The sequence below is a fragment of the Crinia signifera genome, chromosome 19 (assembly GCF_055691185.1).
Source record: "Crinia signifera chromosome 19, ASM5569118v1, whole genome shotgun sequence".
Taxonomy (NCBI): Eukaryota; Metazoa; Chordata; class Amphibia; order Anura; family Myobatrachidae; genus Crinia; species Crinia signifera.
In genome coordinates this window covers 98,275,560-98,418,077 of record NC_139226.1, presented here as the reverse complement: position 1 = coordinate 98,418,077, position 142,518 = coordinate 98,275,560, and the positions used below count along the sequence as shown (strand labels likewise).

General features: G+C 44.1%; 1 protein-coding gene across 1 annotated transcript; it reads left to right on the top strand.

Annotated features, from left to right (window-relative positions):
• Nucleotides 1-22,546: 22,546 nt before the first annotated feature.
• On the top strand, nucleotides 22,547-90,859 carry LOC146041947 (uncharacterized). Its single transcript, XM_083161820.1, has 3 exons — nucleotides 22,547-22,762; nucleotides 32,260-32,452; nucleotides 90,623-90,859. The coding sequence occupies exons 1-3, from the start codon at nucleotides 22,705-22,707 to the stop codon at nucleotides 90,699-90,701; spliced, it is 330 nt and encodes a 109-aa protein (XP_083017946.1). The 5' UTR covers nucleotides 22,547-22,704; the 3' UTR covers nucleotides 90,702-90,859.
• The last annotated feature ends 51,659 nt before the right edge of the window (nucleotides 90,860-142,518 follow it).

The window sequence follows — 142,518 nt, the reverse complement described above, 5'->3', positions numbered from 1 at the left end:
AAACCCCCCCCCCCGCGACCTCCCTCCCGCGATTCGCGGCAAAAAGAACCCCCCCGCGACCCCCCCTTGCACGATTGGCGGCACCCCCCCTGCGACCCCCTCCCGCGATTCGCGGCCCCCCCCCGCAATTCGCAGCAGCCCCAGGATTAAATGGCACATGCAAAACACTGACATGGCTATGGTCGACAATCGAAAAAGGTTGACATGAGTTTTTGAAGATTTATTTTTAATTTTTTAAATTTTTTCATATTCATTGTCATGTGTCGATATGGACACCAATGAAGTGGCACACTATATGTCAACATTTACATGTGTTGACCTTTCTGTGTTGATTTTTTCTTGTGGCAATTCGCGTCACACCCCCCCGCCAACCCCCCCTCCCGCAATTCGCGGCACCCCCCGTGACCCCCCAACTCCCGCAATTCGCGGCAAACCCCCACCGGAACCCCTGTGAACCCCGCCCTCCCGCGATTCGCGGCACCCACCCCCGCGACCCCCCCTCCTGCAATTCGCGGCACCCCCCCGTGATTCGCGGCAGCTCCAGAATTAAATTGCACATGGAAAACACTGACATGGCTATGGTCGACAATGAAAAAGGTTGACATGAGTTTTTTTGTCATTTTTTGAATATTTTCATATTCATTCTCATGTGTCGACATGGGCACCAATGAAGTGCCACACTTATGTCAACATTTACATGTGTTGACCTTTCTGTGTTGATTTTTTTCTTGTGGCGATTCGCGTCACACCCCCCGCAACCCCCCCCCCCCCCCCGGCGATTCGCGGCACCCCGGCAGCCCCCCCGACCCCCCCCCTCCCGCAATTCGCGGCAACCCCCCACCGGAACCCCCATGAACCCCGCTCTCCCGCGATTCGCGGCACCCACCCCTGCAACCCCCCCCTCCCGCAAATCGCGGCACCCCGCGATTAGCGGCAGCCCCAGGATTAAATGGCACATGCAAAACACTGGCACGGCTATGGTCGACAATGGAAAAAGGTTGACATGAGTTTTTGAAGATTAATTTCATTTTTTGAATGTTTTCATATTCATTGTTCATGTGTCAACATGGACACCAATGAAGTGGCACACTTATGTCAACATTTACATGTGTTGACCTTTCTGTGTTGATTTTTTCTTGTGGCGATTCGCGTCACACCCCCCCGCAACCCCCCTCCCGCGATTCGCGGCACCCCCCAGTGACCCCCCACCTCCCGCAATTCTCGGCAAACCCCCACCGGAACCCCTGTGAACCCCGCCCTCCGCGATTCGCGGCACCCAACCCCCGCACCCCCCCTCCCACAATTCGCGGCACCCCCCTTGATTCGCGGCAGCTCCAGAATTAAATTGCACATGGAAAACACTGACATGGCTATGGTCGACAATGAAAAAGGTTGACATGAGTTTTTGAAGTTTTTGTTTTTCATTTTTGAATGTTTTCATATTCATTCTCATGTGTCGACATGGACACCAATGAAGTGCCACACTTATGTCAACATTTACATGTGTTGACCTTTCTGTGTTGATTTTTTCTTGTGGCGATTTGCGTCACACACCCCCCCCCCCCCACAACCCCCACTCCCCGCGATTCACGGCACACACACACACACCTCCCCCGCGATTCTCGGCACCCCACCCTGTGACCCCCCCTCCCGTGATTCACGGCACACCCCGCGACCCCCCCTCCCATGATCGCCGCAACCCCCGCCCCGTAACCCCCCCTCCCCGCGATTCGCGGCACCCACCCCCGCGACCCCCCCCTCCCGCAATTCGCGGCACCCCCCCGCGATTCGCGGCAGCTCCAGAAATAAATTGCACATGGAAAACACTGACATGGCTATGGTCGACAATGAAAAAGGTTGACATGAGTTTTTGAAGTTTTTTTTTTTTTTCATTTTTTGAATGTTTTCATATTCATTCTCATGTGTCGACATGGACACCAATGAAGTGCCACACTTATGTCAACATTTACATGTGTTGACCTTTCTGTGTTGATTTTTCTTGTGGCGATTCGCGTCACACCCCCCCACCCCCCCCCGCAACCCCCACTCCCGCGTTTCACGGCACACACACACCCCCCCGCGATTCTCGGCACCCCACCCCGTGACCCCCCCTCCCGTGATTCACGGCACACCCCCCGCGACCCCCCCTACCATGATTCGCCGCAACCCCCGCCCCCGTAACCCCCCTCCCGCGATTTGCGGCAACCCACCCCGCGACCCCCCTCCCGCGATTCTCTGCAATCCCTCCCCTCCCGCGATTCGCAGCATCCACCCCCCACAACCCCCCCTCCTGCAATTCGCGGCACCCCCCGCGACCCCCCCTCCTGCAATTCACGGCACCCTCCGCGACCCCCCTCCCCGCGATTCGCGGACACCTAAGTTGCAATACAGGGCATCTTTCATACAATTCTAACCATATTTCTCATATACAAACATTCACAAATTAAGGGGGCGCAGCCCCTTACGACGGTGTGAAGAGCGCCCGTAGGGCGCGATGAATCACCTAGTTGGAGATATGTTTTGTCCTTTCTGAGGCAGTCAAAACAAAATTGGGGCTAATCGGACTGCTCTGAATGAGTCAATTAGTCATGGTAAATTACCACAGCTAATTGGATAGGGGCCCAAACAGGTATAAGAAGCCATCTTCGACAGTTTTAATTTTGTTGATTTTTACTAAAATAATTTGAGTTTAGGGCCACACTAGTCTTGTATAAAACTTTGTGACATTACATTTTTTTTGCCAACTTACTTTTTTGAAAAAATAAATCTATTAATTTTATTTAACTATTGGTAAGGAAAGATTAAAAAAAAAATAAAAAAAAATCTAAATGATAATTTGAAAAAAGACTAATGGTCCATTTATTGGTACATACTGCACAAGAGTTTCCCATAATCAACCCTAAAAAGATAAAAAAAAACTTGGTTAAATATTTTCTACTAGGTGATTCATCGCGCCCTACGGGCGCTCTTCACACCGTCGTAAGGGGCTGCGCCCCCTTAATTTGTGAATTGTTTGTATATGAGAAATATGGTTAGAATTGTATGAAGATGCCCTGTATTGCAACTTAGGTGTCCGCGAATCGCGGGAGGGGGGGTCGCGGAGGGTGCCGTGAATTGCAGGAGGGGGGGTCGCGGGGGGTGCCGCGAATTGCAGGAGGGGGGGTTGTGGGGGGTGGATGCTGCGAATCGCGGGAGGGGAGGGATTGCAGAGAATCGCGGGAGGGGGGTCGCTGGGTGGGTTGCCGCAAATCGCGGGAGGGGGGTTACGGGGGCGGGGGTTGCGGCGAATCATGGTAGGGGGGTCGCGGGGGGGTGTGCCGTGAATCACGGGAGGGGGGGTCACGGGGTGGGGTGCCGAGAATCGCGGGGGGGTGTGTGTGTGCCGTGAAACGCGGGAGTGGGGGTTGCGGGGGGGGTGGGGGGGTGTGACGCGAATCGCCACAAGAAAAAATCAACACAGAAAGGTCAACACATGTAAATGTTGACATAAGTGTGGCACTTCATTGGTGTCCATGTCGACACATGAGAATGAATATGAAAACATTCAAAAAATGAAAAAAAAAAACTTCAAAAACTCATGTCAACCTTTTTCATTGTCGACCATAGCCATGTCAGTGTTTTCCATGTGCAATTTATTTCTGGAGCTGCCGCGAATCGCGGGGGGGTGCCGCGAATTGCGGGAGGGGGGGTCGCGGGGGTGGGTGCCGCGAATCGCGGGAGGGGGGGTTACGGGGCGGGGGTTGCGGCGAATCATGGGAGGGGGGGTCGCGGGGGTGTGCCGTGAATCACGGGAGGGGGGGGTCACGGGGTGGGGTGCCGAGAATCGCGGGGGAGGTGTGTGTGTGTGTGCCGTGAATCGCGGGAGTGGGGTTGTGGGGGGGGGGGGTGTGTGACGCAAATCGCCACAAGAAAAAATCAACACAGAAAGGTCAACACATGTAAATGTTGACATAAGTGTGGCACTTCATTGTGTCCATGTCGACACATGAGAATGAATATGAAAACATTCAAAAAATGAAAAACAAAAACTTCAAAAACTCATGTCAACCTTTTTCATTGTCGACCATAGCCATGTCAGTGTTTTCCATGTGCAATTTAATTCTGGAGCTGCCGCGAATCAAGGGGGGTGCCGCGAATTGTGGGAGGGGGGGTCGCGGGGTTGGGTGCCGCGAATCGCGGGAGGGCGGGGTTCACAGGGGTTCCGGTGGGGGGTTTGCCGCGAATTGCGGGAGGTGGGGGGTCACTGGGGGGTGCCGCGAATCGCGGGAGGGGGGGTTGCGGGGGGGGTGTGACGCGAATCGCCACAAGAAAAAATCAACACAGAAAGGTCAACACATGTAAATGTTGACATAAGTGTGCCACTTCATTGGTGTCCATGTTGACACATGACAATGAATATGAAAACATTCAAAAAATGAAATTAATCTTCAAAAACTCATGTCAACCTTTTTCATTGTCGACCATAGCCGTGCCAGTGTTTTGCATGTGCCATTTAATCCTGGGGCTGCCGCTAATCGCGGGGGGTGCCGCGATTTGCGGGAGGGGGGGGGTTGCAGGGGGGGGTGCCGCGAATCGCGGGAGAGCGGGGTTCATGGGGGTTCCGGTGGGGGGGTTGCCGCGAATTGCGGGAGGGGGGGGGTCGGGGGGGCTGCCGGGGTGCCGCGAATCGCCGGGGGGGGGGGGGGGGGGTTGCGGGGGGTGTGACGCGAATCGCCACAAGAAAAAAATCAACACAGAAAGGTCAACACATGTAAATGTTGACATAAGTGTGGCACTTCATTGGTGCCCATGTCGACACATGAGAATGAATATGAAAATATTCAAAAAATGACAAAAAAACTCATGTCAACCTTTTTCATTGTCGACCATAGCCATGTCAGTGTTTTCATGTGCAATTTAATTCTGGAGCTGCCGCGAATCACGGGGGGGTGCCGCGAATTGCAGGAGGGGGGGTCGCGGGGGTGGGTGCCGCGAATCGCGGGAGGGCGGGGTTCACAGGGGTTCCGGTGGGGGGGTTGCCGCGAATTGCGGGAGTTGGGGGGTCACGGGGGGTGCCGCGAATTGCGGGAGGGGGGGTTGCGGGGGGGTGTGACGCGAATTGCCACAAGAAAAAATCAACACAGAAAGGTCAACACATGTAAATGTTGACATAAGTGTGCCACTTCATTGGTGTCCATATCGACACATGACAATGAATATGAAAAAATTTAAAAAATTAAAAATAAATCTTCAAAAACTCATGTCAACCTTTTTCATTGTCGACCATAGCCATGTCAGTGTTTTGCATGTGCCATTTAATCCTGGGGCTGCTGCGAATTGCGGGGGGGTGCCGCGAATCGCGGGAGGGGGGTCGCAGGGGGGGTGCCGCCAATCGTGCAAGGGGGGGTCGCGGGGGGGTTCTTTTTGCCGCGAATCGCGGGAGGGAGGTCGCGGGGGGGGGGGTTCCGCGATTCGCGGGAGGGGGGGGCGCGGGGTGGTGGTTATGCCGCGAATTGCGGGAGGGGTCGTGGGGGGGTTCTTTTGCAGCGAATCGCGGGAGGGGGGGTCGCGGGGGTGTTTTTGCTGCGAATCGCGGTAGGGGGGGTCGCGGGGGAGCGGGTGTTTTTGCCGCGAATCGCGGGAGGGGGAGACGCGCGGGGGGGAGGTTTTGCCGCAAATCGCGGGAGGGGGGCGCTCACCTGGTGGCTGTGGAGTAGCAGTGCTGGGCAACATGGGAAGGCAGTGGGTGTCTGGCACTGTCTGTGGGCTCACTGGGCTGGTTCTCTGTCACATACCTCCCAACATGACCCTCTCCAGGAGGGACACAATGCTCTGTTTCTAGACTTCCCCTTAATGTATGATTGCCATCACCTGTTTTAAACAGGTTAATTTCTCAGAAAGGTGTTCAGCACAGATGAAGGCAATCACACATTAAGAGGAAAGTCCAGGAACAGAGCGTTATAGACACAGACACCCACTTTGAGTGACAGATGTAGCCAAATATATAGGAGATGTTTAAATTTATTTTAAAGTCATTATTTATTTGTTTCCTTTTTGAATAGATTTGGAGGCTTTTCAGATCTTCGGAAGCTCAGTCCCCCAGTTCATTGTTTCAACAACAAAGCCAATTAATCAGTCTTATGTTCATCAGAAAACAGTCATTAGCCCCAGATGTTAGCTATTTTATGTTACAAATGCTAATCGTTTTCTAACGATTTATTAGGATAGGTCTAACATATGCACTGCTGCACAGAAAGACCATAAGAAAAGTTTTGCAACTTTTTGCCCTGATGCCATTATCTGGCCAAGGCTTCTGCTTTCTAATTGATTTATCCTTTTTTATATTAATTATGGTCATCTATAATACTCAGAAGCTCATTTATCAAGTTCTGTGGCATGCTTTAAAAAAAATTGGTGTTTACAACGATGAGAAAACTTTTATTTTGGCTGAGTAACCCGAGCTCTGCAAAAAGTCATCACTTTAGATTATACGTCTGCGGAGCTGACACTAATGTAGCGCTTTTTGCCAAATGCCAGATCTTAATGTGGCATGTGCTACGACACTAGCATAAAAGAGATGGCATCTGGTAAGGAACAAGACATTTAATGTGCTACAATTGTACCTGACAAGCAATGCGTTTTAAAATACAAAACATATTCCAAACCTTTTGACATCTTTACATGGCTCCACTTTGATCTTTTAAAAAAATGAGGCAATTAAAGACATTTGGCAGCAGTTTATTTTTTGTTTAAACTTGAATTTTCTTGAGAGACATAAAATCAAATAAAAAAATAATGTGAATTTCAAAAAGCATAAAGAGCATTAAATGGTCTCTACTATAAATCAAGACTATATTCTATATGTTTTCCCTTCCAATGTTTGCATGTTACTTGTTTGAAATGGATGTACAGTACTAAAAAAAAATAATGATTTGTACAATTTGAATTTATTTTTTTTTTTTTTTTTGCTATTTCTTTCCTAACCCAAAGGCCATGGATAGACCAACAGTGCAGGAGAGTTCTCCTTCATAGTGCGAAACCACTCTTGCATTGAGTCCCGGTCAAAACTCTTGTGAAAGGTCCAGCAATAATCCTGAAGAAAGGGTTGGGTTGGAATCAGCTTGACATGCGTGTCCTAGAAGTTTATGGGGGGGGGGAAATCTTAGAATTCACACCCTATATACATGAGGTGCTATCATGCTGGGACATGGTGCAGATCCACACTTCATATTATTAATCAATAATAGAGGTTCTTGGTATATTAATTGGGCAATAAATATTTGCCCACCAACCAGATTCACGGTGACCTAATTTCTGGTGGGTCCCTAATACTAAGTTTGTCCTAGAAGTTGTCTGTCCATCCCCAATAGTTAATTGATGTTTTGGCTGGAGCAGATATTTGTCCAGGTTTTCTTTTCCACCATTCCAAAATATTTATTTACAATAATGCCAAATATGTCTCTTGGACTTTTTTAGTATTATAATTGAGTTTAGGAATAGGTCATCAGAGATTATAAAAAAAATTGGTGATTTATTTTAATTATTTACAAGGCATGGCTTTAAAAAAAAAATCCCAAGTTTGTCCGACATCCCGCACGCACACCAAACTAGAACTTCATTACATTACACCCAAAATGACAAATATATAGAATTACGTTGATAAACTAGGTGATTAATGGTAATCAAATAAATAACCAAGGTATTTTTTTTAAAAGTGACAGCTCAGGAATTGTGAAGCGGAGATACATGTACAATGATTGCTGAGATCACTTCAGTTGCTAGGCAACTGAGCCAGCATACAGCACACACAAATGCTCATACATTGCTCATATGATAATATAATAACCAATGACGGGGGTGGTATATTAAAAATAATCTTGTGAAAGAATATTATATAAATGTGAAGTCTACTTTACATGGCACGACAGAAAAATTATTAATAGCAGTAATATTAAATAGAAACAGGTTAAGCACCAGTGCCTGATTAACCAATAGGCTGCAGCCTCAGGCGCCATTAGTGTGGTGGAGGGGAGGGGGGTGGCACTTTGCAAGTGACAGCTGGGGAATAAAATGAAGGCTTCATTTGTTCCTTGATTGTTAGTTATCATCTGTCCTGATGTATTGTGGGAGTGGGGGGGGGCGGACATTATTAAGGCTGTGCCAATGTAACTTACTACAGTATAAACCCCTTACCATGTATGGGGGATGTAATGTTTGGGCTATTTACAGTAACTAGCTAGAAAACCTAAAATAATTGTTTTGAGCATAACAGCGGTAGCAAAGCACTACCAGTAGCGCACGCAGGGGGGGTTTCTGAGTACCCAGAAATCCCCAAATGAGTCTAAGACCACTCAACTGAAAGCTGAGGGTCCTCTCTTTACATGGGTATAAGAATTTTAAAAATCGGCCATTGGGAACCGGAGATATCTGACTTCAAAGCAGTGGTCCCCATCCAAGCCTGTTAATTGTTATTCCCAGTCAGATATTTCAGGTTCTGTCTGATTTAGAGTTTTTATCAGGGTATATTCCAAAAGCTGGGACTCTCCCCCTTTGATGGACACTAGTAGCTTGTCTCTACTGTGCCCAGAACCAGAGATATCAGCCTTCCAGCAGCTGGTTACTGCTCCAGCTCCACACACCTGGTATGTACAGTAGTTTTATATACTCATTGGCCTATTGCTCTGCCTCCTGAATTCTAATTCCCTAGACCCCAATACCATTTGGTAGGAGGGATTCTCTAGTTTTTAATTCCATTAAAATCTAAGAAATCTATTTTCGGGAACTGGAGATATTTGCAGTCAAGCAAGCTGTCCTCCCACCAGAAAATTGTGAATAATAAGCCCACTCCACTATACACCCCTCCTCTGCATATTAAACATCCTCTACCACCCTGGAAGTTATGTATCAGGGCCCCTTCATTCAGCCCAATGCCCCCTTCTCCACCCCATCTCCCACCATCTGTGCAGTAAAGGGGTAATTAGTGGAAATTACTGATCCAGGCCCTACATGCTGAGCGGTTGATATAATACCCCCTACCACCCGCGGGACATCAAAGCTTCCCCCACCCCTACCGCTGGAGGATCGGTAGGGGGCCCCAATACATTGCTATGCCCAGGGGTCTACACTGCTGTTGATGCCCCTGTATGTATATGTATATATGTATGTATATATATATATGTATATATATTTTTAATTATTATTATTTATATATATTTGGTCTATCTATACTTTAACTGACCCGGCATATACTGGGTCACCTAAGTGTCCATCTCCGTGCTTTGCTCCGCCCCTCTGGAAACCCTCTTCTGAAAATCCTGCATTTGCCACTGACTACCTATAGGATGTTAGATTCTATGGGGCTGCGATGTGCCCACATGCAGCAAGCTACAGAAATGGTATCTACTGTATATGGAGTTTATTCATCACTATCAATAAATAATGTTGCTTATAGAAGCCTGTGGGTTTCTTTTCACAAAAACCACTGGGGAGGGATTGTGTTGTTGCTCTTAGCACTGTTTGAAATGTTCTCTGTTTTGGAGGATTGCAGACTCCTGAAACTCCTGCTGAATCTTAGATATTATATATGTGCAATAGATATTCTGTATTTTATATACTATAGACCTGATGAGGATGAGGATGACGGATCTGGTCCTTTAAGGAGGCATATAAAGGGGAAATCTCAGAGGTGGCATATAAGAGGTATGAAGGGGGCTCTGGCATATATAAAGGGCATTTAAAGGAAATTCATTTTACTTGAAGGGGTATAGAACATTAAAGAACATATGGAGGAGTGGTACTGGCAAAATAAAGGGTTTGACAGTCCTCTGCCGGCATATAAAGGGGAATGTGGGCTCTGGTGGCATTTATATAAACCGCACTTCAGAAATATTGATATGCCCACACTACAGCCAGCAGCATAAACATAGATACCCCAATCTGGAACTCTGCAAAAGTTCTCAGGGGAAAAAATGGGTGGATATGCATAAGTGGAGAAGATGGCAGGATGGGCTTCATACTGCCCTATCACCCTAGAATGTTGGGAGAAGTCTGAATCTCAGGGAGTTGTCCCAGACACCTGGAAGAGTGTACCAGCTTACATAACCTCCAGTTAAATCAACAGTCTGGCACCTTTATGATAAAAACATTAGCACCCCTCCCCCCCTGGATGCGCCACTTTGGCAATCCATGGTCTGTCTCAGTAGTTATATATAACACTAATGTAGATGGTAAGATTGCAGCAGGGCCCTCTTACCTCAAAGTCTGTCTGATGTTACCCTGTTTGTTTATCTCTGTTTAAAATAGTAAAGCGCAACGGAATCTGCTGCGCTATATAAGAAACTGTAAATAAATAAATAATAAATATTGTATGTGTATATTCATACAGTTGGTAAATGGCATGACATTGATAAGATCTTGCAATAAATGACTAATGCTGTGTACACACAGTGAGATTCCCTTGCTATTTGACTTAAGATTCGAGTGCTATACAATCTTTGCTAACTCTGTACTATTTCCATACAATTCTTGCTATCTACATTAGATCTGCACTATATAGTCATTGCAGCCCTGTCTATCTGGGTTTCGATTTGTGCTGCCACGGGAGCGTGCATTGGGATCGCAAGGTAAAAAATCTGTGCGATCTGCAGGCAATTTCGACCAGTGGCGTAAATATCATTTGAGCGCCCCCCCGCCGACAGTAAAGCAGCAAACACCCCCCGCCCCTCCTGGCCGCCCCTGCCCCCCCCCCACAGATTTACCTGCAATCGCCGCTGCAGTGGTCCCGGGTCCCCTCCTGGCTTCATTCTGATGCTATGAAGAACGGATCATCACAAAATGTCCGCCCCCATACAGCAGACAGTTTCAGAGAACTGTCTGCTATATGGGGGCGGACATTTTATGATGGTCCGTCTCCAGTCCGTATCATCAGAATGAAGCCAGGAGGGGAGCTGGGACCACCGCAGCAAATACAGCTAAAGCTGCGGGGGATGGGGGGGGGCATTACAATAGCCCCGCAGCCCCCCGGCGCCCGCACTTACACAGCGCCTCCCCGCAACTGTGGGGGCTGCGGTGCTATTGTTATGCCACTGATTTTGACTATATAGTCAAAATCTCATGCTGATTGTACCCGTGTGTACACATCATTACAGAAGTACATTGAGATGTTTCTTTAGCGGATGACAGTCATGTGAGATAAATTCTAAAATGCCACTGTCAAAGAATTCTAGGAACAGATTTGAACAAAGACCTGTGAGATCGTGTGACAGAGCACAATGTCAGGATCATAAGATATTATAGATTAGTAAGAATAAGGAGATGCAGAGCAAGCACATAGCTGAAGCAGCAGGTTACTGTACAGGTAAGTACACTTTAATAGGTCATTGCATAGGTAAAATAGGATGTTATGTGGAAATTACTTTTAAAGTTATGGAACATGACCTGGAATATACAGCTACGTTTTGGGCGCCCCCCCCGCCGTTAGGGGGGGGGGCGCCCGCCCCGCTAAGCACCCCTACCCCCCCCCTGCCCCGCCGCCCCGCATGCAAACCCCCCCTCAATCCCCTTACCTATCGCGCTGGTCCCGGCAGCTCCGTTCTTCTGCTGAGGACCACCAGAAAATGGCCGCCCCCATACAGCAGACAGTTTCAGAGAACTGTGTGCTATATGGGGGCGGCCATTTTCTGGTGGTCCTCAGCAGAAGAACGGAGACGCCGGGACCAGCGCGATAGGTAAGTCTGCGGGGGATTGGGGGGGTTAACTATAGCACCGCAGCCCCCGGCGCCCCCACATGCACAGCGCCCCCCCCCCCCCCCCGCGGTGGCGGGGGCTGCGGTGCTATAGTTACGCCCCTGCCCGGTTGTTGTTGAAAGGCCAGATTAAATGCGGGTATGAATCGTTAGGTCGACCCAAGAAATGTTGACACTCCTTAGGTCGGCACCAGAAGGTCATCAGGAAGAAGGTCGACAGGGACTGAAGGTTGACAGGGTCCTTAGGTAGTGGTGCCGATAGTGGGCTTATCCCAACTTTCTCTTTAGGGTCCTTAGGTTGACCGGCGGAAGGTCGACAGTGCAGAAAGTCAACACATTTTTTTTTTTTTTTAGGCTTCTAGATCTCATATACAGTAGTACTGTGTTCAGTTCTGGAGGCCATATCTCCAGAAGGATATAAATACATTAGAGACTGTATAAAGAAGGGCAACTAAAATGGTGCATGGCCTACATCACAAAACGTACCAGGAAAGACTAAAAGCTCTTAATATGTATAGTTTAGAGCAGAGAAGGGAAAGATGGCAAATGTAGAAACTTTTACATATATCAAGGGTTTTAACAAGGTCCAGGTGGGATACATTCTTCACAGGAAGAGGAGCAACAGAACACGAGGACATGCACTGAAACTAGAGGGAGGAAGATTCAGGGGAAATGTGAGGAAGAATTACTTCACAGAAAGGGTAGTGGATAAGTGGAATAGCCTCCCATCAGAGGTGGTAGAGGCAAATACAGTAGTACAATTTAAACATGCTTGGGATAGGCATATTGGTATCCTTACAAAGCAATAAGGATCAAATATGGTTTGAGGTAACATGTTTAAAAAAGGGGAAGACTGGATGGGCCAAGTGGTTCTTATGTGCTGTCAAATTTTGTGTTTCTATGTTACTGTAGGTTTGCTGAATGAATGTGATTCCTTTCTCTGGATCTTGGGTAAGTCTCAGGCCTACTGTAGGTTTGCTGATCAATGAATGTGATTCTTTTCTCTGGATCTTGGGAAAGTCTCAGGCCAACGGTTGGTTTGCTGATCGATGAATGTGATACCTTTTTCTGGATCTTGGGTGAGTATCAGGCCTACTGTAGCAAATAGTGAGAGGTATGGGAACAAAGCGCTGGTGTTATAGATAGGACATACGGTGACGTACAGGGATAGGATGGGGATAAGATGAGAGAGGTAGACGTTAAATAAAATCAAATAAAAAAAGGTATTTAAATAAATATAAGAATAAATAAAAAGAATAAAATGCAATAGAGAAAGAAAAATTAAATGAACAAATGAAAATAATGAATGAGCAAAATAAAAATAAAAATAAAAATAAAGATAAAAATAAAAAAATGCAATGCAACGATGTTTACACTCTTTTACGTGTTTTGTTTGAGAACCAAGTCCGGAGCTGTATTGTAATAGAAGTATTTGTATTACGTACAAGAAATAGTGAGAGACCTTGATCCTGAACTTTTGTTCTAACAGCTGTCTGACAAAATTTTCTTCTTCTTCAACAAAGGAAACAAACAACAAAGGGAAGGCCACAATAACAGTTGACAAACATCCCATTTGTTAGTGGGGTGTTATACTTAAATTCTTCTGTCAACTGAGAAGTCTGGACATATCAAAATGCAAGGAATGATAGACTTTGTCAGATGATCCTAGTTACCTCCTGAGTAATGTCAAGTGATGAGATCTGCTGGAGAGCTAAGCATCTAATGGGGCCTACACAGGGCAACTGTGCTGAGAAATCTGAGTAATTTTAGATCACTCAGCAAGATCACTCAGATCACTCAGCGATGTGTCAGCTCTGTGTGCTGAGCGATTTATCAGGGTCAGTGTTCTCTGGTGAGCACACTGGCCTTGACTGGCAATCTGACTAGATTTATCCTGCATGCAGGATTTTAATCGCCCGACTATCGCTATGGCCCCTACAAACAGAGCAATGTAGGGTCATTTTCTAAGCCATCTAGTAAAATGGCTAAGAAAATGGGCTGAAATTGCCCCATGTGTAGGATGTAAGACTATTGAAGAGCTGTAACAAGCCTTGGGGAGAGGTAGGGTTTATTTTCTAAGATGGGGGTTCTATTAAAGATGGGATGGTGGCCATAGCAACCAATCAGAATTAACTCCTTATTTAGTTAGCACCTTCTAGAAGATAATCTGATTAGTTGCCCATAGCAACATCATATCTTCAATAGAACTCACATCTTAGTAAAAAAATAAAATAAAAAATGAATAAAATCAACCAATCAGCTTTCAACTGTCATTTCAGCTGGAAGCTGATTGGTCAGTTGCTTTGTGCAACTTCTCCGCTTTATCACTCCCCTAGGCTTTATAGTTTGTCCCCTAAGAATCATTTTACAGAAAATATTTTGGTACTTGTTTATTAGCAGAGCGCCCAATTAGCATACGTATGCTGGCGTAGTGAAATCACATCGCATCGCATTGGCCCGTTTTTGTGCCGTGCGATGGGATGCATGCAATGCGATCTCACTAGTTAATATGGTACTTGTATATTAGCACGGCGGCCGTTTCGTAGTTAGCGTAGCTGTGCTGTCAGAAACAGCGTAGTCAGTCAGGCTGCGTAAACAGCGTAGTCAGTCAGAAGTAAAGTTCCCACTCCCTGTCAGATTCAGTCAGAGCTGAAGAAGTGACAGGAATGGCTGCATCAGTGTCGTCATCACTGTCTCAGATGTATGATATGGCAGATGTGAATGCGTTCCTAAAACACCACCACTATGCACGCCAGCCAGAAGCGTGGCGAGCGGTTGCATTACACATCCTCCCGTCCTTTTCATCCCCCCACTATCCACGTCGGCGTGGAGCCGATTTTATATAGTGTGGCGAGCGCATCTTTACATTTATTCTGTGTCCTCTCGCTGCGCTCGCCACACTATATAAAATCAACTCCACGCCAAAGTAGATAGTGGGGTTATGAAAAGGTCAGGAGGACGCGTAACGTGTCCTCTCGCGGGGCTCGCTGTGCTCACACGCTTCGGGCTGGCGTGGATAGTGGGGGTGACCTAAATCCCATTGCATGGCATGGCACGCGATAAAAATAGTATACCCAGTACTGTACTGTATATATTGCGGTATCTCTAGTGCTGTTCAGCATATATTGTGGTATATCCAGTCTCGTTCTGTAGATATTGTAGTGTATCCAGGGCTGTACTGTATATATTGTGGTATACACAGTGCTGTTCAGCATATATTTTAATACTTTTTGTATGACATCGCATCGCACATCGCATTGCATTAATCGCACGGCACGAAAATATGCCATGCGATGCGATTTCACTATGCAGAATAGCCCACTAAGCAAATAACGTAGTGGGCACCGTGCTATTACACAAGTACCAATCTTTTATGCAGGGAAACATAAAAACACATACAAATTTTAAAAAGTGCCCAGTGATAAATTGATGTCAGGAAGCACACGTTTATTGGTCCTGTGCCATCACACAGTATGTACTAATCTTGATGGACTGTTCTTACTAGTACAAGGTCCACTGTACATCAATGAAAAACCAAAGGCTTTAAATCATGCTGGTTTGTTGATGTGTTCTGTGATATTAAGGCACATCACATAAAATACATTTGCTGTGAAATTTATGTGGTAGAAAAGAGGTAAAAGGGTGATGAAAAAGATTTAACTTTAACTTTTTCTGTTGTTTGAAGTACAGACATTTCCAGGTTGTATAGAACAATGCAGTTATACAGTATATAATACAGGGTAGCCATAATCAATTCAGACATATCAATTCATAATACAAGGTGCCCATACGCTACTACAATGGGCAGTATTCAATGAGAAAAATTCTCCGTGTTTTATGGAGAATTTTTGCTTTTTTCGCCCTGGACGGAGCATTTTGCTCTCCAAAAGTGAACCACCACCTTGAAAGAAGATACAGAAACTAAACAACCTGTTGTAGAAAAAATTAAATTATTCCTGGATAGAATTAACTTACCGGCAATCACGGATCAACAGAAAATAGCCCTCAATGCTTCTTGGGAAATCCACGAGGTATTGGAGGCTATAAAATCTTTGAAGCCAAATAAAACACCAGGTCCAGATGGATATATAAGTAACTTTTATAAAGCCTTCCAAAAGGAACTAGCACCCTTGCTACTACGAGTATTTAAAGAGGCAACGCAGCAAGGGAAAATGCCAGGTGAGATGCTGGACGCCCGGATAGTTACTATTGGTAAAGAAGGGAAAAACCCAGCTTTACCAAGAAACTATAGGCCAATAGCTCTCCTGAATATAGACATCAAAATATATGCAAAAATGATTGTAAACAGACTGAATCCCATGTTGGGACAATTGATTAACCCAGACCAAGTGGGTTTTGTCAAGAATAGACAGGGCACAGATAATATTAGAAGAGCAATTAACATAATGGAACATCTTGCTGATAGGGAACCCCTGTTGGTAATGTCAGTTGATGGGGAGAAAGCCTTTGACAGGCTCCACTGGGGATACATGGAAATGGTGCTCCAGAAATATGGAATTAGCGGGGATTTTCTGTCAGCAATTATGGCTCTCTACTCAGCACCAACCGCTCATGTTTACTGCAATGGCTTTATATCAAGGACATTCCAAATAACTAACGGAAAAAAACAGGGGTGTCCCCTATCCCCAATTATCTTTGTCCTTGCTATGGAGCCATTGGCCGAAACAATAAGAAAAATGGAAGATATCCAAGGCCCTATAATAAAAAATATTCAAAATAAAATACTGCTATATGCGGATGACATTCTTCTTTTTTTGACAGACCCAGAAAGCTCTTTGATAAATATAGGGACAATATTCAGAGAATACTCGGAAGTATCTTATTATAAATTAAATGAGACTAAAACAGAGATATTACCGATAAATATTCAGGCCGAGGACTTGATAAACCTTAAACAAAATTTCAGATACAATTGGAAGAATAATACAGTAAAATATCTGGGGGTACAGTTAGTAGCTAGGGAAAAAGACCTGTTGGAATATAATTATGGACCTCTGCTTCATTCCTTTAAGGGGAAACTGAAAGACTGGATGAACCATGAAATAACATATCTAGGAAGAATTGCGGCTATAAAAATGCTCTTTCTACCCAAAATACTATATCTTTTTAGGGCTATACCCAGACTGCTCCCTAAATACTGGATACAGAGATTTCACTCAGAATTCAACCAGTATGTATGGAAACAGGCCAGACCAAAGATAGCAAAAAAATATATGACACTCCCTAAAACAAAAGGGGGAATAGAATTCCCAGATTTAGAAGCATACCAAATTGCAGCTCTCTTGAACCATATCAGTGAATGGAATGAAGTAGGCAACCAAAAACCTAGTGTACAAATAGAACAAAGCCTCTCAGGAGATATCCCATTAAAAGATACGATCTGGCTTCCAACACAACATAGGGGACTATCAGATCTAACATTAAGAGCAACTAGAAACACACTTAAGGCATGGGAAATCTTTATAAAAAAACAGGGGTTGCCCCAAGTCCCAATAGTATATATTTCACTAGATGCACTCATGAAAATAATCCCAAATATAGACCTAAACAACTGGAAAGATATGGGGATTAAATTTATAAGTGATCTATATAAAGACGGGGATATATTGTCCTTCACTCAAATTAAACAAAAGTACAATATAAAAACCACTGATTTTTATAAATATTTGCAAATCAGACATTGGCTAAAAACCTTCTCTCAGGATCTGCTAACAACAGACATAATAAAGAAAGAAATAAGAGCTCAAATAAGACTAACAAGGAAAAGAGGAGGAATTACAAAATTGTATAAAATCATCCTAAATACAAGTGATATAAATAAAACCACACAACAAAATAAATGGGAATGGGAATTGGGATTCTCACTTGAGGAGGAACAATGGTCTGGACTGTTTGCAGACGTATGGGGGATGTCAAGATCAAATATACATATTGAGAGATATATGAAACTTTTCTATAATTCTTACCTGACCCCCTCCAAGATGCATAAATTCTACCCTGACCAGCCAGACCTGTGTTGGAGATGTAGCGAGGAGATCGGAGATATAGTACATATATTTTGGTCATGTAGGAAATTATTGCTATTTTGGAGAGATATAGAGGATCTTATCTCTTACATACTGGGAAAGAGAATAGCATTAACCCCACAAGGGGCACTGTTGCATGTCTTCCCCCCAGAGATACCCAAGACATCCAAATATCTGGTGGGTCAGATACTTGTAGCAGCTAGAACATCCATTGCACAACTATGGAAACAGGAGAAACCACCAGAAATATCACAAACCATTAATAAAATAAACTATAGCTTTAAAATGGAAACATTTGCCACTGGACAACAGGCTAAGATTAGAAGGAAGTGGGGAGCCTGGGAGGAGGACATGCACTGGTGGAAGTAGCTGTGGAAAAAAAAAAAACGCAAACCCACCGATAGAGTCCGTAACGAAGGGAAGGGAAGGAAACGATAGGGTAGAAGAAAGAAAAGGGGAAAAGAATCAGAGCCATAACCATAAAGATAAAATAAATAAAAATAGTCACTGAAGCTGAGCCCCATAGGGGAAGGGGGAACATACTCCTAAAGAACAAGAAATATGCCATACAGTGCTATAATTAAGTACTTAACTCTGTCTGTACACATTTTAATTTTGTCTCCTGCTGAATTTACCTAGAAACATGTAACATTGTTATTGTGTGTATTGTGTCTTACTTGTTTTGGAGCACGGATATGCTCCAAATTTTGTATGGTCTTGTATGTTTTAAAATTTTTGAAAACTGAAATAAAGAAATATTTAAAAAAAAAAAAAAAAAAAAAGGCTTTAAATCATGCTGGTTTGTTGATGTGTTCTGTGATATTAAGGCACATCACATAAAAGACATTTGCTGTGAAATTTATGTGGTAGAAAAGAGGTAAAAGGGTGATGAAAAAGATTTAACTTTAACTTTTTCTGTTGTTTGAAGTACAGACATTTCCAGGTTGTATTGAACAATGCAGTTATACAGTATATAATACAGGGTAGCCATAATCAATTCAGACATATCAATTCATAATACAAGGTGCCCATACGCTACTACAATGGGCAGTATTCAATGAGAAAAATTCTCCGTGTTTTATGGAGAATTTTTGCTTTTTTCGCCCTGGACGGAGCATTTTGCTCTCCAAAAGTGAACCACCCTATTCAATGTGAAATATTCGCCGTCTTTTTAAGTGATTTTCGCCGTCTCTCTCCGTGTAGAAATTCTCCATCTTTTGATGGAGAGCTGGAATGTGAACTTTTAATCTAAAAGGTTTTTTTTTTTAATTTTGGTGTCAAAAAATCAGGTTTTTTTTTCTGTGAAGGGGCATGTTATTTTTAGGTACTTATGTAGTATCTGGGCTGCCGATTTTTTGATTGTATGCCTTAAGTTAAGGCATACAATCAGATGCGATGCGATAAGATATCGCATCGCATCGCATACGATGCGATGCGATGCGATGACCCGATTTTTCCATAGGATTCAATGTTAAAATGGACTGAGTCCATTTTAACATGGAATTCAATGGGAAAAAGGGGTCCTTTTCATACCCCTACTATCCAAGTGGGCATGGAGTTGGATATAAACCTGTGGCGAGCGTAGCGAGCCACCGAGCCCGAAGCGTGGCGAGCGAAGCGAGCCCCGCGAGGGGACGGTATTCTGTGTCCCCTCGCGGGGCTCGCTACGCTCGCCACGCTTCGGGCTCGGTGGCTCGCTACGCTCGCCACAGGTTTATATCCAACTCCATGCCCACTTGGATAGTAGGGGTATGAAAAGGACCCCTTTTCCCATTGAATTCCATGTTAAAATGGACTCAGTCCATTTTAACATTGAATCCTATGGAAAAATCGGGTCCATCGCATCGCATCGCATCGCATGCGATATGGTCGGGTGCGATGCGATGCGATGGACCCGATTTCAAAATCGGCAGCCCAGTTACTACATAAGTACCTATTTTTATTCATGTGCTTATAGCACATGAATATATATTTAATTAAAAAATATATATATTTTTTAATTTTTATTTTTTTATTTTTTACACAGTGCAGCCAGCAGGGGGCCTGAGCGCTCGAGCCGCTCATTAGATATTCATATATTCACTGCACCCGATGCACGTTCGGGTGCAGTGAATACTGGGTCCCCCGCTGGCTATAGGGGGGGGGGCAGCCTGTGCTGCCTGGGTCCCGGGGGGGCCCCCTACCCTCCACATATGTTCTGGGGCATCCAGGGAGACTTTAATCTCCCTGGATGCCACCGTCCCACGGCTCCCTGTCAGCTCCCTGCCGCGGACGCTCGTCCGCTGCAGGGGTTAAGACTCGCCGCGAGTGGCGGCGAGTCTTAAATACGTTGAATAGTGGGAGCAGGAGGCTCCGGAACACGGCGAGTGCATGGCGAGAGAAAAAATCTCTCGCCATGCACAGAGAATTTTCTACATTGAATACTGCCCAATGTATTGCAGCAGTGTATGGGCCACCTGGGCGCTGTATCCTGCAAAGTCATCAAAACTACTCTGGTGGCCCTCTGTGTTACTGAATCACCACTGTTACTTTAGGAATACTTTTTGAAAGTTTTTGGCCAACTGGTGCCAATTGCTGCCAATCACTGAGCAGAATCTCACAACACATTGTATTCAAGAGAGGAATAGAAAGGACATTTAAATTACAAAGGCAGGGTATATAGATGGCTGATAATAATACTATAACAATATCTAGGTCGATAGTAAATATGTCACCACCATATGGTCAACATAGATATGGTTGACATAGTCAAAGGTCGACATGGCTATAGTCAACTTATGCAAAATTCAACAAGATTTTATTTTAACTTTTTAACATAATTTACCATCCACATAGAGCCTGAATGGGAACAGTGAAGTGTGCCAAGCACAGAAGTAGCATGTGAGGCACCTGACACAAAGCATGGTGAGTGAAGCAAGGGTACATGGGACAATAATTGAGTGTTCGCCTGCTCAGGTGTCGACGTATGTAGACTCCAAAAAGATTGTGAAAACCTCATGTAGACCTTTTTCTTATGTCAACCTTTTTACAATGCTGACATTGTCCATGTTGAACTTTGGAAATTGACCTAGACATTGTCAACCTAGACATTGTTGCCCTAATATACCACACCAGGAAAATACTGGAGAATGCAGAGTATTTTAGAGTAACCAGAAAAAAGGACAGCTGTTACCGAGAGTCAAAACATTTTTAGTTGCTAGATCCAAGTTGGAGATACAGTATGACATTTCATGCCAAAGGGGCAAAGCAGGGCCAGTGGCCTTGCACTCACTGTCCACACCACTGCCTGAAGGGTGGCAATCAAAGCGAGCATGCAAGTGTATATTTGGGCTTCCATGTTCAGACGTTGCTCATCCAACTTTTGTGCTGGTGACAACAGAGGTGCTTTCTCCAACTAGGATCTAGACCTAACCATTTGGGCTCCCATGTTCAGACCTTGATCCTTTCCCTCTTGTACTGGTGACATCAGATGTCCTTCCCCTGTTGTGCTGGTGACATCAGAAGTCCTTTCTACAACTAGGATCTAGACCAAACCATTTGGGCTACCATGTTCAGACCTTACTCCTCCACCTATTGTGCTGGTGACATCAGAGTTTTTTTCTCCAACTAGGATCTAGCCCTAACCATTTGGGCTCCCATGTTCAGATATTGCTCCTCCTCCTGTTATGCTGGTGACATCAGAGGTGCTTTTTCCAACTAGGATCTAGACTTAACTATTTGGGCTCCCATGTTCAGACCTTGCTCCTTCCCCTGTTGTACTGGTGACAGCAGATGTCCTTCCCCTGTTGTGCTGGTAATATCAGAAGTCCTTTCTCCAACTAGGATCTAGACCAAACCATTTGGGCTACCATCTTCAGACCTTGCTCCTCCACCTATTGTGCTGGTGACATCAGAGTTTTTTCTCCAACTATGATCAAGACCTAACCATTTGGGCTCCCATGTTCAGACCTTGCTCCTCCCCCTGTTGTGCTGGTGACATCAGAGGTTTTTTTCCCAACTAGGATCTAGACCTAACCATTTGGGCTCCCATGATCAGACCTTGCTCCTTCCCCTATGGTGCTGGTGACATCAGATGCCCTTCCCCTGTTGTGCTGGTGACATAAGAAGTCCTTTCTACAACTAGGATCTAGACAAAACCATTTGGGCTACCATGTTCCTCCACCTCCACCTATTGTGCTGGTGACATCAGAGTTTTTTCTCCAACTAAGATCTAGACCAAGCCGCAAGAAAATGTTTCTACTTTCAACCTTTTATCTGCCCAAAAAACTAAGAAACTAAATTTACACTCACAACACAGATCCCACAGAAACACTTTATTAAGAAAACAGATATGGAGCGTGAGATTGTTTATACATTATCTATAGCATTTATACTTTCCCTATAAAAATGAGAGGACTTTTTTTTTTTCTTTTCTAACAAAGTCTAATAGTCAGTTGCCGTTTCTGGAATACATTATACAGAGTCATTTTTACTGAGTATATATAACTCTCTTATTTACATCCTGACCTTTATTCAATTTTTTTTACGTCTAGCCTATACCTTTGTCTTTTAATTCTTTATACCGATACATTTCTGTTTCCGTGTCCTTTCTTTCTCTGTAGCCAAACAGGCAATTAATATGTGAAAAAATAATCTCTACAAATTGTTCTGCCAATGTTCCAGAGGCACTTGACCTCCCAATCTTGAGCTTTTTAATGAATGTTCCACTTGTCCTGCTGCATCAGTAACGATCTTTGCTACATTAGCTGTTCATTGCAGAAGGATTACTCTGTGTCTATTGCTCGCATGTACTTGGTGTCTGTGTTCTGAAGCTGGGATAGTAAAGCTGGCCACACACACACACAGTGCAATCGTGCGGCGTGACCTGTGAATAATTTAGTATGTGGCCAAACTGACCAAACTCAGCCTTACTGAGTCCCGGGAATGGAATTGCAATGTTTCTGGCTGCTACTCTGCAGTGGCGTAACTTCATCCCAGTTGCCCGGAGGCAAGGTAAGCACTGGTGCCCCCCAAATAGCTCATTAAGTAAGGTGTCTGTCTCCAGTAAGGTCATGGGATCTAATACAGGTTGTGACACTTGCAAAAATGATGTTAGAAGGGGGAGTTAGCCACATTAGCAATATCAACTGCTTTCAATTAACTGATTCAAACTCAAAGGGAAAAAGAGGTGCCCCCTTGGGAGCAGGAGCCCGGCGGCAGATGACTCCATTGCCTCCCAGAATTCTGCCCCTGCTACTCTGCACATTAAGCAATAAATGAAGCTGAAATACTGTAGGCGTATTTTACCAATTTTTCTTTAACCCTTTGAATATACTGTAATTGGTGTGAAAATTGCCAAGCTAACGTTTTAATGTATCATAATGACCGGTAATGTTTACCTTATATAGGAAATATAATCTTTTTACACATTTTTTATTTAAATTTATATAACAAATGTGAGCAACGCTGGTACTTTTAGTGGATATTTTGCACATCTCTCAAAGAGATGTTGGCACTCACGAGGCCCCCATACACATCGTCGCCAAATACCGCTCCAAGCAGCGGCACTGATCTGCCTGGTAAGTGCGGGCTGTGGGTACCGTTTTTAGAGGTGTACGCCTTGATAATATGTTTATTGGACGGCTGCAGTGACGGAGCAGGCTAATTCAAGGTCTCACTTCATAGATTCCATAGTTGCGCAGAGTTTCCTCCACAGGCAGGGCCTTCGAGAGGTATGCCAGGCCCCTGTAACATTTTGAAGATGTTGCCTAATTGCAGGGGTCATGACCACCTCCCGCAATTAGGCCACACCCCCAACATGTTATGGGGGATAAAAAAACACTCTTAAGTCGAGAAGGGAGTGTTATTGTTGCCCCCTCTCAGCAGCAGCAGCAGCACACACCTACCTAAAGCATGTGCTGTGCTGACAGCAGGCTCAGCATGTCAGTGAGATGCTTATGCTGAGTCTGCTGTCAGCACAGCACATGTTGTAGGTGTGTGCTGCTGCCCAGGAGGGAGGGAGGGGGAAGGGGGGCAGACCAGGGCCCCTGCCGGGCCCTCCAGCAAGCCCGGGCACCTCCAGAAAGCCCAGGCCCAGGTAATTAGTACCCCCCTCTCGGGGGCACTTTAAGAGAGGAGGTGGTCTGTGTGCAGCTCCATCTGGGCCCCCTCCTCACTGTCAGCCACAGCGCCGTATCGCACAGCGCAATTGAGTCTGAGCACTAGAGCGCTCAGACTCTACTGTACATGCGCAGTAGGGCGGAGTGAAAAAACTGAAATTGAGAAATTCAAAATCGGCTAGTGTGGGAAAGTTGTGACTTGACCTAAATAAGAAACGTGCCAAAGGTTTTTTATCTGAGTCAACATATTCTGTTCTGGCAAGAGGCCTGAAGTTTCACTTTTTTGGTGAAAATTACGAAAACTGTGATGATGCTCCGATCTAGTTAAAATTATGTCATGGTTTATTAATATACTTTAGCTTAGTAAAAGAGAGTACGAGCTTGTCCTAGTGCAAAGTGACTGACTTTGGCGGGAGAAAAAAATCCTGATAAATGACCCATTTTCATGGATTCAATTGTGAATATGGTGTTTTCTCCGGAACGTGTTTTTAATTTTTTTTTGGGGGGGGGAGTAATTTTGTAATTGATGTGATCAAGAAAAGAAACTTGGTGAAAAAAAAACAGGGTAAATCCATTTTGTTTAAAGGAGAAAGAGGTGAACCACGAAACCAGTTAAAGCTGCTGTATAAGGGAGTGTGTAAAGCTTCCTGTTATGTGGATAAAGGAAAAGAAAAGGTATACAGCGCTTGGGTTAGTCTGAATGATGACCAAACACAAATATAATCATAAAAGTACAAATACATTTATTACATTACACAACAATTTAGAGAATTCTCTATATATGAAAAAATGAAAATTGCGCAATGGATAAAAAAAAGGGGGATTGTTAAAAAACAGTCAATGCATGCACATTGCTCCAGAGGAGAAGAAAAGGCAGTTCATATGGGCCAAAGTGTTGGGTATAATTACCACCGGTGATGGTCAGATGTCAGGACCTCATATAATGACCAATTGGGTAATTCTGGTCTATTTCCCAGCGCGTGGATCCAGATGACCTCAGATGGATTTGCGTAGGAATAGCTGGTGGTGTGATGGAGATGCCACCGCCGAAGGTCACTGCAATAGAGGTGTTCACCGTGGTGGAGACTGGAGCATTTCGACGTGTTGGGGACTGGAGCGTTTCGACGTGTTAACACGTCTTCATCATCTCCTGATGAAGACATGTTAACACGTTGAAACGCGTTGAGCCCCACCATCTACCTGGCCCCAACCAAGAGCCAATACACCATCTTGCTCCAGTCTCCACCATGGTGAACTTTATTCCAGACCAGCAGGGCCGGCGCCACCACTAGGCAAGGTTAGGCATTTGCCTAGGGCGCCGGCCACTGGAGGGCGGTAGTGAGCTGGCCAGCAGTAGTAGCAGCAGCAGCAGCAGGAAGCTACTACCGCAGTCCGCAGAGGAGAGGATCAAGAAGAAGCAAGCTGCCTGCAGCTATTATGTAAGTATTCAGTCCCCCCCACCCCTTCCCCCCCGCCGGAGCACGCCCATCTGTACTACCTTGCTGCGCTGCCGCCTGCCAGGCGCTGACAGACTAGTCAGTCAGTCGCAAGTCATCAGGCCTGGCCAGGCTGGCCTACAGCTACAGCAGCCAGCGGGAAACTTTGGCGGCAGGCGGCGGCAGCCCCTGCCCCCACCGGCAAGGCAGCGTCAGTGGCACAGTGAGTGAGCAATGCTCCTGTCTTGTAAATCTCCGGCGGGTGGAGGAGCTGCCGCCGCCCGCCCGCCCAGCTACTCGGTGACACTGCCACCATCCTCTCCCTCTGGATGATGGCAGTGATTTTTACACGGTGGTGCGGGGGGGGGGGCGGTATCCTGTAGGTTTGCCTAGGGCGCCTAGATGCCTTGCACCGGCCCTGCAGACCAGCCTTCACTAACTTGTGCCTTCACAGGTCCACACCTCTATTGCAGTGACCTTTGGCGGTGGCATCTCTATCACTCCACCAGCCATTCCTGCTTAAATCCATCTCAAATCCATCTGAGGTGGAAAATAGCTTTTTTGCCTGTTAATGATTTCACAACAAATGGAATATGACACTCTTCAAGTTTTTTGCTTTATTAAGCTGAAAATATGCATAAAATCATCATACATTGGAATCTTTATAGATGTAATGCATTCTCATAAAGAAAGATGAAGATGCGTATGAATACAAACTTGTAACACTCTGGGACACACTGTGTGACAGCCAGCATGTGTTGCTGCAGCTGAGGCTGTAAACACACTGGGGAGAGTGCTTCCAGCACAGACTGTTGCTTTAGTGTAGGGTACAGGCTGCAAACATCGTGGTAACGCTGCTTCTGCTGCTGCGCTGCTCCATGTGCGGGTCTCTGGCAGATGGCATAATCTGCCAGAGCCGCAGAAGCACCAATTAGCTCTTCGTGGCCTTCTCCCTGCTAAATAACCCGGATAATGACCATTTACACCACCCTGAGCCCCGGATAAGCCCCGTGTCCGACCATGAACATTTGCCGAGTCAGATTCCCGGGGAACAGTACCCGCGTTGTTATTTTTTTTCCCAGCCCATTTACACCACGCCCTGCCCGGGACTGGAGAGGCAATATCCCGGGTCCAACCTCTGGTGTAAAAGGGGTATAAGAGTCTCTGGTTGTTAATATTGCTAATAAGAAATAACTGTTGCAGTCTGTTATTGAAAAACAGTAACTGTTACAATAAGTATTACAATTAACAGTGTTTAGCGTATCATTTTAAATATCACTAAACATTAGATGTATTTGTTTATTACATCATAATACACTTCAATTTATTTAACTGTTAATATATCGGCTTATATTTGGCATAATTATATGCAGTAATGCAGCCCATTCATGTTCCCAGCATAGTTTTCAGACCAATTCATGTTTAAAATAAAGTGCCACAAGTAAAGACAATAAACAGAAGTGTTTTAAATCCTGCACCTAAAGAACAGAGTGTAATGCATTGTTACTGAACTTACTGGAGCATTCAGCAAAGAGTTTGTTGGACATCAGAAGACACATAGGTACACTATTCTATTAAAGGCAAACAAAAGGGATTTACCCTGTTTTTTTTTTTTCCACCAAGTTTCTTTTCTTGATCACAGCAATTACAGAGCATCCCCTCCCAAATAATATTTAAAAAAAACACGTTCCGGAGAAAACACCATATTCACAATTGAAACCATTAAAATGGGTCATTTATCAGGTATATTTTCTCCCACAAAGTCAGTCACTTTGCACTAGGACAGTGGTTCCCAACCTTTTTTGTCTCCCGTACCCCTTGATTAGGCTTTTCATTTAGGAGTACCCCCTCGTGAACTTTTCAGGGGGCGTGGCCTAAAAAGGGGTGTGGCTTAACAGGGGCAAGTCATACTGGCAATGACGGGAAAAAAAAAGTGCAACCACTTGGCCACAATATAAGCTCAGCCCATTCTGCGGAGGGCATATAAAATAACAGAACCTTGTCAAATCTCTATTACTGAAGCAACAGACATTCCAACGGATCACGTTAGCCTTCCAATAGTGCCAGATACACATATGCCCCCAAAAGTGCCAGATACACATATGCTCCAATGGTGCCAGGTATGCCCGCACAGTGCCAGAAACGGGAATGCCACCACGGTGCCAGGTATGACCCCATGGTACTGGGTATGTGCCCACAGTGCCAACAATGCCCCTACAGTGCCAGCAACAAGTATACCCCCATAGTGCCAGCAACAAGTATGCCCCACAGTGCCAGCATTGCCCCACAGTGCCAGTAACAAGTATGCCCCACAGTGCCAGCAATGCCCCACAGTGCCAGCAACAAGTATGCCCCACAGTGCCAGCAATGCCCCACAGTGCCAGCAACGCCCCACAGTGCCAGCAACGCCCCACAGTGTCAGCAACAAGTATGCCCCACAGTGCCAGCAATGCCCCACAGTGCCAGCAATGCCCCACAGTGCCAGCAACGCCCCACAGTGCCACTAACAAGTATGCCCCACAGTGCCAACAATGCCCCACAGTGCCAGCAATGCCCCACAGTGCCAGCAATGCCCCACAGTGCCAGTAACGCCCCACAGTGCCACTAACAAGTATGCCCCACAGTGCCAGCAATGCCCCACAGTGCCAGTAACGCCCCACAGTGCCAGTAACAAGTATGCCCCACAGTGCCAGCAATGCCCCACAGTGCCAGCAATGCCCCACAGTGCCAGTAACAAGTATGCCCCACAGTGCCAACAATGCCTCACAGTGCCAACAATTCCCCACAGTGCCAGTAACAAGTATGCCCCCACAGTTTATATCTGGTTATTTTTAATTCACGTCCAGCATAGTCAATAAGGGAGGGAGAAGGCACCCCTACCCGACACCCCCCCTGCCATGATTAAAGATGAATACTCACCTGGCATAAATCCTCACATCCAGCGATGGCGATGGCGTCCTTCCTTCCAGGCGCGGCGGCAGGGCGGTGTCCTTCTCCAAGTCTGCGCTGCTCCGGGGGTCCTTCCAGGCGCGGCGTCTTTAGTCCAGGCGCGGCGGTCTCCTTCCAGCGCGAGTGCGCATGCTCCGGGGGTCCTTGCCGCTGCGGCGAATTGAATACAGGCGCGGCGGTCTCCTCACAGCGCGTCTGCGCATCACCATGGGGTTCTTCCAGCCGCGGCGGCGTGACCCGGCGTATGTGACGGGTCACGCCGCCGCCATTACCACCATCGGCGTCGCGTACCCCCTGGGAGATCGGCGCGTACCCCCCGTGGTACGCGTACCACGGGTTGGGAACCGCTGCACTAGGACAAGCTTGTACTCTATTTTACTAAGCTAAAATATATTAATAAACCGCATCATGACATAATTTTAACTAGATCGGAGCATCTTCACAGTTTTCGTCATTTTCACCTAAAAAGTGAAACTTCAGGCCTCTTGCCAGATCAGAAGATGTTGACTCAGATCAAAAAGCTTTTGCACGTTTCTTATTCAGGTCAAGTCACAACTTTCCTACACTAGCCGATTTTGAATTTCTCAATTTCAGTTTTTTCACTCCCTCCTAATGCGCAGACTTACGTAAAAATGTGGTGGTGCCAAGCAGTGCTGCTGCCTTAATCGCTGGATTCCAGAGGGGTGAGTATTTAAAAAAAAAATGGCTTCCATGTGTGCAGTGTGGGCCCCTTGGAACTCAGGGGCCCATGTGCAGTGCACACATTGGACTCATATGCAACTGCTCAGACAGATGTGCAGTCGCTAAAGGACTGGTTTATCAAAGCTGTATCTTTGTTGGAATTTACTGTATTTCTTCCAACAATGGTTTATGTACGTAGATAAATGTGGAGTTATGCTGGGTACACACCAGGACGACTAGGGCCCGATCCCCACAATCTAGATCCAATTCCGATCAATTGGATGTAGATTGTGTGCTGATTGGGCCCTTTTCTGTTCTGGTGTGGACCAATACCGATCCGATGTGCAGTACCGCGGGTCGGTCGGTCGTTATTGAGATCCTACCTGCTGCAGGTAAGATCTCAATGACGACCATACAGCCGGGTGCGGGTCGCCATCGGATCGGACCCGCTCACGGTGCACATCGTGAGCGGGTCGTGCCCCCCCGCGTCACCGTGAGCGGGTCGGACGAGACACTGACGACCCGCTCACGATGTGCATCGTGAGCGGGTCGTCCTGGTGTGTACCCTACATTAATGTGTAGAAATCTTTGTTCTTGTGTCCACTGATATGAAAACATGTTTTACAAAACATATCATTTTTTAAGCTTTATAGATAACAAAAGTTAGCGACTTTATTGAAATATTACTGTCTTTATCGAGAAATGTATCTGTGATGTCATCATCAAAATAGAACAATGTAAACTAGTGAATGATGTAATAACAGAGTTTAGTATATCTTGCAAAGCTATTTTGAGCAATCTCTGATGATATAAAGAAAATATGTTACCTGGTTCATATGTTTCACTATAGGAGTAGTTATTGGCAATAGCCGAAATGAGTTAATTAAGTTCATGGATTGATTTAAATTTAAATCCATTGGTTTAATTAAGTAAGGTGATGAAATTCGATGTTCCTGCTGTTTTTGCTGCACAGTCCTTTTGTAACAGATAATTAAAGATTCTCAGACTAGTAAAAAAAAACAGAGAGAGATTTACTAAGAGGGGAAAAGTTTTGGAACTTTTCCTGAACGGAGATAGGGCCTTATCCAGAACAGTGTGCTAGGTTTCCCAGCAAACAGGTAAATGGGAAAGGTCAACATTGTAAAAGTTGACAGGGTGAAATGGTCCATAGGATCAAAAGGTCGACTTGAAAAAGATAGACACATGAAAAGGGTGACATGGGTTTTTCCACATTTTTGTGTCAATGTCAACAACTGTCGACATGGACAACCAATAAGTGCAGCGGTGTGGCTAGGTGCCGTGGTGCCCGTAGCAAGGGCATATTTCATTATTTTCGATAATTGTGTACTAGTGTCAGCACAAAGAGGTATCGATAATGGTATTATTATGAATCGCTACAATAGATTTAAAGCATACTAGCTCAATAAGCTTTATAAAAATAAAAATAAATAAAAAATTGTAGTAATAAATAATTATACATAAAAACATATTCATAATATAATGGTGTATTTATCGAAATAAGTTTAAGTGGAAGGAGTCATAGGCACTTTAAATAGATAATTGCACTCAGTGGTGTAGCTAGGTGCCACGGCGCCCGGAGCAAGGGCATGTTTCGCGCCCCCCCCCCCAGTTTGTAGTAGGTGAGGCTCCTGCGCAGTGAAAAGTGGACACGGACCAACATTATACCACACACCGTACACATTTTAGTGAACTTTGTAATACCAGTTACACAAAAGCCCACACATGATGCCCATTGCATACTATACAACACTCCGCAATGCCCAAGACATATTATATAACATTCCGCAATGCCCATGACATACTATATAACACTCCGCAATGACCAAGACATACTATATAATACTCCGCAATGCCCATGACATACTATATAACACTGTGCAATGCCCATTACATACTATATAACACACCATAATGCCCATTACACATTTGACACAACAGTGCCACTTACCTACATGCTCAATGCCAAGGGGCTTCATGCTCAATGCCAAGGGGGACTGAATTTGCTCATTGCCAAGGGGGACAGAACTGTGCAGCGGCCCACTCCCCGCCGCTAATTTCAATTCAATGCACCGCCAGTAGTGTGCAGCAGGGAGGGAGGGAGTGGTAGTGTGCAGCAGGGAGGGAGAGTGCAGCAGGGTGGGTGCAGTAGGGTGCAGCAGGGTGGGGCAGTAGGGTGCAGCAGGGTGGGGGGGTGATAGCAGTAGGGTGTGGGAGGGTGGGTGCAGTAGTGTGCAGCAGGGTGGGTGCAGGAGGATGGGTGCAGTAGTGTGCAGCAGGGTGGACTGCAGTAGTGTGCAGCAGGGTGTGTGGGTGCAGTATTGCAGTAGGGTGGGTGCAGTAGGGAGGGTGGGTGCAGTTGCAGTAAGGAGGGTGGGTGACTGCAGATGGGTGGGTGGGTGACCGCAGGAGGGTGGGTGACTGCAGTAGGGTGGGAGGGTGGGTGACTGCAGGAGGGTGGGTGGCTGGGTGACTGCAGGTGGGTTTGACTGCAGGAGGGTGGGTTTGACTGCGGGTGGGTGGGTGACTGAAGGTGGGTGGCTGCAGGTGGGTTTGACTGCAGGAGGGTGGGAGACTGCAGGAGGGTGGGTGACTGCAGGAGGGTGGGTGCAGTTGCAGTTGCAGTAGGGAGGGAGGGGGGGAGTACACCTACATAGCCAGCGGCTCACCTCCCCCCTGCCAGTGTGCGTCCTGTCCTGTCCTGTGTCCTGTCCCCTGCTCCTCGCTCCCCGCTCCCCGCTGTGTCCGGGAGACGGAGAGAGACGTGCACTGCTGCTATGTAAAATTCATATATTCCACGCTGGACCGCTAGCCAATAGGCGCTTGCGGTCCAGCAGCCACCAGTTGATTGGCTGCTGGACCGCAAGAGTCCATTGGCTAGCGGTCCAGCGTGAGAAGTGAATATTACATATCAGCAGTGGACGTCTCTCTCCATCTCCCGGACCCGGACACAGCGGGCAGGGGAGCGGGGGAACGGGTGAGGGGGCAACGGGCGAGCGAGCTGGCGGTACCGGTGCCAGCACAGTTCCGGCACCATGCTATCTTCCTGCGCCTGGAGCGTGTGCTCCACCGGCTCCGCCGTCGCTACACCTCTGATTGCACTTTAAATTTAATTTTTATTGTTTTTTTTTTTTAAATATTCTCACTTAAGTTTAATATAGTTGAATCAGGTGTTATGTATAGTATTTATTTCTTTTTTAACATATTTAACACATACTGTATGCTTTACAGCCTTATTAATTTGCACTATTGCACTTTAAACTGCACTAGTATGCGTCAATACTGTTATTGTTATTTGTCCTCATAGTAACCACGGACTGGTCACATGGCGGCACCAGGCTTCCGGAGGTGGTCCACAAATGGAGAAGCTGCAGGATGACGTCAGATGAGGGCGAGTACCGCCGGAGATGCCGGGGGATACCTTGGCTGGCGTCATCTGTGTCCCCGGGGGCGTTCGGGCTGAGGAGGCTAGGCGCAGCCATTGAAGACCACACGTGGAGGTGATGAGTGGGGGATGTGCTGTGTGAGGGGTGGGACTTTCCAGTGGGTATATTTTTTTGTGTGAATCACTGTCACTGATCCCTGAGGACGAACCACGGCTCAAAACATTTAGGATGACCAGTGTTTATTAAACTGCACGTTTTGGCTTGATGGAAATCCGTGAGTGCCGCCTTATTGCTACTCGTCTATGCTGAGACCTCACAAGTCTGACTGGAAGGCACCGGGTATGATGTAAAACTAGATTACATAAATCGGAGTGCCGGAGTCTGTATGATATTAATTGGTATAGCTGGAAATAGCTAATTCAAGTACTATACCTATCAAGGCACCCTTGCAATACTATTGACTTTCCTCTGGATTAAAAGTCTCCATACTATACTAGAGACACTCTGAAGTTATCCTTTGCCTTTTTCCATACTTGGTTGGAAGTATACTATTATGGAGTCAAATATGGCAGGTGTCGATTTTGCACAAATTGACACTGGGGAGTGCTTTCATTTTTATGATGCTGATGCCGACACTATTCTGCAAGCTGTGTCAACACAGGCCTCTAACACCATGGCTGAAAATGCAGATTTGTTTAGAGACTGGTATCTTTTAAAGAAACGTTAGATTGACTTCATGTTTCATGCATCTACTTTAGTGGAATATTATAAAGATAAACAAATTCCGCAAGGTTTTAGGGTGCATAATGCCCCCAAATATCGGGAGAAACAATACCATGATTTGCAAGCGTTGGGTGAGCATACTCAACAAATGCTCAATGGACTTATTGTTGTTGGTAGTAGATGAATCCTCAAAGGAATTGGCACTGGCCAGAGATAAGACATCCACATTTGAGTCTACACATATGTCGACTTTGGTGGGTGACACTACTGAGGATTGGAATGCTAAATTGAAAAAAAGAAATAGAGCAATATCATAAATAACTTATTAAGTTCAAAAGGGAAAAGTGTCGCAAGGTGCAGGCAGACTATGAACAAAACCGGGTTTACCGCTGACTGAGCACCATGGGGCCACAGATGAGATCTAAGGGCTCTGGGAAATTTTGTAAGCCACGAGAGTTACATACTGACTATGAAGCAACTAGCAAGTCAGCCAGTGACACAGATAGTCAGATGCCATCTACCCCCAGCAACACTGTCCCTTTAGGGGTAAAAACGAGAACTGGACAAAAGCCCCCGGCCAAAGAGGAGGCGGACGCGGTGCAGCAGGCAAGGAGAAAGACAAATCCAGCAGAAAAAACAGATGCAAGTAAAGGAGCTGGTAGTTAACCTCTCTTCAACACCACTAGATGAGGGGGAAATATCTGTTCTTTCAAAAGGACTGTCTTTCATACCAAGTATTTTACCCAATTCCTTTCAATGGAAAGTCGATTGCTTTAAATTTGGACGATCATTGCGGTTAAAAGAGTACTTTAAAGATCAACCTACGATGGCATCAACAGACCAATCCTCTGATGCTGTTAGGACATCGGATGTCCCTTGGCAGGTTAAGAAATTGCACCTTCAGCCCCCAGTCCAGCAATCCATCAATCAAGGCTTTCACCCGAATGATGGAGTCAGTTGGGATCAAGTCAATCGCAGAGACTAAAATGCATAAAAATGTATCTACCACTGAGAGACAAGCTCTGAGGAATTCAGTGTTTGTTCAAGATCTGGATGATTACATTAAGGAATGCTATCGCCAGTTAGCAGACCCACAAGTTTATGAAAAACTCACCAAAGATCCAACTGCACAATTTAAGGTTAAAGAGATCAGTGCAAGATGGATATATCTCAAGTGATTTATGTAAAGCTGTATGCACTGAATATCCTATCATTCCAATGTTTTATACGTTGCTTAAAGTACACAAAAGTCTGGTGAATCCCCCTGGCAGACCAATTATATCTGTTGAACCCTTGTGTGCAATTAACTGCAGCCTATTTAAAAGACACAAACAATGACACCATTGTCTGCAGTGCAGACGCTGTGGGCCTGTATACATGCAGATGAGGAAGGCATGCAGGTGGTAGGCGAATTGATTGGCTCGAGGTGGCATGTTTCGTCAGAGGCTGGGCGTGGCAATGGGGTTAAATGTGGCCCCATCCTGCGCCAATGCCTACATGAACCATGTTGACCAACAACTGTTTTAACAGGATAGAATTTTACTTTATTTAAGATTTATTGACGATTTGCTCATTTTTTTGGTCAGGGGAGGAGTCTGAATTAGTGAATCTTTTTGAGACCCGTAATTCGAGCAATAGCCCGTCAAATTTACATATGTTATGTGCAAAACCGAGATTAATAATAGTAATAGTAATAAGATACAAACATCTGTCTTTGTTAAGGGTACAGATCAAAATACACTCTTAAGACAGGAGAGTTGTCACCCGACTTCACTGCGATATGGCTTGCCATATTTGCAGATGCTAAGGGTTAAACATGCCTGTGCATCCCAGTTTCAGCAGCTGGGAAGCGGGTCCCTGCTCATCTCCGCTTCGGGGAGATGAGCAGAGTTAGGGGGGTCAGGTGGCGATGGGGACTGGCAGGGGAGGTGGCGGATGGCGGTGGGGAGCTCCGTTGCCAAGGGGCTCACGAGCGTTTCATTGGCGGAATCTGGCAGCTGGCGGGGGCTGGCGATAGTTTTGCAAGCCCCTGCAAAGGAGCTATATATACATCTATATATATTATCAGTTGTAAAGCACAACAGAATCTGCTGCGCTATATAAGAAACTGTAAATAAAATAAAATAAATAAATATATATTTCAGAAAACATTTGAAAAATACACGGAACACAACTGTCACACAGCAGACAAAGGATCTTATTCTAGGTCGCACAAAACACTGCTTGTGGTTTAACGCCACCCGTACAGCTGACCCACCCGCATAAACATCCATTCGCAGCCTTGATTGCAGGGAACAAATCATTCGATGGTCGCCAACCATTGAATGATTTGGAACGTACACGCAAAACTATACGACACTCTCAGGTGCCTTAGCTTTGCATGTTCCCTTTACGGGAACAGGACAGGCAGCTGACTTCCGGTGATGTCAGCTGCCCACCCTTGGCAGCTGCATCACCACCTAATTTCCATGGGAATACCCAGCGTTTTCATGGGAACACCCTGGGCGTTCCCATGGGCTCGTCCACACGCCTCCACCCCACGCCCCTGCCTGAACTAGTTGGCACATGCGCATAGTGGAATAATCGGTCCCCTGTGCAAACATGCAATTGTATTGTGTCATGTGCACCCATATGTTTCCTAGCAGCCAGCAAAACAAACTGACACATTGATATAAAATGACTAAATACGTGTTACTGTGTACATGGAGCAGTCATACATGATAAATACAATATATATCGCTGCTTAGGGTTTTTTCACAATTTACTTACTATGACTTCAGCTGTCCACAGGGACTTTCACAATGATGGATTTCTCATGCTGACAAGAACGTAAGTATTGCTCCATTTTAATGCACTTCCTAAGTTCCCTGCTCATTGGAGTGTTGGTACCTTTTTAAATAGATCCCAGAGGGTACATGTCACGACGCCTCAGTAGCTTGCACTTGATGTGCTCTGGCAGCATAGTCAGAATTGTAAATCTGAGCAATATGTCATTGAATAAGTGCTGTCACATACCATGTTTAATGTAATCTTAGAGTTCACGTGTCAAAGCGTGCAAGTTGTAATGCGGATTATTGTAGCTTGCACCTAATTGAATATTTACTTACATCATTCATTCATCCACTGAACATAGATTAAAGCTCAATTGGTTTAAGATATTTGATCTGATAATCGTATGGGTCTGACGGTGGTGAGATTGGAAATAGGGAGCCTCAATTTACATCGTAAATACAATGCACACACTATGCCTGCCAATGACAGAAGTAACATATGCAGTAAAGATTACTCGCCCATATATATACATTGTTAGCTATTTATGATGGCAATAGGCAAGACTTGTTTTTTAAAAAAAATATATTTAAGCAGAGAAAAGTAGAATCAAACCCAATCGAGAGGGATATCACCCAGTAGTATGCACGTGATATTCTGTGCTCCCAGAACCCCCTTCCTACACAGAGCAGAAATACCGGGTGTGATATTTCTAAGCTCCGCCTCCTCATGGCAAACTGCTGCAATTCATGGGTCAATAGGGAGGGGGCAGAGCCAATATGATGCAATTCCATTAGAATTGCATAATTTTTGCCCAGCCTTTCAAAATATATATGCAAATTGCGTAAGGTGGCAGAGTTTAGGAATATCATGCCTGTTCTCCTCTCTACCTACAGCATGCTTCTCAGAGTAAGATTAAGCCTTGGAGGGGCCCGGGGCACTTTAGAAAGGGGAGCCCCCTCCTACTTGTCATTTCTGGCCGCAAACTGCATGGGAGAATATTACACTGTCAAAACACAGAGTAAATGAAGTATAAACTTGGTTAATGGTCAATTGCAGGGGGGGGGGGGGTTTAATATAAACATATATACATATGCAAATACAAGAAATACCAAAACCGAGCCCTAAAGATAAATAGCTGCACCTCTGATTATCCCCTGTCAGCCGGGACAAAAGGAAGTGATAGAAATAAAGGAATGTTCAGAGTGTGCTATAGATAAACACACAATTTAAAATGACAGTATTTAATAAAATAGTGCCTCAAGAACTACACGACATACATGATAAAACAATCAATGTACAGAATGAATGGTTTAACAAAGGATTTTGGTCTTTCCAATGAAGTAGCAGGCCCAACGCGTTTCGTCAACAAGGTGACTTCATCAGGGGCATTGGAAATATTGACTTTAGGAAGACAAATTTGCACTGTAAATAATAATAATAATAATACAAACAATGTAATACAATGATATACAAATTAATAAGGATCAAGCAGATGGAGAATAGGATAAGGAGAGGAGGACAACAGAGGGAAGCAAGAAACAATTTATCTTTTCAGTAGTCAGCACCATTATAGGTCACAAAATACATAAACGGTCATGTCACTAGGTTATTTAATCCATTAGTGAATTAATATCTACAAGATTTATACACAATTTATACGGATCGCTCCAAAATGACTGAAGTCCCAAAAGGGTACAGGCGATATTTCATGCGCTACCATCCACTAGGGCGTGGTGGGAGAATAAAATAGTGTGCCTAGCGTAGCCATGCGAGAGGACATGGTAGCCATGCGAGGGAACATGGTGCACTTTAACCTGTGTCCATGTCGACTGTGTTGACATTCGGGAAAAAAAACTGTGAAAAACCCCATGTTGACCTTTTGACTGTCGACCTAATGACAATCTCGATCTAATGACCCTGTCGACCTAACCCATGTCGACCTAGACTCATGTCGACATTCCTGCATGTTGACCTAGACTCATGTCGACCTTCCTGCATGTCGACCTAGACACACGTAGACCTAAATGCATTTCAACCTAATGATGTCGACCTAATGACCGTCTAACAACTTGCTGGTGACCCAATGACCGTATCCCCCTGGGAAAACATGAACTGCTGGGGTCCATGGCATGAGAACCAGGGCTAAAAGTATGCCTTTAACCTTTTTCCTAATCATCAAGAATTTGACATTTTCTTTTGATAAATAGGCACAATGAAGAAAAAAAATATTAATGGGGAAATGGTTCCTTTGTGTCATCAAAGTCGGCATTTTGGTGTTTTTCTATAGCTATCAAACAATTCTTTGTTCTTGAGGCTTTATTATTCACTTTGTCATACGACGTGGGCAGAACAGGACTCGTGACATTACTCTTTAGAAGATTACAATATGAGATCTCATCAAAAGGATTCTTGGAATCATGGCAAAGCTGTTAAAAGTATACATTTGAAGCCTACAATAATAGATGCCTTCACCTTATAGAAATTCTTTTGCAATAGACGCAATCTAAATGTTACAGGTTGATGTATCCAGAAAATATGTATTTCATTCATTGGCCTTTACATATACCAGCCATTTCCAAATATTAATTATTTTTGTAGTTCAAGGTGTGCAAGCAAAAATTATCAAAAAATGTGAAAAACTAATGTCGATTTTTTTTTCATGTGGACCTTTTCCATGTGGACCTATCACTTGTGTCAAACTTTTGACCATGTTGACCTAAGGTATGTCAGCCTTTTTCCTGTGTGGACCTGTGGCCTGTCAACCAACAGTGGTCAACCTATGGATGGAGCCGCTCTCGTTGGAGCAGCTAACGGCGCGACTATCTTCATGCGATACATCCGCCGTGCACCAAGAATGAGGCGTGTGCCCACGAGACGCTCGTGTGACCCATTCTCGGCAATGAGACGTGTGAGATGCTGGCGCGTCCCCATCACCGCTGTGTGCCGTCTGACAGCTTTTGCAATATGGCGAGCAGCTCCATCTGTATTGACCATCGAGCATATTACTATCGATGCTGCCTGCAATCAGTAGCAAAATGTAGTATGGATAATTTGAGGGAGGAGGGGCCCAAAGCTGGGATCTTGCCTAGGGTCCATGCAGTGGCGCAACTATAAATTTTGCTCCCCCCTGACAAAAAGTTTGTGGCGCCCCCTCCAGGCCCCTCTCCAGCATGTTTCCCCAGCGTGTGACGTGATGACGTCACATGCATAACGGAGAAGCTGAAGCAGGAGAGAGGAAGAGAGACCAGCATACACTGCTGCTTCCCTTGACTTCGACGCATCCCAGGTCGCCCTAGCACACCCATCCGCCCTCTTATCCTGTACATAGTAGCCAATAGCCGGCTCTGTGTACAGTCAATTGAATCAGTGGGGGTATTTGTCATCTCTGCCATGGCCGCACCTGCGCTGCGGCTGACTCACCTCCGGTGCTCAGCCAGTGGGCAGCGGCAGGCAGCAGCATGTCAGTGTGTCGAGCGGGTGCCAGCGCCCACACAGACCCTGCTGCTGCTTGCTCCCCCAAGCGGCTGCTGGGGCTGCCTTACAGTAGTTACGCCACTGGCCCCATGAGGTCAAAATCAACCTCTGTCCAGGATCCATTCTACATGCGCACTAATGGGTCTTGCATGTGAGCAGCAGACTGTCAGTGGTTAACAGTCTGCTGCCATATTTGGGGTGCTGATGAAATGGTGATGGCCTCCGTTTCCAAAAAAAGGGATGTGTGTCGCCACTGTTAAGGTGGAGGGAGAAGTCCTGGGATCTGCAACAGGTGGCCTGCGTGTCCCCATGGGTGCCGTAAACCATCCGTTGATGAGCCAGTGATCAGATGTCTGCGTCCTAGGACACAGGTGGAATCACTACTGCAGTAGGAAGCACTACCTGCAATAGCTGCCTCCTGCTGCATTACCATGCACAGTTGTTGCTGCTTTCAGGGACGTAGCAGTGATACTCACTCCAGCCGCATCTGAATGAGCCCCATAGAGCACAGCTCTACCTCCTACAGAACAGAAATAAGCAATTGAATGAATTCCATGCAATCAATTCTTCAGCTGCTTCAAATAATTGTAGCAGCCAACACATAGTAACATAGTTACATAGTAAGATAGTAACATAGTAATTAAGGCTGAAAAAAGATGTTAGTCCATCGATTTCAACCTATTTAACTTGTAACTACTGACTTGAGTAAGTCATATCTATAGGTTTCCCTTAGTGACCAATAATGTATACAGTTTTGATTTAAAGTCATTGGGCCAGATGCACTAAGCTTGAAAAGTGATAAAATGGAGAGTGATAAACAGCCAGCCAATCAGCTCCTACCTGCCATGTTACAGACATTGAAAAATGTCAGGTAGGAGCTGATTGGTTGGTTGTTTATCACTCTCCATTTTATTACTTTTCAAGCTTAGTGCATCTGGCCCATTAACAGTAGTTGCTGTAACCACCCCCACCGGCAATGAGTTCCAGAATGTCACTTCTCTAATGGTGAAGAATCCTCTTCTTAATTCAGTACGGAATTTATTTTCCTCGGTACATGCCCACGTGTCCTAAGGGGATGCAGTTAAAATCCCGGCGGTCGGGATCCCGGCGTTCAGAATCCCGACGCCGGAATCCCGACCGCCGAAATCCCGACACATTCTCCCTCCGTGGGTGTCCACGACACCCTTGGAGGGAGAATAAATTAGTGTGCCGAGCGTAGCGAGGCACCGGGCCCGCTGCGTGGCGAGCGCAGCGAGCCCGCAAGGGGGGGCAATCCACGTCCCCCCCTTGTCGGCATTTCGGCTGTCGGGATTCTGAACGCCAGGATCCCGACCGCCGGGATTCAGTACTGAATCCGTCCTAAGTATAGGCCTGTTACTGAACAAATCATAAAAGAAAGGGTGGAGCGCAAATGAGCAATTTGAATCGATTAAGTAGTACAATAAGTATATTTATTATTATTGATATTAATGAATACAAATGTTAATAACAATTAGTAATGACAATTGTACATGAATATATTGGCCGTAAAACACTTAAATGTAATTAATAAAAAGGACAATGAAAAGTTGTATACTTATAAATTGAGGGATCCCTCTGATCTATATGCTTTTCTGGTATTAGATCAGATTTCCTGGAGTAGTCCGTGCTGGATATAGCAGTAGATGGGGGAATCCATAAACCTTGCTGGGTCAACTTTAGTCACTGGAGGACAGGGGCGGATTGGGAATTAAAAGCAGCCGGTGAAATATTCTGAAGCAGCTCTAACGCGGGGGGGGAGACCTGTTGCGCGCCGAAGGTGCGCGCAATTTTTTTTGGGTGTGGCCTAGCAATGTGGGAGTGTGGCCTATTTCAACTAGGTCACGCCCCATTTTCGCCGCTGTGGGGGGCATGGCTAGTGGCTCTCTGAGCTGCTGGCTATGTTCCCAGCTCCTCAGGCTGTAGAATAGGCCCATGGGAGGGGGGGCGCAGGGTGGCGTAGAATGCTGGGAGGACGTATGCAGGGTGGCATAGGACGCAGAATGTGAGGGGGGAACGCAGAGTGACAGAGGATGCAGGGAGGGGAGTATGCGTGTATGGGTAGAGCAAGGCTGTGTGTGTGGGGCGTTATGGTTAGGCTATGGGGGTGGTATGGTTAGGATTAGGCTGCCTGGCTGGGGTGTATGGTTAGGGTTAGGCTGTGGGGTATATGGTTTGGGCTGTCAGGGGCAATGCAGTGTAGTGTAGTGTAGTGTAGTGTACTAACCTTGCCCTTTGCACCTGCTTGAGTTTCATCATGTGGCAGGGAGTCCCTTACAGCAGATGCGCTAATCTGTCCCGGATATCCAGTAACATCCCTGGCGGACAGCACGGCAGACATGGACACGGCGGCGGAAGTCAAGGAAGCCTGGAGACACAGCACAGCAAAAATAGTGAGCTGCGCACTTCTGCTTAGCGTTCCCCACACACAGACATACTGTATATACACTAACACCCCCTATCCGACACACACACACACATACTATATACGCACATCCCCCCACAAATATATGTTTATGCACACATCCCTCCCACACATATACTGTGTATGAACACCACACACACACTGTATACGCACACATCCCTCCCACACATATACTGTATATGAACACCACACACACACTGTATATACACACATCCCTCCCACACACATACTGTAAATGCACACATCCCCCACACACACATATACACACATATATACTGTATATGAACACCACACTGTATATGCACACATCCCTCCCACACATATACTGTGTATGAACACCACACACACACTGTATACGCACACATCCCTCCCACAGACATACTGTAAATGCACACATCCCCCACACACACATATACACATATATACTGTATATGAACACCACACTGTATATGCACACATCCCTCCCACACATATACTGTGTATGAACACCACACACACACTGTATACACACACATCCCTCCCACACACATACTGTAAATGCACACATCCCCACACACTCATATACACACACATATATACTGTATATGAACACCACACTGTATACGCACACATCCCCCACACACATACTGTATACACACACATCCCCTCACACACATACTGTATACACACACATCCCCTAACACACATACTGTAAATGCACACATCCCCCACACACACATACTAAGTATATACACACACATATATATACTGTAGATGAACACCCATACACACACTGTATACGCACACATCCCCCCGTGCACACACTGTATACGCACACATCCCCCCGCGCACACACTGTATACGAACACCCCCCAGGCACACACTGTATACGCACACATCCCCCCGCACACACACTGTATACGCACACATCCCCCCGCGCACACACTGTATACGAACACCCCCCAGGCACACACTGTATACGCACACATCCCCCCGCACACACACTGTATACGCACACATCCCCCCGCGCACACACTGTATACGCACACATCCCCCCGCACACACACTGTATACGCACACATCCCCCCGCGCACACACTGTATACGAACACCCCCCAGGCACACATACTGAATATGCCCACATTCCCCACACACACACACACACACATATATATATATAATGTACACACACACACACATATATGTACACACATATATATACACACACACACACACACATATATATATATATATATGTATATATATACACACATATATGTATATATATCTATATATATATAGATATATATATATATCTATATATATAGATCTATATATATATATATATATATATATATATAGATATATATATATATATATATATATATATATAATGCAGCAGGCTGTATTATTAATTATTGCACTTTACCCGGCTCCTGTGGCTGCCCTCAGTCAGTCAGACTTTTTGTGCTGCTGACTGTCTGCTGCTGTCACTGCTGCTCCCGGCTCCTCCGTTCCGGCTCCCCAGCCCAGCGCGCTGTTGCTGCTGCTGGGGAGCATCACATGGGAAGGCAGGCAGCGCTGCCATACTTCTGTCAGACCGCGGGAGCGGCTGTGGGCGCTCGCGCATGCGCACCAGCCCTCCCGCGGCCATTTTAACTCTGGGAGCAGCCGAGGCTGGCCGCGGACATCTTCAATTAGGGAATAGTGCTGCGGCCGCGGCCAGCCCGCCCGGAGATAGCAGTTCGGCGGGCCGCGGCCCATATAGTGTAGGTGGGCGGCCACTTTTGATGTAAAATGTGCCGGCCCACCGGGAAACGGCCCGGTTTCCCGGTGGGCCAATCCGCCCCTGCTGGAGGATGTATAGTGTCCTCAGATTGTGTCTTCACTAGTATGCCAAAGTCCAATCCCAAATTGTGCAGGTGGTGGTATCCCAGTTAACAATGCTATAATTATCCAGACTTGTTGTTAGGTTTAGATGAATAAAAACCAGTATAGCATAGGGGATCCGATCAAAACAGTCCAACTTCAATTTAAAAAAGTTGGTGCTCCCTAACATGTTTCACTGTCATCTGACAGCTTTAGAGTTGGGTTTTTATAGGCAGGAAGTACAATTTGTGACAATCATTCAATTTACTTAATTGATCCAACAATTAGATGTATTAAAAACATAATTGTGCTTATATAGCTAGAATACATTGTAATGGATTAATACACTATAGGAGGCAGACCTATATAGATTGATTATAAGTAATCATGGTTATGGTATAAAACATAGACTGACTCATGATAGACAGTCATATGGTCGACCACTAACGGTCTACAGTCAAAAGGTCGACAGGTAAAATGTCGACATGGTTAAAAGGCCGGCATGAAAATGGTCGACATGGTCAAAAGGTCAACAGACAAAAGGTCGACATGAAAAAAGTCGACGTGAGTTTTTAATGTTTTTAGGGTGTCTATGTTGACATAGACACTGTCTAAGTGTTCCGCATCCCCTCGCATGGCTCGCTGCGCTCGGATATCCGGTTAACGGATACTTGACCTGCATATTTTTACCACGGGTGATTATTAGTTGAATTTTATTCTATATGTCACGATCCGATCAGGTGATGGATCGAATAAAGCATGCCTCCTGTTATTATTAGGTGTGAGATTAATGTATTTCTGGTATTGTTTGTAAACTCATGTCTTCTACCATTATTATGTGTGAGATCAGGGCATTTCTTGTAGGATGTGTGTAAACTTAATGTGACATAAAGGGGGGGTTGCCTGCCATTTCCCCCTGCAGAGTGTAAGCACTGTGGACATTCTTCAGAGTAACCATCTGTATAGATCATAAATCAGATTGGGGGTTAGACCAGCATGGCCCAGAGCAGGCTAAAGGTGCTCCGCCCCCCTCCACTAAATATCTCTTATCAGACTTGAAGAATGTGGATTGTATTTTATAAGGATTGTGTACAAATCAATCTGAAAACAGCAGACTAAAGGCCGCCATACACTATGCGATTTGGCCCCGATTTCACCCGATCCAGATGGATCGGGCAGTGAAATCGGACCAAATCGCAGGTTTTGACACCCGGTCCGACCCGATGCGCGGTCCCGTGCGCATCGGGTCAGAGTCGGGTCGTCGGACCGGCTGCACATAAGATAAATCTTATGTGCAGCCGTGGGGACTCTGAGGACGCCGGCGAGGGAGGGGGGCTGGAGACGCTGGCGAGGGAGGGGACGGCAGGGGGAGCCGGAGCAGGGAGCTGTCATGCTCCGTCCGGGTAGGGGCGGGAACACGCCGCTAATAGTGAGGATGCTGCGGGGGACACAGGCGGCAGTGACATACCGGTAGAGCCGGGCGGGGGGAGCCGGGAGCTGTCAGCACTGAAAAAAAAAAAGCCCATACAATGAATGGGCAGCCTGTGATTGGCTGAGCGCTCTCTCAGCCTGTCAACAATTGGCTGAGAGAGCGCTCAGCCAATCACAGGCTGCCCATTCATTGTATGGGCTTTTTTTTTTCAGTACTGACAGCTCACGGCTCCCCCGCCCGGCTCTATGTTACTGCCGCCTGTGTCCCCCGTAGCGTCCGCACTACTAGCAGCGTGCGTCCGTCCCCCCAGCTGCCTTGCAGCATCCCCCGCCCGCCACCTCGATGTCCCCGGCCCCCCTGCTCGCTCCACATTGCAGCTCCCCGGGAGTTGCAAATGATACACCGCATGCGATGTATCATTTGCAAAACTTGGCACATCAAGTGCCAAATCGTGTGTCCCCCTCCCGGGGAGCTGCAGGGGGAAATCAGGTCCGACTTGTCCTTAGGACAAGTCGGACTAATGTATGGGGGCCTTAATTCTTCATGTAGGAGATCAATTATCTAGGGACATGCACTAGGCCCAGCAGGGAAATGATCAAAATCCCAAGGGTGGGAGGAATGAGGGAGCCTGCAGGTATATCTGCTTCTTTTGTCCCTATGGTTTTTGTACTTCTTGGGGGAACAGCAAGCTGGCTGGAAGCGACCCGTTTGTTTTATGTGGAGACCCCCTCCCCCCCCCCCAGAGTTCTTGGGTGTAAGATACAGTTCTGTCATTTTTTAATTCCCTTATTTTGTTTGAGATGTATTTCTTTTGTGTGCACTTTTAAAATTATTGTAATATCTTGTAACCATTTTTTATCACTAAAAGCTATGTAGTATTTCTAGGAATAAATCATACATATTCCAGTTTTTGTGTTCGGACGACTTATGCTGGAGAGCGGTTTATGCTACAAACTGTTTCTATATTGTATTGGGTATCCGGACGTATGCAATCGTCCGTTTCTTAAACTTGCATTGGTGGCGGCGTACCTCATAGAGGGGACTCGTGTGTCCAAAGTGAACCCCAGTCACGACCGGAGCTGCTCAGATTGACGTATCTGGAGCAGCGACCGGTGGGTCCGTGACGCTATACTTTTTTATTGTTTTATAATTGTCATCACACCATCCCTCCAAAAGCCTGGGCATGCCTACATTTTTCTGGCACTTCAATAAAATGGCCGGTTATCACCCCCAAATGGCAGCTTCCTGTCTATCACATTGCGAAAGGGCTGCAATGAAAAGAAGTAGCAGGATTTGATTGCGTGGAGGCCTCACACATGGGTACTGTTGGCAGTATGCATGCGCAGTCTACCGATAATCGCCCGGTCTATGAACTCGCAGCCATGTGAACAAATCGAAACCCTGTGTCTTTCAGATGAATACGTTTCTTTAACTGTCTGTAATGCACTTGTTAAATTACACTTTACATTATAAACTACAGTATAACATCATGTTAATGTCTATTATACTTTCATGATTCAGATCTGATAATGTCAATATGGAGATTTTGTGTTCAGTTACCGTTGTAATTTCTTATTAAACAATACTTTCTATTGCTTCCAGTGTGATATTTAAATGTCTTTTACCCTGCGGTCTACTAAAGTGTTAACGAAGCTTTAGAGAGGAACCACTGAGCCGCCTTGCAGGGTTCTCCATCTAATGGGAGTAATCACTTTTGTATCTTATATCTGATAATTGAACAGTAGGGATGTGTTCCATTTGAATGTCATATCTGATAATTACTTCATAACACGGCGCCTTTGTTTTGCAGCATCTTTGTTTTAAAAGTTTAATCTTTATAAATAGTAAGTAGAATTAAACATTCAAAGCATTCCTGACATTGCAAACCTGCTGGGAATAACCTCAGACAAATTTAGCAATTACACTCCTGATGCCATGCTCTACATATGTTTCCATCAGAAGATCCATCTAAGATATGTTCATTAAAAAACTACTTAAACATATTCAAAAATGGCAAAAACAAAAACAAAAACACAACAGTGGATAAGTTAGAAACTGGTATAATAGAATAGATACTACTGTAATCAAATTTGTAATCAAATGTCCAGCCATAGCCCATATATTGGGGCAGATGTATTAAGCCTTAACAAGAGATAAATGCAAGTGTGAAGGAGAGATAAACGTCCAGCCAATCACCTGCCAACTGCCATGTTACAGGCTGTGTTTGAAAAAAGTCAGTAAGGAGCTGATTGGCTGGACGTTTATCTCTCCTTATCACCCTTGCATTTATCTCTTGTTAAGGCTTAATACATCTGCCCCAATGGGGCTAATTCAGCAAGCCCAGCAGATTGTCAAAAAGATCGCATGTACGTACATGCCAGTTTGCAAGCAATTATACTGTGGTCCCCTTGTTGTACCTCGCTGAGATGATACTGGATTACAAATGATTTCATGGATTGTACACAAAATACTACAAAAAGCATCACACAATTAAAGTGTATTATTTGCCTGATGGTGACATTTTTATGTACCCAAGTGGCTTTGAGCATCTCAGTTAATGCGAATGTACAAAGCCAATCTAGAAAACATACTGTATATACAGCACTGTATATTTTATTTCAACACTTATATACATGCCAGCTTCCCTTTGCCAAATGTACATGAATCTTTATTGTGAAAAAATTGAGGGAGTCTTGTCAGGCAGATGTACTGTACAACAGAATCCTCCGGGTAGGATTTAGTGACTTCAGCCATGTTTGTCTTAACTTGGGACTACAGACTCAGGTCCCTTACTGGATTTTCATTGAGATTATATACCCACTACAGTCACATTCATCCCACTTTCTACAGCTATTCCAGCCCAGGTCCCTAGCCAGCTTTGTAACAAGACTCTGGAGCACCCTATGCCAGCCCCGCACAATAAGCACATGATGTCATGATGATGCAAAAAGGGGTGGGGCCACCAGCATTGGGAAGTGCCACACTGCCTGTGGCATCGTGAGAATGCCTTGAGCAACTGCAGCAGGAATAATGGCACCTTGGTGCTGTTCTAAACACCCTGCTAACCGAGAGCTGTTGAGCAGTGATACCCCCAAACCTCTGTGCACCAGCTCTTCTTACATATTCTTAGATATGGCCTTGCCCCTATCTGCTGCAACTTAAAAAAAAAAATCTAAAATTGCATTTGAAACTTTTTGAGTCTGTATAATGCCCTCACCTATAAGGATGTTATTTAGGAGCAGTCAACATCATTGTGCGCATTTCGCAAGAGCTTAAAATGTTCTAGTGACTTAAACACACAGCGCAAACCAAGCCCTTTCAAAGAAATGACAATAAGCTATAAGTCTAAGAATAGTATCCCATGTATTATATTCAGGCAGTAATGCAGAATTATTACATTCTCTTGTCTTACTCTTAAAAGCAAGAGAAATCTTGATGATAATTTAATTTTGCTTTTATTACGAAGCTACTGATTTAAATGTAACACAACACAGATGGGAGCAAGGAGCTCACGCTGCCAGGAAGCTTTGTTTTGATGCTCGAGGAACATTTTGCATATTAAAAATCCCTGCTGTTAGATAATCGAATATTTGCTGGGAAAAAAATGTATTCTTGCTTCCTGTTGGGTACAATCTAATCCGAGACGTTTCATTCTACAGCTTATTCTTATTCTGTTTCTCCTTGGAGGTCTCCATTTCTTAATTGTAATCATTAAATCTGTCATGTCTTATATTTACAGTAACTTCAGAAATTTCTACAGGTTTTAAGAAAAAAAAAAAACCTTATGTTTTTCTGAGCAAGGATGGATGTTTGCATGAATACATATTGACAAACTATGGAGATGTCGTTTTGCCAGAGCATGTTATTTCATTTACATAATATAATAGATTTTTTTTTACTAGGTCCTAATAAAACAATATTTTGGATGGACAATATAAAAATCACTCTATGGCCAGTATTCAACACTCCTGATTCACAGTTTTTTTCGGCGAATCTGGCTGTTTTCGCTCCTTTTTTTCACTGAAAATATGACTCACCCTATTCAATGTTCACTGTTCGCCGACAGCAAACAGTGAATGCCGGTCAGTTCTCCGTTTCATGCTCGCTGAAATTCGCTGGTGTATTTCAATGGGGTTTTCACTGGGATTCGCCGAGAGTGTATTCAATGCTAGGATGGCGAATTGCTTTTTCAGCATAAAAAATGTTCTGAAAAAGTAGGCTTATACTCGAGTATATATGGTATATTTAATTTTTATTTATTTTTAAACATTTTTTTTTGCACTTTCACCAGCAGGGGGCCGGGAGCCGCTGATTAATATTCATATATTCACTGCACTCTGGTCCCGGCTTGTTACGTGCGGGACCAGAGGAGCGGCTCCCTACCCCTGCCCCCCCCCCCCATGCCAGCATTCCCAGGGGGCAGCCTCTGCTGCCTGTGCCCCGGGAGCCCTCCCCCATAAATTCTGGGGCAGTCAGGGAGGCTTACATCTCCCTGCCTGCCTCCGTCCCTCGTTAAGGGGTTAAAATTCGCCAGCAGGGGCAGCGAGCCCCTGCTGCATTAAATAGGGTGACAGGGAGGGCTGGCAGTGAATGCGGCAGCCCTCCTGAACCCTGCGAATGTGCAGCGAATCCTAAACAGGATTTGCTGCACATGGAGAACACAAACATTGAATACGCCCCTATCAGTGCAGAACAAAACATAGGGCAGTATTCAATGGCCGGGGGTCGTGGGCAGCAGCGAATCCTGGGTAGGATTCTCTGCACTTTGCTGTGATTCCTTCTTCTGGGAGATTCGCCGGCAGCCACCCGTCCGCTTTATTCAATGCATCAGGGGCTCTCCGCCCCTGACGGTGAAAATTACCCCCATGAGGAATTGCGGTCCTTGCTCTCACTACTGTCAGCTGCTGAGGCAGAGGCAGGTCAGTGTCCCACCTGTTGCCCTTCTGGGGTCGGGGAGCAGAGTGGGCGGCGTGTCGGACCCCGGCGAAGAGGTGCCTTGGCTGCTGAGCGGCATCTTCCTCCAGGTGCCCCCCCTTTCCCCTCCGCAAAGGTCCGCACTTTACTGAACCGGCTGCCGGAGTGGAGGACAATTGCGGGGGCGCCGTTGATCTGACATAAGGGCTGCAGGGACCCCCTGTCCACTGGTGGGTGGCATGCAGCAGGGTCTGGCAGAAGGTCCCTGCGGTTTATGTGAGAACAGTGGCGGGGTCCCTGCAGTGGATGAGAACTACTAGTTCCCATCCACTGCAGGGACCCCGCCACTGATCTCACATACACTGCAGGGACCTCCTGCCCGCCAGCGCTACCTGACATGACCCTGCGCTGCCAGACCCCGCTGCATGCTACCCACCAGCCCTTATGTGAGATTAGCGGGGGCCCCCTGCAATATGTAATGTGACCAGCAGCGCCCGTCCCCCTGCATATGGTATGTAAAAAAAAAAAAGAATTAAAAATTAAAAATATATTTATGTGATACTTGTCCAGTTAAAAAATAGAAAGACACCCCCCAAAAAAGCCAATCATTTTAAAAGATTACATTCCAGTTCACCTAAAAAAGATGACGAATGCAAAACGGTGAAATATGGCGAAAATCACTGGAGAAAGCAATTCTCCATTTGAGCATTGAATACACTCTCTGCGAATTTGACTAAAAACCCCATTGAAAACCACCGGAGAATTGCGGCGAATCACACACGGGGAATAAACAGATATTCACTGTTCATTTTCAGCGAATTGTCTCCATTGAATAGGGCAAATTGTTTTTTTATGAGAGAAAATTTGCCATTACCCTGGCGAATTGCCAGATTCGCTGTAAAATATGGTGAATCTGAGGCATTGAATACTGGCCATAGAGTTTGACGTCAGATAAGAACCACTTGGCCAAACTAGTCTGCCATTAACACATGTATTTTAGGGGGTTTGTTGACAATTTTATGGCATATTTTCTGACTTTCTGGCTGCCTCATGCAGGAGAGGACAGCTGAGTTTATGAAACAGGGGGAGTGGCCTCAAAAGGGGTAGGAGGTGTGGGAGGGTGGGCCTGTGTGCACATCATCATGATCCCGCCCCCGATGTTTAATGACATATTATTTAATGTGTGTTTTACATCATCGATCTCCCTGGACAGTAGGGGGGGGGGGGGCTGGAGTTGGTGGTCTGCAGTCAGCTCCAGAAGTTTTGCCTATTGTTTACGGGGAGCTGGGAGTGACTCTCGATTTCCGAGAGCCTCTTGGACAATTCTGGAGCAGAGACAGAACTACCATTGGTGCAGCACCGAGCCCCTGAGAACTAAGAGGCCCATTGCTACCCATACCAGCAGACTGTACCCCTGGACATCCAGTGGTGTGGGGCCAACCACTCACAAGTTCCACCACTTTCCAGGAGGGTACTAAAGTATGCTTTTGGTGGTTTTCAAACCTGCCACTTCATAAATTCAGGGGTTTTCTGTTCTAGGTCTAACACATCAATTGCAGTGGTGGATTTAACATTAGGCACGTGTGGAACATGCCTAGGGGTGATCCTTGTTGGGGCCGGCATCTGGCTGCTTGTATCCTTATTGATAGATTGGAATATACCAGTGACTACAAAACATTTAGCTCTAGTCTTCCATACACGAGGAGTGTACAGACTGCCCCATAATGCTATCCTACTTAGTAAATGTATATACACAATTAAAATAAAATTATAAAGTTTAAAGCTTTTTTTATAATTATAATGCATAATGAGGGCTTATAACCAAACAATAAAAATAATAAAATTAGGCCGAGGAGGCGGCCATTTACAATTGGGCCTAGGGGCAACCTGACTTCTAAATCTGCTGCTGATCATTAATGCTTTTATACTAAATTCTCTTTTATTTTAATGTATGCTTTCTTGGTGATTTTGTACCAGTTTTAAATTTTCTAAATCAGTGGATTTCAAAACTTCTACTAACCCCCACAAAACCACTGGGACTATCCGCCCCTTAGTAAATTTTGTATTATGCTTAAAAGTTAATAGCTAAAAATTGTTCAATACAGAAAAAAACTTCTTGCAATTTTAATCTATATTGAATAGTAAGTTGGAGACTTGCAAATAGCATGCTGGGGGGTGCGGGAGTCAACGCCATCCAAAACAGGTGTCAATGCTCCTTGGGAATTCAGATACCATACAGTCAGCAAATATATAAAGCAAGTCTTCAGTGCATATTGTTACATTATGCTGAACTTTTCTGAAAGTGCTGACTGGTTCCCAATATATTTTTACTTTAAAAGGATACAGTAGATTCACTGGAAAATGAAAAACTTTTTGAATATTTAGTCTCATTAAAATCTTTCTCCACTCTTGGTAATATAAAAAGTTCATCCACCCAAAATCAACAGATTAAAATGCTGACATTTGATAAATAGGTTGCAAATACTGTAACTGACCTGGTGTACCTTGGAAACATCCACAAACATGGTAACAAACTGTAGACTGCAATGACTGTTTCCAAACTTCGGTAGGATTTTTCAGTTAATCTGACCTTTCATCTAGACCTATTTGAGGGAATCTATTTTTGGTTCTTCCTTTGCAAGGTGGTTCACCCTGCAGCGATTTAATAACATCCAAGGCTTCTTGTATGATCTAAATTCACAGGAGGATATGATTAGACATTATGCTAAATCCCCTGTGCCGATGATCATTTTTCTTGCTGACAATACCTATTAACAATGTGCACAACCTTTGCAGGCATGTCAAATAACTCTAGGCTGTACTTAATGTGTACTTTCTACTTATATATTCTCCTCTGTAAAATCAGTGTGGTCCAAACTCATTATTTTCATAGTAGCTTTTGCCTCTCGATCGGTGCTATGTGATTACCTTAGTGGTTAATAAATGGCAATAAAGGCTGACATAGAACTTGGCTCTTGTATGTTCCTATACACTGATCAGCTTGATCTGATTAAAGAGTTCCATGAATTATGTGCTGTAGATAGCCTCTTATATGGTTACTTAAACTGCATTGATAAGTGATTGCAATTTATGTTTTAGTCTAACACCGAGTTTTTTTTATGGAAAAGTAAGTTAATGAAGACGTTTAGATGGAACCTAGGTGTTCCCTGGAGATATACTTCATGACAAAATATAATAGTAATAATAATAATAATAATAATAATAATAATAAGGTACTTGTGTATTTGCAGGGTGATCACTAAGCTATTTGCTTAGTGGGCTATTCTGCATAGTGAAATCGCATCGCATCGCATGCAACTTTGCGGTGCGATTCAATTTTTCATTGTATAAGCACCCATGCGATGAGAAGTGACGGTACTTCATTTTAAAAGCACCCATGCATAACCCCAATATCCACGTCATCCTAAAGCGTGGCGAGCTCAGCGAACACCGCGAGGGGATGCGTATTACATGCTTCGGGCTCAGTGGTTTGCTGCGCTCGCCATACTTTATAAAATCAACTCCACACCAACATGGATAGTGGGGGTATGAAAAGGTCGGGAGGACGCGTAACCGTGTCCGCTCGCCACGCTTCAGGGTGACGTGGATAATGGGGGTGTGCATGGGTGCTTTTAAAATGAAAAATCGCATCGTACCGCAAATCGTATGCGATGTGATGCGATCCGCGGGCAGGGGTGCACAAAAATTGAACTAAGAAAAATCGCATAGCACCGCAAAATTGCATGCAATGCGATTTTCCTAAGGTGCCGTACGTATGTAAATTGGGCGCCCTGCAAATACACAAGTACCAATAATAATAAACACTCTGAAAGTCAAATGTTATTGAAATATTCATTACAACTTTAAATTTCAATTTTCCACATTCCACTAATTTAAACAAATTAAAATACAATCAGTACAAACCACATTGGCAGATATTCAATGCTGTGAGCGAGCGGCGACAGCGAGCAGAGCTTCCTGCTCGCTGTCACCACTCACCGTGACAGTATTCAACGCAGCCCCCTAATATGCCAATTCCCCCTCGCTCCATTTTTTGAGCGAGGGGGAATTGGCGTATGCGGCTCCTGAACCAGCGAGACTCGCGGCTAAATACAGCGAGTTTCCTGCATTAGCCGCGGGTCTCGCTGGTCTCGAGGATTTCCCCAGAACATTGAATAGAGCGATCGGCCGACGTGGGGGTTAAACAGCGAGGATCGCTGGTTTTCTGCAATCCTCGCTGTTTAACCTCCTCGCTGGCCGCTCGCCGCGGCATTGAATACACCCCATAGTGGTATTTATATAGCCTGTCATTTATCTCCAGCATTGCTCTGCAAAAACCTTCCCCAACTCAGCTCCAGCCTTGCACCTTTAAACCGTTTTTCCAGGATTACCGCAGGAATGGCCGTCCGCTGTGAGTGACCTGCGGCGAACTCTCAGCGTGATACAACATCAGGCCGGGGAGTGAGACGTCTCTTCCCTCGCACAAAACATCTAGAGGACAATGGGAGACGGGAGACGGATTGTCTGCTCCTGACGGTGGCTCTCAGCACAACTGAGCCCCGCCGGTAGTTGCGGACGAGGCAAAATCCCCCGTCAATAACACCTTCCCTTGAGACCTCACACAGCCATAGCGGGACTGGTAATTATAAATCAAACGGAACTTTATTTTCCAAAAAAAAAAAAAAGGGGCATATGAACTTTCATATTCTATCAGGAGCTAACTCGTATAAGTGTAATTCATAGACACATGCACAGAGCTGATTTATTTCAGGTGATGGGACTAATAATCCGAAATAAATTATTTCAATATTGATTGGATACCCCATCATCAATGCTGGATATCTCATATTATTGTTTTTAGCAATTTTATTCTATATGTATGGTTATATGTATTATCAATTGATATTTCCTATTTTTATATATACATATTAAATTTATTAGATCAACACAGTGCGCTCTCTTCTTTCTTTTTTTGTTTTCTTTGGTTGAATTTATTTTCACCTGGGAGCAGCATAATTATATAATTACGGCTGTGGTTATTTAAATACCAATAAGAATCTTATATTATTGCGCCCGATATACCTTGTGTATAGTATTTGTATTTACATAGCGACTGGCTGTAAGTCAGAAGTATTGTATTTGTGGGCAGCCAAATAAGCCTGATTTAGTAGTAGAGGTGTGCAGTTTGGTTTGGAATCCAGAAGAGATCTGATCCAAACTAAAGCCCCCCCCCCCCCCCCAACCAAAACCAAAACAATGGGTCAGTGCACATGGACCTTTATTACCTGAAGCCAATGTGAGATTCCATTCAGCTAATGCGAGTGTCCATGAATCTTCAAGTAGAAAACAAGGCCGTCCATTCCCTTTCCACCAGCCCCTGCAACCTCTATACAGTAGTAGCAGCATCTGCACCAGCCCCATGCTGAAAATCTAAAAGAAACAGGGTTTCCTTCCCCTGTGCACATGACTGAGAATAACATGAAGCGTTAGATACTCCCCCGTGACATTCCTGTAAAGAACCCCATCCCGTAGTCCAATCTGGCCACCTTTAACCAGATTTTGACACATTGAGCTGAGAAATTAGGTGAAAACTGTCCAAATCAGATGTGTTTGACATCCAATGCGATATGTGGTCCCAGGCTCATAGGATCTGCTTGCAGGTCTTTCCTCTGGCACGTGCAGCCTCCTGGCAGAGAGGAATGGGATTGCATGCGATATATGGCATGCAAAAGAACAGTGTGCAATTATATCGCATGGGATCCTACCGCCAGGGACCTTCCAAGCTCAAGGGGGTCGGCAGTAATGGATGGGGGGCCTGTACACTCCCAAAAGTCTGGGCGGTTCCATGCAATTGCATTGTCACCCAATTCCCTTTCCAAAACATTTGGCGGAAAGACAGATCCAAGTTCCATGCAACTCAGTAAAAGATGAACATCTGCACAAGCGTGGCATCTTTAAATGTACCATCTTTATCAATGCACAGAGATCTATCCACCTCAGATCTATCCCGCTCAGAGGTATTGTATATATTTACACAATTCCTTTTGAATATGTTATGAGTGCAGAGGTGTAACTAGAAATTTTGCTTCCCCCAGCTAAGAGTTTCTGGCTCAAATGGGGTTGCAGGTGCCGCGAATGGGGGGGGGGGGGTGGTTGTAGCTTTAAGGGGAGAGAAGACACAGGAGAGGTTAGCTTGTATGGGGGAGGGGGGGTTGCGGGAGGGGGGTTGGATCTGTGTAATGGAAAGAAGGCAGGAGAGGAAAGCCTGTGGGGTGAAGGGGAGTCACAGGTTTCACAAATGGAGAGGGGGCATGAATGGGGGAGGTTGGAGCTGTGAGGGCATCGGTGCTGTGGGAGGGAATGAAGAGAGGACACAGGGGTTAGAGGTAAGGGGACTGCGGTGATAGAAAGGAGAGAGAGGACTGCCACTCACTTTTTAGAGGAGACGACTTATCTGTGGTGGGCAGCGGAGCTCCCTCTCTGCTGGCTTCCCAAGCTCTTTTCTCCAGAGTGTGAAGTGATGACATCACACGTATTACGGAGATTGGAGGAAGGCAGCCAGAGAGACAAGTGCTGCGGCAGCTCAGCGGTGCTTTATCCCAGCCGGTCCCCGCCTGCCTATACTGTACACAATAGCCAATAGACTCTGTGTACAGCTTCACAGTATCACTGACCGACAGGCAATGCTCAGGCCAGCGGCAGTGCAACTTCATGTCTGCGCACCTTTCCGCAGCCGGGCATTAGACTGTCACTGTTCTGTACTTCTGTCGGTGTCACTGACTGTCAGCTGAGCGGCGCCCACCACAGACCCCGCTGGCGCCACTATCCCATGTCGCTGTGGGGTCTGCCACATAGTAGCTATGCCACTGTATGAGTGCATTCCATTTATGGTGTGTGTGTGTGTGTGTGTGTTTGTGTGTGCGTGTGTTTTTAGAATAATCTAGATCATCTAAACATATAATTACTAGTAAGGCAGCATACTATGAAATGCAATTACAGTCTGTAAAGTAGATTAGAATATAACTGATTAATGGCATGCCAAAATGCAGCTTCCAGCAAAAACATTTCTTTGAAGTCTTGATATGCACAAGAGAAACTCGAGATGTATAATTTCAAGCCCAGCTTACTCATTTTAACACTTTTTAATTTAATCATATTTGATAATAAAATAATTGCCTGTATTTATCCATTGTATTAAAATTGTGATGGAAATGTAATTGTTCGTGATTCAATAGAAATAGAATGTACGTTAAGTAAATAATTTGCATTATTTCTAATTAAATTATATTGAAGTCAAAATTAACAGGCACAATATTTGCCGTCTTTTTAATGAACCACTTTCAGCTTATATTTGACAAAATATCTATAATAAGCATCATAAAACATTGGGGTTGATTTACTAAGATGGGAGTTCTATTGAAGATGGGATGTTGCTATGGGCAACCAATCAGTATTATCTTCAAAAAGGTGGTAAATAAATAAGAAGGGTTGACTGTGATTGGTCGCACATCGCAACATCTTATCTTCAGTAGAACTTCCATCTTAGTAAATAAACCCCACTATGTTCATGCTTTCAAATGTCACACTCATGACATCATCGCTAGGGGTGGCTCAACTAATGGGCTGTCAGGCCATTGCCTGGAGCACTGGGGCCTGGAAGGGGGCAGCCAACATGTCCCTTGCCTGCTTGTGCCAAGCCAAGCGCAAGCTTCCTCCTCTGTCTGGATCCAGCTATTTTGAGGTGGATCCAGACCGCACGCTGTCAGTAAATGACAGCATGGAGTGACTGATAAGACCACTGACCAGTCAGAGACACAGAAGAAACTGGTGGGATTGAGGATCTGAGCCAGGGAGTAATGGGGGTTCTCTGTACTGGCACATAAAGGAGCATGAGAGAACATTGAGGCATATTAAGGATCATGAAGGGTATATTGAAAGCATTGTCCTTAGATTTTTTTTTTTGGTAGGGGGTGCTCATGGAAACCTTGGGCTCCACCTGGTGTTGAACTGACCTTGATCATCGTGCCACCTTTGGCATGGTGCAACAGCCCGGTGTAAGGCTTCTTGGCAACCTATGCAAAACTTCAATTACCGTCTTAAGTTGTATGTGCAGTTTGAAGAGATGGGGAATGTTCTGTGAGTACACTGGGGCAGATGTATTAAGCCTTAAAAAGAGAAAAAGGCGAGGGTGATACAGGGGAGAATTCGATCTATGCCGTTACTTCCCACAGGGGAAATATCAGCATTCAAATATTCAATACTGCTGTTAATGACAGCATTGTAGGGTGTCAGATACAACTTTTGGTACTTATGTAGTATCTGGGCTGCCGATTTTTTGATTGTATGCCTTAAGTTAAGGCATACAATCAGATGCGATGCGATATCGCATTGCATGCGACCATCGGATGCGATGACCCGATTTTTCCATAGGAATCAATGTTAAAATGGACTGAGTCCATTTTAACATGGAATTCAATGGGAAAAAGGGGTCCTTTTCATACCCCTACTATCCAAGTGGGCATGGAGCTGGATATAAACCTGTGGCGAGCGTAGCGAGCCACCGAGCCCGAAGCGTGGCGAGCGGCCGGTATTCTGTGTCCCCTCGCGGGGCTCGCTACGCTCGCCACGCTTCGGGCTCGGTGGCTCGCTACGCTCGCCACAGGTTTATATCCAACTCCATGCCCACTTGGATAGTAGGGGTATGAAAAGGACCCCTTTTTCCCATTGAATTCCATGTTAAAATGGACTCAGTCCATTTTAACATTGATTCCTATGGAAAAATCGGGTCATCGCATCGCATCGCATCCGATGGTCGCATGCGATGCGATGCGATGTACCCGATTTAGAAATCGGCAGCCCAGATACTACATAAGTACCCAACTTTTTTTGTTGGATCTGTTTTGTCGGTAACAGATGTGGACTGTCGAATTTGTGGACATTTTCCGACAATCCACACGTTTCTGACAATTTAAAGACTATCCAACACTCGACATTCGGAACATTGAATTCCGACTGTCAAGTTACTGTCGGATCAGATGAGATTCTGACTGTCGGGATGTTCCAAAATTCAGAATCCAGGACTGAATACCCCCCAAAAAGAGTAATAAACCTCCAGCCAATCTGCTCCTAACTGTCATTTCCCCACATTAGCCACATCCCCACCATTCTTCTGATGGTACTCAGTGGTATGCATTATCTTTCTAATGGATGTCATTACTTTTTTTGTGTGTGTTTATATATTTGCTCTTTTGTATTTTTGGGGTTTTAATATGACTTTTGCATTTACTGCTAACAACAGCAAACTACATGTCTACACTTCTGTATGTTGAGGAGTTATGACATACCTGTATATGTTTGATGTGTTCTTTCTGTATGTTACTGTTTTTTATTTGGGCACATAAAAAATTCCCAGTAAGTATGATTTATCCCAATGCACAAGAGCACAGATATCTATATGGTTGGAGCACCCAACTGTTGCTACATAATTGGGGAATCTAGTTATAATTAAAGGCCCAATGGCTTCCCAGCAGCTATGGGCCAGACCACATGGTGAGGAGAACCACTGAGATTGTAGCATAGGGTAACTTTAGCGAGTAGGGGGCATGACTCAGCGATACAGGGAGATAGGGGGACAGAGATGAGAGAGACAGAAAAAGAAAGTGAGATAGAGAAAGAGATATCTCCCAACATCCCGATTTCACCAGGACCGCCAGAGTGATGAAACCAGGTGTCGAGCCATGAAACTACCCCCCCCCCCCCCACCCCTTCCACCAAGACCACACACTCTTCTTGTAGGTAGAGGTGTGGGTGTGTCTTAGTATAGGGCCGCACCCTCCTTCTAAGACCGTTCTTATTACATGCAACCACACACCACCTGTTACATCTTGGTGGTGACACTTTCAGTCCCACCACACCAATCAGATTTGTGTGTGTCATCTTAATGTTGTTTAGTGTGTTTTCATTGAATTACTCATAAACAAAATGTAGTATATTGCAATTGTGGGAATAAAACACTGACAATGAAATCTATCGGGCAAGTAAAACTGAGATAACTCAGATTAAATAGAAAATCCTATAATTAACATATAAAAATCCATTGTGTATGAACGGCATGTTTGTATTCATGTAGAAAGTACAGTTGGTAAAATGTTTTGACAGGGAAGAAAAAAGTTCTGGTCCGTGATGGCTGGAGTTTAGTAGCCTTAATAATACAAGTTCTCTAATTATGAAACCAGCTTTATGGGTAAGAGAATGGCTAGTCTGGTCTCCATGGCTACACTGCTTGGAGCTGCATGAAATGTTTTAATTTCAAGTGTTGATTTGGATGAAATCCCAGCAATAATCAACAGGAGATTAGAAACATTAAAACACAGCGGGGAATTTTAATGTTGTAGAAGAATGGGCGCCAAAAGAGTATCTGATACAATTAAACCTGAAACCCAGTTATAAAAGGTATGGAAGCCAATAACTGAATGATACTATGTACTAATTGGTTTAACAGTGGTAGAACATCCTGTGGACACAGTTGATACGTTCATAACAAATATCCTGCAACAACAAACAAGGTTTGTATTGTATCAACCTGCCACAGAGAAACCCTTTAACCGCCTTAGCTGTTCTTTTAGAGTTTCTTAATGAATGCAAATATATTATACTGTAATTGGGACACTGTCTGTCCATTTCTGCTTGCATTTAACATTGATAATATAATATTCAGTCATAGAGAGAGATGCTACCGTAAAAGGAATTGGTTATGTATTAAAGCAGGCATGGCCAATCTGTGGCCCTCTGGCTATTGTGAAACTACACATCCCAGCAGAAGCGGAACTACCATTGGTGCAACAGATGCATTGCACCGGGGCCCCTGAAGATTAAGGGGCCCACTTCTGCCACCCACTGCTGTGTGGCATATTGTGAACTTGCTTTGGAGTGGAAGAGGGCGGCCCAAAAATGTCGTTTTGCACCTGGGCCAACCACTCGTAAGTTCCGACACTGCCTCCCAGCATGCCTTGCCATAGTTTTAGCATTCCCTAATAAAAAAACTGTGGCAAGGCATGATAGGACTTGTAGTTTCTGGAGGAAACTTATGGCTGGAGGGCCATAGTTTGGCCTTGCCTGGATTAAAGGGTCACTGGTCTCTAGACAAACAGTCAATACTGTAGGTCAACACCAAAAGGTCAAAATTCAAAATGTCAACATTGCTAAAGTGTTGATACAGGAAAAGTTGACACGTGAAAAGGTCAACGTGTGTTTTTCAGGGTTTTTTGTGTTAATGTAGAGAACGGAGCAATTTACTTAGTAACATTCACATACAGGTTAAAATGGTATTAATCAGAACAAGTATCCAAACTGTTTGAGGGGCTGTACTGGCTGTGTGATGCATCTGTGGCAACCCAAAAAATGGAGTGAATGCACCAGGCTTCTCAACTGGGCTGTGCAGATAGGGGGTTACCCTAGTATATGATCACTCTAGTGATGCAAATGCAAAATATTGCGGTGAATGTTGCGCCGGGAAGGACACGGTATGCAGGGGGGCTTTGCGCTGTACTGGGCACCCTCTTGACGTGGGTTTTAGTTTTGCGTATCCTTGCAAAACTGCAACCCATACTGAATCAGGCCCATAGATCATAAACAAGAACTCACGTAGAAAAAAATATGTCTCAGAACGATTTTATTACTTGCACGTGGACACGCCGGCTACAAATAGCTGGGGACAATTCTAGTCCTCAGCATTGGTGATCTGCATGCAATTAGCTGTATACGCACACACCCTGCTGACATTGGTGCCTTTACGAGCATTGTTTTTATTCTGTCTGCAGGAACAAACTGCATTGTAATGATTTTAATAGTAAATGGCTTACACCATGGGACTCAAGTGTAGATTGGCATAAACAAGCAGATCCTCTACTTCTGATGACCAGAACTCCTCTTGACTGTAAATAAGCTATTTCTGTGGGCTAATGTTCATAAATGAGATTGATTATTATTAGGCCCTTTCTGTACAGCGTGCATTATGTCCGCCTCTGTAATGCAAAGAATGTTTTTCAATTTAATTCAGAACGACTGATTTTTGCCAATGGATGTCCTATTGCAGAGCGTGTTCCGGTATAATGCTATTTAAAAAAGACGCAGCATGTGCAAATACTATATTGTGGTGCAGAAATGCCCTTGTGGAACTGTTCTGGTACCACCTGTCACGCTGTCTGAACAGTATATTAAACATAATGATTTCCCACTGAGGATTCTGTGAACGCATCACTCATGTAAACTTGATAAACAGATCATTTTGTTACACCCTATCACATTGTAGATGCTGATCCATTATATGGAAACATATTTATTCAATAGCTATGGTGTCTGAAAATATCTAGGCAGCCTGTTTCTACTTTTCTAGTACTCCGGTCACCTGGAAAACATTGGATTACAACAGACTGTAGTAACTTTATAAGGGGTAATTTTACCAAAGCATCTAAAAATGAAAAGAGGTGATATTGCCCATAGCAACCAATGATAGTCTGTCTATCATTTCTCTGTGGCATGATAGACCAAATATGATTGGTTTCTATGGGCAACATCACCTAATTTTATAAGCTTTAGTAAATGTACCTCTAAATAGCCACTATTAGTTTCCTTGAATATTTTTTTTTTTAAACCAGCCAGCCTTCAAGTTTATAATGAGTACAGTGATATACTGTATGCCCTACATATTGTGTTCCTTACATTTTCCAGATATTTTGATAGGTTGTATCTTATTCTATCAATTGGGGCATATGTTGTATATGTCAGAGTCTAACAACAGAAATAGGCTAAGCATTACACGAGTGATTACACTGGAGGGACAGCAGATGGTGCTGTTTCATAAACGATGACTATGCGGTCTCTCTTCTTTGTTATAGTATACTCTTCTTTTTAATCCTCCTTGTTGTGAAATGTTACAAGTTAAGGTGATATCAAAGTTTATCCCACAATTCTTTCCAATGGTGTGTCTCATGACAAACTATAGTTACTAGAGTCTAGGACTTTCCTGCCTGCACTGGCCATTGTGAATGAATCGGTGCCTCTATCCAACCCCATTATTCTCATTAGCTTGGTAAAATCAAAGTATAACTTAATAAGGAGAAAATAAAAGCAACATACATCAGTTTATATTCTGACAAAAAGGCGATGCCTTGTTCCACTATTTGGAAAACATTTATGTACCCCAATGCTTTCTTCTGTGATTCACAAAAAAATCATTGTTTGAGAACAATTAATTTTAATGATCTGTCACAAAACCATTAACACAGCTCGTTTCTCAACGCAGCTTTGCCTCTTCTACCAATTTGAAGCAATTGGGATCATTCACAGATATCATTAGTGGTGAATCGTTATACTTGTACCTTTTAATTTAGTTCAAATCTATGACCTTAACAAACTGGCTTTTCAATCATTAGTGCTCATCAAAATTATTTTCAGGTTATTAGTTAGCTGAAGCAACCAAATGTTCTCCTGCTAATTTGATGCATTAGTATTTCTACGCTCTAATTCAATCAACAGCAAAGTAGGGGGAAAAATAGATACAAAATAGATACATTTGTCCTTGTCTGTTCAGTCAATAGGATAGCGCAGCCTACAATTATATATCATGGAATTACACATTGATAGATCTTGCTTAATTCTCTGGTACTGGTTCTCAGATTGAAGAAAAACTGTGTCATTAAGACAGAGCAACATTCTCATAAAAATTTAATCCTATGGAAGTTTGAATACATACAGGGCCTGATTCCGGGTAGCTCGCTAAGCAGCGAAGATCAATGCTTACTGAGTGCTTAAGGCTGAAATGCCGCCACACAAAATGCCTGCTCCCACCCTCCACCACCACCACCGCTGAACCCCCTAGATACCATGAGAGGGGATGTGCTCGCTAACACATCCCCTCGTATTCCTTTGCACTGACTTTTATTTCCTCTGCAAAGTCTCGAAGATGGGGCGGGTGCTGATGTCCTGTGACATCAACCACACGCCCCCCGGCAGGCATTGGCCCACCTGTGTTCCCATGGGAACACCCAGCATTTTTATGAGGACACTTATAAATTGCTGGGTGTTCCCATGGGCAAGCCCCATCACCGCCAACATCTGCCCCTGTCCCTCCCTCCACACAACAAGCGGTCCAATGAGTGTTTAACTCACCAAAGCCATTCTATGATGGGTTCTGCACATGCACAAATACATGCTTGCACATGTGCAAAGCAGGGCCGAATTTGCTCCATTCCGAATGTACAATATGGCTTGTCTACAAAATGTCTTTATGAGTGCAAGCCTGTCTACTGAGTCGCCAAATTGCCCCAGTCTTTGTAAAAACCAATCCTTATCTACAGTTATAATACTGTAGCTTATTGTAATTTAGGTCTTATTCCTCTACAGTGACCAAAGACAATTTCCAACTGCAGTCTTGCTGTGTACACACGGTGAGATTTAACATGAGATTTTGACTATATAGTCAAAATCGCATGCAGATCGTAAGCAGATCGCACAGTATTTTTACCTTGAGATCCCGATGCGAGCTCCCATGACATCACAAATCGAAACCCAGATAGACTGGGCTGCAATGACTATATAGTGCAGATTGTATGAATTGCATGTAAAAAGTACAGAGATAGCAAAGATTGCATAGATCTCACCGTGTGTACACACCATTTGAGTTTTCATATTAACATTAAAGCATTGCCTTATACAAACAAATACTTCAAGCATATAAAAAAACACAGCTGCCAGGCTGTTACCCATTCAGCCCCTTTCTAGCCACGTAACTCCCATTCTCTACCCCTTCACTGGCTGCCCATAAAATGGTGAATCATTTTCAAGATTAATTTACTGAGTTTAAAAGTCCTGCATGACCAAGGAGCAAGGTCCCTGAAGCAGCTTCTGATTCCATACTGTCCCAGGCGATTACTGTGATCTGTAGATTAAGGACTTTTAGCAGTACCTAGAATCTCCATAATTCATCTGGGGGTTGAGCTTTTAGCCATGCGGCTCCAACTCTACAGAATTCACTTCCTCGCACAGTTCTAGCGTCCCCGAGTCTACAATACTTCAAAAACAGACTCAAGACATTCCTGTTTACTTAAGCATTTCCTTCACTCCCTTAAGTATTGTTTATAAAAAGCTTTTCTGTACTACATTGTTCTTGTACTGTATTACATTCATTCTATCTGTTAAGTTCCTTGAGTTCTATTGAAGAAAAAAATGCTATATAAATAGTATTATTATTATTATTATTATTATTATTATAATTATTACTTCCATGTAGCTTACCATTTGCCTGTGCTGTGTATAGTAAGAAAAGTGACCTAGTAGTAATTCCAGCAAAATTCAATGAGTGTTTTGTAACTCATTTATTTACTGTCGAATACAGCGGCCAACCACCTTTGCCAACATCATATTTAAAAACAAATCAGCAAATCCTCTGTATACTGCAGGATGAAAACTCATTCATTCTTATTTAAAAGAAAGGTTTTCAATGTCTTTGTATCTTTTAAAACGTTCAACCGATTTCTTAAAACAACTCATATTCCTATCTCACAAATGCAATCTTTTTCAATCCAGTTAAATTGGAAAGGACACAGGTGTAGGCCGTAAAAGCCTGAAAAGTAATTTGTAATGCCTGTTCATGCTTATTAAATACAGTTTGCAGTAACAGAAATAAACAACTAGCATATAAATCAGTGGCCCAATCAAGCATTTAAGAATAGAAATATGAGCATTTCTTTATGTCTTCATCAATGCAAATATCTCAGGAAAATGTGTATAAATATTCAAACAAGATGAACAGTTGATAAAAAGTAACAGAAAGCAAAGGCGTATTAAGTATTTTCGAAAATGGAAAAGTCAGTGTTATCAATACCCGTCATGCAATTGACACTTAGAAAGTATAGGCAGCCAACTTGTTGGCTAAATGGTATTCTGCCTATTCAATTGCTTGAGCTTTATGACATGAGAAGGCTCAGGGTCACATGTATCAAGATTAAACTGGAGAGTGATAAACAGCCAGCCAATCAGTTACATCGGACCAAATCGGCTTTCCCTGACATGTCTTCAGGTCCGATGCGCAGTCCTGTGCGCATCGGACCCGAGCTGGTGGTTGGACCTGCTGGCCATTCGACCACCCATCCTGGGACCTCCCTCCTGGCGGTGAGATGGGCGGGATGCAAGGACGCATGCGATCCATTACAACAAATTGTGACCGTGTAGAGGAAGAACTTTAAACCATACTTGCCTACTTTTTATTGCTCCATTCTGGCAGAAGGAGGAGGACAGGCGAGGTCCAGGCTTCCATGTAAATTCCCCATATGTTATCTCCCCCCACCCCCCATATGAACAAGCGATCGTCTCTCGATCTTGACTTTTTTGGATCCCAGAAGGAGGATTCATTGTTCCTCCTCTTATCAGTCATTATTGTCTCTTACCTCTCTCCACTCCATTCTGTCCTCGATATTGCTGCCTGGCTCAATTTCCTCTCCAAAATTCCCAAATGTTGATGCACTAAGAATGTACACAAACTGGCTTAGAGGATACAGTCGCCAGGTCAACATTATAAAGATCAACATACACTAGGTCGACTTCTAAATGTAATAGGACTTAGGCTGACTTATGCAATAGGTCAACAGTCCTAAGGTCAACAAGGTTGGAAGGTAGACACAAGCATTAGGTCGACAATGGGAAGGTCGACAGTCAAAATGTTGACATGAGTTTTTAAACATTTCATACCCTACCATCCACTTGGGCATGGAGCGAGAATAGAATAGTGTGCCGAGTGCAGTAAGGCACCGTGCCAGGAGCATGTCTTGTGTAGCGAGCCATGTTAGTGGACGTGATATACTGACACGGTGCCCATGTCGACTTACTTTGACGTAGACATGAAAAAAACGTGAAAAAATCATGTTGACTTTCTAACTGTCAACATTCCCATTGTCGACCTAATGCTTGTGTCGATCTTCTGACCCTGTGGCCTATAGACCTATTTCATGAGTTGAATTAACCCTGTTGACCTTTAGTGGTCAACCTAATGTATGTGAACCTTCATACTGTCTACTCTATGACCCCTCACTTACATTTGTGACCGTATCTTCCTTCACACTCCCACCCACCCATTTCCCTCCTCCCAGCTGATTACTTCTTCCCATTACCATCTCCAAGATTTTGGACATAATGCTTCCATCTTTGAGAACCCACTTCATTATAAAAAGTCTACCAGCTCTCACCCTACACCACGTCTCCATTCTCCTTGGTCATCTGCTCAGTATTTCTCCCTAGCCAGTCACCTGACAGCTGTTATTGTCACCGCATCCCATTTGCATACCTCCCAACATGACCCATTCCAGGAGGGACACAATGCTCTGTTTTTGGACTTCCCTCATAATTTACGATTGCCATCACCTATTTTAAACAGGTTAATTGATAAGAAAGGTGTTTGAACACAGCTGATGGCAATCATACATTACCAGGGAAGTCCAGGAACAGAGCACTGTGTCCCTCCTGGAGAGGGTCATGTTGGGAGGTATGCATTTGGAAATTTTATATGGAATGGCAAATCATCAGAAAGCAGCACACTTTGGCCTGTGGAAGTGTAATTATTACACAGAGTACAGTATAAGACACTTTAAAAGTAAAGTGTTACATTTAATTTTGATAAAAGGATACACTCACCAGAAAATTCTTCCTCTGCTTCACTCTCAGCTCTCGGAAGACGCTGCTGTTGGTATCTGTAACACCTCAGCCGCTTCCTGCTGTGTGACACCGCAACCTGCAAGGTGAAGACACTTCATGTTTCCAGTTGTTACACTTTTTGTAAGCCCAGTGGGAACAGCACAGAAATACATTTTCTAGGGACTTCTTCCTCATTAAAGCTTTGTATCTCTGCATGTTCTTTGTTGTGATGCTGTGAGGATAACATTCAATCCTTAATAAGCTATTATTTTTAAAACACTAATGAGTATGTTTATCTTTATTGATAATTTTTTTTAATTTTATGTTTTAAACAAAACCAAAAGTACTATATACTGTATGGCCCTTTAAACGCATTTTGTACAATGCATATAACCACCTCTGTAACTTGTTACATATAGTACTGTGTATATATATATATAAACATACTCACAACTGTAATTACTTTAATAATCTCTGGTGGCAGGAGTCACATAACTTGCTACTCAGTGGTCAAGGACTAGCACACACCCACAACCTGATTCTGACATAGCATTACGCTCTTGAGCAAGCTTATCTGTAACACAGCTTTTAATGGGGTGTATGTATTAAGCCTGGAAAAGAGATAAACTGGAGATAAAGTTGAGAAAAAGTGGAAGGAAAAACGTTCCAGTCAATCAACTCCCAAGTGTCATATTTCAAACACAGCTGATTGGCTGGTGCATCATCTACTTCCACTTTATCTCAACGTTATCTCCAGTTCTCTTTGCTAGGCTTAACCCCTTCAGTGGCTAGCCTGAGAATTTTCCGGGCTGTGCCTCAGTGCCCAGCACAGCCCGGCAGTGCAGCTGAGTTCAATCACTGAACTCAGACAGCTTCAGCGCTGCCCGGCTCCCTGCCCTCTGCGGCGCCTCCGGCTCCCTCCTCCTCCCCCCTCCCCTCCGGGTTTTGTACGAAGTCCCCGGCGCCGGCTTATGACAAGCCAGCTGCCGGGGACAGGGACGCGGAGTGGGGGGGCGCAGGTATGGGCAGCCGCTGATTGATAGTGCAGCGGCGCTGCCCGGACTCAGGGAGGCAGTGGTGGGGTTTTTTTAAGGGAGCACTCCCCATAAAAAACTCACCCAGTGGGGAGCGCTCCCAAAAAAATACCACCACTGAAGGAGTTAATACATCTGCCCCCATATGAGAAAAGTTTTTCCAACAACGGTACTTCCAAGGGTCTCACCACATTCACAGCCTGCATCCCTGATGGACAATGCAGTAAATGCTGTTTTGGTTTAAAGAAGTGTTTTAAATCTTACTCAGGGGCAGCAATGGCTTCTATCTTCTTGCAGGAGGAGACCAGAGCATGCCCAGAGAGGAGACCACCAGCCACCGCCAGCCAGGTATTGGCACCTGCATAATAGATCTGGCAGTTACTTGCACTGTGCATGCACAAGACTTCAGCTTCTATGAACTGCATTATCAGCAGCCCATAGAAGCCAGTTAGGGCTGACAATGAGGCAGGTAGTGGCTTCCCACGAGAAGGCAGTTCTCTGTTAATCGCATGTCCAATCTGGCAGTCCCAGAGAGCGGAAAAACCTTCCAATCAGACTGCCTGTCCTGCTGGTGACTAGTAATGGCAACAGGAAGTCACTGCCAGTCACAGTGAAGGCAGTGCCATCACAGACTGCAACTGGCTCATCAGTAGATTTTATTGGGGAGGAGAGGAGGGGCTGCAGTACTGTAGCCATAGGAAAATTCTACCACTGCTGCCTGGTGTATGCAAAGCAGCCCCAGTCTGTCCCTGAGCATATCTATAATGGGTGTCACTGTCCTTTTTGTGTGGGTTGAGGCAGTGAGCAAAAACTGGTTGGTTTAAGAGGGAGGTTAAGCGAATGGAGAGAGAATATTTATTACAATTTTCATTTTAAATGTGATTGTAAACTGATAATATCAGTTAATTTGCATTGTGATATTAGATACTGTATGCAATATTATTGATGCAAATAACCCAGACCCTCCCCTTAAGTGGTCATCTGAATCTCCTCTTTGGGCTTCTCCTGGAGAGCTAGCAAGGATGCATCTCCCATTAAGAGTGCTAGGATCTAGTGTAACGAGACAGAGTAGTGTCCTGTGAATCAAGCACAGCAGTGACTAGTAAAACAGGTCATGATTTGGGAAGGGAAGAGATATACAGTAGAGAGGTTTGGACCACTTAGATTATAAATAGAGGCTCCAGACACACTTGGCACTGTGACCTGGTTGTAGCCTGTGCAGAGTGTGTTGCGTGGTGAGGCCTTGATGGAAAGCCGGAAGACGGAAGAGATAGGGCAGAGTTTGGAAGTAGAATTAAAATTTCAGAAGGTGAACAGTACAGTTGTTGAGCTACGATCAGTAGTGAAGATGGAGCTGTCTGGAGTGCTGAAATGCTTTACTCAGATTTGTAGTCACACTGGGCATTGTGATGCCAAGGAAACTGTGTTCCTGACAATTCCCGCACATGCACAGAATGGGTCCTGCATGTGCGCAGCTTCCTGATAATGTATAGAATTTGCCAAAATGCCCTTATGTTTTAATTTGATAAGAGGAGCTCAAACTTAAAATATTCTGGGTTTTAGATTATTCAAACAGATTCTTTATAAGCAATTGTCTACAAGGACAACAACCATTATACTGTACTTACAGTAACCGTGGCTTTCAGTGCATTTCCCTTTATGGTCTGGACCAATCACCTTGCAGGGTTCTGGTTTTTATAACTTGAACAGAGTATTTACAGTAGCAGTATAATAATATAGATGAGGTTGAGGAAATATGGCTCTACATCGTAGTGTGTTCCCAGCATTCAACAGAACCATTATTCATTGTGACCTCTTATCATCTATACACATCAAGAAAATATTACAGAAGCACACTTCTACAAAAGTAAAAAATAAATGGGAATATCATTGAGCAGCCAAGGCATTACTAAGCAAAAAGGTAAAGGGGATCTGCAAGTAGGTCATATTTGCCAACTCTCCCGCAACTCCTGTTTTTTCAGGTAGTCCTTCGCACCCAAGAATGACCAAATCTCTCACATCCTGCCCATTGAGCATCATTTTGCAAGGGCCATCTTAAAGTATGGGCATAATGGGCAGCTGCCAATTCTAGGGGCCTTCGAACTGGGATGAAATGGGTTGTGGGTATCTGCCTCCTTAGCTTCTTGGAAGGTAGTAGTTAATGAAACACAATCAGGGTGACCAAGTAGCATTCTCTTCCTGCTTCCCAGCATGCTGAATGGCTGTAGCTATCCACCAATCTGAGTCCAGCATTCTCTACCTGCCTCTCAGCCTGCAGCCAGACAGAGAATGCTATCAACATGCTGATTGGTGGATGGCTTTAGCTATCCTCCAATCAGAGTTCTGATAGCCATTCACTGTATGAAAGCAAGTGGAGAGATGGCACTGGACCACAGGAGGTGTGTGTAATGATTTGTTTTTACTTCAATTTGTTTCCTGTGAATGGATGTGGAGGGGACCCAAATGGATTGCTTTGTCCAGGGCCTACAATGCTGTTAAGACGGCCCTGCATTTAGCCCCATCTCATACCCATTAACTCATGAATTGTGCCATTTTGCCATGATAAGGGCAGGACTTATCAATGACACAAGCCAGCCCCAACCCCTCCACCCTCCTGAACTGTCTCCTCTCCAGGAGAATCCCTGGGAGACCAGGAGGATACCACAAAGGTAGACAAGTATATAGCAAAGAACAATCTATGGGACAATAGCATTTTCATAAATGAGATTTAAAAGTTGCATGTTGCATATTAGTGCAGCCAGACCGCAATGGGAACAAGTACTTAGCGGATCTAAGCAATCAGATCACACAACAAGGCTTAAATACATAAACTTAGAAATGCATGAGGAATAAATGGGAAAATCAGTAAGATCGCTTTTATTCAAATTACATTACACAAAATTGCATTTTCTTACTCGTCTATTCAGTTCTTTTTTTTTATTGCAGAATATTGTACCTAAAAGCTCTTTGTCCGGGATCTTAAACTGGTTACAAATTAATAGTCACTAAAGCAGATTTTCCAGATTCTGCTGATAATTAAAGAACCTTCCTACGTTATTGATTTTTATTTTTTACTTTACTATTATTAGGTTATGAAACATGATGGAAGTCCTCCTCCAATACATAAACTAATTGGATTTATATTATATCAATTACTAAAGAGATTATTGCCACTTCTAACGGAACGCTTAGGATGTGCAATTTAAGTTTTCATTTTAAAAATGAATGTTTCCCTAATTGCTGCTACCACCAACCTAACCAAGAATTATAAATCAGACGAAATGAGGAGACTCTGAATCAATATTGAATATGCTTTTTCTGCAGCTATCAACCCATAAAAACAAGACACAGTCTCAAGCCTTTTCTAATCATTTCCTACATGATGGATGTAAATGTCACAAATGAATCAATACCCATCAGCAACATACATTGAATTGCTCTAAATGGAGCAGAATAGGACACAACACAGATAAACAAAGTAGACAGCATTGTTTGGAAGCCAAGTCATGTGCAACATAACAAGCATCCAGGCTAACCCGGACAATACTGATTTTTAAATATTAAAGGACCAAACGAGGGAGACAGGAATTTACTGAAAGATGCAATATGTATGTGACAGTGGCAAGATAGATCCAACTAGGGTCCTAGGTAAGTTACTGGTCTGTAAATAAAGAAAAAGAGCCCTCGTCCAATTCATCCATACCACTCAATCTCCCTTCTTGGCGTCTTGCCTGAGTGGAATACAGCTGCATCCCTAATAGATACAGTATGTATGGTTCAGTTCTCCACCCAAATTTTGTGCATCTGAACCAGTGGCAAATGTGCAATTTCTTTAGGGGGTTTCCAAATATTTGATTTGGAAACCCCCTAAAGAGTGATTTTAGCTCATTAGCTATTGTGGCAGGGACAGCATCTTTACTCATGTAAGTAATGTGGAAGATCCACTCCAGGTTATTGTCCCCAGGACTGACATGTGTGCGGCGGCGCTCTCGCAGCTGGGTTCCCCAGCGCCCTGAGAAGGGCGGTCCGGGTACTGCCATTGCATACCCTACAACTTTACTGATTTTGCCAGTACAGTACCGTTTTTAGCAGTCTGTACCGGCAAATACAGTTTGTACTGATTGTACCGCTCTTCTGTCACTCACTGCGCCACAAAATCATTCCTCCTCCTTGCTGTCTGAGTTCCTGGGCCCCGTTCCGTGTGCTTGCTGCAATGGTGCGCCAGCTCTCCCGTCTCCCCTTCCGTTCCCATGAGTGCATTGCGGGCATTGCATGGCATCATGATGTCACGCGCCATCACCGCACCCTGCGCACTCAGGGGAAGGATGTCTCTCTGCCCTCACTATCTGCGCAGACTGAGAACTCAGGGCGTGATCTCTATGAGGGAGAGAGGGGTGCGGTGGCCACTGCCCGGCGAGCATGAGGGGGATGATGCTTTCCACTGACATCTACGCTGCGGTCGCCATCCAGAGCCTGCCACAGTTAAATATACTAAGTTAATATGCCAGCAGCCCACCGAGCCACTATGTGACATGAGCTGCATGATACGTGTAGTAGTTGGTGCACAGTACACGTTCAGAAAGGGGACGTGATTACACCCTTTTTGCCCATGGCCATGCCCCTTTGTTCATGGCCATGCCCCCTTACTGAATTTGTACCGATTTCTTATCTTCAAATGTTGGAGGCTATGCCATTGGCAGCGCCGACTTGTTGCAGGCACCCAACATAGCGGGCGTGGGGCGGAGAGGTGCATGGGGCACCGGGCAGCCTTGTAACCATATGGGAACACCCAGCATTTCATGGGCGTTCCCATGAGAACACAGGGCATTCTCCTGGTAATGAGGCCATGACGCAAACGCAGGGGGCGGGCAGCTGACATTAACAAATGTCAGCTGCCTGCCCACTTCCCCCAATCATACATGCATATGTAAGGTTGCTTAGAGCAACCTTACATATGCATGCACACACCACATCTTTCGATGGTCGGCGACCATCTAAAGATGTAGGAGGTCCTCCCCGGCCTGCGAATGGATGTTATCTATTCACATGCCCTGCATGCAAATCGCCCTTGCAAATGGGTGGTGGCTAGGCCACCATTCACAAGGCAGGGTTTGGTCGACTCCTAAGTCTGCAAATTCACAGCCTTGCGAATCAACCAGAACAACTCCCCTCATGCCTGTGGTGGAGCTAATGCACCTTACAAGTCTCTACAGAATTTTTCACATACAGTAGCAAAAAAGATGCTGTGAATATCATCTTTGTGGGGACTTACGCTAATTTTGCATGTAGGAGAGCTACTAAAAGTAAAAATAGGTAAACTGAACCAAAAATCAAATTTGACTGGAATAAACCATTGGAAAACAGTGATATTTCTATGGTGTGTGCTATGTAAATTGGATCTTAAAAAGGATTGAAAATTGACCAAAAATTATAATTTTATAAGATCCATCGCAAATAGTTCTGTTTGATTTTAAACCATGTTTTATTGTCTGAAACCTTAATTTACTGATGGTAACATTGGAGAGTAGCATGTATGGCACTCTGGGTGAATAATTGCCTTCACAACACATTTATTGGCAAGCTGCTCAATCAGATGTGATGTCACTCAGGTGCCAAAAGGGAGGGGTTATTCTGGTTAGGAAAAAACATTTTGTATCCCAATTGCACACTGAGGGGCAGATTTATTAAGCTTGGAGAAGAGATAAACTGGAGATAAAGCGGAGAAAAGGTAAAAGGAGATAACGCATCAGCCAATCAACTCCCAACTGTCTTTTTCAAACACAGCTGATTGGCTGGTGATTTATCTCCTTTTACCTTTTCTCAGCTTTATCTCCAGTTTATCTCTTCTCCAAGCTTAATAAATCTGCCCCTGAGTAAGAAATATCCACATACTAATCAGATAATACAGAGATCTTGGTTGCATATGCCTGCAGATATAGGGCTAAGCCCCCAGGCTGTACATCAAGGCGTCTCTGTGTCACTGGGGGACCCTAATACTGGGTATGGGTCTGGGGTGTGGGAACCCATCATGCCGGCACAGGCTGATCACTCCAGGGCAGCATACAAATGAAAATTAGTAGGGGTTAATAAGAAGCACATAAGTGCTATGTTAGAAAGTGAAAGGTGTGATTAAAATACAAAATGTCTACAATCTGATTGATATCAGATTGTGATGTCATTCAGGTGCCAAAAGGGAGGGGTAATTCTGGTTAGGAAAAAACATTTTGTACCCCAATTGCACACTGAGTGAGAAATAACTACATAATAATCAGATAATACTAGTACTAGTATTATATAGTTATTTCTCACTCAGTGTGCGATTGGGATACTGAATAATTGCCTTTACTGGCTGCCTATACAATGGTGAATCATCTTCAAAATTAATTTACAGGGTTTCAAAGTCCTACATGACCAAGGCCCAAGGTACCTGTAGAAGCTCCTGTATCCATACTGTCCCTCTAACCCCTCCCCCCGTTGAGCTTGCATCCAACTCTGCATGGGCCCTTAGTGGCGCATACCATCCCAATACACAATACTTCATACAGAAATGGGAAAATACATTTTGATAACGCACCCAAATCAGAGATATGTAGAAAGCTTTTTCACTGCTGTGACTGAATATATAAACTAAAAAACATAATGCAGGAACACGCTACAGACCTCAAAACAATTTAGGCGCAACAAGAACAATTTGTGCAGCAAACAGCGGCCTGGCCACATAATATAATACCTGGATTAAACGAGAGATTTGTAGAGCACTTTTTGATCCAAATCTGTACGTACAGCAATATTGCAGCATTTGATATATAAATGTTTCCTATTGTGCTTAGAATGCTTTTAGTGGTTAAAGTGTGATCCTGCATTTCAACTTCTAGTTTATACAGCCGGGCATAGCAGCAATGTACTATTACAAATATTTCATGAATGTGGGTTTACAAATGAAATGCCGTATTTTCCTTACTGTGTGTGTCTAATGCTGGGTACACACCAGGACGACTAGGGCCCGATCCCCACAATCTCGATCCAATTCCGATCAATTGGATGTAGATTGTGTGCTGATTGGGCCCTTTTCTGACCTGGTGTGGACCGATACCGATCCGATGCGCGGTCCCGCGGGTCGGTCGGTCGTTAGTGAGATCCTACCTGCTGCAGCGGGTCGTCCTGGTGTGTACCCCGCATTACTTTTGAATGCTGGGGATTGTTCATGACAGGAAGTGATCCTATGATTATAGGATAGGTGGTCCTGGGTGATTTAAAGGTCTGTGTAAAGGTGGCTATACACACGCAGATTTATCTTCAGATCTGGCTGGTTTGAACAAAAACCTGGTTATGGACGAGAGCAAATGACATTTGACCATTTGCTTGGAATTGCAGGAAAACTGACAAACTGTCACTCATCCATAACCATGTTTTTGTTCCAACCAGCCAGATCTGAAGATAAATCTTACTAGTGTATGGGCACCTTAGGACTGCAGCATCTAGGGAGAAAAGGAGTACCCAAAGGGGTTATTCTGATTTGTTCGGACGGGGCCAAATTTGGCCCTGTTCTGATGGTTTGGGGGCTGCGCATGTGCATGAAATATTATGCACATGCGCCGCTCCCCTTTGCGAATGACTCTGGCAACTTGCATAGTCGCCGAGCCATTTGCAGGGATCGAGGTGGGCCGGGGGCAGTCTGCAGCAGGGGACGGGGGTCACCCATCAGAACGCCCAGCATTTCATGGGCTTCCCCATAAAAATGCTGGGCATTCCCATGGGATTGCAGGCAGTACAATGTGGGCGGGGCAGGCATCTGACGTCCCTGTCTTCATCACGGTGATCACAAATCAAATTCAGTTTCCACTGACTTTTACTTGTGAAGCCGTTGGGTATGCGGGTCTGTGGCGGAGCAGGCTCTCTGGCACTCAGTAAGCTGTGATCATTGCAGCTTACCCATCCAACAAGAATCAGGCCCCAAGCGAATAACATACTGTACCACCCAACTGTCCTGATTTTGCGGGACAGTCCCATTTTTCTTAGACTGTCCCTCTGTCACACTGTTTCTTGTCAATTTGGCTCCCAGTGTGAACAGTAAAAATAGAGGACTGTCCGAATGGAAATGGTGGGGACTCACGTATTCAGCTGAACAGCAGAGGTGGGTCCAGGGGTGATAGCCTTGACGCGTTTCGCTGCTTAGCTGCAGCTTTTTCCATTCAGACAGTCAAAATCCATTGGGCCCAATAGGAATGGGCATTTGTACCAGAACTGACTCACAGCAACCAAGTGATACCAGTGGGTGAATATACCTAAACAAAACATTGTTTATATTTTTATTGATGGTATTATTTTACCCTATTTCATTTTAGCTTATCCATGCAATTGCATTATTAATATTAAAATGTATTAAGCATTTGAATCCGGTGACCAGCGCTGTTACATCCCCTCCTTTCTTGTATGTTTTCCACTGGGGGAGTTACTACCCCCAGTATTTTGTAATAGCAGCTACTTGACCTGTCAGCTCATCGCGGAGCGCCCTCTCTATATCTTTTGATATAATCCCAAATGCATCAGCCCCAATGTGGCGATATATTTGTTATCCCCCCCGTATAGAGGTAAATTACACTGTATAAACAAAAGACTACAGTACATCTTCATGTGTTTGCTAACAGGATACCATAGTGAAATATATTATTTGAGCAATATATACAATATATATAAACTACATGTAACTAAGAAGCATGTTTTATATTTCTCATATGTGTAAAATGTTTTATATTAAGATATGCTAATTTGATGCATGAATTGACTCCCATATGTTTGATCCAGCATCAGTGTGTGAATGTAATGTGTGTGTCTTGTTTTGTGCTTTGAAACAAAATCTTTCAAGTTTAAATTCCCAGCTGCTGGCTCTGTGTTGATTCTGCTAGTATCCATTAGGAGACATCGGAAAATGGCAACTAGCGGTGAGCATACAAAAAAGCCTGTAGTTAGCGTTCAACAGCATTTTCAGACACAAATTGGAAAAGACTCACCCAGAGGTACAAGTCAATTGGTTTTCACAGTTTTAAGACATGGTGTAACCACAGGCGGTGCAAGGGATGCAATTGCTATCGGGCCTGGCTGCTTGGGGTACCAGGCAATACACTGCACCCTTTTTAATTTTTGTCTGTATTTTTTTTTAAATAGTGCCACCTAGGCAGTGGCTGTGCTGCTTTCCCGTGCCCCCCTTCAGCAGCAGTAGGAGCAAGAGCTGAAGATCAGGTACATCCAGGGGAGGTGGGTGCAAGGGAACTGGTGGGGGAATTATGCAGCCCTTCAAATGCATTCTCTTCCTATCACCTACTCATCACTCCCCCTTACCCATTTATCTTACCCCATCTCAAGCCATACGCATGAGCAGCCGTTTCATTATTACCCAGCCTGCGAATTTGCAACCTTGCAATAAGGTCTGACTTACCCCCCTTTGCTTTACCATTTAATAAAGTTGTAACTTCTCCTCTGTTTTGGGCTCTGGATCTTTGTTATGCTTTTCTGTTCCTCCACGTTACATTCGGACAGCGCCTGCGATGTCCCCAGACCCCAGACTGCAGTTTAACACCTTTCCTGTCTGTTGTTTGATGATGCTTTACTGGTGTCTGGAGCCTCCTGGCTCCAGATCGCTTACTGCTGCCTGTAGCTTTCTGGGGTCCAGGGCCCTGCATTGCTGACCTTCCAAATAGAAAATTGATGTCAGATAAGAAACATTTGGCCCATCTAGTCTACATTCTCCACAGGTGCTCTCTGTTAGTCCAGTTGTTGATGCTGAAGTCATTGGAGCTGCTGTCCCTGGTGCTGAAATCCTAATGTGGTCTCCTGTTTCATCTGTTCTGTAAACTGGTTCCTGAGCTGCATTTGCAGTTGATATTTCTGATTCTGAAGTGCCTCTTGTATAATCTCAAGCAACGATGCAATGTTGGAATTGACGAAGCGGAAAGTCCTTTTTCTATCCTTGCAGACTGTGGGGCTCTTGCCAATAACTGGTTTCTCTCCTTGAAGCCACAAAAGAGTTCTTGGAAATCATTGGTGTTGATCTTATTGGCATGCTTGGAATATTTTCCCACTATTGACGGAGACCTTGTAATTGACTCATCTTAATTTGTTACGGGATGACCCTACTATATATCTATGCATCCCCAATTGTCAGGAGCGGTGAAATATTCTCTTTTCAGTTGATCTTGATGCTGTTCACCACTGTTCAGGATGGGAGGATTGTTGAAGTTTCAAAGTTGGTGGTATTCTTTTGAAGAAGCCATATACAGATGGAGAAGCTCCCATCATGATCTAATTGCCAACCGCTGCCATCTGCCAGAAGGACACACACACACAAGACGCTTGAGTGCCCCGTTTCGACAGAGCCCTCAGCCACCCTCTGCTGCCTGCTGCAGCTCCTCTGATGCCCCCAGATCCCCTCGATCCCTGCCCATCTCCCGGAATCGGAGAAGGGCAGGGAAGGTGCTTCCCGCCGTCGTGTTGAAGGGGATGCACGTAAGTTTGAAACAATCACCAGCTAAGGGATCTGGCAATTCTCAGCGCTGGCTGAGAGGCGTTCCATCTGTAGGTCCATATGGAGGGCAGAACCAATGGGACACAATCCATTGAGAATCACATCCTATTGGTCCCACCCGTTTTAACAGTGGGCAAGATGCTGTAGGACCACCTACTGTTTCGGGGCTCCAAGAGACTACACACAAATCCACTAGTCTCCTGCCAGTTGCACGCACAAACACAGTATGTAAAATAATGACTTGACACTAACTTTACCACGATAACAGTTTTCTGTTATGTCAGTCTGAAGCATTTTTGTGGTCCCACATGTATTGTTGGAACGAGAAATAGACAGTTTCAGGTAAATTTTATTCAAATATCATAAACATAGATCGTGCTCTAGACTCAGAATGAAACATTATTCCAAATGACTTCTAATTACCGAGAATAGCTGCCATATTCAGCAAATAACACAATGGGGAATTTTAATCAGATTTCTTTAATTGTGTCCTTAGTCATGTTACGTTTGCTACAGAGCTTCCAATTTGTTAGAATTATCTGTCCATATGCTGTCTCGCTTTGCATATTCATAATGCATTTCCAAATCAATGTCTCTATTTCCCCATGCTTTTAAATATCGGCTAGATATACTCACATGAATAGCATGACAATGGCTGGAGAATAGAAGATAATGCAAATGGCTTAATATAATGCATTCTGAATATTCATTGAAAGTAAACATCACCTCTAGTGAAACAAATAGGTATATTTATATATGCAGAATGCATTCGACTTTCGTTGTCTTGGAAAGAAACAGATACCATTTATAAATAGTTTACATGTTCTGCGGAAGATCTAGTATAAAAATAAACTCAACATAATATAAGTGTCTCAGGTGAAATATGGCTTTATTGTAAATTTTGCATTCACACATTAAAAAATACGTAAGCTTTACGTTGATTCGACCGTATATCATAAAAAATGGGGATCTAAAAATATTATGCAAATATGCAGTTATATCTATATAGCTTCGAGCAATTTTTGAAGCCAGGAAATATTCCATCATCATCATCATCAATTTGATGCTGAGTACTGTCTCTAAAAAAAACAAAAACGTAATACTTTTAAAAAGTATGTATGTCTAGCGTTCACTCTAGGATTTTTTTGTAGGGCAGGGTGCTGACCACCAGGCAGGGCACTTTTTTTAATCGGGAGGGCACCTTTTATATTACATTAGAAACAGACATATATAAAAAACACTCTTTAAAAATTGTAATACTCTGCTATGCCCATGACATATTCTATCGTAATGACAATAACACATTATGGCGCACACTGTAATGCCTCTTACACATTATACCACACACCATAATGCCCATTACGCATGACCGCACACTCCGAAAGTTCTCAGCAGGATGTAAGAGCGGTGGGGGGCAGCGTAAGAGCGCACAATGCCCCACACAAAAAGGGAAGAGTGCATGTTGAGGTTTTAAAAAGGGCAAGGTGCAGCACCCTACAAAAAAAGCTTAGAGGGAACATTATATGTCCCCCTTAAATACTTGACCAGCACTAGCGTTACAGCCTTAGGGTTTTGTTTACTAAGACAGGAGTTCTATTAAAGATGGGAAGTTATCCATAGCGAAGAATCTACATCTTATCTATTTAGCACCTTCTAGAAGATAATAGATAGAATCTGATTGGTTTCCAATAGCAATAGCAATAGAATTTCAATCTTAGTAATTAAACCGCCGAGTTGGTTACTGCTTAAGCAGGGTGTTAGCAGGAACGCATTTAGAACAAGTAGATGCTGTAAGATTTTCAAGAAAAACGTTTAATGATGAACATATAACTTGGATGACATGCTGCACTCTGCTTGCTGCATCACCAGCTACTGCATAACAACCAGGAAGAGAAAACAGGAAGTACCTGAAAAACTTTATCAACAACTATCAGACATACACTGACAATATCTATCTATAAGCACAGTTGAGAACAGTGGTTGCTATAATAAACATACAGAAGTCTAACACCCCCACTCAACTACTGCTTCTCAAACAAGTCCCATTCTAGATCTGATATCCTCAAACTTTGGCCTTGGTACTGGCTTTGTCATAATATCAGCTAACATATTGTCAGTCTCACAATATTCAAGAAGAATTACATTTTGCTCCACAAGATCACGTAGATAATGATGCTTCACATCAATATGTTTGGTTCTAGCATTTATCTTTTCACTGTTTGCAAGTTTTATACATCCCTTATTGTCCTCAAACAATATCGTTGGTTTTGCTACTGACTCTCCAAAATCCTGTAGTAACTGACGTAACCAAACAACTTCTTGACTGGCATAAGCTGCTGAGATGTATTCCACTTCTGTTGATGATAAGGCAACTGACATTTGCTTTTTGCTGGACCATGATATTAGGCTGTCTCCAACCTTGAACAAGTAGCCACTTGTTGACTTACGATCCTTGTAATCACCTGCCCAATCTGAATCCACATATCCTGTCAATTCAAGATTTCCTTTTTCTGACAATGTCAGGTTCAAGTCCTGTGTGTGTTTAAGGTACTGCATGACTCTCTTGATTGCATTCCAATCTCTTTGACGAGGTTTACTCACACGCCTACAAAGATGAGACATGGCAACTGAAATATCTGGCCTTGTAGTGGTTGCCACATATATAAGTGCCCCCACTGCTTGTCTGTATTGTTCATTATTGGGCAAGAGATCATCTTCTCCTTCCAGTTTGAGATAAGCTGCGTCCATTGGCGTAGTCACACCTTTAGCCTCTGACATTTTAAACTGATTGAGAATTTTAGTAATTTTAGCAGATTGATTGAGCAGAAAACTTCCATCTTCTTTCCGCTGTATCTGGATTCCTAGATAGTATGTCACCTCTCCCAGATCTTTAGTTTCAAAGTGTGAATTCAGAACTTCACTTAACTTTTTGATTTCTTAATTTTCTTCATGGGCAATAATCAAATCATCCACATACAAGAGTAGATACATCCACTTCCCATCTTCAAACTTGGAGTATAGGCATGAGTCTGCCTTACTTCTTGTGAACATTTCGTTTAGTAAAACTTCATTTATTTTACTATTCCATGCTCTTGCTGATTGTTTGAGACCATAGAGAGATTTTTGTAATTTGCAGACAAGATGCTCTTTGCCCTCTACTATATAACCTTCAGGCTGAGCCATGTACAATTCTTCTTCAATATCACCATTGAGAAAAGCAGTTTTAATGTCAAAATGCCTTACTTCCATATTTCTTAAAGCAGCTATGGCCATCAAGGTTCTGAAAGTACTCTGTTTCGCAACTGGTGCAAAAGTTGCATCATAATCTTCACCATATTTTTGAGTATAGCCCTTTGCTACTAATATTGCTTTAAATCTGTGGACTTTACCTTCAGAGTCATATTTGGTTTTAAAAACCCATTTACATCCAACTGCATGTTTTCCTACAGGTAACTCTGTAAGTTCCCATGTCTGGAGCTGTTTAAGAGATTCCATTTCTTCATCAGCTGCTTTAATCCATTTTTCCTTTTTATTAGTGGGCAGTTTTTGCATGTCTTTCCAGGATTCTGGTTCAGGTTCTGGTGCTGTTCGTGCAAGATAAGATAGTCGCTTTGGTGGAATATTCTTATTACACCTTGTAGAACTCCTGACTGGAGGTAGAGGTAATCTTTCCTCTTCAGCAGTAACAGGATCACTTATAGCAACTTCAATATCGTTTTCTTCTACTGACGGTGGTTGTTCTTCAAGCTGCACTGCCTGTGTCATTTCTTCAAATGTAAGATACACTGAGTTTTCATCAATTATAACGCTTCTACTTATTGTCACCTTGTTGGTTTCTTTATGTATAATTCTGTATCCCTTTTGAGACTCACTGTAACCTACGAGCACTCCTTCCTCTGCTCAAGCATCCCATTTTGAGCGCTTTTCCTTTGGAACATGTACAAATGCTTTACTTCCAAATATTTTAATATGATGCAGGTCAGGCTTCTTTCCATTCCATAGTTCATATGGAGTCTTTTCAGTTGTTTTACCTAATAAACGATTTTGGAGATAACAGGCTGTCATGATTGCTTCTCCCCAGTAAGTTGCTGGCAAATCTGCATCAAAGAGCATGCTCCGCCCACTTTCACATAGTGTCCGATTTATTCTTTCAGCGACACCATTCTGCTCTGGATTATACGGTACCGTAGTCTGGAATGTAATTCCATGTCTTTTCAGAATGGTTTGTGTTTTGCCACTCTTGTATTCTGTGCCATTATCTGCACGCATTATTTTTGGAAATCTTCCGAACTTGTTGTTTACTTGGGCAAGATATTCTTCAAGTTTTTCTGAGACTTCATCCTTACTTTGCAGCAGGTAAAGAGTTGTGAATTTGGAGTAATCATCAATGAATGTAAGAAAATATCTTTTCTGTCCTGGGGACATATTTTTCATTGGTCCACATACATCTGTGTGAATTATATCCAGACAATTCTCAGCTCTACTATTACTTGCTTTTGGAAAAGGTTTTCTTGTCATTTTCCCTTTTAGGCAGCTGGTACACTTCATCATTTGTGTGCAAGGATCAATTTTGATACCATTTGCATGCTGTTCTTGGGCTAGTTTTCTTATTGCTTCTGGATTTCTGTGCCCTAGACGACGGTGCCATACATGGATGCAGTTAATATGCTCCTGCTTAGCGGTATTAACAACTTCTCTGCACTTTAACTGATATAGCTCATCTTTGATAGTTCCTTCTGCAAGAATGTGGCTTCCATTTGTAATAATACACTTGTCACCTTTAAATGTCACAATATGTCCTTGCTTGGCGAGCTTTTTCACTGATAGCAGGTTAGTGTCAAGATTGGGCACATACAGTACATTCTTCATAAATATTTTTATGGTAAATGTTGGAGAGACTGGACAGTAAAGATAACCTTCCCCTATCCCTCCTGAAACCATGTAATGTCCATTAGCTGTAGCTATTCTTTCTGAATTACTTTGGTCCAACTGAGTGAAGAAATTTTTATCGTTAGTCATATGACTTGTAGCTCCTGAGTCAATGCACCACGCATTTATCACTGATGTACCGCTGTTACTATGAAAGGCAAATTCAGCATTAGAAGTGTTTCCTGGCTCCTTTATAGCACTGTTTGCTTTTTGCTTAGCATCTTGTTTCTTTAACTGATCCATTCTGGCTTTCCAAACTCTGCAGTCTGCCTTTATGTGACCAGGTCTCTTACATACAAAACATTCACGTGTTTCATGTCTCTGAGTGGATTTCTTAAAACAGTTCTGCACCTTTAATGCCGATTCTGCTAAGGATCCTTCATCCTTATTTGTGCTCTCAGTCTTGCGCTTATATTCATCCACAAGTTTGCCTTTCACATACTCTAATGTAAGTTCATCGTCTGGTCTGGCATCTAGCGCAGTTACAAGTGTCTCATAACTATCTGGGAGACCACTGAGTAGCAGGGCTGCTATATGAAAGTCTTTTATTTCTTCTCCTATGCAACGCAGACGCTCTACCATCTCTAGAGTACATCTTATATAATCCTGCATGTCCTGGCCTTTAAGCAGTTTAGTCTGATACAGCTTTCTGATTAAATATAGCTTATTGCTTAAATTTGCTCTCTCATGTACTTTCTGCAGCACATCCCACATATCTTTTGCACTGTCACAGTTACATATATGCACGATCTGATCATCATCTATACTGAGAGAGATTGTACTCTGGGCTTTCTGATCTTTCTCAGTCCATTCCTCTGTGACAGGGTGAGGTTTAGGTTCTTGTATGCATTTCCACGTACCTTCTCTTATAAGCAGCATCTTTACTTTGAATTTCCATGTCTGGTAGTTCTGGTTAGTCAGATTCATCACTGTGAATTTGGCTGAGGCACTGTTAATAGCAGCCATGTCTCTTCTGGGTTCTGCCTTTCTGTTTGAGTGCTTTTGACTCTTGTTACTTCTCTTTCTGCAGTCCTGGGCCCATAACCTGTTAGCAGGAACGCATTTAGAACAAGTAGATGCTGTAAGATTTTCAAGAAGAACGTTTAATGATGAACATATAACTTGGATGACATGCTGCACTCTGCTTGCTGCATCACCAGCTACTGCATAACAACCAGGAAGAGAAAACAGGAAGTACCTGAAAAACTTTATCAACAACTATCAGACATACACTGACAATATCTATCTATAAGCACAGTTGAGAACAGTGGTTGCTATAATAAACATACAGAAGTCTAACACAGGGTGATAGCAAGCATAGGGTAAGGATGGCCCTCGACCATCGATGATTCATATTTATTAGTGGATTTTGGCCAATGTAGAATACTTTTGCCATCCATGGGGGTGAACCAGGTCACTTCCTCTCTACGTTAATGCCACAGCATAACCAAATAGTTTATTTTTTTCCTCAGAGCTCCACCCCTGACACCCATGGAGCTCCGCCCCAGGCTCTGAATGGCCCACGGGCTATTTAATTAAAGAAAAGGGATTGTTATCCATCGCATATTATGCTGCCATCAATGGTTACTTGCACTATAACCATTGATGTCAAACATGAATGGCGGCCAAACTGAAGGCCATACTTAGCTTAGGGTCCCTTCAGTGTTGGATTTGGGGCATGCATAGCCCACTGGGGAAATGTCATGGTAGGAAACCTTGTGTAGGGATGTGGCCAGCCCCTGAGGGGGTGTCCTCCGCTCCCACAGAAGTTTGGCTAATTAATATAGAGCACTTGGTCTTTTGATAAATATACCTAGTAAATACTGCTTGTGCATGCATGAGAATGTAACAGATTAATAATAGCAATGCAATTACACCATAGTAGTCATGTGTGGTATAAGGTAACATGTATAATTTACATATTGGATCTGATTGGCTGGTGCATTTCACCTTGCACATAATGTTCTTTATGGTGATAGATACTACTTCTCCGAGCTTCATTCTTTTTACCCCTAAATGCTGCAATTGGTGGGTGTGTGGGGAGGAGGCGGGGCTAATATAATGCAATTCGGGTGATTTAATCCTGCATCCTCACTTAGATTACCAACATATGCTGCCATAGTGACGTCACGGAGTCCACTATGTGGCCTGGATCCCAGTATAGATGCTATAGCTGCCATTAAGCCTGTGTATGGACTGATGTGTATAGACTGATGCATAGTTTGTGATATTTTGACAATTTCATATCTGTGAGATATTGTTTGAAGTAGAAGCCAATTGATTTTAACATACTTCACCATTTGTGCGCCACCACTGTTTCATTCACTACACTATTGTGTAGATCTGGTCTATAAGGTACATACACACACATACACACAAAATCAGTATACATATTTTACCACTGACAGGCAGACAGGTGACAGTGCTGGCTCAGCTGTGCCAGGCTGGCAAGCAGGATTTCTCCTCCATGCTTCTTTTTTTTGCACTGGGAATATTTACAAAATGATCTATACCCCAGAGGTAACTGCAGAAGAGGACCCACTAAGAGAGGCAGCACCAGGAGAGAGAGCCAGCACCTCCGGCCGAACCAACTCATTCTTCCTCTACATTACAACCCATGGCTGTCAGCATACTGTACTGTACAGTCTGACTCATTATTAGTCCCTGGCTGATACGGTCATTGGCTGCCCCGTTGCATATTGAATATTGAGCTGCCTAGGTTGCCTATGCCTAGGGCTGGTGCTGACATGCTACCCCCTATCTGTGCCAGCACCCCTTACTGCAGCCAGATCCGCAACCCTCACTACATGCTTAGCTGACTTTAATTTAAAAAAATGCCTGGCATGTTGCCTAAAATCAGACTATGCAAAGGCATGGAAGGAGGAGCTGCTATGGCTGCGCATAATTAGAAACCTTCCTCCAGGACCAGTGGCCATTTTTGTTAATGGCAGGCAGGCAGCCTTGGCTCCGACTTCACCATTTCTGTTTCTGGCAGCCTCCAGTGCTCCTGCTGCTGCTGTTTGAACATAGCTGTATGAGCTGTGCTGCCGCCCCCTGGTGTAGCACTCAGCTAAGGCATGCAGCCAGTGCAGAGCTCACAAAAGCCCTGAAAAACCACCACTGTAAAGCTGAGCTGGCCCCTAGGCATTCCAAATGCCCTAGGTATCTGCATAGTTTGCCCCCACAACTGCCCCCTCGTCTCTTAAACCACTTTTGCTGGGATAGTTCTGATGCTAACCTATTTTTTGGCATTGTATATGCATTTTTCTAACGTTCCTTCACTTAGGTCTACTAAAACATAATATATCTCTGAAGTAAAATCAGAATTGCCACCGTAACAAAATCAGCAGTCTCTCATGTACAGGTACAATGTACAAGAATACCTATGGAATAATAATGACCCACTTTTTTCAATTAAATGACTGTGTCTTCATATTTCTTCTAAGTAACCTTTAGAATTAACAGCTTATAACCCCACCTGAAATGCCACAGATCAGAATATACTTTGTCTGATATTTCCGCCACACTCTATATATCTTTCCACTACAGGTGAAGAGCGTACAGGATCTGCTTGGAAGGCATAACAAGCAGTGCAAAGTGATGGGGCACTGGGAATTGGCCGTCGGAGGCTATACATAGCTCTTGTCAAAGCTAGTAATGAGGGGAATATCTCCGGAGATACGATCTTACGTCATAGAAGGTTTATTTTCAAGTATTCTGCACCAAGAACAGCATCTAATTCTAAGGTTGGGTGCAGGACATTGATAAAATTTAATTTAATTGGAATATATACCAAAAATAAAATATTATCTTTCCTTGATGTATTAACTTTGCTGACCCTATGCAGCATAATGGCAATTTATGTTCTACTGTATATTGTTTTACTATATTAAAGAGATACGCCACCTTCATATTAACTTATTGGCTTGCATTTACATTTCAACATCTCTTACTAGAACGAATGCTTTCTCTGTACAAAGTTGTATCCCATATACCAGGGCTGGGCAACACCGGCCCTCCAGATTTTAATGAACTACACATCCCAGGATGCTTTGCATTAGTTTTACTCTGTGGCCATGCTGAAACTGATGCAAGGCATGCTGGGATGTGTAGTTCATTAACATCTGGAGGGCCGGTGTTGCCCTGCCCTGCCATATACAGTAGCAGGTACAGTATATATGAGTGGTGCTTTCATTAAGGGAGCAAGGCCATAGTTGCCTACCCTCCTGGATCCTGCGGGAGTGTCCTGTTTGAAGTACACATCTCCTGCTGCCCGGCATTATAAATCAAATCTCCCAGATTATTTACTACACCCAGTGTACCAGCAATGAATTTGCAAGATCTGTGATTTTTCTGCAGTTACTATGACTGCTGTCTGGGCATAGCAGTCCCTAATGTTGACTCTCAGCAACCCCTATTAGTCCCCATGCAGCATAGAACACAGTCTGTGTAAGGTCTTCTTATCTCAGTGACTGCTAATGCTTTTTAGTGTGAGCTTTGGATGAGAGTAAGAATGTTTTTTTAGTAGTTTAATAGAAACATAGAATTCAATGGCAGCATAAGAACCACTTGGCCCTTGTCGTTTTTACACAAAAAGGACAACACAATGTTTTAAATTCCATTTTTTTACCAAAAGATGTTCATAGAAGTAAAAATGTACACATGGTTAAATTGCATTTGAAATGTATTGCATAGGCATCATATTTATTACCATGCATATTGTGCTCCGTGAGATGAAAATATCACAGCAAATACTGTAGTTGCAAACAAATAAATCCAATAATGCAGAAAGCAATGTTATTTTCAATACTAAATTCCCCAAAATGTATACTTAATAATGTTGTATAGAAATATCTTGCAACAAGCGGTTAGACAAGACACGCCCCCTCAACTGCACACCATGCAAATTCTACTACCTACTATAATCTCCCTTAAAGTAAGCGAGCATGGAGTTGCTACCCCATGGCCTCTGTATCTGGCTAGCATGGTGCCCAAAACAGCATCCTGCTAACGGTATTTGTTATATTTGTACAAGAGTTCTACATTTCTTCTTATAGTAATGTTCCTTACACATGCAACCCACCGCATTATGGCGCTGCGCTCCTCTGACAGATACTAGAGGTCAGCTGGACCTCTAGTGTCTCTCTCCTCTGAGGCGGTGGCCATTTTTGGAGAGGTCACCACAGACAGACACCAGCCAGTGTCTTCTGTCTGCTTCTGTGCAGTGGAGGAGGGAGGATAGGGGTCAGCCAGTGCACCCTCTTCCCTTCCCGGCTCCTGGACTGAGCAACCCTCTCTACGCAGGAGTTGGTTGTAAAGGGGCCCCCATAACAGTTCAAACTCCAGGTTCCCCAAAAAATTAGGTTTGCCACTGTCTATACAAGTCTACTATTTTTGAACTAAGCCTTAGATAAAGTGGACAGAGATAATACTTTGACGGAGAGTTCCAGCCAATCAGCCGCTAATTGCTATGTTACAGGCTGTGTTTGAAAAATGACAGGATCTAGCTAGTCGGTACTTTATCTCTGCTCACTTTATCTCTCTCCAAGAATCAGTATATAGACTCCTTTGTCCCATATCTGTATTTTCCCAAATCTGAAATTTTCCGAAATCCCAACATTTTTGGAGCGTGACTGAGATTGTTTTCTAATGGTTCAACATATAGAAACTTTGCTTCATGCAAAAAATGATTTTAAATATGACATAAAATGCACCTTGATGCTATGTATAGAAGGCGTATAGGAAACATAAATACATTCTGTGGTTAGACTTCAGTCCCATTGCCAAGATATCTCACTGATGTATGTCAAATATCCCAAAATATAGAAAAAACCCAAATCCCAAAATCTTCCAGCAGCTGCAGCTAGCAGAGTGACCTACTACTGGTCCCTCTGGATCCCGGTTCTCTCCCCCGATGCCTGCTGTGCGGAGATAACTGCTGATCGGCAGCCCCAGATTTCTCCTGCTTGTGGCCGCAGGAGAATGGCTGTGTAAGCGTACACGTCCCCTCACATGCTAGTGTGTGTGTATTCCCATGCCGGGGGGGGGGGGGGGGGGTGCGTTCGTCAGGGCAACATTTACCTGCTTGCTAGGCAGCGAATATACATAGCCTAGCGTGCAGGTCTGATCAGGCCCGGAGTTAAGAGATGAATAACATCTAAAAAAACAAAAATAATGAATTTTACAGTAGGGAATCCTCTTTATTACTTCTCTATCACTGCTGCTGTGATATCATGGACGTCATATTTAATAATAGATGTACTAAGCTCAGAGTGGAGAGTGATAAACTACCAACCATCGGCTACTAACTGCCATTTTTCAAACACAGTTTGTAACATTGCAGTTGGGAGCTGATTTCCTGGTTGTTTATCACTCTCTATATTAAGCTTGATACATCTGTCCCCGGGTCTCTTTTCAAGGCTTGCTACATCTGGCCCAGTGTTATTATATCTAGATCATATAGCAATCTAACATATTAATAAAACATATTGTTATTTATCTATTCCCAGATATTCTTCCAGTCCTTCCTTCAGCAAAGTAGAACTACATGTGTACTGTGATGCCTCCTACCAACAAACCCAACATTAAACGCACGCCGGAACAATGGAGGCCTGGTTGCAATTATTAGTATTGTGATAAAATGTAATTGTGATCCTAACTAGTTATGTCGTCTTAATGTCTTTGACGCCTGTTCCTGGGAAAACAAGAAGAATAATTGGCTGCCTAAAGGCAGAGATACAAATCATGTCCGATGTCTGCAGATGCGATTTTCGCGGAGATAATTTGGCATGAATTTTTAGCTTCATTAGGAAATAAAGTGTTTACATCTTGCTGTGAATATTGATTTACTTCCTATTATACATATAAAACAAGTACAATATTGCTGCACAAGAATCAGGGAAGAAGGAATAAAAACAGGTGGTTACATAAAATGTATTCAAATATGTTTATACAGTATATGTGTGTGTGTGTGTGTGTGTGTGTGTGTGTGTGTGTGTGTGTGTGTGTGTGTTTGTCAAGTACAATGCACCATTGTTAGGGGTAAATGCAGGATCTTTGTGGGGGGTTCCCCCTGCAAAAAAAAAATTGGCGCTTTTAGTAAGCCCTGCCCTCTCATTGCAAAATGCTGTGATTCGCGATCTACCAGGAGGAGGCGGAGCTAATATGATACAGTTGTAATAGAAGCTTATCATATTGGCTCAATCACCTCCCCATTGGCTACACCGTATAACGAGATAACTAGAAGGCACTCACCAGTATTTCAAATATTACAAATGTTATACCCTTAGAAAAACATCCATGTCAACATTTCTGCCTTAGCACAGACCTTTTAATGTACATCCTTCACACATCACCTTTAACTGTCTCTGGAGATATAATATGGCACAGAAAGTTGAAAAGATAAGTATCGGAAGACATTACATCTGTTACACGTATAAATATGACAAGCTTCAAAATATATTTTACTAATTAAGTTATTTATTAAGCAGCTAAAAGAAGCAGAGAAAAGTTATCGCTAAATAATTGTAACCATTTTTTCTATATTACTATTGAAATAAAAAAATAACACTGGTACACAAAATGTTTGTTATAATTATATGTTGCAGATACAGCTGCAATTATACACAGAATATAGGCTGTCTGCTCTGTATACTAAATTATGTCACAGTGTTTGGCAGCAAAACACTGTAGCGTTACATTTTGTAAGCAGATACAGTTGCAATTACACACAGAAAATAGGTATGCTGTATATCATTTTAAGAGTTCAAAATATATTTTGAATTCTGAAGGTTTGAAATAATAAAAAAATATATATTTGTTGCATATGTGCTGTACTTGTTATTGATTTTCAACAATGCCAAATACAACTCACCTCAGTGTACAGTAAATGGGCAAAGCATCTGGTTCTGGCTTTTTACTGGCCAATCTTATTCAGAGCTGAAAACATCCAACTTTTCATGAACTTCTACGCTATTTCATTGACCGAATTTATATTTTTATATATATATATATATATATATATATATATATATATATATATACTGTATATACGGGCAAAGGCAATATGCACACTCCTTGAGGGTCACCAGGTGGGTACTCAGACCATATAAGAAGGTTGTAGCTTGGTAATTAGAGGCAGGCACACCATTGCGATAAAAAAAATTTTTATAGTGGAAAAATTTCAAAAAGATCCATTTCTGCAGTGGAACAATGATAGATACATTAATCCATACTTAGCACACTTGGTGGTACATGGAATATATATATACATACATACTATCTATCTATCTATCTATCTATATATATATATGTATATATATACATACATACATACATACATACATACATACATACATACATACGTACATATACACATATAGCTTTTACATTTTGCAGCATTTGATAAGGTCAACTGCAAAATCACAAGATGACTTTTCAGCCAAAATCAAAAGTTGCAAATGGCATAACTATATCATGTACAGAAAACAAAACCATTTCAGATTTGAAAATCACCATTGAAAATATTCATAGAAGCAGTTGAAAAATATCATGCAAGGAAAAAAAAGAGAAAAAATTGTTCCCCCAGTGTAATCTATGCATATTTATTTGATTCTAGTAATTGGATGCAGTATGCAGGAAAACTCTATCAATCCTCAAATAAATCGATTTTAAACAACACTTGGCTACAGTAAAAACAGTCATTCATAATCTCTTACTAATAGTTCTGATTGGAATTGCTGCAACTTATTCCAAATTGAGTCTGCATTTATCAGTGCCCAAATCAAGGAGCACAACAGTCCCTGTAGAGGGACCCAAACATTTTCAGTAAGGAGCGCCTGAGGTTACACACAAGAAATGATCCTTCATTAATGTACGGTAAGATGTAAGCTTGACATTCCTGTGCACCAGCCTTGGCTTAGACATCTGTGCGCACCTATTATTTATGTACTAGCCAAGCTGGCTTTGTTTAACACACAGTAAATTGTTTCTTTGTTGATTCAACAAAACGTGTTTAAACCATCTACATCTTTACCAGTTGTGTTATAGGCGACACAACTGGAGTCACTGCCAGGTTGCGATGGACCTCTAGGGACTAAGCAATTTATATTTGTAGTCGAGCCAAAATAATTGAAGCTATCCATCTGCTTCAGGGCTACTTCATCAGCGAGGACACTTGACAGAATGTCATAGACCCGCGTTATTATAGCTCTAACCTGAGGTGCTGCGAAACAGGTGCAGCCTCTAATTACCTGGGATTTTTTTTGTTCTGTGAAAGATGAGCTCCCATGACATTTGCTTGGCTGGATTGCTCGTGAACCCCAGAATGCCGATCATCTGTTCTAAATCTGTTCTAATAGTTCTTATTTGTTTACAATATTCTTGGCAATGTGCGACAGAGGATGGAGCATATGTTTCCAAATTTCAGTGAACTGCGATTCAATTTCTCCCTAATTATGACATATTCTGTTATCTGAACTATGAGCAGAAGAAGTGTTGTATACCTAATTAATATAAATGGCCAGGTATGAAATATTAAGAGAGATCGAGCCATAGGGGCATCTCTACTTGTAACATTCAGATAGTTCAGCAGTTGGATCAGAGATTTCTTCCTTTCATGAATGTGATATTCGATCTGCATTATTTGAAGTTCATTCAGAATTAGATTGTGATCCTCTCAGTCTTTGGGAATGCCAGGTGAAGGAACAGTCACCACCACCCTTGCAAGACCCACACCCAAACCTCCCAACAGTGGCGAAATTTCGTCCCAGTTGCCCGGAGGCAAGAAAAATATTGGTGCACCCCGCACACATACCTTACCTCATAATAATATATACATGCATGTATGTATGTATGTATGTATGTATGTATGTATGTATGTGTATGTATTAGAGATGTGCAGGTTCGGATTTACTCGGATTGACCAGGAAGTCAAAACAGGATCTAATTGGTTATCGGATGTCACATGATTTGGAGTCAAAAACATGTGACAGCCGATAGACAATAAGAAAATCCAGGTAAATCCAAGTAAATCCGAACCTGCACATCTCTAGTATGTATATAGTCAGTTTCAGCCAGTGGAGGATTAAGATATTATACTACACTGTGGTGAACTTTTTCAAACAAAGGAGGAGGTACTTTTTAATCTATCCCCCCTTTTTTGTGCCTTAGGAATCATCCACTTGTTCCAAATAGTATAAATAAGGTTCATTAAAAATCATTGAGCTTATAAAGTTTCGACTCCTCCCTTGAGACCCTGTTAATCAGGTTAGATCTGGAATCTAACTACCACTATTTTTTGATTTTATCATTGTTCAAAGAATACACTTTGTTGTACAGACCTCTTCATAAGGTCTTTTATTCGCCATGCCCCTGATGAAGTCGTTCTGACGAAATGCGTTGGGTTGGTTTTACTAAAGATCTTCTTATTTTGGTTTTACTAAAGATCTTCTTCTGCGTTTCCTCACAGACTTCCTCAGAGGGTGTCCTGACGAAGTCTGTGATGAAACGCGTTAGTGCGTGGCCTGGAGACGCGAGACGCTGCTGACCTGAGCTGTTTCCTCCGACATCTGTTCCTGAGTGTGGTCCCGACACGCTGCGCTGCAGCGGGGGTTTGTGTGCCTACAACAGAGCTCCGGACGGTGGTAGGAGAATTGCCAGGCTATACAATGTGTATCATGTGGTAACCAGTCCACTGCTGATGATTTGGTACAAGTCCCATCTGGTGCCTTTGTTTGGTGCCCTGTTTGTCCAATACATTTTGTACAGTTTTACACTATGGAGCGCTCCTCCTTTATTCTATTTTGAACAGATTTCTACACTCCCCAGTAGTGCACGCAGGGGGGGTTTCTGAGTACCCAGAAACCTCCCCAGGAGACTACGGGGCCTAGTCTGAAAGCTGAGGGTCCCCTCTTTCCAGGAATATAAGAATTTTAAAAATCGGCCCTTGGGAACCGGAGATATCTGACTTCAAAGCAGTGGTCCCCATCCAAGCCTGTTAATTGCTATTCCCAGTCAGATATTTCAGGTTCTGTCTGACTTAGAGTTTTTCTGAGGGTATATTCCAAAAGCTGGGACTCTCCCCCTTTGATGGACACTAGTCGCTTGTCTCTACTGTTCCCAGAACCAGAGATATCAGCCTTCTAGAAGCTGGTTACTGCTCCAGCTCCACACACCTGGTATGAAGTTTTATATTCTCGTATTGCTCTGCCTCCTGAACTCTGATCCCCTAGTACCCAATACCATTTGGTAGGTGGGATTCTCTAGATTTTAATTCCATTAAAATCTAAGAAATCTATTTCTGGGAACTGGAGATATCTGCAGTCAAGCAAGCTGTCCTCTCACCAGAGAATTATGAATAATAAGCCCACTCCACTATACACCCCTCCTCTGCATATTAAAAATCCTCTACCACCCTGGAAGTTATGTATCAGGGCCCCTTTATTCAGCCCAATGCCCCCTTCTCCCACCCCATCTCCCACCATCTGTGCAGTAAAGGGGTAATTAGTGGAAATTACTGATCCAGGCCCTACATGCTGAGCGGTTGATATAATACCCCCTTCCACTCGGGGGACATCAAAGCTTCCCCCACCCCTACCGCTGGAGGATCGGTAGGTGCCCCCAATACATTGCTATGCCCAGGGATCTGCTGTTGACGCCCCTGTATGTATGTGTGTGTGTGTGTGTGTGTGTATATATATATTATTATTTATATACATTTGGTCTATCTATAATACTTTAAATGACCCGCCATATACTGGGTCACCTAAGTGTCCATCTCCGTGCTTTGCTCCGCCCCTCTGGAAACCCTCTTCTGAAAATCCTGCATTTGCCACTGCACCCAACGAGTCCTGGGAATAAACTGGAAGGAGCTGCAGTCCGGATAACAGGGATTTGGTGTCTATTTCCATTAAAGAGTTTCTTTTTTGGACACTCTGCTGGTCGCAAACAAGTACCCTATTACCTATTTGATTCACTGCTTGTTTGTGTTACATATATATACATATATATATATATATATATATCAGATTGAGGACAGAGGCACTCCAGGGTCTTAGTAATCACAGAGGCAGACACTGGGGTCCGTGCAACGTTTCGGTCTTTATTTGACCTTTTTCAAGCTCACCAGTTACATAACAAAAACATACCTTTATTCCTTCACCAAACACCGTGTGCATAGTCACCCGCTCACCGCCGCAGGTCCGAGTCACGATGACGTCACTAGCCAGCGACGCATACCAGCCGGTATGCCAGGACGTAGACGGGTTGCTAGGCGACCTAAAAATAACAAAGAGTGAACATAACGTTAAAAAGGGCACAGCAAAACTAACAATGTATCCTAGCAGGCAATAATGCATGGTATAAACAGGAAAAACGAGATAAAAGATAATGATAATGCCTAGGATATCGTAACCAGAACATCATGAAACACAGTAAGGCAGAAACGGGCAGGTGCTGAAACTGTTAAAGGAACGGAAGAAGACTGCAGGCTTCATTGAGACCCGATGGGGCCACCGTGTTCAGACGGTGTATCCATCAAGTCTTACGCTGCAGGAGTTTGGTATCACGATCACCTCCCCTTTTAGTTTTGGGTATGTGATCGATCATTTTATATCTCAGCGTCGCTAACCCATGTTTGAATTCAGTGCCGTGGAACAGGTTGTTCTTGAGGCAAAATCCTACCTTCCAGGGCTTTCCTAATGTGTGAGCGATGTCCTGCCATACGTTCTTTAAACTGGCAGGACGTTTTGCCCACATATAGGAGACCGCACGGACAGCGTATAATGTATATGACGTGCGTGGTGCTGCAAGTCATAACATGACGCAAGGGAATGCGGGCCCCCGTATGTGGGTGAGCGAAACTGTCACCTGTTTCCAAGAAGCTACAGGTGGTGCATTGCACACATCTGTAGCACCCAGGTTTGCGGACCAAAAAATTACTGGGGACTGGTAATTTCTGTTGGGAAACGTCATTGTGGACCAGGATGTCTTTCAAGTTACGTGCTCTCTGGAAACTGGGCATGATGGAAGTATGCGAGAACATTTTAAGATCAGGGTCATTGGCCAACATAGGCCACAATCTGCGGGTAGTCTTAGTGATAATGTCACTTGAGGAATTACATTTCTGAACAAAAGGAATCTTATCACCAAGGGGAATCGTGTCATTAACTACCAGGGTTTGCTCACGTGGAATACCCAAAGCCTTGATTTTGGCTTTCTGTAACTCTTTCCATTTGTAACCCCTATAAAGGAATTTAAGACACATTAAATCAATTTCAGATTCAGCTTCTGACAGGGAGCCACAGATGCCTACCCTGAGAAATTGGGAGAAGTGTAATCCACGTTTAGAAGATGCTGGATGTGCACTGCTAGCATGGAGCAGTGTGTTCCTATCAGTGGGTTTTTTGTAAAGACCAGTGGTGATCACCCCTTCATTGAGTCTAATTTGTATATCAAGGAAGTGAACATTGGTAAAGCTGATTTCATGCGTAAATTTAATGGTGCTATCCATCAAATTGATGGAATCCATCAGATTGGAGAATTCCAACTGTGTCCCGGCCCAAACTAACAGAAGGTCGTCTATGTAGCGGCCTAATAGCAAAATCTTATTAGCAATACAGGGATCACTATAGAACACATCCTTCTCAAATTCAAACATATAACTGTTTGCGAACGCAGGGGCTACGCAAGAACCCATCGCGCAGCCCCTGCGTTGCAAATACCAATTACAGTCAAAGAGAAAGTAATTACGTTGTAAGGTAAGGGTCAACAGCAAGCAAAATAAATTAATGTCAGGGCCATTATAGCAAGAGCTGTTCAGAAGAAGTCTTTTAACGGATTCAACCCCTGCAGCATGCGGAATGTTCGTATACAGACTAACTACGTCCATAGTACACAAGGAGCAGTTAGACGGTAGAGTGGAGAGTTCCTGTAGTTTAAGAATGACAGCAGTCGAGTCCCGTAAATATGTTCTCTGTGCCTGGATGGTCGGCTGAAGATAAAAGTCAAGGAATTTGGAGACTTTGTAGTACACCGAGTCTCTGGCCGCGATGATCGGCCTCCCAGGAGGATTGGACATACTCTTATGGAGTTTGGGGAGGGAATAAAGGACAGGGGCAATCGGATTCTCTTGAAACAGAGCTTTAGCTGTACTAGGTAGTATAAGGCCATCAGGGGCAGCTTGGTCAAGTATGGTTTTCAACTCTCTATTAAAGCTCTCAGTGGGATCCGTCGATAGTGAAGTGTAGACATCAGGATTACTTAGTTGACGATACAGCTCATCCTTGTATTGTTGTAAGTCCTGAATCACAATGCCCCCTCCTTTATCCGCCAAACGGATAACTATGGAGGGATCCTGTCCCAAAGTTTTGAGACAAGCCAGTTCATCTTGCGAAAGATTGGGGATATTGTTCACAGAGTGTGCGACCTCACTCAAAACAAGGTAGTCCAAGGCTTTGGTAAAGCTTTTAAGGGTGGTGTTGTTGGTTACTGGGTCAAAAGTCGATTTGATACGTATAGGGCAAACGGGGGCAGTGGATTGGGACAAATCAGAATCAGTTTTGTGATAAAATTCACGGAGCCTGAGTTTGCGGTTGAAACGGTACGAATCAATTTTCCATTGGAAATCATTGAATTTCGAGGAAGGAACAAAAGAAAGTCCTTTGCTTAGGACAGCCATTTCTTTATCCGTCAAAGGACGATTGGACAGATTACAAATTATTTGTTCTTCCTCCCGTCGGGCTTCTTTTTAGTAGTGCCGGATCCACTGGCCTCCCCGTCTGGTATGGGATCTCCTTGTACGACCCGCTGGTGGCGGGTCTTCACCCCTAAAGGGGGCCTCCTATTAACAGTGGTGTACTCTGGGTCACTCTGTGTGGAGAAACCCCCACTGGATGTGTCGGTTTCACCTTACCTCTTATTACTCCTTGGTCTTCTATAGTTGCGTCTTTTATCGGAAGTCTTTCTTTCAGAAAGGATATTTAAGGCCTATGCATATACTCTGCATTCAGCATAGTCTTTTTGAACAATCTCAAGCTTGTTCCGTTTAAATTTGATCAGGTCCCTGCGATAGTTTTCAATTTGTGTATTGAGTTTGGTAATCCAGTCAGTTTCGGTGTCAGCTTTAAGCGTGTCGATATTGTTGATTTCAAAGGCGGCGATCTTATCCTTGGCGGCAGATATATATATATAACCTGGATTATCTGCGGCACTCACAGGACTTTAAGTACAACAAACACGCAGACAATAGAGTCCTCTTGAGGTGTGCACTGGTATAAGGTTCAGTGGAAATGAACCTTCATTTCCACTGAACCTTATACCAGTGCACACCTCAAGAGGGACAGTGAAAACCGGTCTTGGGGACTAAATTCGGTACTTGTTTCCTAGCACGGCCACACCGATTTACATCGGGGTGGTCGTGTCGGAAAAATCGTGTCGATCGCAATTGGTCGCATGCGATGCGATCGACCCGATTTTTTGATTGAATCAAATGTGAATTGGGTCCCTGGGACCCGATTTTACATTGGATTCAATGTAAAATATTCCCTAGACCCCTAAAATTTACAACGTAAACCCCACCCCACGATAGACGCCAACCCGAAGCATGGCGAGCGCAGCGAGCCCGCGAGGGGCGGCGGTGCGCGTCCTCCGACCTTTTCATTCCCCTACTATCCACGTTGGCGTGGAGTTGAGAACATATAGTGTGGCGAACGCAGCGTGCCACCGAGCCCGAAGCGTGGCGAGCGCAGCGAGCCCCGCGAGGGGACGCGTATACCTGCGAAGTTATACGCGTGCGCTCGCCACACTATATATTCTCAACTCCACGCCGGCGTGGATAGTAGGGGAATGAAAATGTCGGAGGACGCGCACCGCCGCCCCTCGCGGGCTCGCTGCGCTCGCCACGCTTCGGGTTGGCGTCTATCGTGGGGTGACGACGGGGCCATATATAATGTGAAATGGGTCATATTGTCCCATTTCACATTTTTCAAATTTTTTTCAATGTGAGATGGACTTAATCAAGTCCATCTCATCTTGTGCCATTATAATGGCACAAGACCAACTCGATGCTCACGATTTCAATGTTAAAAAATATTTTAACATTGAAGCCTATGGCAAAATCGGGGGCATCGCGTCGGTCGCGTCGGGACCAACGTTAATGGTCCCGACCGACGCGATGCCCCCGATTTTTTACCTTTGCCGGCAAAATGGACCTGATTTCAAAGGTCCATCGTTGGGATCGTGTACCTTAACTTAAAGGTACACGATCCCAACGATTGTGGCCATGTTAGGAAACAAGTACCCTAAATTCAACTTTATACCAGTTATACTTGTTCTTGAGTGCAGATCGGTTGGCCTAAAACGAGACTGTACATCAGACAGAGAGAGGCACACCACGAATAGTCCATGATGATGCATAGAGCATATCCACATTTTACCATTTAATGGTGTCCACCTACTGGAATACCTCCACCTTCCCAATATTGAAAAGCTATATATCCTCCTGGAGATTTGTATTAGAACTCGCAATCACACAAGGCTATCCACTCGATTACACGCAGATAAAGTCTGTGGCACAGAAGTGAAGACCCTAGCACCAGCACAGATTTTAATAGAAACTTCCAGAATAAGATTGCGCAGCAGTGCTTATAAAGGACCCATTGTTATAAAACGTCTAGTTGGAGACTCACCCCGTTTGAAAGTGTCGTGGGAATAGTTTCAAAATCATTTGCAAACCCCTGATGAAGTCCTTGATAGGACGAAATGCGTTGGGAACGTTGGTTTGCTAATTTGAAATATACTATTGAAGTCTTTTTATGGTCTGGAAAACCACCAATACCAAGTGGAATAAGAGACTTTTTAATAAATGTTTACAAATTTTGGACTTTACTTTGATTTACTTTGGAATTAACTAAAGACTATTACAGAACCAATCACTGAAGGTTCAACAAGGGCGCCAACTTACAACTGTTGTCCATATATATATATATATTGAATGAGCTAATTTGTTGATATTGCTTCTGTGGCTTCTGTGGCTGCTGTACAGGAACAAATACTGTAGCTTTATCAGTAAGGTGTCTGTCTCCAGTGAAACAGGTTGCAGGTTCTAATGCTGGGTATGACGGCTAAGCAATTTTAATATAAATGATAATGTAAATAAATGTGATGCAATGTAACAAGATTTATAGACATATTTTTGTATTGTTCTTTTATACACACACACACACATATACTGTACATACATACATACATATATATGTGTGTGTGTGTGTGTGTGTGTGTGTGTGTGTGTGTGTGTGTGTGTGTGTGTGTGTGTGTGTGTGTGTGTGTGTGTGTGTATAAAAGAACAATACAAAAATATGTCTATAAATCTTGTTACATTGCATCACATTTATTTACATTATCATTTATATTAACCCCTTCCTGACAGAGCCAGTTTTTGCGTTCCTGACAGAGCCATTTTTTTCAAATCTGACATGTTTCACTTAAGTGGGGATAACTTTTTTTTGCTTTTACTTATCCCAGTGATTTTGAGATTGTTTTCTCGTGACACATTGTCCTTCAAGTTAGTGGTAAATTTGGGTCGATACAGTCTGTGTTTTTTTGTGAAAAATACCAAAATGTCGTGAAAAAATGGAAAATTTTGCAATTTGCAAAATGTCACATTTTCTGCTTGTGAGACAAATAAACATACCACTCAAAATAGTTAATAACTAACAAAGACCATATGTCTACTTTATGTTGCAATCATTATTTCAACATCCTTTTCATTTTTTTGGACACTAGGGGTGAAATGTAATAGGATGAGAGATTCAGAAAGTGAGAGATTTGGTAAGAAATCTCCAGTTTTTTTAAAGTGGCAATCATTGACACAGCAAAATCACACTGGTTTTGCTGTGTCAATGATTGCCACTTTAAAAAAACTGGAGATTTCTTACCAAATCTCTCACTTTCTGAATCTCTCATCCTATTACATTTCACCCTAGGAGGCTTCAAATATGAATAGCAAATTCTCAAATTTTCAAGAAAATTTCAAACACTGATTTTTTTAGGGACCAGTTCAGTTCTGATGTGACTTTGAGGGACTTGTATGTGAGACACCCCCATAAATGATGCCATTTCAAAAACTGCACCCCTCACAGTATTCAAAACAGCATTTTGGAAGTTTGTTAACCCTTTAGGTGTTTCACAGGAATTAAAACAAAGTGTAGGTGAAATTTCAAAATTTCTTTTTTTTTGCAGAGTTTCAATTTTAATACGTTTTTCTAACGAACACAGTAGATTTTACTAGAGAAATGTGACTAAAAATTGATTCCCCCAATTCTTTTGTTTTCATAAATATCCTATATGTGGCCCTAGTGTGCATGTTGACCAAACCACAGGCTTCATAATAGAAGGAGCACCTACTTGATTTTGGAGCCTCCTTTTTATGAGATTTTTTTTTAGGCACCATGTAGGTTTCTAGGCACCATAAGTGCTAAAAGTTAGGAACCTCCCCCACAAGTCACCCCATTTTGCAAACTACACCCTTCAGGGAATTCATTTAGGGGTATAGTGTACATTTCAAACCCCCAGGGGTTTCACCAATTTTGATACAACTGGGCTGTGAAAATGAAAAAATTAAATTTTTCATTTTCACAGCTCAGTTGTATCAAAATTGGTGAAACCCCTGGGGGTTTGAAATGTACACTATACCCCCTGATGAATTCCCTGAAGGGTGTAGTTTGCAAAATGGGGTCACTTGTGGGGGGGTTCCACTGTATGGGTGCTTCAGGGGTCATTCAACCAGAATCTGTGCTGCAAAATCCAAAAATCACTCCTTCCCTTCTGAGTCCTGCCATGCACCCAACTGGTATTTTTTGGTCACATGTGAGGCATTGCCATACTCGGGAGAAATTGGGGCACAGATTTTGGGGTGCTTTGTCTCCTTCATTCCTTGTGAAAATGAAAAATTTTGAGCCAGATCTGCATTTTTGTGTAAAAAAATGTAATTTTTTACACAAAAATGCAGTTCTGGCTCAAAATTTTTCATTTTCGCAAGGAATGAAGGAGACAAAGCACCCCAAAATCTGTGCCCCAATTTCTCCCCAGTACGGCAATGCCTCATATGTGACCCAAAAATACCATTTGGGTGCATGGCAGGACTCAGAAGGGAAGGAGTGATTTTTGGTGGTGGAATGAATGGTGGGTGCTATGTCGCATTAGCAAGACCCCCGAAGCACCAATACAGTGGAACCCCCCCACATTTTGGTCACCAGCTTTGGGAGGGGGGCTGGCGCTGCGGCTGGTGGGGGGTTGGGAGGGGTGCTGGCGCTGCGGCAGCCGGGTGGGTGGGAGGGAGGGGGGCTGCCGGGTGGGAGGGGGGGGGGGGCTGGCGATCGGTGGTGATCGGTGCTGTACTTAACAGCACCGGTCACCACCGATCACTGTGTTACCGAGCGGCTTAGCCGCCGGTAACACAGAAAACGCTGCAATTGGCTGTTCACATTTGAACAGCCAATCGCAGCGATCGCCGCAAGGGGGGATGTCTGCTGTCAGGGACAGCAGACATCTCCAAACTGTCACCGCGTCTATAGACGCGGTGACAGTTTATAAAACCATGACGTATATATACGTCTTCGGTCGGGAAGTACCTCCCGACCATGACGTATATATACGTCATATGTCGGGAATATCTGTCTGGAAGCGCATATATATATATATATATATATATATATATATATATATATATATATATATATATATATATACATACATACATACATATATATATATACATATATATACACATATATATGTACACATATATATATACACATATATATGTGTATATATATATATATACATATATATGTGTGTATATATATATATACATATATACACATACATATATGTGTATATATATATATACACATACACACACATATATATATATATATATATATATATATTTATATATATATATATATTTCACTGCAACACATTTTATTATTTACTGCTGCTGCTGCAGCTTGCGGGGGGGGTGGGAGGGGGGAAGCGCTGCGTGCGCTGGGGGAGCCGGGTGAGCCTGCTGTTCCGGGCGGCGGAGCTGCCGGGTGAGTGCCGGTGGGTGGGAGGGGGGTGCTGCCGCTCGGTGGTGATCGGTGCTGCACCGATCACCACCGTTTTCTGTGTTACCGAGCGGCTTAGCCGCCGGTAACACAGGAAACGCTGTGATTGGCTGTTCAGATTTGAACAGCCAATCACAGCGATCGCCGACCGGGGGGGGCACCCCTGCCCCCCCTGGGCGGCGAGGGGGGATGTCTGCTGTCAGGGACAGCAGACATCTCTTAACTGTCACCGCGTCTATAGACGCAGTGACAGTTAGAAACCATGACGTACATTTATGCCATGTGTCGGGAAGTACTTCCCGACCATGACGTAAATGTACGTCAAATGTCGGGAAGGGGTTAAAAATTGCTTAGCCGTCATACCCAGCATTAGAACCTGCAACCTGTTTCACTGGAGACAGACACCTTACTGATAAAGCTACAGTATTTGTTCCTGTACAGCAGCCACAAAAGCCACAGAAGCAATATCAACAAATTAGCTCATTCAAACTCACAGATGAGGAGAGGTGCCCCCTTGAGAGCAGAAGCCCGGCAGCTGATGACTCCATTGACTCCAGAGTTACAGCTCTGACTCCAAACATGACCCTCTCTTAAACTTCCTCATAATTTATGATTACCATCTCCTGTGGTGAACCACCTTTGTTATCAATTAACCAACAGGTGATGGTTATCATAAATTTAGAAGGAAGTCCAGGGAGAAAGCATTGTGTCCCTCCTGGAATGGGTTCATGTTGGGAGGTATGCCCACAATCATACTGAATGAAGCTAATTATAAGGTGCAGTATACTATTGGAAGCAGTATCTGAATAGTTCACAGACAATGTCTAGGTAGAAAGTCAAAATGTCATCTTAAAAAGGTCAGCATGCACTAGGTCGACATTGACAAAAGGTCAAACCACGCAACCAAGGATTTTTTACCAATTTTTTGGACTTTTTCATGCTTTGCCATCCACATGGACTCTGACTGGTGGAACTAGTAAAGAATACTCACCTGGTCCCCCGGCGGTCCTCCAGCATCCACAGCATTCACAGTGGCCATCAGGTTCATCTTCAGAGGTATCCCCGGTCCCAAGGATGCATTGTGCGGGTGCACTGGTGATGTCATGATGTCATGATGTCACCAGTGCAGGCACGCAAAGCATCCTTGGGACCGGTGATGCCTTCAAAGACTATCCCTATGGCTGCCGCCAATGCTGTGGACGTTGGGGTACTGCCGTGGGACGCGGTGAGTATGAGAAATGTTGAAAAAGATATGAAAAAAAAAACCTGAAATATTCTGAAAACATATACGGTTTTCGGAATATTTCAGTTTGCCACAAAATCCTACAACAGTGACCCCTCCAGCCTAAAAAAAAGGACGTCACAGACAGTTACTTCCAACAAAAATAGGGGTCTATTGAACCCTGGTGACAACACTGCTGCACTGTGGGTGAGATTTAATAGGATGAGAGATTCAGTAAGTGAGAGATTTGGTAAGAAATCTCCAGGGTTTTTTAAAGCGGCAATTATTTACACTGCAAAACCACTTTGATTTTGAAGTATAAATGATTGCCACTTTAAAAAAAACGAGATTTTTCACCAAATCTCTCACTTTCTGAATCTCTCATCCCATTAAATCTCACCCATAAAGGTCTACATTGAAAAGAATAGGATTACTATTAATTTACTGCTGGACTTGACCCAGTGCATTTGCAGCCATCAAGCATAATGTCCAGAGTCATCTAGTGAGCAAAACAAAGCATATTACAGGTTGAGTATCCCGTATCCAAAATGCTCGGGACCAGGAGAATTTTGGATAACGGATTATTCCGTATTTCGGAATATTTTAATATTTCAATGATGTATTTTGAAGTATTTTGCATTTATGCTGTATAAACACATAATACACACACATATATATTTTATTACCACATAAAATACACACAAATATATTTTAATTGTTCAAAAAACAAGGTTTCAAAACGTGAAACAAAATTTGTGTACTATCTCAGCACTGAATTTGAATGCCAAGCAATCATTGTCTTGCACATATATAGTGCCAGTTACATATCATGTCCCCAGTGATGCTGTTACAAATGTCCCCAGTGAGTTTTTAGCAAAAAAAATAAAAAATTTCACTTTCTGGAAAGTCCGTATTCGGAATAATTTGGATAACGGATATTCGGATACGGGATACTCGACCTGTATTACATTCCTTTGCCACGACAGCTTTGCTGAGAAGTACAGTTAGCATTCTACAATTGAACTGTCTGCTCTTCCAGAAGTCTGTGAGGTTACATTCTAATATTAGAGGTAAATTTACTGAGATGGGACTTCTATTGAAGATGGTATGTTGCCTATTGACCAGATTTCTAGTGTTTACACAGTGTATGTGTTCACTGTGAAATCTGGTTGTCCCGTGCTGCAGTAGGACCCAGCAGCTGTGGCCTCCTCACTAATGTGTGGGCTTCAGCATAGAAGCCTGTGGGCAGGCTACTTGCAGCGCAGCGGGCCCTCTGAATGGCACCAACTGCGCCGGTATGTGTGGCCCGACCCTAACATAGCTCCAACATTTTAATTTAATAATATGGAACTCTTGTTTGCTCCCGAAAAGAGGGCATGGTCTTGGCAAGAGGGGGTGGGAATGGCGTGTACGTGAGCCACACCCCTATTTTCATCACTAAGGGGTTCCTCTGTCCAGGGCCGGAAACAGAAATCTTGTGGCCCGGTACACTGATATCTCTGCACCCCCTAACAACATCCCCTTGAGCAGAGCATTTTAGTATACTGCATGTGTTTGAGTATGTGTTTTTTTTATTATTACAAAAGAAACATAATTCATAATCACTAATACTGGAGAGGAGTCCAGGTAAGTACCCTTACACAAATCCAGGCGGTTGCCTTTTTAAACCATTGCTAGGCTCTACACTGCAGCAGCAATGCTTACAGCCCATGAGCCACTCAAAACTTTGGGGCCCCTTACAAGCTTGGGGCCTGGGACAGGTGTCCCCTTTGACCCCCCTGTCGCCTTCCCTGCCTCTGTCACCTGCGAGTAGACACTGTAAAAATGCGCAATGCATCTATTCACTCCTGAAACAGAGCAGTGGGTGACAGGGGGTATCTTAACTGCTCCCTGCCCAAAATGGGTGAGATAGCAGGACTGTCCCAATTAAACAGGACAAAGATCAGTGCAGTAGGGAGGTACAGGTGTGACTTATGACAAAGCTGTTCAGAATTCTTGCACTTGCCATTATTTTTAGGAACACATTCTCCAAATATGACAGATACAAAGGAATCAGTATTATTTGGTTGATATATGCTCCTTTCAGTCTGCTGTATTGGTTCTACTAAAATACAGCTATTTTGCAGTTATATTAAACTGTGGATTTGACAGCTGGTCTGCCCGCTCGCATGGTGGAATACAGCTGTACTGAGAGACATTGCATTTGACAAGACAAGGTCAGAGAGTGCTTCTTCTGATATTACCAGTTGCTTCCAGGCAGGAGAGCTGCTGAGGTATTAGTATCATCCCTTCCTGCTGGAAATCTCACACAAGCACCTCTGTACTCTAAATCCAGATGGCTTTAGCCACGATCCAGGTGACAAAAAAAGTTAATGTACAATATATGAATTTTGTGTACAAGTAAGAATGTGTCACAGTCTCATTTATTGCCATAATGTTTAACGTGAAATAGTTGTACGCCCATTATTTCACACATTTACTTCACAAACGGTGGTACCCACAATTTCCAATTATTGTCACTTATCCTATAATCAGGGTTGCCTACAGTCCCCGAATGGCCGGGAGGCTCCCGAAAATCATGTTTGCAACCCAGCACCCCCCCCCCCCCGGACAGGTTGACAAGTCCCCCACAATGGCGGCAGCCTCCCGCAATCCACCCTCGGTAGGCGGTCCGCGAGGACCAGATGTTGTGAACCACATCATTGTGACTCCACCCCCCACTGTGCAATGCCTGTAATACCAGAAAAAACAAAGAGAATGGAACTGCGCAATAAAGGGGAATACATGCAATTTATTTATGCACTAATAAAAAATACACAATTTCAAAATACAATTATAAGAATTAATAAAACAAGGGGGGGGGGTTATATAAAATTGTTAGCACAACCGGTCGTGTCTGATTAGTATGTATTTAAAACCAAATACAGTTTGCTTCCCTTGAATTATCACAGTCAGATTAGTGTATTAGTTGGTTAGAATGCTGGTTTTTGTAACAGTCTTGTTTCATGGATTAGTGGAATAACTGTCCAGGTTTTTATGTCTGGCCAGACAATTTATGTATTTGGGGTACCTTACAGCTGCCACCTGTAGTTCCTCCGGTCTCCCAGTGGATGGTGCTGAATCACCTTTCTTGTTCCCACTTTATCTGGAGTCACCTTCGTGCTGGTGGTCTGATGATAGGCTTGTATGGTTCTCCCCTTTGGTGCAAATAAAAAGAATTATGGATATCCCAACGCGTTTCCCCGCCTCCGGTGACGGTCTCAGCGGCTTTTTCAAGGGAAAATATAAGGAAAATTGCTATTTTCCTTATATTTTCCCTTGAAAAAGCCGCTGAGACCGTCACCGGAGGCGGGGAAACGCGTTGGGATATCCATAATTCTTTTTATTTGCACCAAAGGGGAGAACCATACAAGCCTATCATCAGACCACCAGCACGAAGGTGACTCCAGATAAAGTGGGAACAAGAAAGGTGATTCAGCACCATCCACTGGGAGACCGGAGGAACTACAGGTGGCAGCTGTAAGGTACCCCAAATACATAAATTGTCTGGCCAGACATAAAAACCTGGACAGTTATTCCACTAATCCATGAAACAAGACTGTTACAAAAACCAGCATTCTAACCAACTAATACACTAATCTGACTGTGATAATTCAAGGGAAGCAAACTGTATTTGGTTTTAAATACATACTAATCAGACACGACCGGTTGTGCTAACAATTTTATATAACCCCCCCCCCTTGTTTTATTAATTCTTATAATTGTATTTTGAAATTGTGTATTTTTTATTAGTGCATAAATAAATTGCATGTATTCCCCTTTATTGCGCAGTTCCATTCTCTTTGTTTTTTCTGGTACCAATTTTGGGGAACTGAGCTACCCCTTATAGAACAGCGGCAATAACGGGGACTTTGATCTTGATAAAAAAAATTTTGTTATTATTAACGGATTAGTGAAGTCAACCCACTCACGGCGCAGGACTTAATCAAAACTTTTCTCTGCCTGGTTACATTACTGCCTGTAATACCAGTATTGCATAATAAGGAGCGTGGCCATGACAATGCAACCGCAATGACCACCCGGAGAGGGCAGCCCCAAAATCGGCAACCCTGCCTTTAACCATATCTCTCAACTCAAGCCACCAATGAAGAGGGACATCCATGCCTGGAATTTTGGGGCATGGTCTAACAGCCAGGTGGCATGGCTTATGATTGCACTACTCCATGAGGCCACGCCCCTGTTTTCGCTGCTGTGGGGGCATTACCAGCCTTCTGTGAGTTGCTGGCCATGCCCCTAGCAGCTCTGGCTGTAAGATATGTGCATCAGCCAGACATTGGAGTAAATGTACTAAAGCTTCCAAAAATGAAATGAGGTGATATTGCCCATAACAACCAATCATATTCTGTCTATCATTTCTCTGTTGCATTCTAGAAAATGATAGACAGAATCTGATTGGTTGCTATGGGAAACATCAGCTCTTTTCAATTTTAGAAGCTTTAGTAAATGTCCCCCATAGCACCCCATAGTGCCTGACTCCGAAAGCCACCGGCAGCCATGAGCACTTTACCACTGATGCATCCTCACCCAAGATGATACTCATGTCATCTGCTCTAAAATGCCATGACCTTACTCAACAAGTGAATGATCTATTAACGTATTACTGATGGACAATTTCTGTTTTATGTACAGTATTTAGCCCTTGATTTGTCTTTGGCTCTCAGGAGTACAAGTTGGCCAAATTATAAACTTACATATTTGACACCTACATTTTTTATTATTCTTTGAAGTTATTATTCATTTAGAATTTCCAATTCCAATTATACAAAATAAGGTAATAATATTGTACCATAGCAATACGTGATTTATTAAAGCATTACAAACTTGTAGTTTTCAAGGACACTGTTGTAATGAATAAAACCAATCATAAACTTTGATTTGTGAATCATTGAAAAGTTCGTTAGATTACCCTACTTTGTAGAGCATTTGGAGAATTAGTGATCATATATTATTATTATTAACACAGCATTCACTGTAGGCGGAGCTTGTGCACTGAAGCACAGCGACTAATCTGTCTTTATCTGTGTTGATACACAATAAAACCAAGTGATCAATACTTTGTCATAGGTAGGGACCCACCAAGGCGTAGGAGGGATGCTGCCACTGGCCTTTTTTCTGAATCTCCACCGTCCAGGGTCCCCGCCGCCATCCAAGGTCACGGCACCTGTACAATGCAGTTGACAGGCAACGGGCCTGGTGCACGTGCAGTACTAGTGATGCTACTGCGCATGTGCAAAAGGCTGGCTTCTATGAGCTGCATTGGCTGCAGCCCATAGAGGCTGGCTAGGGCTGCATGGTAAGTCAGGGAATGGATTTCAACAGGAAGCCAGCTCTCTGCCTATTGCAGCCTAGACTGGCAGTTCTGGAGGGAGAAAACAACTCTGAATGGGATTGCCATACTGTTGGTGACTGGTAGGTAGTACTTTCAACCAGGAAGTCACTGCCAGTCACAGTGGAGCCCATACAGTCTCTTGGACTACATCAGGATTCACTGACACTGAGCAGGGTGACAGTTTTTAGTAGAGGGGGGTGCAGTACTGCAATCCATAGGTAACATCCACCACCTAATCCTAGAGGGGCCCTGAATCAATTTGTTCTTTAGTGAATTTTTTGCAAAAATCAGTGGAGTTTTTCAAATGTGTGTTATTAAAATAATGTTATTATAGTGATGAAATCATCACTTCCCTCACTTGTGAAATTTAATACCAAAATTCAAATATTCACCTTTTGTTTGTTTATGCACTGTTATTCTGTAGCTCGTCACGGATATCACCATGACAGCCAGGCTACTAGTACAGAATAGCTGCTATTACAGCTTGGATGCGCGTCATTTAGTACTGTGGGAGCTGCTGGGAGTTGTGGTCTCACTCTGTTATTTGCGCTCTGTAAATAGCGTGAAATGTGTATCTGTTTTAGACTACAATTCAGAACTCCTGTCTGTTTGTGACAATCTCAGGAATGGTGGAACCTGAGAGGGTCCCTCCTAGGAAAGAGGCTGGGAGCAATGCAAGATGAGAAGGGGGCTGGAACAAGGACACGCCCAATAAGGTCATTGTGCTGGCGCTGAGCGGTGTGTGCTGTTAGGTGTTTATAGAAGAGGGAGGTGCTGTGAGGTGATTAATGAAGGGGGTGTGTCTATGATGTGATTACTGAACGGGGCTTTTAGGTAATTATTGAGGTTTTGTGAGAGGTAGACGTGTGGACCTTGGTAGGTGTTGCCCTATTGTTGCTGGTTGCAAAGGGGACCCCATAAGAGTTCAAGCTTTAGGGTCTTAAAAATGTTAAAGTAATTTGTATAAAGTTGCCAAAAGCATAATGAGGCTTACTTATGCGATACCTGGATCAATACTAATTACAACCTAACAATACGAAATGTGATTGATAGAATTAGGGTTCACTCTGTTAAAGCACTACTTTCCCTAATGAATACAGATAGAGTATCCCTTATCCAAAATACTTAACACTAGAATTTTGGATAACGAATTATTCCGTATTTTGGAATATTTTTATATTTCACGGAGGTATCTTATGGATGGGACCCATGTGTGAACACAAAATGCATTTACTTTGTGTATATACATACTAAACACATAAAATACACACCAATATGTTTTTGTATTATCTCAGGGACTGAATTTAAATGCTAAGCAGTCACTTTCCTTTACATATTTAGTGCCAGTTACATATCATGTCCCCACTAGTGCCAGTTACAGATGTCCCCAGTAGTGCCAATTACATATCATGTCCCCTGTAGTGCCAATTACATATCATGTCCCCAGTAGTGCCAGTTACATATCATGTCCCCAGTAGTGCCAGTCACATATCATGTCCCCAGTAGTGCCAGTCACATATCATGTCCCCAGTAGTGCCAGTCATATATCATGTGCCCAGTAGTGCCTGTTACAGATGTCCCCAGTAGTGCCAGTCACATATCATGTGCCCAGTAGTGCCAGTCACATATCATGTGCCCAGTAGTGCCAGTCACATATCATGTGCCCAGTAGTACCAGTCACATATCATGTGCCCAGTAGTGCCAGTCACACATCATGTGCCCAGTAGTGCCAGTCACATATCATGTGCCCAGTAGTGCCAGTCACATATCATGTGCCCAGTAGTGCCAGTCACATATCATGTGCCCAGTAGTGCCAGTCACATATCATATCCCCAGTAGTGCCAGTCACATATCATGTCCCCAGTAGTGCCAGTCACATATTATGTCCCCAGTAGTGCCAGTCACATATCATGTGCCCAGTAGTGCCAGTCACATATCATGTCCCCAGTAGTGCCAGTCACATATCATGTGCCCAGTAGTGCCAGTCACATATCATTTCCCCAGTAGTGCCAGTCACATATCATGTCCCCAGTAGTGCCAGTCACATATCATGTCCCCAGTAGTGCCAGTTACATATCATGTGCCCAGTAGTGCCAGTCACATATCATGTACCCAGTAGTGCCAGTCCCATATCATGTCCCCAGTAGTTCGTCACATATCATGTGCCCAGTAGTGCCAGTCACATATCATGTACCCAGTAGTGCCAGTCACATATCATATCCCCAGTAGTGCCAGTCACATATCATATCCCCAGTAGTGCTGGTCACATATCATGTCCCCAGTAGTGCTAGTCACATATCATATCCCCAGTAGTGCCAGCAACATATCATATCCCCAGTAGTGCCAGTTACATATCATGTCCCCAGTAGTGCCAGTCACATATCATATCCCCAGTAGTGCCAGTCACATATCATATCCCCAGTAGTGCCAGTCACATATCATATCCCCAGTAGTGCCAGTCACATATCAAATCCCCAGTAGTGCCTGTCACATATCATATCCCCAGTAGTGCCAGCCACATATCGTATCCCCAGTAGTGCTTTTATGGGGGGGGGAGCACAATCCAGAAACTATAGTTTTCATAATAATTTGGATAAAAGATATCTAGATAAAGGAAACTCAACCTGTATGTGTCTAATATTTCACTGACTTGTATATGCATGAAATATTGTCACTTTTTTAAACTAACAAGCAGAAACCACCGGAAAGTAAAACTAAGATGTCATTTTTCTGTTCTTCTTCTCCATCCTTTTCCTATTTGTGGGTCATTCCTCTGCCAGTGACAGACCTCTGATGCTGCTGACGCTGAAACATACCATGACCTGTAAGAGGGTGTACGGACCTGAAGAGATCTAATCTATATACAGTGCAGATGTAGCCATTACCGGAGAAGGAATTGAGCATCTTCTGAGCCATCATCTCATTGTTATTATAGCTACAGCTCACCAATTACTCCCACTCTCCACACTTTTCCCATTGAAGTGAGTAGGTACTAGCTGTGACATTCTGTGACATCTGCAGCAATGAAGTCTCAGAAAATTGTGTCAGGTTCACGGATAACTATCTGAGCTATAAATTTTTCATAATGGTGGTTTCAGATAGAAATAGAAAACCCAATCATGTCACCTAATATTTAGACAATTGTGCATAAAGAGAATGAAGAAGCCGCCATTCAGTTTCTGTAGCGAAAGGATTAGTTCTCCCGTTGGAGTAGTATAATTATGGTTTCCACTGTGTCTCTATGGACCTCTTCATTGTCCGATACGATTTTACTTTGTGTCTCCAACCTCAATTTCTGGTTCAGACTTAATAGCCGATGTTGGTGTCCTACAGATGTATATGTAGATGGCCACCGTAGCTTATATAGACAAGAAAGCAAAACATTTAGGAAGGCTAAGCTACGTTATCAGCGTAGCCCAACGGCTGCCTTACTTGTGTAGTTTCACGGCGGCAGCCTAAGCTATGTTATTAGCGTAGGCTGCCGCTATGAAACTACACAAGTGTTGCATCTCTGTCCTTGGCATACCTGGCAAGCCTAGTCAGCGCCTCTCTCACACCGCCGGCTCCAGCATGATCCCCTCTCTTTAGCGGAGGCGCTCCATCTTTTTGAGATGAAGGAGCGTCTCAGACATGCCTGCAATGAGACGCTCCTGCGTCTCAATAGCTATTGCGGCAGGGTACAGCAACCCTGTGGACAGGGTTAGGGGATCGGTAGCCCGTGCGTCTCCTGCACAAAGAGGGGTTGCGGATGCAAGTGCGTCTCATGCATTTGCCAGTGCTCCATGTTACATACTGGCAAAAAAACCACTATCCACATCAGCCCAAAGTGTGGCGAGCGGACGCAGTACGCGTCCTCACGACCTTTTCATACCCCCACTATCCACGTCGCCGTGGAGTTGATTAAGTGTGCACCGAGCCCCGCGAGGGGACGCGGATTACTTCACATGTGTTCCGCGTTCGCTCACCACGCTTTGGGCTCGGTGGCTCGCTGCGCTCACAACACTTTATAAGATCAACTCCACGCCGACGTGGATAGCGGGGGTATGAAAAGGTCGGGAGGACGTGTACCGTGTCTGCTCGCCACGCTTCAGGCTGATGTGGATGGTAGGCAGGGCTATTTTTCAGCAGGCTCCAGCAGGAACTGAGGCCCTTATTCTAGTTCACTCTTTCTGACAAAATATTTCTTAGATGGACAAAACCATGTGCACTGCAGGTGAGGCAGGTGTTACTTGTGCAGAGATAATTAGATTTGGGTGGGGTTTTACACCTGCCTCACCTGCAGTGCACATGGTTTTGTCCATCTAAGAAATATTTTGTCAGAAAGAGTGAACTAGAATAAGGGCCTCAGTTCCTGCTGGAGCCTGCTGAAAAATAGCCCTGATGGTAGGTGTGTTTCAGGAACACATTCACACCTGCCATATCATACATCTGAGACAGTAATGACGACATGTGTTATCTGGTAACTGGTTTTTAGTTAAAAGTAATAAAAAGAATAAAGGAACTTATCAAATTACAATACTATGAACAAGAAGAAGATTCAAGAGGGAAAAAAAGTTATTCTTGTGAAACGGCATTTGCGGAAGTCGATGCACTTGTCTCTGCCTCTGCGCCGTCGCCTTTCTCAGCCTGGGGGAGCAGGGTCAGCGCATGGAGAATACGTTTGAATGCGTTTTTGGCTCTCACAGTCTTTCTTCATATGAACTCCTGCAAGTAGGAGTCAAGCTGATGGCATGCAGTGCCCCTTTGGTGTTTATTGCACCACTTGCAGGATCCCCAAAGCTGCTCGATTTTCTGGGAGTGAACCCTGGTCTCCGGATCCACAAAGTTGTACCGGTGGTTCACCCGAGCGTGGTGGGACCCTACCAGCTCCAGCTGGTCTGTGTTGTAAGCACGCCAGCAATCCGAGTAGATGGTCATCCCCGGTTTGATGTGCCTCTCGATGGCGGCCATCAGGATGCTGGCATCACGCCTTTTGACGGCTGTGACAAAGCACTCTCCAGTCTCCCTAGAAATGCCTCCGAATATCCACTGTTGGGGCAGCATACGACCAACATGGCTCTTTCTTTGGACGAACAAGCTCTTGTCCACCTCGACGATCTTGCCTGGGCCACCAATACATTGGTGAGGCTGCGACATGAGGTCGACAATGCAGGCCTCCCACATCAAATGATTGTACTGGACAGTCATTTTCTGTGAGATTGACAGATGCCGCTCACAAAAGCTGATGCTGGTCATCTCCTCTGCCCAACAAAACACAAATCTGATCAGTGTGACAAAGGTCAGATGGCACACACGGAACCATTGTGCAGCCCTAACGCTGACCTTTTTCTGCAGCTTTTGATGGGGCAGCGCCTCATCCGCTCCGTCACATATAGCCTCATATTGTGGCCATTGGGACAGGTCTTGGTGTCAGGCAGGAATATGTGCCTTTGTAAAAAGACTACCAACTCCTCCTCCGTCTGCGGCAGGTTAAAAAGAGTAACCTTTTCTGCAGCCATAACTGAACTCTGCTCAATCAACAGCTGACTGACTACACTGTCCGCAGGAACACTACACTGGATCTGACAGGGACGCTGGCTGCTGACAGGGACGCTCCGCGTGAACACTACGCCGATTCTGACAGGGATGCTACGCTAACTACGTACTGTCTACGCTGACTACGCTGGTAGCGGGAACACAGCACGCTACTTCTGACTAACTACGCTGGTCGCGCTGGCAGCGGAAACACAACGCCAATTCTGAAAGGGACGCTACACTAACTACATAGCTGCCGCCATGAAACTACACAAGTACAAATCTAACTAAAAGATTACTAACTACATATTGTCTCATTTTTATTATTAGACAATTTATTATGCCTCAGATTCTATATTAGATATATATTTTATTTCAGAGTACTCTATACTTAGGAAACAAATCATACAGTATGGCCATCTCTGATATACTGTATTGCTTCTAAATCTAGGTACACATTAGATGATTTGCTCCACAAGTGGCATCCTTAACAATTTCCACAAAACTCACGCGCAAAAAATATACGGACAGAGCCATCCTCATCTGTCCCTTTAATAGAAGTGAGTGAAGCAGAGCTGTCGGACTTAATCCTCTGCTAATCCCCTGATGTATTGTTCTATGTATTGTATTGCAGCTATGAACAATAGATGATAATAAGCCTTGGTGAGCCATGGCTCTCCAGAGAAGGCTGGTTGAAGAAGGCTCCATCTGTAGTGCATACATACCTCCCAACATTTGTTATTCGGCAAGTGGAACACTTGGGTGGCTCCGCCGCACGTGGCCAAAAAGGGGCAAAAAGGGACATGTCCCAAAAAAACAGTAAGGTCTGATTGATATTATTCAGTGATGTCATCCTGTCCCCACTGCGTACATACAGTCGTCAGTGACATAGCCAAAATTGAGCTGCATGTACAGACGATGGAGGGCATCATTACCCACCTGTGGGAGCATGCATCATTAACGATATTGAGCATACGCACTAGATGTTATTACAGACGATAGCGCTCACAAGGGCCAAAATGAGTGTGAATGGGGCATAACTCATTATGTAGCAGACATGGCTGCAAATGTATTTTACTTTCCACGTAACAACGCCACAAGTCAGACATTGATGCCACGGGTAACGACTGGGTCACGTTATCGTGTTAGCGACAGTATATTTTATAAGTTCTGACCCAGCGGCGTAGCTACGTTTTGGGCGCCCCCCGCCATTAGGGGGGGGGCGCCCCCCGCTGCCCATTCAACCCCCCCCCAATCCCCCGCAGCCTTACCTTTCGCGCTGGTCCCGGCAGCTCCGTTCTTCTGCTGAGGACCACCACAAAATGGCCTCCCCCATACAGCAGACAGTTTCAGAGAACTGTGTGCTATATGGGGGCGGCCATTTTGTGGTGGTCCTCAGCAGAAGAACGGAGCCGCCGGGACCAGCGAAATAGGTAAGCCTGTGGGGATTGGGGGGAGGTGTAACTATAGCACCGCAGCCCCCGGCGCCCCCATATGCACAGCCCCCCCCGCGCGGTGGCGGGGGCTGTGGTGCTATAGTTACGCCACTGTTCTGACCTAGCTGGAGAAGTTACTTCTAAAGAGTCCCATAAAACAGCCAAATATAGCGGTAATCATTTTATCATTCTCTGCATTATTAATATGTATGCCATGAAGGGAATGATATAATTGTAAAACTCTCTCAAGACACTTTCTAGCCAAAGGCGTCTGCTAAATGAGGCTTTGAATCAGAGTCAAAAGCAGGAAAGTCTGTTCATTAAACATGGACCTTTTCTGGTTGTCAGTGCTCAATGTTTCCTGGCACTGTCACGGAGAATATTGGCACTGACAATTAATCCTCAGCCTCCCTGAGTGCAGTATTTTAACAAGAGACTTTAGAAATGACTACTGCAAAATCTGGTTACCATCACATAGGGCTCCGAGCTCGTTTATTTCATATATCACTTCCCTGTGAGTTGATGTGAAGAGAGTGAAGTTGCAATTACAGTCTTTTCCTATTCTATATCCAGAGACTTTCTTTTTGGGCTGGATTTATGGGGTAATTCAGACCTGCTTGCTAGGCAGTGTATATTCGCTGCTATCCGGCCGAACACCCTCGTCCCCAGCATCTGAATCCCGTCGCTGGCATGCATGGGGATGTTTCCGCATGCAGACGAAAAGAGGAGAAATTTTTGATGGTCGCTGATCATCGAATGATTTCTTCAGCCTTTGCTTTGAAAGACACGCCTGCAAATTGGCCGCAGTGGACTACCCTCTTAATTGATAATTGCAGTCACCTGTGTTGAGCTAGTTCAGAGATGATAACGGTCTTCCAGCAAAGGTTAAGGCAATCCTAAATTAAGGAAGTCCAGAGACAGAGCATTTTGTACCTAATTGAATGGGTCATGTTGGAGGGTATGCACATGTAGTTCCCCATGTAATGCTGCTAAACTCATGTGTATGGAGGCTCAGGGACTCGCCAGTTATACTGCCCATGTGTGTGTAACAAAGTTTATACAACTGGCATGTATGATCTGATGCTTGTGGCATGTTGAGGAGACTTTGGCTTTAGGCTGCACAGCTGGTGCTGCAGCACAATGTACATAAAGTAATGGTTTAACACAGCGGTTCTCAAACTGTGGGTCCCTACCTTCTCAGAATGGGGTTGTGACTCCATGTTGCTGACCATCGGGCTGATGACTAATCTCATTCAGTGATTCAAGGAGTCTGGAAAGTCTGTTAATTTGTCTGTTATTTTGGACACCTCACATCATTATGTACCTGTCACAATCCGGGTGATTAACAGACTTTCTTACCTTGCAAGTGTCTGCACAGACTGTGCCTGCATCTCAAGCCAGGATGCAGCATGTGTCCTGTGTGCAGTATGGCTGCTCCACAATCACCTCCATGTTCTCCCAGCACTACTGAGCCTGTGGCTGTGCAACATGTCTCTTCTCCTCAGTGCCCAGCAATCTCCCAGTCCACCACCATTGCTGCTGGCCACAAGCATGGTGTGTACAAACAGACTTTCCCTCCATAGCCTGACATGGGCCTGCCATGTTTTTCTCAGTCACATATCATTCTGAGCCAATCCTGTGTAGTCTGGATCCCTGTCATAATTGCCCAGCCAATCCCGGCTTCTCAGTGGGTATATATATGCTGGGAAATCCAAGACATATTGCTAGTGCTTCAATTGTCTCCTGTTGGTACAGTTGTGTCTCTGCAGTGTGCTTCGTTCCAGGTATTCCAGCTCCTGTGATCCTGTGTCCAGTTAAAGGGATACTAACTTAAGCAGTTTATTGCCTAGCTCCAGTCGATGTTCCAGCCATCGTTCCTGCATTCGATGTTCCAGCGGTCGTTCCGGCATTCGATGTTTCAGCGGTCGTTCCGGCATTCAATGTTTTAGCCGTAATTCCGGCATTCGATGTTCCAGCCGTCGTTCCGGCATTCGATGTTCCAGCCGTCGTTCCGGCATTCGATGTTCTGAACATCATATTCATAGACTGCAACTCCAAGTAACGTATTCCTGTCCTCATTGGGTTACCAGCTTTAGCCGAATCTATGGACTTCATCAGTGTGCAGCACTGCATCTCTTATATCCTCTTCCATCACAGTCATTGTATATCAATCACTGCTCTTGTATATACGTTACTCCTTGCCAGTTGCCAAGTACAGTCACCTCTGCCTGTTACCATCGCCTGAGCGTTAATAAAAGTGATTGTACTTTTACCATTGTCTCCAGTTTCCAAAAAACGTTATTTTGGAAACGGTAAAATCACTCTGCACCTTTCAGACCGCACATATTACCGTTTTGAAATAGCTAAAAAACGGCAAAATACCGGTTAAAAAGTGTGGTCTGAAGGGGGCAATAAGGGCACCTTTGACAAATATAAAAAGTTACATTACTCATCTTTTATTTCTTTACTGTTGTGCAGAAGAGTTAATCCAACAACACTAGACAGTGCTATGGGAAAGTTGTTTTTAAGGAGAGCGCGGGCCAAATGAGTACAGCTAGGCCCCGCTGGAACATGACTTCTCACCTTGAGCAGCAGCTGTTGCTAAAAAGTTTTATAAAACCAAAGCAAAATGTTTACACTGGATGTCAACCTGTCACTTGGTCTTTGTGTCACTGTGAAAACTGTCTGGGAAATCTGGGGAAATGATTAAAAGTATTTTAACCACTTATCTGTAAATGAACATTTATAAATGTCAGTTCTGGAAGTGCAACAATCTGCAAATGGACATTTATAGACATCCATTAAACAAAGGCTTTCAGTCAATGACAGCTGGGGGAGAAAGAAGTAGAGTTGTGACTGTTCCATTTGGTTATTATTGCACAAACTTATGTGACTGGTGACTCAGAGGAGTCTGCGGTTGGTTGTCAAATGTGTTGTGGTATATATGACACAAAACTTTTTTCAGCTTCATAAATAATAGAATCGGTATTGGCTATTACGTACTGTAGTTTGCTTAAAAGTTGTTTCTATAGTTTTGACTGTTGACCTTTTGGTATCAACGTTTTGACTGTCTACTAGACATTGAGGTCAATTTAAAACGATGGGAGGTCTATTGAAGATGGGATGTTAGCAACCAATCAGATTGTACTTCTTATTTATTAAGCACCTTCTAGAAGATAAGAGATGGAATCTGATTGGTTGCTATGTTCAATAGAACTACCATCTTAGTAAATGTATTCCTTTTGTCTCTGAGTCATGCTGATCCCCCATCAGTTTGGTCTGTTTTAAAGAACTGCGCGGACCCCCATATTCTTGTTTTGGTTTTGATCAGAATTTTAACCTTGTGCTTTGACTGTTAATAACCAACCTTGAGTCTTTTGGTTCACATTCGGATTTCGGTTCATTTTAAAACCAATAAAACAAACTGACAGCCTCCAACCTAGCTGACAACCAGAAGTACTCAAAAAATGTATACAAAGGGGCGTATGTTTGCCCATGTATTAGTTTACTTTATGTTTTGTTATTAACCCTATGAGTGTCATCATCTCTGTGAGAGATGTGCAGAATATATGCTAAAAATGTCAGTATCCAGGGGCGTAACTAGAACTTTGTGGGCCCCATAGCAATATCTTGAAAGCCCCCCCCCCCCCCCCCCATTGTCATGAAAATGTCTCTTAGATAGCAGAAGAAAGAGTGAGCAATAAAGAGGGTCGCAGTGAAAGAAAAAGAGAGAAGTGAGGGAGAGCGCGGTGGTCAGGAAAGAGAGATAATGCTTAATGAAAATAGAGGGAATGAGTAAAAAGAGAGGAATAAAAGAAGGGGAGGAACATGGGAGAGACAAGGGTGAGAGAGGGGACGCACAAGAGAGAAAGGGAGAGGTGTGAGAATGTCAGGGAGAGAGAAGTATAGGGGGGCTTAAGATATATAGTTTAAAAGGAAGAGAGATAGAGGGTGTCAGGAAGAGAAAGTTGGAGAGACAGGGAGGGAGAAGTATAGGGGGGCTTAAGATATATAGTTTAAGAGGAAGAGAGATAGAGAGTGTCAGGGAGAAAAAGTTGGAGAGACAGGGAGTGAGAGAATGTGTCAGGAAGTGAGAGAAAGGAACAGTGCAAGGTAGAGAGAGGGGGAAGAAGGAGAAAGAGGTATGAGAGAGGGGGAAGTGTGGGAAAAGAGATTGGGAGCAGAGATAGACAAAAGGAGAAATGGACGGGGAGTGAGAATTAGTTGATAGAAAAGGGGGACAGTGAGAGAGAGCAGGAGGTAGAGGGAGGAGGAGCACGAGAGGGAGAAAAAGAGACAGAGTGAGGAAGCGCAGCGGAGAGAGAGTGAGGAAGCGCAGAGGAGAGAGGGAGGGGTGGGGAAGCAGGGGAGGAAGATAAAAAAGAGGAGAATGAAGGGAGCACAGGGAAAAGAGGCAGGGGAAGGAATGGAGGGAGAAAAAGAGAGGAGGGAGCATAGGGTAGTGATGAGAGGGGAAAGAAAGATAGCGAGGGGGCATGGGGGGAAGAGGAGAGCGAGCAGGGCACTGGAGGAGCGTGGAAGGAAGAAATATAGAGAGATAGCGAGGGAGGGGGTGGCTGGGTGGGAGAGGAGAGTTAGTAGACACGAAGAGGAGAGAGGGAGAGCCAGGCTGTACTTCCTAATTTATCATCTCTGCACCACTCCTGTAGAGTAAGAGCTATGCACCTTTAATAATATTATAACACAGTACACATTTTACCACCTTGTAGGTGGCACATGGATGTCACCAGAAAGAGAACGAAATTGCATCCAAAATATCATCTCAAGGAAGGCCTGAGGAGACCCTCTCCCTGGTCACACACTCACCACGGCTGCTGAGCCTCTTGATTCCCCGCTCAATGCACCTGGCCTCCTGTTCTACCACATGCCACTGGGCTTCCTGCTCTCCTGAGCACAGGCATCGTCACTGGTCCTCCTGCTCCTCTGCGTATAGATAGTGCCACTAGGCATCCTGCTCTTCTAGGTATAAGCAGCACCGCCAGTTTTCCTGCTCCTTCAGAAAAGACAGCACCACATGGCCTCCTACTCTCCCAGGTACAGGAGATGAGGTAGCGCCGGGCCTCCTGCACCTCCATCTATAGACTGCGCCGCTAGGCCTCCCGCTGTACCAGGTACAGGAGGTGGCACTGGGCCTCCTGCACCTCCATTTATAGACTGTGCCGCCAGGCCTCCCTCTCTACCAGGTACAAGCTGTGGCATCGGACCTCCAGCTCCTCCACAGATAGACGGCGCTGTCAGGTATCCCGATCTACCGGGTAGAGGCATCGTTAGACCTCCTGCTACTCAGCTCCATTTACAGGTGCTGGCAGCAAGAGGGTTCAGGGGATTGCCTGCTCTGTCCTCGGGCCCTCCCATTCCCCGGGCCCCATAGCAGTTGCACCGCCTGCAACCTCTGTAGTTCCGCCACTGCCAGCATAGCTCACATTTGTTATACAACTTAAAATAAAAAATGTTGTGTAAAAAACAATTATATTTCCCATATAAGATAACATTACATATTCATTATGATGAATAAAACAGTTTTTTTTACAAAAATTCACTTGACACTCAAAGGGTTAATAGTAGCTAATGGGGAATATGTACTATAAAGCCTTGGAGGGAGATTAACTTGGAAAGAGTTAAAATACCCATCCAAGCAGCTCCTGTCATTTGAACTATGGCTTTATAATGTTCTTTCGCTGCTTAGCCGAACAACCCGTCGCCACCATCGCCACCCGCATCCCCTCGGTAACATGCAAAGGGATGTGTCTGAGAACACATACCCTTGCATCGGGCCGAAGGGAAGAGAAATCATTGTCTCCCCTTTGGAAATAAAAGTCAGTGAAGACTTTTATTTCCGCAGATATTCGCCGAAGACGTCAGCCGCTTGCGCAGGGAATGCCACGCCTGAGTTCCCAGGATAACGTTCAGCATATTACTATGGATGCCCATAAAACGATGGGCATTCCCCTCATAGCACCCCCTGCCCGCCCCTCTCCCTCTTCTACCTGGGTCTGCATATGTTTGCTTCTGTTTGTACACATAATTTCTAATTGGAAGTAGCAAGCACTGGTTTTGTCTATGACATTGACCATAAATAATTTGAATCGGTCCTGCTCTACCAACCCAAAGCACCCCTGCAAGTGTCCCGAGGCACCCACTTTGGGAAAGACTGAGTTAGGAGATCATTGGGTTGTCTTTCCTACACCTTCCTCTGTATTTTCAATTATTCTTTGAAAACATCAGAGTAGATCTCCAAAATTATTTGAAGAACGTCGCCCTCAGAGACCAACTGTGGACCATCCACAAAGATACTCAATTAACCTCCTTATATGGGGTCACTCTAGTTTGGGCTCTGTGGACTGTTTAGGCTCTGTGGATGTGATTTCACTCACATTATGTAAAGGCAAGTGAGAGATTGAGTGGTGGAAATGAATGAACCCTTTGCCGCTGAATCCTTATTTGCAGCATGAGTGGTATGTATGTGACAATTACTATAATTATTTTTCAATATACTGTTGCATTTAATCTCGATTTTTATTTTTTTTAATAAGTGTGCAAATTGGAAAACAGACAGACACCGTAGGGAACCATTTCACTGACTGGCCAGAGCTTTTTTTAGCAATGAGACAAGCCGGGGTGCTTGCAGGTTGCGGCATAAAGAACCAATTAAATTTGAAAGTCACACAAGAGGAGACCTCGAAGGAGAAAGAGAATCACTTAGATCATAACTAATTTTCCCAACATCAAAAGTGCATTTAAAATAAATATAAAGAGCCGCATTATGAGAAAATGGTCTTTTCTTATACACATATTTATATTGCAAACAAACAAAGAATTTACTATTGAATGTGCAACACCCATAAATTATTATAATAAGGCTAATTCCAGATCGGCATTTCTTAATTCTATCTGGTTTTTATTTCAATCCTTTAAAAACTGCAGGCTGTTGGTGTGAATGTGTAAAAACTTTAAGAGCTGCATAGTCCCTGTCAGGAACCCCGGTTCTCATGCCGCTCGTGTGCACCCCTTACCGACACGCTGGTGTAATCTGCTCCGCAGATCAGCTGTTGGTACACTCTGCAACCCCTGGCGCAATGTCTCCATCTCACAAACTATTACCTGTGTCACCTAGGACTCCAGGTGTATTCCCTGTCCTGATTGCAGGTCACATGATCCAGGTAAGCTCCAACTTACTTCTAGTTGCGCCCCTGTGGTTTACACAGGGCGGTATTCAACCTGTGACAATATTTCCCACGGGGCACTCGTCTATTCAATGCTGCTGTTTCTGACAGAATTGGTCTGTCAGTTTCTTCTATTTTTTTAAAGACAAAACTGTTTTGTTGGAATCGGCTGTGGATTGTCCAATCCACGGCTTTTTTCCAACAATCCGTGGCTGCTTTATCCAATCCAAGGACTTTCCGACGGCCGGTATTCTGACTGTCCGGACTTTCCGACAGTTGGGATCTCCGGACTTCGCATGTGCAGACTGGGTTCTGTGTCATCGATTACTGCGGTCATCTCTGAATCAGACCCTATAAGCGTAAGATACACTTCATGCAAGAAATATAAATGTCCAAAATAAAGTTATATCAGAAAGTGAAAGCGATGCCCTTTTTCTGGGATTTTGGCTTTGTTTGGAGCGAGGCATCACAGCGCAGATAACAGCTGGTATTAAAATATGATAATGAGGTCTTAGATTTGCACCATTGGCCTAAACCTAATTATAACATCTGTTACAATCTTGAGATTGTGCATTATAGTCAAATGTGTGTAACATTTGCATTTAATTGCATCATCAGATGTGCTTAATAATGAGTAATAGGGCTCTTTGGGGACATGCCTCACTTTGCCTCAGAGTCGATGAATGAGCGGTGTCTACACCGTGACAGAACCAAAGGACAGCTGCCAAAAGGAAATCCAATTAAAAACAAAACTATCCAGTTAATAATATAGATATAAAGGGATCAGAACTTCGGAGATGCAGCGCTGCAGTTCTGATTTAATGGTGCCCTATGGAAAGATGGAAAGTGCTACAGCGCCCCAAGGCACAGAATGGAAAAAACATATTTACTGTAAGCTCCACAAAGGGGGATGGGTCATTGGGTTGACCAACATGCATTGGATCAACCGCTAAAGGTCAACAGGCCTTAGGTTGTTACCTGAAATAGGTCGACATGTCTAGGTTCGTCAGGGCCTGAAGGTCAATATCTGCATTAGGTTGACAATGGGAAGGTCGACAGTCGACAGTCAAATGGTTGACATAGTTTTTCACATTTTCTTGTCCCGAATGTCGACATAGTCTACATGGACAGTGTACATCCCCTCGTATGGCTCCCTTCACTTGACATGCTTTGGGCACGGTGCCTCGCTGCGATTGGCAAATTATTTTATTCTCCCACCACGCCGTATTGGATGGTAGGGCATGAAATGCCGCCTGTCAGCACATGTCAGCTTCTTCCTATTGTCGACCTATTGCTTGTGTCGACCTTCTGACCCTGTTAAGCTTAGCCATGTCAAAATATATCAGGTGTCGACGTAAGGCCTGTCGACCTTCAGTAGTCAACCTTTTGCCTTTTCGACCTTAATAGGGTCAACCTAATGCTCCTGTCCCTCACACAGTTGACTGAAATCAACTTATAAGGGGTACATTTACTAATGATTTTAAAAAATAAAAAGAGGTAATGTTTCCACTCTGAAGTGTCTACTGTGTGCAGCCAGGGCAGCGCAAAAAGGAAAAATGAAGACAAAAGAAAAGGTTTTTTTTATACAGATTTTATAAATCAACATATTTATACACATATATATATATACTAGGTGATTCATCGCGCCCTACGGGCGCTCTTCACACCGTCGTAAGGGGCTGCGTCATTTGTATATGAGAAATATGGTTAGAATTGTATGAAAGATGCCTTGTATTGCAACTTAGGTGTCCGCGAATCGCGGGAGGGGGGGTCGCGGAGGGTGCCGCGAATTGCAGGAGGGGGGGTCGCGGGGGGTGCCGCGAATTGCAGGAGGGGGGGTTGTGGGGGGGTGGATGCTGCAAATCGCGGGAGGGGAGGGATTGCAGAGAATCGCGGGAGGGGGGGTCGCGGGGTGGGTTGCCGCAAATCGCGGGAGGGGGGTTACGGGGGCGGGGGTTGCGGCGAATCATGGTAGGGGGGTCGCGGGGGGTGTGCCGTGAATCACGGGAGGGGGGGTCACGGGGTGGGGTGCCGAGAATCGCGGGGGGGTGTATGTGTTCCGTGAATCGCGGGAGTGGGGGTTGCGGGGGGGTGGGGGGATGTGTGACGCGAATCGCCACAAGAAAAAATCAACACAGAAAGGTCAACACATGTAAATGTTGACATAAGTGTGGCACTTCATTGGTGTCCATGTCGACACATGAGAATGAATATGAAAACATTAAAAAAATGAAATAAAAAACTTCAAAAACTCATGTCAACCTTTTTCATTGTCGACCATAGCCATGTCAGTGTTTTCCATGTGCAATTTAATTCTGGATCTGCCGCGAATCGCGGGGGGGGGGGGGGGTGTGCCGCGAATTGCGGGAGGGGGGGTCGCGGCGGTGGGTGCCGCGAATCGCGGGAGGGGGGGTTACGGGGCGGGGGTTGCGGCGAATCATGGGAGGGGGGGTCGTGGGGGTGTGCTGTTAATCACGGGAGGGGGGGTCACGGGGTTGGGTGCCGAGAATCGCGGGGGAGGTGTGTGTGTGTGTGCCGTGAATCGCGGGAGTGGGGGTTGTGGGGGAGGGGGGTGGGGGGGGGTGTGACGCAAATCGCCACAAGAAAAAATCAACACATGTAAATGTTGACATAAGTGTGGCACTTCATTGGTGTCCATGTCGACACATGAGAATGAATATGAAAATATTCAAAAAATGAAAAAAAAAACTTCAAAAACTCATGTCAACCTTTTTCATTGTCGACCATAGCCATGTCAGTGTTTTCCATGTGCAATTTAATACTGGAGCTGCCGCGAATCACGGGGGGTGCCGCGAATTGCGGGAGGGGGGGGTCGCGGGGTTGGGTGCCGCGAATCGCGGGAGGGCGGGGTTCACAGGGGTTTCGGTGGGGGGTTGCCGCGAATTGCGGGAGGTGGGGGGTCACGGGGGTGCCGTGAATCGTGGGGGGGTGTGACGCGAATCACCACAAGAAAAAATGGTACTTCTTTACTTTCACGGCGCCAGCATGGCGCCGCGCGTACTTCCGGGTTACGCTCGCCACTAACTAAGTAAAATAAACTAAGTTAACGCCATGCCAACATGGATAGTTCATACCTCCACAATCCATGTTGGCATGGAGTTGATTTTAATTAGCGTGGCGAGCGTAGCGAGCCACCGCGCCCGCAGCGTGGGCGAGCGAAGCGAGCCCCGCAAGGGGACTCTGACGCGCGGCGCCATGCTGCCACCGTGAAAGTACAGAAGTACCGAAAAAATCAACACAGAAAGGTCAACACATGTAAATGTTGACATAAGTGTGCCACTTCATTGGTGTCCATGTTGACACATGACAATGAATATGAAAACATTCAAAAAATGAAATAAATCTTCAAAAACTCATGTCAACCTTTTTCATTGTCGACCATAGCCGTGCCAGTGTTTTGCATGTGCCATTTAATCCTGGGGCTGCCGCGATTTGCGGGAGGGGGGGGTTGCGAGGGGTGGGTGCCGCGAATCGCGGGAGAGCGGGGTTCATGGGGGTTCCGGTGTGGGGTTGCCGCGAATTGCGGGAGGGGGGGGGGGTCGCGGGGGGGTGCCGGGGTGCCACGAATCGCCGGAGGGGGGGTTGCGGGGGGTGTGACGCGAATCGCCACAAGAAAAAAATCAACACAGAAAGGTCAACACATGTAAATGTTGACATAAGTGTGGCACTTCATTGGTGTCCATGTCGACACATGAGAATGAATATGAAAATATTCAAAAAATGAAATAAATCTTCAAAAACTCATGTCAACCTTTTTCATTGTCGACCATAGCCGTGCCAGTGTTTTGCATGTGCCATTTAATCCTGGGGCTGCCGCGATTTGCGGGAGGGGGGGGTTGCGAGGGGTGGGTGCCGCGAATCGCGGGAGAGCGGGGTTCATGGGGGTTCCGGTGTGGGGTTGCCGCGAATTGCGGGAGGGGGGGGGTCGCGGGGGGGTGCCGGGGTGCCACGAATCGCCGGAGGGGGGGTTGCGGGGGGTGTGACGCGAATCGCCACAAGAAAAAAATCAACACAGAAAGGTCAACACATGTAAATGTTGACATAAGTGTGGCACTTCATTGGTGTCCATGTCGACACATGAGAATGAATATGAAAATATTCAAAAAATGACAAAAAAACTTCAAAAACTCATGTCAACCTTTTTCATTGTCGACCATAGCCATGTCAGTGTTTTCCATGTGCAAAGGGGACTCTGACGCGCGGCGCCATGCTGCCGCCGTGAAAGTACAGAAGTACCGAAAAAATCAACACAGAAAGGTCAACACATGTAAATGTTGACATAAGTGTGCCACTTCATTGGTGTCCATGTTGACACATGACAATGAATATGAAAACATTCAAAAAATGAAATAAATCTTCAAAAACTCATGTCAACCTTTTTCATTGTCGACCATAGCCGTGCCAGTGTTTTGCATGTGCCATTTAATCCTGGGGCTGCCGCGATTTGCGGGAGGGGGGGGTTGCGAGGGGTGGGTGCCGCGAATCGCGGGAGAGCGGGGTTCATGGGGGTTCCGGTGTGGGGTTGCCGCGAATTGCGGGAGGGGGGGGGTCGCGGGGGGGTGCCGGGGTGCCACGAATCGCCGGAGGGGGGGTTGCGGGGGGGGGTGACGCGAATCGCCACAAGAAAAAAATCAACACAGAAAGGTCAACACATGTAAATGTTGACATAAGTGTGGCACTTCATTGGTGTCCATGTCGACACATGAGAATGAATATGAAAATATTCAAAAAATGACAAAAAAACTTCAAAAACTCATGTCAACCTTTTTCATTGTCGACCATAGCCATGTCAGTGTTTTCCATGTGCAATTTAATTCTGGAGCTGCCGCGAATCACGGGGGGGGGGGTGCCGCGAATTGCGGGAGGGGGGGTTGCGGGGGGGGTGGGTGCCGCGAATCGCAGGAGAGCGGGGTTCATGGGGGTTCCGGTGGGGGGTTGCCGCGAATTGCGGGAGGGGGGGGGGGTCGCGGGGGGGTGCCGGGGTGCCACGAATCGCCGGAGGGGGGGTTGCGGGGGGGGTGACGCGAATCGCCACAAGAAAAAATCAACACAGAAAGGTCAACACATGTAAATGTTGACATAAGTGTGCCACTTCATTGGTGTCCATGTCGACACATGACAATGAATATGAAAAAATTACAAAAATTAAAAATAAATCTTCAAAAACTCATGTCAACCTTTTTAATTGTCGACCATAGCCATGTCAGTGTTTTGCATGTGCCATTTAATCCTGGGGCTGCTGCGAATTGCGGGGGGGAGGGGTGCCGCCAATCGCGGGAGGGGGGTCGCAGGGGGGGTGCCGCCAATCGTGCAAGGGGGGGTCGCGAGGGGGTTCTTTTTTCCGCGAATCGCGGGAGGGAGGTCGCGGGGGGGTGTTTTTTCCGCGAATCGGGGGGGAGGGTGTCACGGGGGAGGGTTTGCCGCGATTCGCGGGAGGGGGGGGGTCGCGGGGTGGTGGTTATGCCGCGAATTGCGGGAGGGGTCGTGGGGGGGTTCTTTTTGCAGCGAATCGCGGGAGGGGGGGTCGCGGGGGTGTTTTTGCTGCGAATCGCGGTAGGGGGGGTCGCGGGGGAGCGGGTGTTTTTGCCGTGAATCGCGGGAGGGGGGGGGGGGCGCGTGGGGGGGAAGGTTTTGCCGCAAATCGCGGGAGGGGGGCGCTCACCTGGTGGCTGTGGAGTAGCAGTGCTGGGCAACATGGGAAGGCAGTGGGTGTCTGGCACTGTCTGTGGGCTCACTGGGCTGGTTCTCTGTCACATACCTCCCAACATGACCCTCTCCAGGAGGGACACATTGCTCTGTTTCTAGACTTCCCCTTAATGTATGATTGCCATCACCTGTTTTAAACAGGTTAATTTCTCAGAAAGGTGTTCAGCACAGATGAAGGCAATCACACATTAAGAGGAAAGTCCAGGAACAGAGCGTTATAGACACAGACACCCACTTTGAGTGACAGATGTAGCCAAATATATAGGAGATATATATATATATATATATATATATATATATATATATATATATATACGTCACTCTGGGTCTTGATAAGAAACTTGAAATTCAAGTGTTTACTGTCAACAGTGTTTCGGGCCTGCGCCCATCTTCAGGACAAGTTGTATGCCTGTGTCCAGGAGAGGGTGACTGGCTGGTGGTGTCGGTATGTTAGGGGGTTAGGGGGTAGAAGGTGGCAGGCTGTTGGTGTGAATGTGTAAAGGGGTAACTTTATGGAAGATTGTGCAGGGTCACCCAATACAGTATGTCCATGACACAATGCAAGGGCATTGTAGTATAATTAGCATAAAGTCAAAGACACAACTGCAGGAAAAGACACCAGGATGACTGCAAATGTACTCAACTCAGAATCAGGCACCATGAGGAGGGAGGAGAGAAAAATTGGGGGTCAGTTACCGAGGTAACTGTAGGGGCGCCTGTATGGGTGGCTTCCGCTAGCGGCTGTCAAAAAAAGGGGGTGTTAATCCCTATGGAAAATATACAAGAAATGGGTGGTAGACTGCGCTCATTGATGACAGAGTGAGAAATTAAAAATAGTATTTTAATTATACAAATGGCATGCTATAGTAAACACATAAAATACAAGGTACACAATATAAAAGAAGGGGAAAGGGGAATGGCAAGGATGTTTGAAAATTGCTGCGTCCACTGTTAGAGTGATATCACCTTAATTAGAGTCCACAGTCCAATGGATAACCGATGAAATGAGGAGCAGATGGATATATCGAAGCCTGGCCGTAGCGGTACTCAAATGTGGCTTTCTTCCAATTGTAGTAGGGGGTAGCGATCCTCCCAACTTGGATGAGAAATATTGGTTGAGTGTCCGCTGTAGGACTCTGGATGGGTATTAGATAGGCGGCTTGCCTTCAAGAGGTGAGTGCCTCACTCCAGGTCGGTAGGGCCGGTGGTGGTAGGCAAGTGGAAATCTCCAAACGGTTCTCAGTGGAAATAGGTGGCAGTGGAGGGCAGCGTTTTGTGGTGGGCAGTTAGGAGCCTGGGCCAACGCGTTTCACTGCACAGAGCAGCTTTTTCAAGGTGGTTTGAAACAGGCAGGGATGGGGGTATTTATACCTGCCCCTTCAACAGACTCCACCCCTCAACAGACCTTGCCTTCAAAAGGGCTTCTTCCAGAAGTTTCTTGGGCTGGATTTTCCATCCCAATCGAGCACTGAATGTTAAAGGTATGTCTAGGAGTTCTTTAATGTGGCACCAAATGACTCAAAATCAATGCGTAGGCATTAGTATGCCCTTTAAATTTAGATACAGTATATCTACATTTTTTTTTTCACTGGTATTACAAAATGCATAAATCAGCCAATATAAACAATTTTTAAAGTGCAAAATATTTTATTTGGACTAGTAATGGACATAATATAAACCTATACCGTTATGCAATATTTATTTAAAATTGTTTATGGTACAGTTCAAACTGATTTTCCTGTTATTTTATTTTATTGAAGAATAAATGATTGCCCTCATATTTTTCATATTGGATCATGTTCAAAAGCAGCTGTAATCAAAACATGGTTGCAATCAGTGGCAGCTCCAGAGGTGGGGCTTCAACTAAGTCAAAAATTCAAGTAGGGGAGCCACACCAACTGCCACTCCAAACACAGCAAATCTCTGCCAGCCGGACTCATTGGCAGTGGGTTTGGCTCCACTATTTGAATTGTGAACTACAGTATACTGCAGCCCCACCTCTGTAGCCGCCACTGGTCATGATAGTCATGTTATGATTTGCAGCAAAAATCTCATACCCAATTGTAAAATGCCCCAACAACTACAATAGGTATTTAAAAAAAAACAATATATACTGTATTGAAAGTTTAATGTTTTTGATAGAAAGTCCCAACAACTGATTTTGTACTTTATAAATTTTTTGGACTTTTTTCTTGTTTCAATTGAATTGTTTATTTCTGATATAGTGAAGGAAAGTACAGTAATAATGAGTTTGTCTGCAAACCATTTCCTACTGGCCAGGCAAAACACTAGCTACTGGCCTAGAATCTGGTGTTGGAGTGACTGAACCAGCTTTGGCACCCTTGTGAAATATCTTTAGCAAGCACCATACCAATAAAATCATATAATCAAAAATGTTTAACATTTACAGGACACAATGTAAGAGCAATTCAATTGCATAAAATATCAGAATAGGCAATATGTATTTCCAGGAATTAGTAAACATTATTAGACATTATAGTCACTTTCCACCTCTGCATCACTTTAATTCAATGATTTGGTCATGCTGCCCTGTCCTTTTACTAAAATGCAGATCATTCAACTGTTTTATACATTGCCATGTTGCCATGGGACCTACAGATGACCCCCCCACCCCCTCCCCCAAACCTGCTGGTACAAGAGCATTTGCGATAGAATCTGGCCATTGTGAAAAGGGCAAGCCTAGATACAGTACTTAGAAGAGTTTCTACTCTTTCCCCACATGACCCTGCCAGCCTTCTCTTTAACTCAACCCCCTCATTAGTTTATGTCATCAGTCCACCATCCAGTTCCATAAATTATGCTACAGACTTTTTCCTGAGGCTTTTTTTTTTGCAGGTACTTTATGTCAAAACTGGAGAATATGTTAAAAAGAAGAGCACCATGGTTTTTCTCATGATGTTCTGCATCGGTTTGATAAGTCACATGACTAATCGACTCAAGAGGGTCAACTTGAAGACTGCCGCCATAATGGTGACATACCCTAAAAAGTTTCCCCCCCACTTCCATATCATATGTGTAGACACTGGTTGAATATTTCTTTACTCATTACCCTTTTGTCAACCAAGGGTGCTCCCAAACTTATGTCCCACCCTGTATTTGAGTTAATCTTACATTAAAACCAGAAAATCATTAATCAGAAATCCTATATGAGAAAAGGTTACCGCTGCTCCTCACTTCTATGCAGTGGTTTTTGTACAAGCGGCAAATAGATGGCTCACGAAAAAGCAATTCAATTGTTTTTCCATTATGGTGAAAACAGCCGCCAGCACTGACATTACTGTTATGTAACTAATTAATGATGATTGCCATGTAAATTTTGCATCTAATGGCAGTTTATTTGTATTTGAAATGAGCCCAACTGTAACATTTTTGCTCCAAAATGTAAACATCACAAGCAAAGTCTTTGCTCTACAGAATAATTGAAACCATTACTATACAGGTTATTGTGACAAGCAATATATTTGTGTAATTGTAATACAATTCTATTCTCTCAATGATAAATCAATATTGCAGTATAATGTTTATTACATCCATTCTATCACTGTAAATTGACTGATAATTTGACAACTGAAATTACATTCATTCAGACCGAAGAAGAAAGCAGAAAAAAATGAGTTTATTTTGTCAGAATAAAGTAGAATTTTTACAGCACCCATCGAGCCAATAGTTAGATATAACAGTCCTGAACACACAAGCAATTTTCTATTTTTTCCATACAATACAGACGTGCAACAGCTCTCTATTTGCATATCTTCAGTTAAACTCGGTAATGTTTTTTTCTTCTTTATAAATTTAAATTTGGAGGGCAAGAAAGCAGCTAAGCAGAAAAACATTACAGGGAAAAAATAGAGAAGGGAGGCGGAAATCACAATATATACAGTACATATACAGTATAAATAATAACTATATATATATTTATATAGTTTATGTACTGTGTATATATATATATATATATATATATATATATATATAAATATATAGATAGATAGATATGTCTATGCTGTCGGCAGCATCAGCGTTGCGAAAATTACCGGAAAAATATCCACCGCACCATTTTTCCGGCGACTCGCTCATGCGCAGTAGGGTCAGAGCGCTTTAGTGCACAGACCCTACTACACCCTGCGCTGCTCCCAGCCCGGCTGAAAAAGGCTGCACACTGGCCTCCTCGGCTCTTAAAATGCCCCTGTGAGATACTGGGATAGGTCTATTAAGCTTGGTGAAGTGATAAAGTGTCTGGTTTTTATCACCGGCCAATCAGCTCCTACCTGTCATTTTTCAAACCAAGCCTGTAACTTCACAGTTTTATCACTTCACCGAGCTTAATAAATCTGCCCTTACAGTACCGTACAGTACTATAAATACTATTGAGTGTTGCACAAATGAATCCTACTATACAGCATTCATGTGGAAGCTACAGTACGTCTGGAATTAAGGAAGACCAGCATTAGAATCAAATTCTACTACCTGCCATTTCTGAATAACAAGTGCGTTCATATAATATATGACAGTGCATATTATTATAGGACAGTGACCCTCTATTACTCCAATGGTAAAACTCTGCATTCACTTTAAAGCAGGCATGTCCAAAGTCCAGCCCGGGGTCCAATTGCGGCCCGTGATGTCATTTCAAGTGATCACAGCCTCCAGCTAGAAGTGGGTGGAGCATCAGATGCGGGACACACAGCACTAAAGGTGGGGCCCCGGCGAGCATGCCTTTACCTTGCTGTCTGCAGCAGTGAGGAGGTGCCGGCCGCCACAGTGAGATGTGTTTGGCGTCTTTCAGGTGAGTATGCATCCAACCCCTGCAGCTGCAATTGTATATCACCCCAAGAGGGAAGCTTGCTCCCGTAACCTTCAGAGTGAGTGCTACAGCCTGAGTCATTCAAGTGTAGAAGGAAGATCCACTGGAGCTGATGGTTCAACTGTAAAGTACTATAGAGATAATTCTAGTTAATCCTCACAGTTGCAAATTCGTAACGGTAAGCGATGTTGATGGATGTGCAGGCCATCTGTGTGAGCAGATGCGATGACTTGTATAGTCTCCGGCCCATTCGCACAGATCCGTGCAGATGGGGGGCGTGTGGCCGCAGACTGGAGTCACGCCCATGGGTTCGGGCAGCTGACGTCACCAGATGTCAGCTGCCTGCCCTCTTCCCGTACAAGGTAGCTGCAAATCTGAGACACCAGGGTGCCTTTAATATACAAACACCTTAGAAATCATTAGATCGAATGATTTTATCCCCGCACACAAGCTGCAACTGGATGTTTCTGCAAAAGATCCATTCGCATGCGTGCGGGTGAAATCCGCGAGTATGCAGCATTGCGAGTCAACCAGAATGAGGGCCTATATGTATGGTTACCAATCTGTACCCACAGCATTATGGCTATGGGCACAGTATTTTTAAAACATTTACTAAAAACTATAACTCAGTATTGCAGTATTCTCCGCAGTGACAATTTGGTTGACAAGGAAGAGACTCATTACTGGATATTTCAGGCATTCTATTTGCTGTGGGTGAATGTATACTTTAACAGTTATTATATTCAGACATACAGCATTTTGTATCAGGTATATCGTTTCCTTTCGTTATTATCTGATCGCAGTACAAATTTGTTCTCAAAATGGGCAAAACCATGCTGCACTGCAAGTGGGGGAGGTGTAACATGTGCAGAGAGAGTTAGATTTGTGTGAGTTATTTTTTTCTGTGCAGGGTAAATACTGGATGCATTATTTTTACACTGCAATTTAGATTTCAGTTGCAACACACCCCACCCAAATTTAACTCTCTCTGCACATGTTACATCTGCCCCACCTGCAGTGCACATGGTTTTGTCAATTTTGAGAACAAATTTGTACTGCGATCAGATCTGAATAAGGGCCAGTATGTAGGCACTTTTCTACTCTGAAATGTTTTCATTAACAAACATTTTAATTAACTACTGTACTAAATGGTCCTTGGAGAGATGAAAATAATTGCAGGTTATTTATGCTTGAAAAACTCTAAACATAAAATAGGTAACATTATTTATGATTTACACCCAACAAAGCAATCAATATATTGAAATGTGTATACCCACAAATTAAAGCTTTCTGTCTCTTTTCAAAGTTTACTTTAATAGTCCCTCTGTTCAACACGGGCAAATATAAACTGATGTCTTAGTAATAAACCTTAATACAATTTACTCTGGAAAACTGAAGCATTGATTTCAGATAATGTAAAAAGTCTGTCTTTGCAGAGTTGTGTGTGATCAAAAGGGAAGGTCGGGGCAAGCTGTATTTTCAAATTCAGCCAGTAGAGTAATATTACAATTAATTAAGTTAATAAATACACTATATAAGCATTATAACTACGCAAAGGGTCAGTACCCTGCCCCCCCTATCTAGGACCCCCTGTTGCTGGGAGTAGGGTAGTTCTGCAACTTCATCTATCCTTCAACTATCTGCCCATGTGACAATAATTAATGGTGATGAGCATCAGGAGCTGAGGCACACTGAGTGCCCAAGTGCATTGCTGAGAGTTGACGAAGTCCCATGGGACTTTGCACATGAGGTCAGAGGCTGAGAGGCTTGTGCTGAGTTCTGATTGGTGGAAATCATCACATGCTTCTCAGGACCATGGAGCAGCAGCAGCAGCAGCAGCCTCATCATGGGAGGGACAAACACAGGCATTTCATGTGGTGTATGTATATATATATATATATATATATATATATATATATATATATATATATATATATATATATATAGGGGAACAGAGAGGCGGCACTCGGAGACGATAATAATTGGAAAAAACCTCCAAAGGTGGTTTAATGTGACATTTCAGCAACGTTTCGGGGCTGCGCCCCTTTCTCAAGCAAAGTCAAACAACAAGTGTTTCTTTCTCAAGCAAAGTCAAACAACTTGTTGTTTGACTTTGCTTGAGAAAGGGGCGCAGCCCCGAAACGTTGCTGAAATGTCACATTAAACCACCTTTGGAGGTTTTTTCCAATTATTATCGTCTCCGAGTGCCGCCTCTCTGTTCCCCTGCATACACGCACCTTCCGTGTCAGGAAGGCACCGGGGCAATTCAGATCCAGCACAGCATCTAGGAGTGCCGGTTACCCCGCATCTTTATATATATATATATATATATATATATCCCCCTCCCCTACAGTTACCCATTGAACATTGATCCTTTAACCTGAGCCCCTTATGTGCACTTCCCCATTTCAGATTATATTATTCCAGATCCCACAAAACATCTAATACCAGCAAGTTTGTACATACTCTCATCATAATTTTTCCCTATTCTTTCTGACACCCTCCAGTTGTAGACCACATATTTTAATGGTACAACTCTCTGATATTCCAGGTGCCCTGAATAGCACACTTACCCATGGAGTTTACATGTACTCTCCCAGCAACTTTGGAGTTTACATGTACTCTCTTAGTGCAATGTTCCTACCTTTGTCATACATAACATGTCCATACATTTGAACTTGCCCCCTAGTCTATTTGAACTAGTCAGTGACATTATACATATGTATGATCTACATGCAAGGCTTTGCTGCTAAGATTGCCACTTGCTTGTGTGTGCTATGTTAGTGACTCTATAGTCTGTAAGTTTATACTGCCTTTACTCTGTTTTTTGACAGCGTAATATTCTCCCATGCATTTTTCAGTCAGTAATGACCAGAGGAAGAGGCCCCCCCCCTGTCTAAAGTGACCCGGGCCCCCGAAGGCTTAATCCGGACCTGCAAATGGTTAACTTCACCCCCAACAATTTGTGGACTTTAATCGGGATTAATTTTTACTTCTTTTTGATCCGCAAATTCCTCAACATTGGTGTATATATAATGGTTGCAGCATGTCCCATGCACACAGACCCCTGGGTCCAGTAGAGGCCTACACCTACACCACACCGCTCCCATAAATAAATGTAAGTAAATCTTACCTTCCCTACTTGGGTCAGCGCAGCAAAACACAAGGAATCAATGGGAAAATGGTGTGGCGGACATTTTCCCAGTGTACTTTCAGGAAAGGCACCATGATCCTGGAGACCTGCGCATGCACAGTAGACTCTAGCATGAAGATAGAGTCTACTGCACTGCCAAAAAGGAGGAGTGGGTCTGTACACAGACCCAATCCACTCCTAAACTGCCTCTATTTCCCATGATGTAGGAAAGTTGTATATTTGCATGTTACAAACAAGGATTAAGCTGTGCTGATTAAATACATTTAGTACTTACAGTAAGCTTCTCTTCTTAATTGGTTATGTAATACAGTAGATGCTAAGAAGTATTAATGGGTATTTATAAAACCACCAGGACTATATATCCCTCAACCAATTCTCCGGCCACCCAGGATGTGGGACACCTGATTGCAAGAAGACGTGTTGGCTGATATACCAATCCTCTGAAGTGTCCTACTGAAACCACTGTGGTAGGACCAAGATGACTTACAGCATAAACAGAGAACTTGAAACTCTCGAACCTTGGACTTCTCTCTCAATGTAAATGGCATTGTTTTCAAATGGTCAAGTCAATTTTAATAGATAATTAACAGATAAATGTTACTTATACAAGGGAAGAGCTAATTACAGCTCACTCACTAAAATGAAAGAGAGTCAATCCCTATGCTCTCTAGGGTAGATATTAAGGGAGCAGATGTATTAAGCCTGGTGAAGTGATAAAGTTGAAGGTGATAACGCACCAGACAATTAGCTCCTAACTATAATTTTTAAAACCCAGACTGTACGTTGACAGTTCAGAGCTGACTGGCTGGTGCATTATCACCTTCCACTTAATCCCTTCACCAGGCTTAATACATCTACCTCAATCTACATACCGAAGCAAGGAGTAAATGTCTCAATTATGAATGTTGACCTGCTGTCCATGATGACATCAAGACCAAGTCAACATTCATGGTGTCAACATGCATAAGAATAAAGTCATTAAGGCTGAAGTCTGGGGGTTAAATTGGGCTGCCTGGGTGGAGGCAATTTTCAGTGTTTTGGTGGTATTTGCCCACCATTAAAATGACAATTTGCCCCTCCCCATTACTAACTGAATTGACCCTTTAATGTGAACTTTTTATGAACCAGTTGTTGAAATGTGTTTTGAATTTCACACCTTAAGAATGAAGAGTATGAGATGAAATCTTGGAAGTCATAGTTTACAATCAATATCCACCCCAAGACTCATATTAATCCTAAAATAAGTAGTGGCACAGATTTTCAGATCTTTCATTTATTACACAATGTAAGAATTCTCTGACTGACCACATTTCATTTTGAAGAATCTCATCCAAAACTTTCTATCTCATTTATGGCTCAATTATAAGTGACCTACTTGTACTTGCCAACTTTCTGTGATCAATTAAACACTCCCGAGACAGAAGACTGGACAGAAAAATTATTTTAAAAGCTCTTTGTATCTCTACTAAAAGAAAATCATTTCAAAAATAGATGTTTCTGCTAAACTCCTAATAAGAAAGTATAATACAAGAGCAAATTCAACCATTTCACTGTGGAAAAATAGGATTAATTCCATGCACTTGTCAGAAAATAAATAAATAATATCATATACAATCAGCCATTTACCTTGTACAACACATTTTGTTCCAAATTGTTTACTGTACTTTATTTGGGTAGCAAAACTGATACCAGAAGATGTACAGTCACTAGGACTACATACAAAATGTCGACATGCATTAGGTTGATAACTGAAGGTCGACAGGACTTACTGTAGGTTGAAACGGTACTTGTTTCCTAGCACGGCCACACCGATTTGCATCGGGGTGGTCGTGTCGGAAAAATTGCGTCGGTCGCATCGCATGCGACCAAATCGCATGCGATGCGATCGACACGATTTTTACATTGAATGAAATGTGAATAGGGTCCCTGGGACCCTATTTTACATTGGTTTCAATGTAAAATATTCCCCAGACCCCCAATTGTACCCCCTCAACGCCATCCCATGATTGACGCCAACCCGAAGCGTGGCGAGCGCAGCGAACCCGCGACGGGCGGCGGTGCGCGTCCTCCGACCTTTTCATACCCCTAATATCCACGTCGGCGTGGAGTCGAGAATATAAAGTGTGGCGAGCGTAGCGAGCCACTGAGCCCGAAGCGTGGCGAGCGCAGCGAGCCCCACGAGGGGACGCGTATAACTTCACAGGTATACACGTCCCCTCGCGGGGCTCGCTGCACTCGCCGCACTTCGGGCTCGGTGGCTCGCTGCGCTCGCCACACTTTATATTCTCAACTCCACGCCGACGTGGATAGTAGGGGTATGAAAAGGTCGGAGGACGCGCACCGCTGCCCCTCGCAGGCTCGCTGCGCTCGCCACGCTTCGGGTTGGCATCAATCGTGGGGTGACGACGGGGCCATATACAATGTGAAATGGGTCATATTGGCCCATTTCACATTGTTTCCTATGTGAGATGGACTTAATCAAGTCCATCTCATCTTGTGCCATTAGAATGGCACAAGACCGACGCGATGCTCCCGATTTCAATGTTAAAAAATATTTTAACATTGAAGCCTATGGCAAAATCGCGGGCATCGCGTCGGTCGCGTCGGGGGCCATGTTAATGGCCGCAACCGACGCGATGCACGCGATTTAGCCTTTGCCGGTAAAATGGACCTGATTTCAAAGGAAATCGGGTCCATCACGGGCATCGTGTACCATAACTTTAAGGTACACGATGCCTGCGATTCTGGCCGTGCTAGGAAACAAGTACCGTTGAAACACTCAAAAGGTTGACATGTCTTTAGGTCGATACAAGCATTAGGTAGACATGGGGAAGCTGGATAGTCAAAAAGTTGACATGGGGTATTTCACTTTTTGTTTGAGCCTACATGTGTCGACAAGCAGTATTTGATGCCCTACTATCCACTAGGGCGTGGGGAGAGAACATTTTAGTGCATGTAGGGAGAACAGTGCGCCATACGAGGGGACGTGGTGCATATGTCAACTGTATCGACATTTGGGACAAAATTAAAGTAAAAACTCCATGTCGGCCTTCCCCATGTCGATCCAATGACCCTGTCGACCTAATGTCATGTCGACCATTTGAGTGTGTCGACCTTATGTAGGGTACACACCAGGACGACCCGATCACGATGCACATCGTGAGCGGGTCGTCAGTGTCTCGTCCGACCCGCTCACGGTGACGCAGGGGGCACGACCCGCTCACGATGTGCACCGTGAGCGGGTCCGATCCGAAGGCGACCCGCACCCGGCTGTATGGTCGCCATTGAGATCCTACCTGCAGCAGGTAGGATCTCAATAACGGCCGACCAACCCGCGGGACCGCGCATCGGATCGGTATCGGTCCACACCAGGACTGAAAAGGGCCCAATCAGCACACAATCTACATCCAATTGGTCGGAATTGGATCTAGATTGAGGGGATCGGGCCCTAGTCGTCCTGGTGTGTACCCAGCATAAGGGCTGTGGACCTTCATTGGTTAACCTATTGCATGTCTAATTATAGAGGATCGAGAAAGGAATGAGTGGACTACTTTTAAAACTAAGAAGAAAAATACAGGGGTCCAGTAGCTGCAGAGAGATCGAGGTTATGACGAAGACAAGGGTAAAAGGCCAGAAAATATTTTGGCTGGGGGAAGCAAAATTTATAGTTACGCCACTGACTCCAACAAGAAGAATAGTGCAGTATATATAAAATCAGTAATAATAAAAGTAAAGAGGGCATTTGTTATGGTTTCCAATATATTACAAGTCAGATATAACGGTATACAATTGTTTTAATAAAGTCAGCTCAATAAAATCTCTCCATCAGTTGGCGTTAATAGCCGGATGGAA

What these genes read in the sequence shown, in the direction of transcription:
- LOC146041947 (XM_083161820.1), top strand. Translation starts at nt 22,705, where the DNA reads ATGTTTCTGGCTGCTACTCTGCAGTGGCGTAACTTCATCCCAGTTGCC. An exon ending in CCCAGTTGCCCGGAGGCAAG is followed by an intron (nt 22,763 to 32,259) that starts GTAAGCACTGGT and finishes TTGTCCTCATAG; the next exon opens with TAACCACGGACTGGTCACAT. An exon ending in ATTGAAGACCACACGTGGAG is followed by an intron (nt 32,453 to 90,622) that starts GTGATGAGTGGG and finishes ATCTATTCCCAG; the next exon opens with ATATTCTTCCAGTCCTTCCT.